This window comes from Loxodonta africana, chromosome 2 (assembly GCF_030014295.1).
Source record: "Loxodonta africana isolate mLoxAfr1 chromosome 2, mLoxAfr1.hap2, whole genome shotgun sequence".
NCBI lineage: Eukaryota > Metazoa > Chordata > Mammalia > Proboscidea > Elephantidae > Loxodonta > Loxodonta africana.
The window spans coordinates 154836346-154978818 of NC_087343.1; the positions used below are offsets into that span (position 1 = coordinate 154836346).

The window sequence follows — 142473 nt, forward strand, 5'->3', positions numbered from 1 at the left end:
GAGGTCCATACTCTTAGTTGGGCCTTCAGATGGCTCCAGCCCCAGCTGCTATCTGACTGCAACCTCATGAGAGACCCCATGTGAGACCAGCAGAACTGCCCAGCTGAGCCCAGCCAACACACAACAAATTTGTGGCTTAAAACAATCATCTTTTTATTGGTGTGAGTGATAATAAAATGATTGTTTTAAGACACTAAATTTTGGGGTGTTTGTTATGCTGCAATAAATAACTGACACACCATTCTGTATTTTAATTACCTACTGACTTATTTTGCTTCACTAGACTATTTTCTCTGTGAGGTAGGGACTACATCCATTTTAAAAAAGTATTATATATTTAGGACATTCTCCAGCACAGAATAAGCTCTCCTATATTTGATTAACACCAATTAAGGGTGTCTACAGAAAAAAAGGCACCAACAAATGTCTAGTACAGTCACCGTGGTAAGTATACAATGGCATGAATAGGAGGCGATTCACTAGACATCTGGGCAATAAGTTCCCAATATAAGTTAGACAGTTTACCCTGACTTTGAGTCAACTTGACTTTGGGCCACAATCCAGCAACACAGAGCAGTCTTGGGAGCAGGAGAAGAGAATGGCCAAACATTTGGGCCTGGAAGATCAGGCAAAGCTAAAGGTCAAGGGAACAAATTTGCCATCCCTGATGGTGTTCTCTGGGCAGCATTGAAGGGGTAAACCAGTGTGCCAGGGAGGACTCTAAGGACTCCAGCTGCTCTTGCCATCTACTCCTCAAACAAGTGTTTTGTCTGTATTCTCAAGCTTCTGGGGACAAGAGATACCATAATGCCATTTTACACATGGGGACAGGCACCCTATCACCTGCTTCAAAAATTTTCAACTAGCTTCAAACAGGGAAGGCCCTCAGTGAATGCTTTTATGTGGACCGAATCAATAAATCCCATGATTGGGTCTGATGCTCTTGGCTGAAATCACTATGCACACAAGGTGTTCAGTCAATCAACATTGTTTCAGCATGTTCTCTAGGCTGACACTTTATATCAAGCCCTGTAGGGGGACACAGAATAAGAAAATGCCATCCCTGCCCTAAGGGAGACAAGGGAAACTAGACTTACACAAATGAGATAATTAAATAACAGGACAACATATAATTACTGCTAAATTGTGTAGTAAGAAATTAAGTACTACAGGAACTGGGAAAAGCAGAGAGCAGTGAGGCCTCAAACAGTTGGGGAGTCTTCACTGAAGATGTGGGGTTGGGCTGAGCCTTGAAGAATGAACAAACTGCAGTCAGGCTGAAAGAAAGAAGGTACAGAAGTACCAGGAAGAACAGAGCTGGACCTGTATGCTTGTTTGTTATTCTATTTTGAGGCAGCAACACAATGAATGTGAAAGGTAGCTGCTCAAATATCAAAGCAAGAATATTTCTGAGTAGTTTCCCAATATTCAAACCCCCAATCCTTTACTGTTTCCTCTACTTGAAATGCCTTTTCTCCCTTCTCCACCTGGCAAACTCTTTCCTATTTAACGGCCCAGCTCAAATGCAACCACTTCTCTGAATTCTATGGTATCCCACAGTCCATTGTTCACGTTTCCATTGGAATGTTATAGTTGCCTACTCACCTCCTCCACTACTGCAATTAATCACAGCTTACATTTATTAAGTGGTTCTTACTATGTGCCACGAACCTTGTCAAACATTTTCAAAATGTATTATCTTATTTAAGCCTTGCAACAATCTCAGGAGTTATTATTTTTCCTATTTTATAGATGAAGAGCCTAAGGCTTACAGAGGTTAAGTAACTTGATCAAGAGCATACAGCTAGGAAATAATACAGCTGGGATTCAAATCCAGAGTTGTAGGACTCCAGAGCCCACTCTTAAAACCCTGGACCACGTGTTCATGGAGGCCACAAATGCTCTTTATTCATCTCTCTTCTCAGCTCCTAGGATGATGGCTGACATATGGCTCAAAAATTAATGTTGAACAAATCAATGCAACTTTCACATGTTTTTGTGTGAGGTCGAATCGATTCAGATTCACAGTGACAGTATAGGACAGAGTGGAGCTGCCCCATAGGGTTTCTAAGAAGCAGCTGGTGGATTCAAACTGCCAACCTTCTGGTTAGCAGCCAAGCTCTTAACCACTGCGCCACCAGGGGTCCAAAATCTGATGTTCTACCGACTGAGCTACCCACGCTCTGAAAAACATGGGTGGAGGGGGAGGGGCGGTTCTCCCCATAGGGTATTGTAAAAGGAGCAACTCAAGCGTCACAGCCTGTCGGCCCAGTCGAGAACCATTCCATCCGAACCTAGCGTGGCGCAAACTAATCAGAAGACTGCCTTGTGCCGTTCTTCATCGCCTACCCAGTCAGGTCGCGGCCACATCTCCCAGCCGCAGCCTTGGACCGGAAGTTCTGACTGCCGGCATCCTTCGTCGGGCCCCAAGCTCATCTCCGATCACTGGGCCTTGTTACCCCACCTCAAGCCTCAGGGTTTGAGGAAGACTTTTCCTCCTCCCCTGCTCCACGGTGTCTGCAAGGTCCTCTTGCTCCACCGAGGCCGCTCTAACCGTGTTTCTCAATGGTCCTGCTTCCGAGGTGACTCAACTAGGCCACCTGCGCCCCTCCCCCCCGTGCGCTCGCCCTTCTTGTAGGTACAGTAAATGACACCTTTTCCCTGGAAAACTGGGCCCACACCCCCGCGTCCTTGATGCAGTTCACCTCCCCGCTCCCGCCAAAGACTCCTACACCGCCACTTCCTCTCGCTGAGCGCCGTTCTTCCGCTCGGGCTCCTTTCTAATTGGCTGGCTGAGAGCTTCCTCAGGGACTCGGCCACTCCGAGACGTCACAGCGGCCGCTCTAGGCGCCATCCCGAGGCTCGGCCTCGTTCTTTCGGCCCCTAGCTCTCTATGGTGCTGGGGAAGACATGTGGCGCCTCCCGGGACTCCTGGGCCGAGGTAAGGGGCTTCCGAGCCGCGCGACTTGAAGCAGCGGATCCTCTGAATTGGAGGAGGAGGCTGCCTGAGGATAGAGCCAAACCAACGGTGGGCGGGGTTAGAGCTGAGGAAAGGCGGGGCCTCAAAAGGGGCGCGCACAGTCAAGCAGTCAGAGGCTGTTGGATTTTGACATATGGGTGGGACTAGTGGGGAGGAGCGGTTTAGACTCTAGGATCTGGAGGTGGAGCTAATGGGAATGGGGTGGAGCTTAGTTCCAAGTTGGTGAGTGGGGCTACTAATAGGGGGAGGAGTCAAGTGTCAGGAGGTGTTAGGAGGAGCCAATGAAAGAGTAGGCGTAGCGTGAAAGGAGTAGGAGGAGCCAGTAGGAAGAGAGGCAGGGTTTAGAGACCAAGCGCTCCAAACAGTGGTTGGGGGTGTGAGTGTGAATGTCTGGTAATCTTACAACTGTGGTTGTCAGGAATAGCAGAGCATCAGAATCACCTGGGAGTTTTTTCAAAATATAGATGCTCCACCCTAAGAGATACTGGTGTATTGCTTAGGGGTGGCACCCTAGAATCTGTACTTGGCAGATAATCTCCAGGTGATTCCCACACATATCCTTGTGCAAGAACCACTGCAGAGGCAAAGCTAGTGATTCCTGAGTCCCTGGGATTGGGCTGGGTTGGGAGCTGGAAGGAATATTGTTAGGGCTGCCTTGCCTCGGTCCTGTCGCTGTTGAGATGACTGATCCTTTTCTGTGCACAGCCCTTCACCGTGTGCCAGGACCTGGCCTCCGGGAGTTGAACCACAGGTCCACAAGCCCAGGTGGACCTCAGGCTCCCTCCTCCAACCTGCTGGTCCCTGTGCCTAGCCTTGATAGGTGAGACACTACCATTCCATTTCCATCTCCTCCCCTGGCCTCCCTCCGCACCTGCTTCAGGCGGAGTTTGACAGCCTTTATTGTATCTCTCTAGCTCCAGCCCCCATGGCCCAAGCCCAGGCACAAGCAAGGGCCCAAGGACTCATGGATGGAAGGATGCCTTCCAGTGGATGTCTACTCGTGTCTCCCCAAACACCTTGTGGGATGCGTTATCATGGGTGAGACTTCTTCAGCCCTGTCCTTGACCCTCAGTGTAGACAAGAAGGATCCTGCTTGCAAATGTAGCCAGGAAGCAAGAGCTAAGCAGCTTACATAACACATCCTAGAGAGCAGAGTGCTTTTCCATTTTGCTGAAGAAGATCTGATCCGAAGGGTGGTCCCACACTGAGCCCTTTTGGGAACTAGACCTGGATCCCAGGAGTACTGATACCTCCCCTCAGCTTTGTCACTACCACCCATGTGAAAGGATCTGCAAATATACTGTTCTCAATGGCCATAGACACTTATCCCTACTCTTTACAAGGATGGGGGCTTCCATTCCTCCTGGCCTCAGCCCACACATAGTCCCCATGGTGAGGCTGTCCCTGACTCCATACCTTGTAAGGCCTTCCTCTTATGCTCTGGACAAACCCCTGATTTGTCTCTTGGCATTTAGCATAATTTGTCATTATTGAAATTATTGTCTGTGTATTTGGCTTTTGTCTTTCTCCCCATAAACTCCATAAGGCAGAGACTGTATATTGTCTTGTGAGCCATTGTATACAGTGCCTGTTGCAACAAGTAAGTATTTGGCACACAGAGGAAGAGGCAGTCATTAGGATAACAGCTAGCTCAGGCTTTTTGCAGACATGTCAGAGAAGAGACACCTTCTGTGTTAGCAAGCCTGCACTGGTGAATGTGCGTGTGGTGGCGGGAGCGGAGGGAAGGGCTGTGCCAGGCTGGAGAAGAAGATTGAACCAGGGGGAAGTCTGACCTCTTGCTGCATTTGTGGCTAAGCCCCAGCTTACTACACTGTCTTTTTGCCCTCTTAGACTTTGTTTATTCTGTCACTTTTTCATGAGTTTATTCACCATGTATTTATTAAGCCCCTACTTTATCTTAACAGGAGCCCTGGTGGCACAGCAGTTACGTGCTCTGCTACTAACCAAAAGATTGGTGGTTCGAACCCCCCAGTGGCACTGCAGGAGAAAGCCCTGGTGATCTGCTCCTGTAAAGATTATAGCCTAGGATACCCTATGAGGAAGTTCTACTCTGTCACATGGGGTCGCTATGAGTCAAAAATTGACTTAATGGCACCTAACAACAACAAATATCTTCACACTCTGCTAGGCACTGGGATACACTGGTGAGCATAGTAGACATGGACCCTACCCCGTGGTGCTTAGAGACTAACAGGAGGGACAGACCCTAGATGAATAATTATATAGATGATCACTGAAGTGCCAGTGTGAGCAGGGCTCCACAGGACAAGTTTGAGTGCAGTGAGAGCATGTAGTGGGGGAGTTGCCCCAGCCAGTGGTCAGGAGCAGCTTCCTGAGGAAGTGATGTTTGAGCTGAGAGCCAAAGAATGAGTCTAGGGAGTTGACTGCTAAGGGCTGTGCCCCTGATGTGCTGTCTTTCCCAGGGCACTCTGACTGTGCTGGCCCTGCAGCTGGCAAGGCAGATCCACTTCCAGTCGTCCCTGCCAGGAGCGCCTTGGCGAGCGGAGCCATGCTCTTGGCGCAGTCCCCTGGACCGTTTCCTCTCATCTCCCTTGTGGCACCCACACTCCTGTGAGTTTTTGGTCCTGGGGCAGAAGGGTCGTGTGGGGAGTTTCCCTGGGCCAGGAAGCATCTCTGGACACACCTCAGGAAAAGAGCCATCAGCAGCTCCTTGCTTTTCCTATCTGAAGTCAGAGGAAGGAGAACGTGGGGCAGTTCTATCCACCCAGGGTGTGGGCCACACCTGCCCCTCAGTGTCCTTCCATGCCCTTTTACCACCACCCATGGAGGAAGCCCCACAGGGGTCCATGCTACCCTAGATCCTGGGTGTGGCTTCCTGCTATCCACTTAGCCATTTAGGTCATTCTCTGCTCAGTCATTCATTAATAAGTGAATGTTTATTGAGTACCTACTACGTGCTATGGTACAGAGATGATATAGCCTAGTGATTAAGGCTCTGAAGTCAGAATGCCAGGGATCAAGCCTCAAAGCTGCTGCATGCTAGTCTTATATCCCTGGTAAATTCACGTAACTTCCCTGTGCCTCAGTGTCCTCGTCTGCAAAATGGGCGAATAACAGGACTCACCTCATAGGGTTCTTGGAAGGAGTAAATGAATTAATACATATGAGGGACTTATAATAGTGCTTGGCACATGTAGAAGCCCTGGTGGTGTAGTGGTTAAATGCTACGGCTGCTAACCAGGAGGTCGGCAGTTCAAATCTACCAGGCGCTCCTTGGAGACTCTATGGGGCAGTTCTACTCTGTCCTATAGGGTCGCTATGAGTCGGAATTGACTCGACAGCAGTGGGTTTGGTTTTTTTGTTTTTTGGCACATGTAAGCACTCAGTAAGTATTAGTTCTTCTCGGTTATTATGATGATGATGATCGTTACTAGTATTACCATGAAACAAAGTGCTAGGTGCTGGGGCTACAACAATGAATAAGGTAAATATCTTATTCGCTCCGTGTCACTAGGAAACCCTGGTGGTGTAGTGGTTAAGAGGTATGACTGCTAACCAAAAGATCGGCAGTTCAAATCCACCAGACGCTCCTTGGAAACTCTATGGGGCAGTTCTAGTCTGTCCTATGGGGTTGCTATGAGTTGGAATCGACTCGAGGGCAATGGGTTTGGTTTCCCTGTCACTAGAATTCAATCAGAGGAGCAATAGAGTGAGTTTATGCTAAAAGTGGGCCCCTCTAGACTACTGTGGAGGGAAGCCTGCAAAGGAAGCAGAGTAGCAGGAAGAGGAGTGTGAAAGAGACGTCACAGGTTTCTAAAACCTCAGGGAGGACACAGTCAAGCCAGAGCAGGCTTCTTGCCGACCACTCTTGCTGGCTCTTTCCAGCACTGCGGAGGCACATTCTCCCCAGCCCTGAAGGCCCAGCCCCCGGGCACACTGGCCTCAGGGAGTACAGGCTGGGCCAGGAAGGGTCCTCAGCTCAGCCCAGGAGCCTCCCCTCACGCAGTTCCTTGAGGGCAGCCGGTGTTCAGGACTTCTCTGAGGAAGGTAAGTCCCTAGCTCCTAGAATCAGCAGAAAGGGGAATGGGGAGAATTGGGCAGATGCATGTCTGTAGCTACATATTCCCAGATAAAGGAATTGTTATTCCTGTGAGGTTCCATGCTTTCTGGGGCCATTCAGTTATTTTGGTTCCTGGCGGTGGGGTTGGATGGAGGGGCTGGGTGGGCTGGGGGAGTAGGAAAAAAGGAGACATAAGACCTCTCTCCTTTTCCCTGGCTGGGTGTTGGCCATTCTTGCAGATCCCAGTGATATTGACTCCCTGCATGCCAGCAGCAGCTTTGAGTCCAAGGCAAGGCTAGCCCAGCCTCAGACAACTGGGGAAAAGCAGGTATTGTCCAGATTTGGCCACTTGGAGGACCATAACATTCCCCTGGGCAGGTAGCGATTCCTGTGAACTATCCCATAATGAGCCTTCATGTTTTTTCTCAGGAACAAGATAAATCAAAAATTCCTTCCCTTGAGGAGGCAGCGACTTCTATTCAGCAGCTCTTCCAGCTCAGTGTTTCCATCGCTTTCAACTTCCTGGGTAACTGAGTGGACCCTGCCTCATGGCAGATGGGTAGAAAAATGGGAAGAGTATGGGGTGGGTCAAATAGAGTCCAGGTGGGGAGTGGTTTAAACAAAACAGTTTATGTTTTCTCCCAGGTAGATAGACCGTATCTGGCATGGTCACTCAGTGGTGTCAGACCCATTCTCTTTCACACTCGTTTGGCCATTCTTAAGATTGGCCCATCTTAAGTTCCAGTCTGACGATCTGCTTCCATAAAGATTACAGCCTAGGAAAGCCTGTGGGGCAGCTGTACTCTGTCATATGGGGTAACTATGGTCAAAATCGACTTCAGGGCACCTAACAACAACAATAATGATGCACCTCTGGAGATTCTGGATGCCTCTCCCCCCGTTTGTCCTGTCCTCTGCAGCAACTTGACCTAAGTTTCAGGCCTTCTAGCATGGAGACCCAGATTCCCAGTAGCATTTAGTGGGCAGGTGGGTAAGAAGTTGAGATTCATTCAGAACAAATTTATCAAGCATTTACCTTTTGCTAGCCCACACTTTACGTGCTGGGGATACAGTAATTCACTAGACTAAAGTCCTTGCTTTCAAGGAGCTGACATTTGAGTTGAAGGACAGAAAGACAATAAATTGGCAAACAAAGAATTTCAGATGATGATAAATGTTATGGAGAAAATAAAACAGAGTCATGTGTTAGTGTCTTGAAATTGGAAGGCCTCACTGAAGAGAAGATCCTTCAGCTAAGATCTGATCGACAAAAAGGAGCCAGTCTTGGTGACAATCTGGAGAAAGAGTCACCCAAGCATGGTGAACAGAAAGTGCAAAGGTCCTGAGGCAGGATTTGAGTTTTGCTTGTTAAAGATATAAAAGAAAGGTGAGTGTGGTTGGTTGGAGCTTAGAGGTCATGGGGAGAGTGGAAGGAGATGGGGTCAGAGCAAGGGCCCACGAAGGTGAGGCCTTTGAGCCAAGGTAAAGGGTGTGGATTTTCTAAGTGAGACAGGAAGCTGCCGTTGGAGGGTTTTAAGCCGGAGCAGGGAGAGGGATAGTCGTGTGATCTGATTTATTTTTTTCTAAGATCTCTCTGGCTGTGCTATGGATAGATGTGAATTGTAGGGATGCCACAGGGGACTCAGGGAGACTGGGTAGGGGCTGTCACTGATGACTAAGCAAAACACAATTGTGGCTTGGTCTAGGTTAGAGGCAGAAGAAACCTAGAAGAGTGAATGGATGAGGGTATGTTGATGGAGCCAGCGTGGGGAATGGGAACACATGAGATCCTTTGCCCTCTCGAGCCTTTTCCCCTGAAAAAGAGGACTCTGTCAACCCTAGACAGTAAGCTTTCCGTCAGCAAGGAGGTGACTTTAATTTACAGCTGACTGAATTGAACCTCGCTTCTACCTCATTAACTTTTCGTGATGTTGATGGGCAGACAGTCCCTTCTGAGAATTTTCTTGCCCATTCCTTCATTCATATATTCATTTATTCAGCAAGTGCTAGGCACTGTGGCGGAATACAGAGGAAGCATAAGCCATAATCATGTTTTGCATTTGTATAGAGCTATCACCCAATGCAGAGTTATTTCTTCTACGTTCTTTTTCTGCTTCTGCCTCCAGGATTTTACAGTCTAATTGAGGAGACAGGGCTTGTACTCTTGAAACAGTTTAGCTCAGAGAAACAGGCTTGGTATGTTAAGTAAGTACCAAAAAATGTTTAAAGCCTGAGTGTGATCTGAAAGTTCTTGGGCAGAAATAGAATGCGAAGGCCTGATGGTAGGGGCAGACAAAGATATTCCAGGCAGGAGAAACTGCTTGAGCAAAGGCTTAGAGTTGAGAATGGGCTATGCCCTGCTTCTTTCCTGTTTTCCTTTGTGCTTGGGCAATGAGAAGAACATGGACTTCGGAGCTGGACATACCTGAGTTCAGGTCTCAGCCTTCTTACATTACCTTTCTCAGTTTTCTCCTTATAAAATGAGATTAACTGTATTACTTGTATCAGTTAGGGCTTATTGGTTGCAAGCAACCTAAACCCACTCTGACTAACTTAAGCAAAAAAGGAATGTATTGGTCTGCCAAGCCTCGGAAAGGACAGGATTCAGGGAAGCTCCAGGGATCCAGGGGGCTCCAACTAATAGTGTCTTCAGAGTGCTGCTTTCAGAAAAACTGCAAAAACTATTTTGTGTCTTTCACTCAGCCTGATTCAGATTCCTTAGGGAAAGAGTCTTATTGGTCAGGAGGAGTACAGGCACATTGATTGACAGCATTAGGGAGGGGACATTCCCAAAGGGAATTTGGGATGCAGTTACCATGAGAAGGAAGAGTGAATTATAGGAGGGCAGAACCCACTGATGTCTACATCTATGGCTCACCAGTAAATATTCACAGGATAGAAATATATGCAAAGTGTCTAACACAAAAAGGAAAGGAAGGAGCCTGTGGGTATTTGGCTGAGCATGTAGGGAAGTTTGTAGAGGAAGCTGGAAGTGTTTGTGCCCTGTGCTTTCTTCCAGGGACAGAGAACATGAGGAATGGGGACTACCCAGCAGCCTTTTCTTACTTCCAGAAAGCTGCAGACTGTGGGTATAGCAAAGCACAGTACAACATGGGCTTGTGTCATGAGCATGGCAGAGGCACCTCCCGAGACCTCAGCAAGGTACTGCCCCTCCTTCCCTGCCCGCAGGCCCATCCCCTCTGCCTGGCTTCCCACAGTGATCTCCAGAAATGAGCAGTGGGCTTGGGGAAAGTCCAGCTTCTCTCTCCCACTTGGTTCCAGCCCAGTTGCCAGGGAAAAGTAAGAAAAAAAAAAAAGAGGCTATTAACTTTTAGGAATTGAAACTCGAAACTTACAGAGGGCAGGGACCTTCTCTCTTGTTTGCAGCTATATCCTCAGTGCCTAGAATAGCAGTTTGATGAATTGATACAAAAAAACTAGGGTAAGTACACAAAGATGTTATATTTAAGGATATATTTCTTAGAACTGTATGTGATGACAAAAAAAAAAGAAGAAGGAGAGCAACTTAAAGTTCCTTCAGTAGAGAATTAGTTTATTATATCTACCTGGTCCTTAAAAGGAGCCCTGGTGGCACAGTGGTTAAGAGCTTGGCTGTTAACTAAAAGGTTGGCAGTTCGAATCTACCAGCTGCTCCTTGGAAACCCTGTGGGGCAGTTCTACTCTGTCCGATAGGGTCACTATGAGTTGGAATTGACTCGACAGCAACCGGTTTGGTTTTTGGTTTTGGTCCTTAAAAATAATGTGCTAGATCTATATTTATTAGCAGGGAAAGACATTTATCATATATTGTCAAGTGAAAACATAGGTTATAAAATGGCAAATATAGTATCCAATGTTTTATATATACATATGTGTTGTGTGTGTGTGTATATATATGAATACACACACAAACGTATTTATATATGTGTTAAAACACGCATATATGTGGGAAGACATTTGCAAGGCTACCTGCTAAAATGTTAACAGAGAGTGATCTTCAGGAGGTGGTCTTAAGGAGATTTTGTATTTCTAATTTTGCCTTATCTGTATTTTTAATTTTTGGCTTAACTGCATTTTCTGGACTTATCTTTAATGATTATTATTTAATTAAAATAATTTTTAAACATTTCACTCAAAGGAAAAGTTGCTTATAGAGTTACCAGTTGACTGGGTATCTCTCCCTTTGGCCAGGCAGTCCTTTATTACCAGCTGGCTGCCAACCAGGGCCACAGCCTGGCTCAGTACCGCTATGCCAGGTGCCTACTGCAAGACCCTGCCTTCTTGGGGGACCCTGAGCAGCAGAGAGCCATGTCCATGCTGAAGCAAGCTGCAGATTCAGGCTTAAGAGAGGCAAGTGCCTTTGGTGGGGTCTGGGCTGGGCACCTGGGGCATGTGGGGCCTGGCAGTGACTAAGATGCCTTTTTTCCTTCCTTCTTGACCACAGGCCCAAGCTTTCCTTGGGGTACTTTTCACCAAGGAGCCACACCTGAATGAGCAGAGAGCTGTGAAGTACCTTTGGCTTGCAGCCAACAATGGGGTATGAGGTCTCTGGTATCCAGGCATGTTGGGGATCAAGTCTGACAAGTGAAGGCACTTGGAACTGGTGTCGAGTTCTCCTGTGCTAAGGAGACCCCTTGGACCCATAGGAGCTTTGGCCGGCTTCACGCCTTAGGTCTCACTGACTCATTGTGTGACCCTGGGGCAAGTCCAGTGCAAGAGCTGTTGGTAGCTTAAAATCAGCCATAGTGGGAGTGTTTGCCCCACCCCAAACTGGCAAATGCCACAACCCAAACCCAAATCCAGTGCCGTCGAGTCGATTCCGACTCATAGCGACCCTATAAGACAGAGTAGAACTGCCCCATAGAGTTTCCAAGGAGTGCCTGGCAGATTCGAACTGCCGACCCTTTGGTTAGCAGCTGTGGCACTTAACCACTACACCACCAAGGTTTCCAAATGCCACGAAGCAGGGCTTTTTCCGCTGGAGAGCCAGCTGTTAAACATTTACTAGCACATTACTGGGTCAGTCATTTCCTAATCCAAACCCGTTTCCTTGTTTCAATAATCAGGATAGTAATGCCTGTCTTACTTGTCTACTACTTCACAGAATTGCTGGGAGGATCAAAATCTAACTGAGATAATAGGTGTGAAAGCACTTTGCAAACTGTACACATGCAAGGTGGGTCGTTCCAAGGGTTGGCAGTCTGGGGAAGTCAGAGACACATAAGGTGAAGACACTGAGTGCTTTGGGGAGCAAATGCCTCCTCTAAACTGGGGATATGGCATTCAAGCAGCATGACTGAAAGTGTGTTCCACAGAGTATTCGTTCCATGGGATGTTTATAAGTAATATGAGAAAAAAAAAAAGGTCAGTTGGGCTTGGGCAATACTGGGTTAAGCAGAGTTAGAAAGGTTTCTGTTCTGCAGGAAATCTCATAGCTCTGTGCAAATCACAGAGAAGGGGATCTATCTATGTGTGCTGTATTCCCCAAATGTATTTGACCCACGTGTGTTTTGAGTTGCACCTCGAAGGACCAAGAGTGCTGGGTTAAGGTAAGCAATGCATTTGTACTATACTTTGCCGCACAGGGGCCTGCTGCTGCCCTTTGTTTCTGGCCCCGGCCCACACATCGATAGCTTCATTGAGTTCTCGGGCACTCTGTGTTGCCCAAAGTGTCTGTAGTGGCTAGCAAAACAGGACTGATGTCATCAACCCGTACCTGCTGCTGTGCCTTCCTTTCCTCTGAAAGAGCCCCCATGCACCTTCCTCAGGCTGAGTGGGTGCACGTCCATGTGCCGGGCAAGCCTGGCAAGACCAGCATGGTACGAGGAGAAGCACTACACAGAGGGACACGTGTCACCCTTTATGCAGTACTGTGTCGGAGCACAGACCTCACACTTGTCCACCCCACGGGGAGTTGTCTTTCTAGGCACGTACTGAGCAGTGTTGTGTGGGTGTTTGGGCCTTATGTATGTCCGGTTCTGTTTTCTGACCTGGTCTGTAGCCATGAGCTCACCATAGCTCTTGCATAGACTTTGGCCTGACTTTTACAGAAGTGGGAGCAGAACGTATAGACAACTCTTCCCAGAAATGTGACTGTGGAGGGTAGCAGAGAAATGGGACCACAGTTGGGAGTCAACAGAGGTTTTCGTTGTTGTTCTTTTTTTAAGTTGAGATATTGAGTATGATGAAAATACTCTGGTAGAGAGGGAGAGATTAATGATGCAGGCAGCTAAAGGAGATAAAGATAATGGAACACTTGCTATGTTGTTGTTGTTAGGTGCCGTTGAGTCGGTTCTGACTCATAGTGACCCTGTGCACAACAGAACGAAACACTGCCCGGTCCTGAGCCATCCTTACAATCGTTATGCTTGAGCTCATTGTTGCAGCCACTGTATCAACCCACCTTGTTGAGGGTCTTCCTCTTTTCCGCTGACCCTGTACTCTGCCAAGCGTGATGTCCTTCTCCAGGGACTGATCCCTCCTGACAACATGTCCAAAGTATGTAAGATGCAGTCTCATGCTACATGCCTCTAAGGAGCATTCTGGGTGCACTTCTTCCAAGACAGATTTGTTCGTTCTTTTGGCAGTCCATGGTATATTCAATATTCTTCGCCAACACCACAATTCAAAGGCGTCAGTTCTTCTTTTGGTCTTCCTTATTCATTGTCCAGCTTTCACATGCATATGACGCGATTGAAAATACCATGACGTGGGTCAGGCGCACCTTAGTCTTCAGGGTAACATCTTTGCTCTTCAACACTTTGAAGAGGTCCTCTGCAGCAGATTTACCCGATGCAATGCATCTTTTGATTTCTCGACTGCTGCTTCCATGGCTGTTGATTGTGGATTCAAGTAAAATGAAATCCTTGACAACTTCAATCTTTTCTCTGTTTATCATGATGTTGCTTATTGGTCCAGTTGTGAGAATTTTTGTTTTCTTTATGTTGAGGTGCAATCCATACTGAAGGCTGTGGTCTTTGATCTTCATTAGTAAGTGCGTCAAGTCTTCTTCACTTTCAGCAAGAAAGTTTGTGTCATCTGCATAACGCAGGTTGTTAATGAGTCTTCCTCCAATCCTGATGCCCCGTTCTTCTTCATATAGTCCAGCTTCTCGGATTATTTGCTCAGCATACCGATTAAATAGGTATGGTGAAAGAATACAACCCTGATACACACCTTTCCTGACTTTAAACCAATCAGTATCCCCTTGTTCTGTCTGAACAAGTGCCTCTTTATCTATATAAAGGTTCCTCATGAGCACAATTAAGTGTTCTGGAATTCCCATTCTTTGCAATGTTATCCATAGTTTGTTATGATCCACACAGTCGAATACCTTTGCATAGTCAGTAAAACACAGGTAAACATCCTCCTGCTATTCTCTGCTTTCAGCCAGGATCCATCTGACATCAGCAATGATATCCCTGGTTCCACATCCTATTCTGAAACCGGCCCAAATTTCTGGCAGTTCCCTGTCGATACACTGCTGCAGCTGTTTTTGAATGATCTTCAGCAAAATTTTGCTTGCATGTGATACTAATGATATTGTTCTATAATTTCCACATTCGGTTGGATCACCTTTCTTGGGAATAGACATAAATATGGATCTCTTCCAGTCAGTTGGCCAGGAAGCTGTCTTCCATATTTCTTGGCATAGACGAGTGAGCACCTCCAGCACTGCATCTGTTTGTTGAAACATCTCAATTGATATTCCATCAATTCCTCGGGCCTTGTGTTTCGCCAATGCCTTCAGAGCAGCTTGGACTTCTTCCTTCAGTACCATCAGTTCCTAAATCATAGGCCACCTCTTGAAATGGTTGAACATCGACTAATTCTTTTTGGTATAATGACTCTGTGTATTCCTCCCATCTTCTTTTGATGCTTTGTGCGTCATTTAATATTTTCCCCATGGAATCCTTCACTATTGCAACTCGAGGCTTGAATTTTTTCTTCAGTTCTTTCAGCTTGAGAAACAGTACGACAAACTGACAGACACGTGGGGGACTTGCTATGTACCAGGTACTAGTCTAAGCACTTTCTATATATTAACACATTTAATCCTCACAACAACCCAGTAAGGTAGATGTTATTAGATGAGGAAACTGAGGCACAGAGATGTAGAATAGCATGCCTGAGGTTACACAGCTGGTAAGTGGTATAGCCAAGATTGGAACCCAAGCAGTCTGGGTATATAGATGGGCACCTGACACCTACCTGATCCTGCTCCTCACAGTTCTCAGTGAGAGGTGAGAAGGTCCAGAGCTGTAGGTACAGGGATTAGCCTTTTAAAGGAATAGAAATACTTTTCCCATAATTTATTCTTTTTGGCCCTCTTTTTTCTTTTTTAGACAGAGATTCAGGAAGGCATTTAGGCCTTTTGGAAAGCCTACCATCCACCCTTGCCTCCTTGCTCTTTTGGGATAATGTAGGAGCCTGACTCCCAGGTGTCCCTAGCTGGACTGAGTGCTTCCTGCAGCCCTCACTTGTGCATGCTTTCAGCACCAGCCTCTGTGAGAGAAGCTTCCTCATTGCTCTGGCTAGAATCTCCCTGGGTGGAGGGATCGCTGGCTCCTTTGTGTTGGTTGAGCTCTAGGCCTCTGGATTTTCATAGTTGAGGTCTCTTGGTATGGGGAAGGTGGGGGTGGATCTTGACCCTGTCTGGATGAAGCCCCAGCATGCCTTCCTCCTGCCGTAGCATTTCGTTTTCTCGGTCCTGCACATGTGTGTGTCTATGTGTCTGTCCATTTTCTCCTCAGGACTCACAGAGCAGGTACCACTTGGGAATTTGCTATGAGAAGGGCCTTGGTGTGCAGAGAAATCTGGGGGAGGCTGTGAGATGTTACCAGCAATCGGCAGCTCTGGGGAACGAGCCTGCCCAGGAGAGGCTGCGGACCCTCTTCTCCATGGAGACAGCAGGTACAGTCACAAGTCAAAGCCCTCCCACCACCCAAGCTTGGCACCCTGTGACAGAGAAGGGGGTGGCAGTGGTCCCTGGTCTCCATTTCCTACCTCAGTGTTGGTTAAGAGCATGGCTTTTGAATTCAACAGACCTGAGTTTTAACCCTTGCTGTGTCGCTGAACTTGGACCCCATGTCTTTGAGCTTCAGTTTCTTCACCTCTAAAATTGAGGGTAATAGTAATACCTAACTCATTGGGTTGTTGTTAGGATTAAATGAGGTGACTGTAAAGGGCCTAGCACAGCCCGGCACAGAGTAGGTGTTGAGTAAGTGGTAGCTGCTCTGATGATTTTTAAGTGGGATAATATCCTGAGTCTGCCTCAGTACCCTGACTTACCAGCCTAGGGCTCTGAGAACTCTGCTGAGTGATGACTCACTGGGGCTGGGGTGGATTAGCAATGGTAGGGGGAACCAAGTCCTTTAAGAAGTTCTTGCTCCAAGGTAGGAGTCCAAGAATACAGCATGGGTAAGAGCTGCTTTCACTTCTCCTTGCAGCCCTCGGGCCCAACGACCTGGCAGTTACAGGACTGAAGTCCTTCTCCAGCCCCTCCCTCTGCAGTCTGAATACCCTGCTGGCAGGAGCCTTGCGCCTCCCACACGCCTGGAGCACAGGGAACCTTGGACTCCTCTACAGAAGTGGGCATCTCAGACCCAACCCCCGTGCCAACAGCAGCGCTATCCTGCCACACCCCCACTCCTTGGAAAGGAGTCTTGTAAGACTGGGCTTTGGCTAAGGTGAGATAAAACACAGTCATTGGTACCTCTTAGGGCCAGGGGGGCCAGGAGGTTGGATGACAATAAAAATAGGGTGTCAGGATTCCTTTCCAGGGCAGTAATTCCAGTGGGAGCTCAGGGTCCCAAGCAGTTTCAAGTGCATGGCTAATAAATGACTTTGACCTTTTCCCACAGCTGGTAGCTTCACAGATGAGCAGTGGATGCACTCACAGTTACTTTTGGTCTGTCACAAAAAAAAATTCAGTGACCTATGGACAACTCTCTTGATGGGTCCAGAGACCCTGGGCATGGCCTTAGCCTTTGTCTTTGAGCAAATGGTTTACCTTCTCCATCCCTGTGCCTCAGTTTCCTCAGGCTTAGACTGTATTCCTCTGATGTGTTCACAAGAGGATTTTAGGTGGTACACAATATTTTACATTTTTGTAGTTATGTATTTAATATGTAATATAAAAAGATGACCAGCATATTGATCTCTAGTTTCACAGGTATTACGTTTAAGATGAGGCTAACTTAAAAACAAGTGAACCAATTTAAAGAAAAACATTGTGTGAAGGGGGGTATAGATCCTGAGACATGGCAAAAATCATGAGGGTCATTCCATGAATGGCTAAAACTCAGGAAACACTGAGTCAGGCCATCCCTGAGACTGGCTCCAACATTTGCCTTTGTTTAACCCCAGTGGGTTCATGGTCGTTTTCATTTCTCCATAGATTTGGAAGGAATTTCTTACCTAAATGCCTGGATGTGTTTGCTTGAGTTTTTTGTACCTTCACACTTCAGCCCTGAAGATGGAGCCTGTGGGTGATCAGAGAGGTGGCAAGACCTTGAGTCCCACAGAAGAGACCAGTTATCCACTCACTTCCCCAAAGAACCTTGAGCACCTGCCTCAGCACAGCAAAGAAGAGGAAAGTATGTGAAGACCCAGGCTCTTCTTGGCTTGCCTACTTGCCTGGCATACCCTCTTGAAGCAGTGACCTGACTCACTGCATTGTTCACTCAGTTGTAGACGAAGGGCAGTAACGGTATTTGCCCTCCTATCTTACAGGGCTGATGTGGAGGTTAAACGAGACCATCACAGCATTTGACTGTGAAAGGGACCTTGGCTGGTGCTCACTTAGGCCTGGAAAGGCAGAGTGATAACCTGAGGTTATACAGCTTTCTGAGTCGTCAGGCCAGAATGAGGACCCGGGCTTCCTGACTCCCAGTCCAGGGCTCTTTCCCACTGGTTTGCGCTGTGATTTTATGTGAAAGCGTTATGATTGTTCTACCAATGTGAGGGGGTAAATGGAGGTTTAATACCTGGTGTCTTGGGGCAGGAGAGCATAGATTTTGAGGTCCTTCTTTGGGGATGGTGTGCCAGAAACCTATGAGTGTTTAATAAAACTGATACTGGATTATCTCATCACTGTAGCCCTTGAGTGTGTTGTGGAGTGCCAGGGTGATGGGCAGGACAGCTGAAAGCTGAGGCTCCATCCTCATCTCTAAACTCTCCATTAACCAATTTAAAGGGTCTTAAAAGCTTCTCCAAGAGAGAGACTTAGAAAAAAATGATTTCTGAGTCAACGCTAATGGCTCCAATTACTGAATTTGCGAATAGCTGTTCCTGGTTTCTGGATGTTAGCCGGAGTTCAATAGCGTAGATGTGGTTGAGGGTGGGGGGCAGGGAGGACTGAGGGCCAAACCCACGGGTGACTGTTCAAATAGGAGGGACCACCCAGCTCAAAAGTAGGGGGATTTGGGGGAGAGTTTCCCATATTTCCCGTGCTACTGCCCACCCTTACCTCTCCCTCACCTCTAGTGGTCCCGGCCTAGCTCTCACTGATGGTACCTTAAGCTTCCTCTTGCCCCAGCAGCTCCCCGCACCACCCCCCCGCCCCGGTCCTCTGCTCCTCTTCCACAGCTGCCCTACACACCGGCCTAACCCCCACCAGACCCTCACATGCCTGTCTCCTTGGGAGCAGGGACCCTGTCTTCTTTGTGTCTCAGTATCCCCAGCACTTAGCCCAGTGCCCCATGCAGGGGCCTGCAGGAGCTCAATATGCATGGTCAAAGCTTGGTTTTAAAGCTGTGCAGTGCACTAATCACTCTGCAAAAAAAAAAAAAAAAAGATTTCTGTGGTCACATAAGTTTGGGAAACGCTGCACTAGACATCCCCTTTTTATAGATTCACATTGCATATCAGCATATTCAAAGTTCCAAGAAGTCCTACAGTAAAGAACTTGGTTAACCCAGTGTTTCCCTCACTGCCCTGAGCAGACCTGTTCCCCGAAGGTTGCCTGTTAAGCTTCCTGGGGCACTGTTCGGAAGGCTCTGTGTAAAATGTCACCTCCTGCCCTCCTCACAGAGCCCCACTCACCAGCCTTGTCCCCTCATGTTGTCATTTTGGGTTCTTTGATTACAGCTTCCTCCTGACTGTGCCTGGGAGCCAAGGGGCAGTTCAGATAGTCCATGGGCACTGGGCATCCTGTGGGGACAGCTGGTGCAGCTCTCCTTCTTGCAAGTTAAACATTGATTCAGTTCGGGGTGCCAAAGGTGGGGGTGGGATATTTTTAAGCTCTCCAATTTAAAAAGGAAAGGCCTCTCTGGGTGGAGAGGGAAGGATGGGAGAGTCGTGAGAGATGTTGTCAAGGGACCAAAAATCCTTGGCTGTTCAGACACTGCGGTCTTGATACAGTCCCAGGGGAAGGATCTCATCGGCAGACTGAGCTGCTGTGCTTTTGCCATTAAAACTCTGTTATTAATGACTTGTTGTCAGCACCCTGAGAGGAAATGTGGGGGAAGGACAGGGAGGCGGCTCCCCATCAACATCCAGCCTGGGTCAGGATGCTGGGTGGCTCAAGGTTCAGGCCCCAGTGCCCTCAGCGATGAGACCTTATACGAGGTTCTACTGCATCCATTTCCTTATCCGGGGACACTTCTCAGGGAGCCCTAATTCTAGATAGGAACGAGGCCGTTTGGTTCATTTTATCTTCAGTGCTAATATGGTACTAAGTACTTAGTAGGTGTTCAGTAAATATTTATTCAGTAATCTATACATCTACTCGCCTGTCCATTCAATGACTGGCACCAGGCCTATCCAGCACATAGTAGGTGCTTTAAATAATTGGTGAATGAATGAATGATTCTGTATACCCCTCTCTGCACTACTGTTCTAGTGCTACTTCTGGCACTTAATAGTGTTCAATAAATACAAAATATTTGTTGAATGAGTGTTTCTGATCATGCACCCTCCCACTCATTACATTGTACCTATTTGCTAACGCACACTATGTGCCAGGCTGGACTGGTGCTAAGCCTTCCCACCCCACCTGTCTTCTTTTGGGGATTTGGTTCTCTTCCAGAGTCCCAAGGTAGTAGTTGCCATCTCACTCTTGTTTCAGCCAGAGGAGAAGTAGGGTCAGTGAGCTGCCAAGCCGAAGCTGGGTGACAGGTAAGGAGGCTGCCTGTCAATCTCCGAGCTGCCCCCAGGCTCTGAGTGAGCACCGCATTGCACTCCTGGTGCTGGGGAAAGACTGACTATTGATAAAAAATGTCCCTCTGTGCTTTCCAAATTAAGACGACATTTAACTGAGCGCTTGCTGGCTTGCCTGCTACCTCAACCTCCCAGGGGACAGAGCCCAGCTTGGTGGGAACTGTTTTGAGCCTGTCCAAAGTCTCAGCTTTGACATGTTGGTTGAGGTCAGGAAGTTTCTGTAACCTTCCTGTTCAGCACTCTCAGTTCTGTCACCATATACACTGTTTCACTCTCAGCCTATTGTTGGGAAAGGGGCTGGTATCAGCGTGCAGGGTCGGGGGTGGATTGTATTATGCAGGGAGAGAACAAGCCAAGTGTAGCCAACCCTCACATACATACACCCCACCCTATCAAAGAACTGTTTTCACAGGACAGGATCTACACATGAGTTCCTCAGGCTTCTGCAGGGGGGCAGAGCTGAAGACTGAGCTAGAGGGTTGCAAGGTAGTGGTCCTTAATCTTATTTAGGTCACAGACCCCGTTGGGAACTGGATGAAAGGGCTGACTCCTTCCCCTAGAAAACTGCACATCTTTCCGGATGTGCACGCAGTTCAGAGGGTTCGTAGATCCTGAAGTCTCAGCAAAGACCCCGGGTTAGGAACTCCTGCTGTACCAGCAACTAGAAAGATTAGGTAGGAAACTCAGGGGGCAGTAAGTTTACATTAATGGGGGAGGAACAATTCTGAAAAGAGGTGAGAATGGTTGCACAACTACAATGTAATCAATGTCACTGAATTGTACATGCGGAAATTGTTGAATTAGTATATGTTCTGCTGTGTGTATTCTCAACAACAAAAATACAATTAAAAAAAAAACTCTTGATGTACTTGAAAGGGCGTCTACTAAATCCCACATCCAAATCCTAGTTCTACCCAAACCTGCCACATGGCCTTGGGCAAGTCCTCTAACATTTCTGCCCTTCCATAGCCTTGGCTATAAAATGAAGAGCTGAAGTAAAAATGTTCGGACTCCTTATGACTGAAATTGCCCATGTCTGCAGAGGTTTGATAGTGTCTTAGAGCAGCGCTGCATAACATTTTATAGGTCACATGTTCCTTTGAGAATCTGAGGAGAGCTTTGTATCCTCTGCACAGAAAAATGCTTACACACAATGTGTGGCCTACTATTCAGGAGCCACAAGGACTACAGATTTACGACTTCTGAACTAGAGTGATGCAGTGATCTAGTGTTCCCAATAGTCTAGCTGCCAGCCATGGTCCCAGGGTCCTGAGGTCACCTCCTTCTCCATCTCTTCTCCTTTCCACCTCCCCAACATCAGCGCTGCACTGAAATTCTCTAGTAGCTGGGGCATCAGTCAGCATGGTCTACTTCAAGTGCTGTAGTTTTAGACTCTGCTTTTACATCATACAACCTTGTTTTTTCCTAATGTCATCTTCCCTGGAGCTCCTATATAGATAAAAGGGGTCTCTAGTTGAAGCATTCATTTACCCATCCATTCATTCATCCATTCAACAAACATCAAGTATCAGCTCTATGCCCAGCACCTGCCTGGATAGCCCGAAGATCCTGCCTTCTTGATCTCCCCCTGGCCTCCCTCATTGACCTTCAGAACCCAACGGCTCTGTGAACCAGCTTGAAAATCACAGATCTTGTAAAGAGATCACTCAGGCCTGGAGTCGGGTGATTAGAGACCCAGTTCTCTTCCTGCCCCTTAAGCACTTAATTACTTTGGACCTCATTTTCCTCATCTGTAAAATGAGATGACGATGCCACCCTGCATTCCAAGTATGTGTTGATTTTCATTATCCCTAGTTGAAAGGATGATTGGCCCATTTCTGTGGTCATGAGTACTGAGCTCTAAAAGAGGACAAAAGGAGGAACACAGAGAAGAAATGTTGCCTTCAGCATCCAGAGAGTCCTGTGCTATTGAGAATCTAGCTGACTGACTGCTTGGAAATTTCCAGGAAAATTATAAGGCTGAGCCTTGGGAACATATTTGCTGTTTCTTCACTCACTCCTTCCCAGAAGGTCCCCTGCTGTCAACATCCATTTCATAGACCCATTTCATACACTGTCCTCTAGGGCCTGAATCCACAACCTGAGCCTGCTGTGACCGAAGAAGATTTACCCACAAACAGTGGGTCGGAAAAGACGACTTCTGTACCTGAAGGGCTGCTGGCTGGGGAAGGACAGGGGCCTGCAGAGGCCCAGGCCTGCATCAGGCCAGATCCAAGCTTCTCTTGCTCTGTGCTTGGAAGTTCACAAAGATGTGCAGGCCCGAGCAGCACTAGAAATGTTCCCTCAGGCCAGTCTACCTTTGGCAAACACCCACCTTTGGAGGCTCTCCCTTTTCCTTGGCTGGCAGTCTAGTGTCAAGGTTGAGGGCATGGGTTTTGGTGCTGGACAAGCCTAGGTCCAGATACTGGCTCTGTCTCTTCTCCCTGCTTAGGGGGTGTCTCGGGCAAGACACTCAACCTCTCTGAGCCTCATTTCCTTGTCTGTGAATGGGGATAATAATACCTCCTTTCCAGGGTTGTGAAAATTAAGTTAAATCATATTGTAAAGCCTGGTGCATGGCTTATATAAATGTTCCGTAAATAGTAATGTTTTTCTTACCCCAATTTTCCAGCTGAGCAGATTATTTGATCATGTAGCACTAGAGGAGTGGGCTCAAGAGTACATATGTCCATCATCTGGGTACCTAACACACTGTGTGCCAACTTCCCCCAGTCCTGTCCAGGCCCAGCAAGACTCTCTTGCCAGTGGAGGACAAAGAGTCCTCACTCTTCCCACCTCCCTCTTGATAAGTGCAAACCAGACAGTAAGCCACTGCTTTACCTTTATTAGTAGGTCAGAGAGCATTGCCTGGGGCCCCCAGGATCCAGCTCCCCACCCCTAGTATCCCACAAGGCCAACTTTTCCTGCTTGGGATACTCCTTGGCATCTGTTCCAACAAAAGACCAACTCTTTGCACTCTATGTGTGTTTTGCCAGCAAACACTTATCTCAGCCCCAAACTGCCCCCTCCTCTAAGAAATTCACAGGCAGAGCTAGTCCCTAACAAGGTAGCCTGCTTTGGTGAGACAGCTGTTAGTCCTGGGGCCCTTGCCTCCTTTGCAGGGGCAGCATTGGTCACCTTAAAGTTCTCGGGCTGCCTCTGGTCAGTGAGTTTCAAAGATTTTAGAAACCAGCTCATGTTCCAGGATCCTCAGAGCCTGGGCTCCCTAACAATTCCCAAGGTCCCTGGTTCCTGGATCCAGAGATGCCCAAAGTGTATTCACAGGCCCCTGCTGCTGCTACTGCTGCCGGTCCTGCCCTTGGCCCCCTTCTTTCCACCAGGGCCCTCCTGGGTTTCCGTGCCCAACGCCCCGCTGGTGGCCAGGTCCAGACTGAGGGTCCTCCCGCAGACCGACAGCCGCCGCAGCACCTCAGAGGCGGCCTCCACGGGCACCACGCTGGAGCGCTGCGCCAGCAGCATCTCCAACAGCGAGCTCATCTCGGAAAGGAAGGTGCTGGCCAGCCGCGTGCCCGTAGGGCTCAGCTCGGGCCCCGCCGCCTTCCCGAACGTCTGGAAGGTCCGAGGCTCCTCAGAGGTCGCAGCGTCTGGGGAACACACGTTGTCGCGGTAGTTGGTGGTGAGGGACAAAGAGAGCCTCGCCATCCAGGCCGGGTCGGGGGCGCTCAGCCGGTCCAGGGCCAGGCCTGCAGAGGCAGGAAGAGACACAGTGAGGGTGGCCAGGGAGCGCCAGGCGGTGGGCGGGGCTGGGGGCGGGGCGAGGGCACAGGACAAAGGAGGGAGGGGAAATGGAAGGGGACAGATGGGCAGACAGAAGGGGAAGGGAGGGAAGGGGCCCTGACAGCGAAGCTTGCTGGGCAGGAAGGAGGCTGACTGAAGCACTGGGGTGAGCTGGGTGGGGAGGAGCCAGGAGGAAGGGCTAGAATTAGAAATTGCCCTGTTTCTAAAGCATTTTCCAGTCCGCGGTGCACGTCAGGTCTAGGCATCCCACTCACTCCTGTACAGCCAGGATTCTCACCCCCTCAGGGAGTCATCTCCCCTCAGGGCACCACGAACTGAGGTTGAGGGAAAAAAATCCCTTTTCTTAGGCAAGGCTAGGGTATCTGGTTTGGTGCTGTCTTCTGTTCATATCCACAGTAATAGTGATCACTTCTTAAGTATTTAGGTGCCAGGTAATTTACATAATTATCTCATTTACCTTTCACACAAACCTTTGAGGCCAAGAGTATTATCCCCATTTTATGGATGAAGAAACTGAAGCTCAAAGAAGTTACAAATACTAGGCAACCAAACTTGGATTTGACCCCAGGTTTGATGACTTCGAGTCCCGTGTGACTACATCATCCTGCTGGCTCTCTGAAGAGCTGATTCTTCCTCCCCTTGGATGCTGTAGGTGCCCATCCAAGGCCTCTGGAGTCCTCAGACCTGCTCTGTCACCATCTGACCCCATGTCCTCAACACCTCCACCTCTCAAGCTGCAGACAGGAAATGCTGGGAAGGGCCGACCAGGAAAGGGATTGAGGCAGAGGCAGTGGCAAGTCAGCCTGGTGGCTGGGAAATTGAAAAATTGTCCTCTAGATCACCAGTGGAAACCCTGGTGGCGTGGTGGTTAAGTGCTATGGCAGCTAACCAAGGGGCCGGCAGTTTGAATCTGCTGGCGTTCCTTGGAAACTCTATGGGGCAGTTCTACTCTGTCCTATAGGGTCCTATGAGTCAGAATCAATGGCAACGGGTTTGGTTTTTGGTTTTAGATCACCAATGCCATCTTCACACTTCTCCTTTTCCCAACTCTTCCACGGAAAATTGCTCTAAAAAAACTAGCCCTTGGTCTGACTGTACAGGCCAAGTCAGAGGGAAGAAAGGAAAGTAGAAGCCTTGTGTTTAAGAAACTGTAGAAACAAGAATAGGCAAATGTATAGAGACCAAAGTTTATTAGTGGCTACCAGGGGCTAATGAAAGGGGAAGAGGGGAGCCATTATTTGGGAGGCAGTGAGTTTCTGTTTACGGCGATGGGAAATTTTGCAGCAGTTAAGGGTAATGGTTGTATGACATGAGTAATGTAATTGATATCACTAAGTTTTATACCTGAAAAATGTTGAATTGACAAATGTGTTATATATATATTTACAACTATTATAAAAAAATTTAAACATAAAGAAAAGAGGTACAAAATTTACTTTAACATTTATGTAATGTTTCCTTAAGATGAGTTGTTTGAAATCTGTGCATTAAAAAAAAAAAAGACTAGAAGGAGATATGCCAAAGTGTTAACTGAAATTACCCTTGGGCAGAAGTGATTTTATTCTTTTTGATTATCTATATTTCCTACATTAGTGAAATATTATTTTGTAATTTGAAAAAGTTATTAAAAAAATAAAGGTAATTATACTGATAAATGACTCTCCTTCTTTCATGGTCAGTGCTAGACTATGCAGGCAGTGAGGTGGGGCTGAGCCCCTCCTCTAATGGATCCTTTGGCCTCGCCTGGTGCCCCAGACTTAGTGAATGTTTGCTGAATGATTGAGTGAACATAAATATTAACCCTCGACACTCGGGAATTGTAAACCTTAGTTCCCTGAGACTTGAGGCAATAATATGGAAATACTTTTGGTGTTACAGAATCAGGCCTTTCCTCGTACAAGGGTCAGAGAACTTCAGAAAGGGCGAAGCTTGGAATGAGAAAATCACTGGAGCGAATGAGAACATGGTGAGACTGAAGACGCACAGTGAATTCACTTGGCATCACCCACCAGCGCCAGCTGGAGGTGGGCGCCAGCTGACCTGGGTTTGATTTTCCAGCTTTGCCACTTAGGGGCAGTGTGACCTTAGGAAAATTGCTTAACCTCTCTGAGCCTCTCTCGCCTCATAAAATGGTGAGATAGCGGCACTCATCTTGTCATGTTGTTGTGAGAATCCAATGAGCTGATGCAATCAGTAAAATACTGTTATCATCACATCATCAGATGGGGCTTTTGAGTAGGAAAGGCCCCAGTCTCAGGCACCTACACGAGTAGCCCCATCACAGCCCAGCCCTATGAACAGCAAAGGCTTTTTCTATCTCTGCTTCCTTCTTCATTCCCCCTACTCCAGCCCCACTTCTTATAGTCCCCATGCACTAAGTGCCTGCTCTGCTGTAGGGAGACAGGACCCTGTGGGAACCTAGCACATAGGTCCTAGTCCAATCAAAAAAAAAAAAAAAACCCATTGCTGTTGAGTCAATTCAGACTCATAGTGACCCTATAGGACAGGGTAGAACTGTCCCATAGAGTTTCCAAGGAGTGCCTGGTGGATTTGAACTGCCAACCTTTTGGTTAGCAGCCATAGCACTTAACCCCTACACTACCAGGGTTTCCAAGCCTAGGACAGTTCAATAGAGAAAGAATGTGAGCCACATTTGTAATTTTAAATTTTCTAAAAAAAAAGTAAGAAGAAACAACTGAAACTAATTTTTAAAATATTTTTTACTTCACCCATTGTATCAAAATGATTATCATTTTATACTATGATTAATATTTTAAAAATTATTAATGACATATTTTACATTTTTTTAATACTAAGTCTTCAAAATCTGGAGTGTATTTTATATTTCCAGCACTTCTCCATTGGGATAGCCATTTTTCAAATGTCAGTAGCCACATGTGGCTAGTGGCTGCTATATTGGACAGGACAGTTGTACATTCTAGACAATGCTGTCCTATAGAACTTTCTACATATGTGCTGTCCAAAGCGGTAGCCACAAGCCATGTTGGCTGATCACTTGAGCTGTGGCTAGTGTGACTGCAGAACTGAATTTTTCATTTTATTTAATTTTAATTAATTAAAATATAAATTTAAATAGCCACACATGGCTAGTGGCTACTCTATTGGGCAACTCAGCTCTAAAATTTAGAGCGGTTCACCAGTGTTAATAACCATTAGCTGCACGATCTTGGGCAAACTGTTAAAACAACTCTGCCCTTCAGTTTTCTCCTTTATAAGTGGGAAATAATGAACAGCACCTATTCATAAGATTTTGGTGAAGCACTTAAAACAAAGACTAGCAAATAGAAAGCGCTCAATAGCTGTTTCCTACTTTTTTTTTTTTAACCAAGGAAAAAGGAAGTCCCTGCTATGCCTTTAGCTTGTTTGCAGCCAGATGGAGCAGACAGGATATGTCTACATGAGAAATAAATTGTTAACTGCATAAACAGAAAAACCATAGCCTGAGGATTGTCCAAGGTGTGGTATGCGACCTAGAGAAGGCAGGCCAGTGTTCACAGCAGGGGGCGCGGGGGTGGCGGGGGACAGCTAGCCAATTCTTGAATTAAAGTTCCGGTTATGTATTTATGTCAAAACTAATTGTTTCACTACAGAAGAAACCCCCTTTGGCTTCAGTTAGAAGTATTAGCACATTAAAGAGTTGACTCAATTCCCAGGGTGAAAGGAAATTTAAACACACCAAAGACATGCAAATGAATGGTTTAGGAGTTAAGGGAAAGTCTGATGCCAGGCAAGGAGCCCTGGTGGCAGAATGGTAAGCAGCTGGACTGCTAACCGAAAGGTCAGCAGTTCAAACTCACCAACAACTCTGCAGGAGAAAAGACATTACAGCCTTGGAAACCCTATGGGGCAGTTTTACCCTGTCAAGTAGGATTGCTGTAAGTTGAACTCTACTTGACAGCAAACAACAACTGATGCCAGGCAGGCCCAGGTTTCAGCTTCTCTTCAATCACCGTGGGTACTTTACCTCTCTGGGCCTTAGTTAGCTCATTTGTAAACTGGAGCTAATAATAATACCTACCTCAGAGAATTATTTGGAGTCTTAAATGAGATAATGTAAGCAAGATGCTTCCCCAGTGCCTAGCATACAGCAAGAGCTCAATAATTGTCTGCCTTATGATGACTTTTAAAATTAATAAAGTAGAGCCTGGTCTTTAAACAAACGAATACCTTCTGAGTCTCCAAGGGAAGTAAAATATAGCCAGTGTTCCTCCCTAAAAAAATAATGGCTGTGTTTCCCTGCGGTAGATTGGAGTAGAACTCTGAAGCTGGAGAGTGTGAGGACTCTGAAGGCAGAAGCAGTGTTGGAATGACCATGGGGAGATCCTACCTGTGTGGGGGTCCAGTAGGCTCGACAGCTCTTCTTCTAGCAGCTGCTTTACAGACAGGTCTTCTTCAGGGTCCAAGAGCCCTTCTTCCTGGTCTAGTTCTGCCTGGCCACCAACCCTGGCACCTGGGCCTTCCGTGTCTAGCACTGCACTCCTGTAAAGGAAGCCAACCAGTCCGCTAGTGAGGAAATGCAAGCATAGATTCTTTCATTCTATTCATTCATTCATGCTATTCACACCTGCATTTGTTTATCCATGTAGGGAAGTAGATATATAGGCCAGCTTTCAGAGCCAGACCAACCTGGGTATGTAATCTCAACCCAGTTGCTTACTCTGAATCTCAGTTTCCTCATCTGTAAAATGGCGATAATAAATTAAAAAAAAAAAAATTTTTTTTTTTTTTTTTACCTACTGCAGCAGGTTATTTTTAATGGGTTGTTGTGAGGGTAAAATTAGACTTTGTATATGAAAAGCTTAGCATAGTGCCTGACAGCTCCTAAACACTCAACAAATGGAGGTAATTATGAATGCATTGATACTATTACTTACCATTGTTCTTCCAATGCCTTTGCAGCTCTTGGCACAGAGTAGGAGGAATTTAGTAAACTTCAGTTGAACCAATCAGGTCTTTGAAATGGTTCCCTCCGGTTCAAACCCCTGCTGAGAATCTGAATTTCTAACAAGTTCCCAGGAAGTTATACATAAGAATCAACCGGGGATCTTGTTAAAATGTAAATTTTAATTCAATATATCTGGGGTAGAAATGCTAATTCTTATCAGGGAACTTGTTAGAAATGCAAATTCTCAGCAGAGGTTTGAACTAGACCAAACTGGTTCAAAGCCTGGGAAGCAATACAGTCATTCGTCCATCCATCAAAACGTGAGCTCCAATGAGGGCAGATTTTTGTCTGTCTTACTCCCTACTCTCTCAGAACAGTGCCTGGCACATCTGAATCCACTGCCAACAAGTCGATTCTGACTCATGTGACCTTATAGGACAGAGTAGTACTGCCCCATAGGGTTTCCAAGGCTGTAAATTCTTACGGAAGCAGATTGCCACATCTTCCCCCCTTGGAGCTGCTGGTGGGTTTGAACCACCAACCTTTCAGTTAGCAGCTGAGTGCTTTAACCACTGTGCTACCCGGGCTCCTGCCTGGCATATATATACCCATTGCCATGAAGTTGATTTCGACTCATAGCAACTCTATATGACAGAGTAGAACCGCCCCATAGGGTTTCCAAGGAGCAGCTGGTGGATTTGAACTGCCAACCTTTTGGTTAGCATCTGAGCTCTTAACAACTGTGCCACCAGGGCTCTGCCTGGCACATAGTAGGTAATGAATATTTTGTAGAATGGGTGGCTGAATGTCCCATCCTCCCTGTTGGAGGTCAAATTCCAGGGCAGAAGAGCAGGTCTGTGGAGGATGTGAGATGAGGCATCCTAAAACTGCTCACACTGGCTGCATCCAGCTCCCTCTTTTGTATAAAAAAACATACACAAAAAACCTGTTGCCACGGAGTTGATTTTGACTCACGGCATCTCTGTGTGTTGTAGAGCAGAACTGCTCTGTAGGCAAGCTGCCTGCACTTGACCAAAGGTAGGTGGTTCAAACCCACCCAAGCAATACCGTGGAAGAAAGCCCTGGTGACATGCTCCTATTGAGATTACAGCTCTTTCCCATAAACCCTGGGGGGAGGCCGGCTGGGACTGTCTTGACATGAGGGCAGTGACCTGGCCCTTCCCCCTGGCAGATGGGAAGGCTTTCTGAGAGGCTTTAAGGCCTGGGGGCCTTCTTGGCCACTTCTGCTGCTGTGAAGGAACCAGTAGGGAGGTGGCAAGTTGGTGAGTAACAATAACAACAACTGAAGTTGATTGAAGGAGCCCTTGTAGTGCAAAAGTTAAGTGCTCAACTGCTAGTCAAAACGTTGGTGGTTTGAATCCACCCAGCAGTTCCACAGGAGAAAGACTTGGTGATCTGTTCCTGTAGAGATTACAGCCTAGAAAACCTTATGGGGCAGTCCATCCCATGGGGTCACTATTCTGTCACATGGGGTCACTATGAGTTGAAATCTGACTTGACGGCAACTACCTCCAACAGTAATGTTGATTGAGCAGGGTACGTTCTCATTTAAACCTTTCACACCTGTAAAGGGTTCTTTTGCTAACACCCCCATTTTATAAATGAGCAACCAAGGCTTATAAGGATTATGCAGCTTGCCCAAGGTCCCCATGCATTAAGTGATAGAGCAAGAATTCCAGCCCAGGCCATGTGAGCCTGAGTGTGTACACTCGCCCCTACTCTGTACCTCTCACCATCTTTGCTAAAAAGAAGCTACAAGATGTCACGGCAAAAGCACTGAACCAGGAATCCAGGCCCTGAGAACCAGTCCCAACTCTGCCACCTCCCTTGCTGTGTGACCTTGAGCAAAGTTGCCTCAAGGGGAAAAGACTTATTATTGCTTTAGCACCTACTATGTGCCAGGCACTGGACTATGGGCTTAGAATACATTTGATCATTAAATCCTTCCGACATCTGTACAAGGGAAGTGTTGGGACCCCCATTTTACAAATGAGGAAACTGAGACCCTAAGAGCTTATCTGACTTGCTCAAGTTTACATAAGGTTGGATCAAACTACTTAGAGCCTCAGTCTCTCCATTTGTAACAAGAAGGAGTTAGATTAGATGTCCTTTTGAGGTCTCCTCAATTCTAGGACTACCCAAAGGGACACACCCACACATCTGTGACCTTTATAGAGGGCCTTCATATTATGTTTAAGGTCAAGAGAAAGACAGGCGAAAGTTACAGATTTAAAGCTGATAGCCCAGGACCTCTGCAGCCAGGGGAAAGACAGTCAGAGCTCTGAGGATGAAGTCATTTCCTTAGTGACTCTGGGTCCTGTAAATACCATAAATACAGTTGGCCAGGACCAAGCCCGTTGGGATGGGGGATGAGTGGTGTCTGCTGCACTCTCCCAGGGAAGCAGGGTCTGGGGCTGGGCTCACCCCTTCCTCACAGCACAGAGGTGATCACATGGGTAAGGGCCATGGTGGTGCAGGGGCTGCAGAAACCTGCGGGGCTATGTGCTGCTTACCTGCTGCCGCTGCTGGGCTTGGCCAAGTACTTATTTCCCCGGTGGTTTGGTTTGGGCTGGAATTGGCCCTGATGCAGCAAGGACAGCAGCTGGGAAATTTGCTACAAGACAGGAAAAATCTGTTGACTCCACACAATTCCGACCCAGCACACTTCCTCGCCGGATGTTTCCCTCAGTGCCGGTGCTTTCTTTTTATAGTCTTTCCTTCAGCTTCAGATGTTTGTGTGATCAGGTGGGGGATGGTGCCTGGTATCTCAGACAGAGACCTGTGTGGGCAGGTTCCCTGCTTTGCCATGTCATCCCAGGATTTGGGTTGCTTGAGGGAGAGAATAGGGGCCCCTGGGCCCATCCTCCTCCCCCACACTCCCCAAAGTGACCTGCTTATGGTGGAATCTGTGGGATAGGGATGAAAAAGGCATTTCTTGACCATAAATTTATTATTACATTGATAAAGATTATCTTGAACAAACAGCTATTTTCCCCCTTCAACAGTATTCAAACACTCAGCTGATTTTTGTGGGCCAGATGTATGATGTGGAGAAGGCAAAAAGGTGCTATTTAATCATTTGTTTATCCATCCTTTCATTCACTCAACAAGTATTTAATAAGGACTTGTTTGTGCGAGGCACTGTGCTTGGTATGTATGGGAATAAGAAGGAGAACAAGACTCAGTCGCTGCCCTCAGGGGGCTCACAGTCTCTCAGGGAAGACAGGAAGCAGTGGTCACTACAGGAAGGATGCATTGGTGGTTGGGAAAGGATAGGGGTCTGTGGAAGCTGAGGAGGGCCCCTAACCTGATTGGGGGGCAAGAGAGGGGTACTGGGGAAAATTTATTCGTTTATCAACAAATGTTTATTAACTTCGTACTATGTGCCAGGCATCTCCGTTGAGTCCCGAAGTTTCCACAGGAGTTTGGTAAGGTGAGTTGGGGTGAGAGCCTGGGGGAGGAGTGACGGGTAGGTTTCAGGCAGAAAGCACTGCAAACGGAAAGGCCGAGAGGCTGAAAGGCCGGAAGAGATGGTGGCGTTTCAGGAAAGCTGGAGAATGGAGTGGGGGTGGGTGAGATGTCATGGCCAGGCCCTTCAGGGCCTTGTGAGGGATAAGGCAACAGGCCAAGTCTTGGGAGGCTGAGTTCTAGTTCAGGCCATTTCTAGTTTGTTGTGTAACATCAGGCAGGGTTTTGAACCTTCTCAGACCTCAGTTTCCTCATCTCTAAGGTGGGGCTAGAAATCCCCACCCAGACTTTTTCACAGGTTGTGATTAATTAGATGGTTTGAAAAAGTTAAGAATGTTCTTCAAAGGCAAGGAGTTTGGGTTATCACTCCTGGAAACCCAGCCCCTGCCTCCCGGGCTCACCCTATTCCTCCATGAGGAGGCCAACTCTGCCCCTCTGGGCAGTTCGAGGCAGGAAGTGCCAACCTGAAAGGAGATTTAGAAGAAGGGTGGCCAGGACTGGGGTCTCACTGTGACTTGGGAAGGTCAGAGTCCCATTGCCCACCCCAGGGCTGATCCCAACTTGAGCCTCTGGCCGAGGCCCAGAAGCCCTCCTAAGGTACCTGACAACCTTTGTCTGAATGATAGCTGACATTTAAGGGACGCTCCTGTGCAACCAGCATTGTGCTGGGCACTGTCACACAGGGTCACTTCACAGAGCCCAGACTCTAAGTCAGTCAGACTCAGCTTCAAACCCTAAGTCTGCCTCTGCCCCAAGTCCCATCTGTGTGATCTTGAGGAATTACTTGAGCATTCTGAACCTCAGTATTCTCAGCAGTAAAAATGGGAATAATAGTTAAACCTAGGTTGTGTGGTAGTTATGAGGATGAAATGAGCCAAAGTGTATAAATCATTTATTAATAGATCCTATAACAATCACTTAATAACTTATTGGGTGGTATACAATCTCATTTAATCCTTAAAATAACCCAAGGGAAGAGATACTATCGCACCCATTTCGCAGATGTGAAGACTGAGGCTCACAGGGGTTACATAGCAATTAGTGGCAGAGCTGGAATTATACCTAGTACCTGGACTCTCCTGTGGTGCTGTACAGCACACGAGAGATGTACATTGGGCAAGCTGCCTCTTACCCTCAAGTTACTTCCAAATGGGTACCCTTCTTTCCATTGCCCTAGTTGGATCACCCATAGTGCCTCAATCTGTTGTCTTTATTCACCAGCAACCAGCAGAGTGTTTGGCAAAAACAAAGAGCTCATCCAATAAGCACTTGAAGGATGAATGGCTTTTGGCAACCTCTGGGGCTGCATGGAGCCCACGGCAAGACTTCTACTACAGCATCTGGGCTCACTCCAGGTGGCTTCCTGGGGAGAGAATGCGGGAAGGAAGCTGTGTCCTTGCTCTGCAGAAACCTAAGCTGATGGCCTGACCAAACAGAAGTGTGCTTTGGGCAAGCAGCCTGGCACAGTGAAAATTATACAAGGGTTCAGAGGAGCGGATATGGGTGTGAGATCAAGCACCAACCCTGGAAAAGATTTCCCATTTGTGTCTAGGAAATCCCAAGTCACTAGACATATTTTGTCATTCATCATCCCGTTTAATCCTAACACCCCTCTGGGAGGTAGTTGCAGGAAAAATTTGCAATTACAATCCCCATTTTATAGGTGAGGAAATGTAAAAAGGTTTGTCCAAGATTGCACAGCTTCTAAGTGACTGTGCTGAAATTTGAACCCAGATCTGCCTAAACTCCCAAGTTCCAAGGCTGTTTCCACTGCACTCAGCCTATGGGCTATAGAATCTCAGGCAAGTCAAATGTAGCCTCTGAGCTGGTGCAATGATGCCCACGCAGGCCTACTTCATAGGGAGGTTGCCCAGATGAGACGAGGGTAGTGAATATGAGAAAGTGCTTTGCAAAGTACTTAGGACAATAGTAATCATTTGCTGAGCACTGCGTGCCTGCCAGACACTGTTCTAAGGGCATTAAGTTCATTAACTTGTTTCATCTCCACAGTAAATTTAGCAGGTAGGTGCTGTTAACATCAACACCCTCAACAGAGAAATTCGGTAACTTCCTTGTGGTTCACAGCTTGGAAGAGATAGAGCCAGGATGTGAACCCAGGCAGCCTTGCTCCAAAGCTTGTGGTTTTAATCGCTACCTTTGCTGTCTGGAAACCCTGGCGGTATAGTGGTTACGAGTTTGGCTGCTAACCAACAGTTCAACAGGCCCTCCTTGGAAACCCTATGGGGCAATTATACTCTGTCCCATAGGATCGCTATAAGTCAGAATCAACTTGACAGCAATGGTCTTTTGTTTTTTGCTATGTATCTACTCGTGCCAATGCTTTCTAGGGATTAACTGATCAAGTCCTAAGGACATCTCTACAAGGTGGATACTCTTCCTATCATCCCTCTTTTACAGATAAAGAGACTAAGGCTCAGAGACAGTGAGTGATTTGCCTAGGATCAAGCAGGTGTTAAGTTCTGTTGACCCCAGAGCTGTGCCCTGAACCACTCCCACACCATGCACCATGTAGGTATGGATGGAAGGAACGTGAAGGTAATAGGGGTGTCTGATGCCATTGTTGGTGGTCCAGAGGTGACCAGAAAGGGACCGCCCACACCTGATATACCTGAACAGGCGGAGAATCCATGGTGAGCTCCTCCACAGGGTTCCGCTCTGCGAAGGCAGCCACGGACAGCCGGACCAGGCTCCGCAGGATCTGACGGGGGCCTGACTCTTTCTCAGGAGCCACTTTGCCATTGAGATTCCGCTTCCGCCTCAGGGTTGCCGAGGAGGCTGGTGGGCTTAGCTGAGCCTCCCCAAGATCCTGGTCTCCAGGCAGTCTCCCAGTGGGGCTGCCTGTAGCCTTCAGGGGCCTTGAGCATGGCTGGCCCATGGTGGGCTGGGGCTCAGGAAGGTTCAGGTTCTCCCGGGAGGCATTCCTCTGCCTGGGGTGGTTAAAAAGGAGGTTGACTGTGTCCTGCAGCACCTCCTGGCTCTCAGCTAGTTCTCCCAGGTTGCCTTGGTTACGCAGGGTCCTGTACAAGGTCGGAGTGAGGTGAAAGGGGGCCTGCAGGTAGGGGTCCCAGATTTCGCTCATATTCGCTTCCTTGCCTGTGTCCTTGTGGGGCTGTCCAACTTCACCAGGCTCATTCACCTGGCCCCTGAGCACAGGCACAAGGTGGATGTCCGTCTTCTGAATATGTTTCTGGGGCCTCTTGGGCTGGTGGCGGTAAGTGGACTCAGCCTCCCGACAGTTGTAGGCCCGGTTGTCCTTCTTCTCCGTTCGGCAGATGGACATGACCAGAGCCAAGATCAACCCGAAAATGGCCACCAGTACAACCAGGCAAATCACCGTCAGCACGGATGTGCTTAGGGTCCCGGGCTCATGGGCCAAGTCCCTCAGGTGGTCCACGCTGGTGACAAACATGACCTTCAACAGGGCTTGGGTCTGCAAGGAGGGGCTGCCACGGTCCTCTACCACTATCTCCAGCTCCCACTCACTCCCAATGAGGCTACTGGCATTGGTGACATTGATGAACAGCTGCCCCAGGTGGGGGCTGAGGACAAAGAGGCAAGCTTTGTTACCCCTCCGAATGCTGTAGAGGAGCTCTCCATTTGCCCCTGAGTCTGCGTCCCTTGCCACAATGGTCATCAAAAGGAATGGCGGGGGGCTGTGGGTGGCTGGTGGTAGTATGTCAGCATCTGCTGGACCCACGCCATTGAGAGTCTCGATGGGCACCAGAAGGTAGCCCGTGGAGGCATTTACAAGTACTGAGAGGCTGGCTTTTCCATTGCTGAGCACAGGCTGAACCACTTCTGGGGCATTATCGTTGGCATCCAGGAGGCTGACACACATGGAGACACTAGATGCAAGCTGGGGCTGCCCCCTATCCTCCGCAATCACCTGGAACTCAAACCTGGCCATCTGCTCATAGTCCAGTGTCCTCTGAGCAGTGACCTCTCCTGTGTCTGCATCAATAGCTACCAAGTGAGAAACTGGGGAGTCCTGGATGCGGTATGAGATTTTTCCATTGATGCCCAAGTCTGCATCATGAGCCTTGACAGTGATGAGGTGAAGAGAGGGTTGATTGTTTTCCCTAGTGGAGATCTCATACCTGCTCTTCTCAAACACAGGTGCGTTATCATTGGCATCACTGATTTGAATGCTGAGCTGTTTCTTGGCTGATAAGGGCTGGAGTCCTTGGTCTTGGGCTAACAGAGTGAGAGTATACTTGGGCCACTGCTCCCTGTCCAGCGTGGCATTGGTTAGCAGCATATATGTGTTGCCATTGGTCCTTTTCAGCCTGAAGTGGCCCAGCTCTTGGCTCAGCCAACAGTGGACCAGACCATTATTTCCTGAGTCCAAGTCATTTGCCATGACGAGAGCAATGAAACTATCCCTGGGAACAGTTTCTGACACCAGTGGTGACTGGGAGGCCCATGTGACATGGATGCTCGGGGCATTGTCATTGACGTCCAGAACCTTGATGAGAACTTTGCAATGGGCTGGGATGGGATTGGGACCTAGGTCTCTCGCCTGGACATCCACCTCATAGGCAGGATTCTTCTCATAGTCTAGTGTTTGACGCAGAATGACTTGGCCTGTCTTAGCATCAATACTGAAGGTTTCTAGCACTTCTGGAGGCACGTGCTTGCTGAGGAAAAACTCCACCTCCCCATTGGGGCCTTGGTCAGGGTCTGTGGCAGTCAACTTTATGAGGAGAGTACCAAGGGCAGCATCTTCTTGGATTTCTAGTGCCAGCGAGCTCTCAGCAAACACAGGGCTATTGTCATTGGAGTCCAGGACATTGACCTTGACCAGGCTAGTGCCTGACTTAGGGGGGTCCCCACTGTCATAGGCAGTTAACACCAAATCAAAAAATGAGTGGATTTCCCGGTCCAGCTCCTTCACCACCACGAGTTCTGCATATTTAGTCTCATCAGGCCCCACGATGACATCCAGGGCAAAGTGTTCGCTGGGAGACAGAGTGTATGAGTGCAGTGTGTTGGGGCCAGTGTCTGGGTCAACAGCTCTGTCCAGGGGGATCCGGGTATGCAGAGAGGCACTCTCAGAGATTTCCAGCTCCTGCTCACCTTTGGGAAACTGCGGTTGGTGGTCATTGATGTCCAGCACCTGGATCTCAACGTGAATCAGAGTCAAATCCTCTGTGGCAAGCACGTCAAAGGAAACCAGGCAGGGATCCCGCTGCCGGCAGAGCTGCTCTCTGTCTAGCCGCCTCCCAGTGCTGAGCAAGCCGTCCTCAGCATCCACCTGAATGGGGAGCACTTGAGGCAGCTGCAAGACCTGGAAGGCAGCTACCTCCAGCTCATGCCTCTCCTTCCAGCCCAATTCCTGGGATAGCTTCCCTATCACTGTGCCAGATGGCACTTCCTCTGATACTTGGTATTTCACAGTGAGAGTGGCCACCTCCTGACATTCCCCTGAAAGGAACAAATAGCCACCTGGCCCCCAAAGCCCCAGCAGAAGCTGCAGAAGTTGCATCATGCTTACCGCCAGAGTGGGGTAGATTCAGAAAGCACTAGAGTCCTTTAAAGGCTGGGCAAGTCCTCCAATGTTTTCCAGATGGCTGGGTTAGCTCCTTTCTCCTGCCCCCAAACCCATGGCTACGACCTTGTCCCATAGTTAGATGATGGAACAAGCAGGATTCCCAGGCAGGGCCATCTTCATCTGAAGATATCTGAGAGGTTCAAGCACCAAAGAAGTAAAATTGTCCAGAGAGGCCCCACACCAGGCACCAGCTGGTCCACTCCAGCCAGTGATGGACAAGAGCTGGCCCAAGGGGAACTTGACCAAGCAGAGCAGGATGCAGGGATCTGACTTCCAAACAGTTGGTAGGCTGGGGAAATAGAGAAGCAGCTTTTTTCCTATGGAAACCCCACCTACAGGAAAAGGGAGGGCTGGGAGTTTCAGTGCCAGTTAGAGAAAGAGCACTTCCTGTGAAGCTGAGTGGCCTGCCGCTGAGCAAGATGCAGCTGACTCCAGGGACAGGCTGGATGGGAAGGTGCTGTCCTCGCAGCATGGCGGCTGCTGTGGGGAAGGGAAGGAACCTTTGCAACATGCAAAGTGAGCAGAGAACCTGAGCCCACCTGGTCAAGTTCCCTGTCTCTCCTCCCTTCCTCATCTCCCCCATTCCTGTCTTTTCCGCAATATTCTTCTCTCACACTTTTCTTTTTCCCACACTAGTCTACTTCTCATTCTTGACTCTGACCTGACCACCGATTTTTGTCTCACTGAAAAGCAGCTGTGGTTAAAAGAGTGGTCTTCAGAGCTAAACTGTCAGGGTTCAAACCCAGGGTTGAAACTTACCAGCTGGGTCATCTGGGGCAAGTCACTTAACCTCCCTGGGCCTCCACAACCTCATCGATAGAGTGGGCACAAGGATCAGAACAGTAACTCTCTCAGTAGGAAGTTGTAAGGATTAAATGAAGTAATACATGAAGGGCTTTAGCCTGGGCCTTGCCAGAGTCATAGGCAATGAAAGCATTATTTGTGGTGGCTGCTGAAATCTGCATGGCCTATCCCACCCTGTGGCTGCCTTGGCTCTTGTGCTGCTCCTGGGGCAGCCCCCTGCCCACACTGACCCGTGAGAGTGCCCACCCCATCACCTTGCCTCCAGAAGACCTCTCTGACCTGACCCTGTGGCTCCTCTCCCCCTCCCCTTCCTGCTTCCCCCAGCTTCACAGTCCATTGTTCTCTGAGTCTTGTCCAGTCTGTGCCCCTGTCTGGGGAACCCCCAGCCTCCTGCTCCTCTGTCTCAGGGAGTTTTATACTCTTCCCTCTCCCACAGTTTCCTCGCCCTTTTGTCTATGTCTTTCCCTCCCTTCCTCCAACTCTTCTCTCCCCACTTCTGTTTAAGACAGTCTCTTGGCCTATAACTCCCTTGCTGCCCTACCCCACAATCCCCTAGATACTTTGAGGTGCCCCCTTGCTCCCATTCACCTTCTCACAGAGGTGAGGCCCAGGAGGGGGGCAGGCAGGCAGTTTGCTTGAGTGGCCTTTGAGCTTGCCTTGTTGCTTCTCATTTCCCTCCTCAGTCTGCTGCCCACAGCTCCCAACCTTCACTCCACCCAGAGATTGATTCCAGAGGCCTGTAAAGTATTTGAGGTGATGGTGAAGGACCAGCTTCCCCTAGATGGGTGTTTTTACCTGAAGCCTTAGGGACAGAGGTGCCCCATCTGGATCCAAATGACCCCAATCAGCAGGGCTTGTTGGCATAAAGGCCTGTGGCCTTCAGGACCCGGCTGTCAGAGGGACCATCCCAGGCCTAGGGACCCTTTGGGTCTGCATGGCTGAGGTCTCTTCTCCCCCTCTGTCCTTTCTTTTGCACAACCCTGTTCTTTCACCCCACATTCCACACTTCAGGGTACCCAACCATCTCCCTGAAGCCTGTGAACCATCACCTGAACCATGGGCCTGAATCCTGGGGCCATTTCCCGATGTGGCTCTGGAGACAGGTCACTCACAAGCTCTGAGATGTCACACAAGTCACTGAACCTCTCTGAGCCTGTTTCCTTCTCTGTAGGGTGGGGTTAATGTCACCCTCCTCATGAGTTTATGGTAAGAAGTCAATGAGCTGATACACCTGTGGCTCGGCCTAGTGCCTGGCACAGAGAAACCACTCAATACACGGGACTATTATTTTACCTTTTATTATTTTCCAAGGTTTAGTTCAGGTGAGGATAGTATCATCCTGTCCTTTGCTTTTTTCTTTGCCTTCTTGGCCAGGAAAGCTCATTCCCAGGCCTCTCTCATCTTGGGGGATCGACAGAGTGCTGCCTGTGCTTGCGGGAAGACAGTCTGTGCTCCCTGGCTGCTAAGCAGCACCCCGAGCTCAGAGATGCCCCTCGTGCTCATTGCCCCATGGTGACGGTCAGTCTGCATGACAGCCTCATTCATCCTACTATGTGCCAGGCAGTGAGTAAGACAAAGTGACTCCCAAGGGGATTACCGTCTAAGGAGCAGGTGGGGCGCAGGTGGAAAGGGTGACCAGTGGAGTGGCTCTGGATTCAGGCTTGAGGGTCAGGGAAAGCTTCTCATGGGGGGTACTCAGCTGCATCCTGAAGGACAGGGAGGAGTCAGCCAAAGTAAGGTGGGTGGGCAGGGGAGGGGCAAAGCAGGCAGAGGAGCAGAATGGGCAAAGGCATACAGGTGGGTGAGCTGGCTTCTTTCAGAACTTCAAGAGGTTCTTCGTGGTAGAGTGGGGAGGAGGAAGGTGAACTGCCACACCATGGAAGGCCTGGGATCCCATGCTAAGGATTTGAGCCTTGTCCTGAAAGCCATAGAAAGCTTCTGGAAGGCTCTAAGCAGGATAATGAGAAGAACAGCTACATTCCTTGTCCTGAGTGCTTTACCTGGATCATCTCGTGCCACCCCCACAACTAGGCCTCCAGGCTGAAGAAGATGAAATGCAAACAGTTAGGTAATTTGCCCAAGATCATGCAGATTTGCGCCTCAGAAAGCTCCTTTTGCTGTGCTCTGGAAAATGCATCAGAAGGCACAGAGAGGAAGGAGGCCAATTAGGAACAAGCCAGGGGAGTTTTGGTGTAGAAAACTCTGGTGGTGAGAATGCTTCCAGAATGCCATCTGGTGGCCAGAGGCAGAGAAAAAGGCACAGAGGCCTGATGGGAGGCAGCCACCTAGACAGGAAAGGGGTGCCTGGGGCTCACAGATCTTTACAATTCCATGTCTGTGCTGTGCCCAGAAGAGCACAACAGAAGATACACACAGATGATCTCTTAAAGGGACACTTAATGCAGACCCATGTCCACAGAAGGAATTATGGAATTCATGATTTTGCCTGGGTTAACATTTCTGTTTCTAAAAGAATGTTGTTATATTTGTGCCTGTTGGGTATGTGTGTGTTGTGTTGCCTTGACTGGGACCATGGATGCAAAAACTAGACTCCCAGGATTCACAGGTCACAAGAAAGCTTGAATTTGGATTTCATAAGTGGTTTTTTATTGTTGTTTTAATTTTTTTCCCACTGGGGACATGAAGCTAAGACAATCCTTTAAGAATCCAAAGCCAGAAAACAAGACACCAGGCCTCTAAAAGGGGATTAGCTCTAGACTGAGCACCCCAGTCAGTAACTGTATCTCCTCTTTGGTTGCAGGGCTCAGTGGATCATTAGCTGCCACAAGCCAAGGGGTAAATGGGGCTGTCCCTGGAGTTGGTCTGAAAAGGCTTCATTACCCCAAGTTTAGAAAATAGATTTGAAGGGGTAGAGGTAATCTACCTACATCTCAAGTCCAATATATTTTTAAAAGGAGGGCAGGGCTGGAGTTGATGCATGGAGGCCTTGCTTACCACCAACGTTGGTGCTGCTCACACCTGGGTCCTCGGCCACAGGAAGGGGCTGAGGAATGGCAGAGGAAGAGTCAAGGTTGGAGGAGCTTCTCAAAATGCCTGGAGTCCTGAGAAGCCTTGAGGGGTCATACCATCAGGGTAAGACTTAGCCCTGGGTGACTCAAGGGCCACGTGGATGAAGGTTGGGATTATGCCCACCATTAGGAATGTCCTGCTGGGCTGGGTGCTCACCCCCAGGGCTCAGGTCTCCTGGGCTGGCTCCTCATGATTCTGCCCAGCAGTCACAGGCAACAGCACCAAGGAGCTTTGATGAAACTTTGGGGAGGTTCATCGTCAGGATCATTTGAGTTGTGGGGAGGTGGCTGGATCACCCCAAGTGAGCCACTTTTCTCAGCAAGACCTTGCTGAAATTGGAGTCTTTCTGATCAGGAATTTTGCCTGGGAGGCTCAGGTAGGTGTTCTGGTTCACCTGCTACTTGTACGGCACTGTGGTCTTTGTTGGGACAGATGGCAGATGTCCACTCCCACACAATGGCACCTCTTGCTGGGCCCAGTGCAGAAAGAAGAAGCACTTTGCAGGGGGAAATTTGCTAAGAAATAGGATTTTTTCCAAGAAATGAAAAGCTTTTGTGTCTTTGTTAAGAGTGGCATTTTTCAAAAAAGGCTGGGTATTAGGATCACCTGGAAAGCTTTTCACAATATCGGGGATGGGACAGAAAAATTCATGCCCTTCGCTTCCCCAGCCTGCCAAAGAAAATTCTGTAATTGCTGGCTCAATTTCCTCTGCCCTTCCTAAAAGGCTTCATCTTTCAGTCATTTGCGACAGATTTGGGAAAGTTGGTTGGACCTTTTTACTGAAAAGAAAGGCTAAGTTGATCTACATAGTAAAAGGAAAGAGAGATGGAGAGGAGGATTGCTGAAGGTGGAGGGAATTATGGAGAGGGGTATGCTAGAGAACAGCAGGGACTGTGAAGGAAGTAGGCTGAGGGTGGGAGGGACTTCTGGGAATGAGCTGTTGCAAACTATGGATTTGGGTCTCCTTTGTGATTTTCAAGAAAAATGCAAGAAAAGATTTATGTTATTTTCAAAGCTTATTTTGTGCTTTAGCAACCACAACATGGTCCCAAAACTGGACAACATGGGTTCTGGGTTGATAAGGGCTACACAGACATGCCTTTCTCTGCAGCCATCGGAGGGAAAGTGGGACAGTTCTAGAATATAGATTTTAATTCTAATATATTCCAGGTGATTCTGACGTGCACACTCTATCTCCACCCCTGCCTCACTGAGAACCACTGGTTTAGAACTTCTCAGAAGCACCAGCAACCTCGTAAGGGCCAAACTCGATACCCTCAGGCTTTTCTTACCCAGCATCTTCCTTGCTCCAACTCCCTCGGGTCACTGCTAATTCTCTACCCTCCTGATTCTCCCTCAATATTTCTGTGGACTCTTGTCTGCTTCTCCAACTCTTCCTTTGGCTTTCCTTACTCTTGACTCCCAGGTGAAGGGACGCCCCATAAATACTGCCCTCAGCCTTCTCTTCTGCATGGGGTTATTGGCCCAGAAAGAGGGTTGTCAGATTTAGCAAATTGAAATACAGGGTGCCAAGTTAAATTTGAATTTCAGATAAACAAAGAGTACTTTATTTATAATAAATATTTTCATATGACAGAAATAACGTATGCTCTCAACACAAGTTTTTTTTCTGTTTTTTCTTTCTGTCATTTTACATTTTTCTTCTCTCTCTTTTTTTAGAATGTTGGTTTACACAGTGAATTTGAAGATCTATCAGTAAACACAAGAATCAAACATATTGACTGGGAGCATCATCTGTGCATGAATATTCAGAAGCCGACTGTGTTGATTGGCCTTGTTATGTATTCAGCATTTCTGGGTGACTCCAGGATCAAACTGTTCTCACACTGAAAGAACCACCCTGGAGGAATCCTGGATCACACTCATTCATTAATTTATTCAGTCATCTAACCATTCATTTATTTGGTGGTATTCAGCTTGTTCTTCTCTATTTACAAGGTCAGTTTTTTGGCACGGGAAACAGCTCAAGTTGACCCACATTTTCTTATAAACCATTGGTTTGATTTTCTTTCTTCACATGGAATCTAATCAGCCTAACTCTTTCCTTGCTTCAGAAAGGCTCTTGCAGGAAGCAAAATGAGTCTTCCCATCATTATATAAATTCTCATGGGGCTTCCCTTTATAAGTTTATGACAGCCAGGAGGTGAGCCTGGAGCTCTGAGAGAAACAGCCACACACTGATTTATGATGGCGTGGTGCAGCCGCTGCTAAATCTCACCCCTCTTTCCTTCTTACAGAGAGTCGTGTTACCTTGGGGTTACAAAGCTCTTTTCACTGTTATTCAGGAGAATAATAATAAAATGCCAGGTTGCAAGTATAAACATGATCATTCTGTGCCCATTATTGTAAATCAAATTTTACCTTGACTCAGAAGCACAGAAAAACATTTTGTACTGCCAGTCACCTCAAACCTTCTTAGGAATCTGTTTTTATGTAACTCTGGGATGGCCTGAGGCATTGTTTGGGCCACACTGACCAGGGAAGCATCACACGGTCACACGGTTAGTCTGGAGTTTTCTCCTTACTGACATAACTGACTATTTTCCTTGAGCAAAGAGTTAACTTGGTCTAAGCATAAAATTGGGGTTAAGAATATGGGCTCACAGGACAGGACCCATTCCCGAAGACAACTCATCAGACATGGAAGGGACTGGACAGTGGGTAGGAGAGAGATGCTGATGAAGAGTGAGCTATTTGTATCGGGTGGACACTTGAGACTGTGTTGGCATCTCCTGTTTGGAGGGGAGATGGGAGGACAGAGGGAGTTGGAAGCTGGCAAAATTGTCACGAAAGGAGAGACTGGAAGGGCTGACTCATTAGGGGAAGAGCAAGTGGGGGTATGGAGTAAGGTGTATATAAACTTATATGTGACAGACTGACTTGATTTGTAAACGTTCACGTGAAGCTCAATAAAAGTTAAAAAAAAAAAAGAATATGGGCTCAGGAATCCTGGTTTTGTCATTTACCAGCTGCGTGACAGTGGCAAGTCACTTAACCTCTCTGGGATCACTTGCCTTAGCTTTAAAATGGACAGGATGACAGTGATGATGATGCTAACCATGTTATGGGGTTGCTGTAAGGTTTAGCTGGGTCAAAATACAATGTTAAGAGCATGGCTTGGGACATGAGTAGCACTCTGCTGTTAGGTGCCATCAAGTTGGTTTCTACTCATGGTGACCCTATGTACAACAGAACAAAACAGTGCCTGATCCTGCACCATCCTCACAATCGTTGCTGTGTTTGGGCCCATTGTTGCAGCCACTGTGCCAATCCGTCTCATTGGGAGTCTTCCTCTTTTTTTGTGACCCTCTACTTTACTGGGAACCCCGGTGGCACAGTGGTTAAGAGCTCAGGATACTAACCAAAAGGTAGACAGTTCAAATCTGCCACCTGCTCTTTGGAAACCCTATGGGGCAGTTCTCCTCTGTCCTATAGGGTTGCTATGAGTCAGAGTTGACTCAACAGCAACGGGTTTGGGTTTTCTGCATTACTAAGCATGATGTCCTTCCCCAGGAACTGGTCCCTCCTGATAACATGTCCAAAGTACATAAGAAGTCTCACCATCATCACTTCTAAGGAGCATGATGGCCACATCTCTTCCAAAACCCATTTGTTTGTTTTTCTGGCAGTCCATGGTATATGCAATATTCTTTGCCCAGACCATAATTCAAAGGCATCAATTCTTTGGTCTTCCTTATTCATTGTCCAGCTTTTGCATGCATATGAGGCAATTGAAAACACCATGGCTTGGGTCAGGCACATGTTAGTCCTCAAACTGACATCTTTGCTTTTGAACACTGTAAAGAAGTCTTTTGCAGCAGATTTGCCCAGTGCAATATGTCATTTGATTTCTGGACTGCTGCTTCCATGGGTGTTGATTATGGACCCAAGCAAAATGAAATCCTTGACAACTTCAATATTTTCTCCATTTATCATGATGTTATTTATTGGTCCAGTTGTGAGGATTTTTATTCTTTATGTTGAGGTGTAATCCATACTGAAGTCTGTAGTCTTTGATCTTTATCAGTAAGTGCTTCAAGTCCTCTTCCCTTTCAGCAAACAAGGTTGTATCATCTGCATATTACAGGTTGTTAATGAGTCTTAATCCAATCCTGATGCTTTGTTTTTCTTCATGAAGTCCAGCTTCTCGGAGTATTTGCTCAGCATGCAGATTGAATAGGTATGATGAAAGGATACAATCCTGATTCACATATTTCCTGATTTTAAACCATGCAGTATCTCCTTGTTCTGTTTGAACTACTTCCTACTGGTCTATGTACAGATTCTTCTTGAGCACAATTAAGCCTTCTGGAACTCCCATTCTTCACAGTGTTACCAATAATTTGTTATGCTCACCCCAGTCAAATGCCTTTGCATAGTCAATAAAACACAGGGAAACATTTTTCAGTTATTCTCTGCTTTCAGCCAAGTTCCATCTGATATCAGCAATGATATTCCTCACTCCATATTCTCTTCTGAATCTAGCTTCAATTTCTGGTGGTTCCCTGTCAATGTACTTCTGAAACTATTTTTTTTTAATTAACTTTTATTGAGCTTCAAGTGAACGTTTACAAATCAAGTCAGTCTGTCACATATAAGTTTATATACATCTTACTCCTTACTCCCACTTGCTCTCCCCCTGATGAGTCAGCCCTTCTAGTCTCTCCTTTCATAACAATTTTGCCAGCTTCCAACTCTCTCTATCCTCCCATCCCCCCTCCAGAAAGGAGATGCCAACACAGTCTCAAGTGTCCACCTGATATAATTAGCTCACTCTTCTTCAGCATCTCTCTCCTACCCACTGTCCAGTCCCTTTCATGTCTGATGAGTTGTCTTCGGGGATGGTTCCTGTTCTGGGCCAACAGAAGGTTTGGGGACCATGACCGCCGGGATTCCTCTAGTCTCAGTCAGACCATTAAGTATGGTCTTTTTATGAGAATTTGGGGTCTGCATCCCACTGATCTCCTGCTCCCTCAGGGGTTCTCTATTGTGCTCCCTGTCAGGGCAGTCATCGGTTGTGGCCGGGCACCAACTAGTTCTTCTGGTCTCAGGATAATGTAGGTCTCTGGTTCATGTGGCCCTTTCTGTCTCTTGGGCTCTTAGTTATCGTGTGACCTTGGTGTTCTTCATTCTCCTTTGCTCCAGACGGGTTGAGACCAATTGATGCATCTTAGATGGCCGTTTGTTAGCATTTAAGACCCCAGATGCCACATTTCAAAGTGGGATGCAGAATGTTTTCATAACAGAATTATTTTGCCAATTGACTTAGAAGTCCCCTTAAACCATGGTTCCCAAACCCCCGCCTTTGCTCCGCTGACCTTTGAAGCATTCATTTTATCCCGGAAATTTCTTTGCTTTTGGTCCAGTCCAATTGGGCTGACCTTCCATGTATTGAGTATTGTCCTTCCCTTCACCTAAATCAGTTCTTATCTACTAATTAATCAGTAAAAAACCCTCTCCCTCCCTCCCTCCCTCCCTCCCTCCCTCCCTCCCTCCCTCCCTCCCTCCCTCGTAACCACAAAAGTATGTGTTCTTCTCAGTTTATACTATTTCTCAAGATCTTATAATAGTGGTCTTATACAATATTTGTCCTTTTGCCTCTGACTGATTTCGCTCAGCATAATGCCTTCCAGGTTCCTCCATGTTATGAAATGTTTCACAGATTTGTCACTGTTCTTTATCGATGCGTAGTATTCCATTGTGTGAATATACCACAGTTTATTTACCCATTCATCCGTTGATGGACACCTTGGTTGCTTCCAGCTTTTTGCTATTGTAAACAGTGCTGCAATAAACATAGGTGTGCATATATCTGTCTGTGTGAAGGCTCTTGTGAAACTATTTTTTAATATCTTTAGCAAAATTGTACTTGTGTGTGATATTAGTGATATTGTTAGATAATTTCCACGTTCTGTTGGATCACCTTTCTTTGGAATGGGCATGCATTTGAATCTCTTCCAGTCAGTTGGCCAGATAGCTGTCTTCCAAATTTCTTGTCATAGATGAGTGAGTGCTTTCAGTGTTGCATGCATTTGTTGAAACATTTTGATTGATACTCCATCAGTTCCTGCAGCCTTGTTTTTTGCCAGTGCCTGCAGCGCAGCTTGGACTTCTTCTTTCAGTACCATCAGTTCTCAATCATATGCTATTTCCTGAAATGACTGAATGTCAACCAATTTTTTTCAGTACAGTGACAGTATATTCCTTCCATCTTCTTTTGATGCTTCCTACCTTGTTCAATATTTTGCCCATAGAATCCTTCAGTATTGCAACTTGAGGCTTGAATTTTTTCTTCAGTTCTTTCAGCTTGAGAAATGCCGAACATGTTCTTCCCTTTTTGGTTTTCTAACTCCAGGTCTTTGCACATGTCATTATAATACTTTACTTTGTCTACTAAAGCCATCCTTTGAGATTTTCTGTTCAGCTCTTTTACTGCATCATTTCTTACTTTTGCTCCAGCTACTCTATGTTCAAAAGCAAGTTTCAGAGTCTCTTATGACACCCCTTTTGGTCTTTATTTCCTGTCTTTTAAATGACCTTTTGGTTTCTTCACATATGATGTCCTTGATGTCAACCTACAGCTTGTCTGGTCTTTGGTCATTAGTGTTCAATGTGTCAAATCTATTCTTGAGATGGTCTCTAAATTCAGGTGGGATATACTCAAGGTTGTATTTTGTCTCTCATGGACTTGTTTTAATTTTCTTCAGCTTAAACTTGAAGTTGCATATGAGCAATTGATGGTCTGTTCCACAGTCAGCCCCTGGCCTTGTTCTGACTCATGATATTGAGCTTCTGTATCATCTTTTTCCACAGATGTAATCGATTTGATTCCTGTGTATTGCATCTGGTGAGGTCCGTGTATATAGTCACCCTTTTTGTTGTTGAAAAATGGTATTTGCAATGAATGGGTCAAAGGTCTTGCAAAACTCTATCATGAGATCTCTGGCATCATTTCTATCACCAAGGCCATATTTTCCAACTACTGGTCCTTCTTCTTTGTTTTCAACTTTTGCATTCCAATCACCAGTAATTATCAATGCATCTTGATTGCATGTTTGGTCAATTTCACTGCAGAAGTTGATAAAAATATTCAGTTTCTTTATCTTTGGCGTTAGTTGCTTTTATGCGTAATTTTGAATAATAGTCATATTAACTGGTCTTCCTTGTAGGCTGTCATGGATTGAATTGTGTCCCCCCAAAATATGTGTCAACGGGGTTCGGCCATGATTTCCAATATTGTGTCGTTGTCCTCCATTTTGTGATTATAATTTTAAGTTAAAGAGGATTAGGGTGAGATTGTAGCACCCTTACTCAGGTCGTATCCCTGATCCAATATAAAGGGAGTTCCCAAGGCGGGGTGGCCTGAACCACCTTTTATCAAGAGATAAAAAGGAAAGGTAAGTGAGCAGAGAGGAGAGACCTCATATCACCAAGACAGAATTTGGTACCTAGAGAGAGGGAGGTGCTGCTCTAATAAAAAAAAAAAAGATACCTAAAATGTGGAAGTGGTTTTGAAATTGTGAATGCATAGAAGACTCATAAGGAAGTGAGGAGAACTGTTAACACTGGAGAAGGAACAGATGGTGAGAAGCAGAAGCAGAGGACCACCAGCAGCAGCAGCGATCCAACAGCAGCAGTGAACCGGCAGCAGCAGAGCCAGGAGATCAGTGCCAGACAGCACTGGAGCCAACCCAGAGAGCGAGAGAGCTGAGTGCCTGTGCGCAGGAGGCTTCCTAGCAGAGTGAGGTGCCTCTAGGGGCTTATCGGTGGAATTACAGAGCTTTGGGACACTTGCCCTAGCAGAGCAGATGTCGGTGTGAGGCCCGAGGGCTGAGAGGCCACAGGAAGCAGAAGCTGAAGAGACAAGGAACGCAAGAAGTGGAGCTGTCTCAGTCTCAAAGGTATGGCCATGACCCAAGGAACACAAGAAGTGGAGCTGCCTCGTCTCAGGAGGTATGGCCATGACCTCAGGGGTTTCAAAAGGTGGAGCCATGGCCTCTGGTGTTTCTAGGGGTGGAGTCTCCACTCAGATTGACTAGGAGAATGGTGTGTCTAAAGCTGAGGGAGCAGAGTTGCTGTCCCAGTGGGCCTGGAAGGTGGAGCTGAAGCCCAGGGCTGAGGGGCTTCCACTAAGAATCCTGAGATTGTGTCTAATACCTAGAGCCTGGAAGGCAGGGCCATTGTGTAAATTGTCTCAGAGAACAGAGGATTATTTTCAAAGCTTTGAGGGCTAATGCAATGTGTTCTGCTGACTTGCCTGGTGCCTGTTATCCCTTCTTTTCTCCCATTTGTAGTGGAAATGTCTAGCTTGTGCCTGCCTGTTCTGCCATTGTACTTTGGAAGCAGATAGCTTATATTTTAGATTTCACAGTTGAAGAGGAATTTTTGGACTTTGGACTTGGAGTTAAGACTTTTGCTATATGATGGGGTGAATATGTTTTACATGTTGCAAGGATGTGATTTTTTGGGGTCCAAAGGGTAGACTGTCATGGATTGAGTTGTGTCCCCCCAAAATATATGTCAACTTGGTAAGGCGATGATTTACAGTATTGTGTGGTTGTCTTCCATTTTGTGATTGTAATTTTATGTTAAAGAGTATTCAGTTGGGATTGTAACACCCTTACCCAGGTCATATCCCTGATCCAATGTAAAGGGAGTTTCCATGGGGTATGGCCTGAACCACCTTTGATCTCTCAAGAGATAAAAAGGAAAGGTAAGTGAACAGAGAGGGCAAACCTCATACCACTAAGAAAGCAGTGCTGGGAGCAGAGCATGTCCTTTGGATCCAAGGTTCCTGCACAGAGAAGCTTGTAGTCCAAGGCAAGATCGATGAGAAGGCAGACGGAGAGAGAAAGCCTTTCCCTGAAGCCGATGCCCTGTATTTGGACTTTTAACCTACTTTACTGTGACAGAATAAACTTCTCTTTGTTAAAGCCATCCACTTGTGGTATTTTTGTTATAGCAGCAGTAGATAACAAAGACATAGGCTGTACTTCAGGACAGATCTTGAAATGTTCCTTTTGATGCTGAATGCAACATCACTTCTATTCAATTTGTCATTCCTGGCATAGTAGATTATTTGATCATCTCATTCAAAATGGCCATTACCTGTCCATTTCAGCTCACTAATGCCTAGGATATGAATATGTATGGATTCCATTTCATTTTCTTTTTAATAATTTTTATTGTGCTTTAAGTGTCCATTTCGTTTTTGACAACTTCCAATTTTTCTAGGTTCATACTTCATATATTCCATGTTATGATTATGAATGGATGTTTGCAGCTGTTTCTTCTCATTTTGAGTTGTACCGCATCAGCAAATGAAAGTCTCAAAAGCTTTACTCCATCCATATCATTAAAGTCCACCCTACTTTGAGGAGGCAGCTCTTCCCCAGTTGTATTTCAAGTGCCTTCGAAGTTGAAGGGCTTATCTTTCAGCACTAAATTAGACAATGTTCCACTACTATTCATAAGGTTTTCACTGGCCAATTTTTTTAGAAGTAGATCACCAGTTCCTTCTTCCTAGTCTGTCTTAGTCTGGAGGCTCTGTTACCAACTGACAATCTGACACAAAGGGTCCTCGTCCTTTCCTGAGTAAGAATACATGTGAAAGACAAACTTTATCTTTAGCAAGCTGTATTTTGCTTGAGTCAAGCAAAAGGAGTCAGGGGGGATCTAAGCCTCTCCAAAGGACTAACTCAAAAAGGGAGGCAAGGCTAGGTCTTATCTGGGTTCAGTGGAGACATCAGAGTAATGAATATTTAGTGGGCTTCTTTCAGGGGGCGGGCACTTCTCAGAATGGTGGCGTTTGTTAATTAGGTTGCGTGCGTATCTGGAATCTAAGATGGAACCTGCTGATATTAAAGATGGATTCCTCTCGGCAGCCCTTGGCATCACTTATTATGGGATATAGCACAAGTGCACTTGATCTTTGGCACTATATCACCATCTTCAGAGGGTAAGGAAGGTCAAACAGCAGTCACACTCTGCCCTTCTGTGCATACGGAGCATGCGAAGGAGGAGGGGACTAGAAAGACACTAAGAAGGAGACAGTAACCCAGTCCTATCTCATGTAGACAGGGTGGGCTCCTGTTTACCCAACTTCTAGATGGTAATCTTTTTAAAAGCTCTTTTGTTCCACCAGCACAGTTAACCCTATCTGTCTCACGATAGGGTGTGGTTACTGTTTACCCAGCTTCTAGATGATAATCTTTTAAAGGCTCTTTTTTTCAGCCTCCTTGGAAACTCTTTGGGGCAGTTCTACCCTGTCCTATAGGATGGCTATGAGTCAGAATCTACAGCACCTGGTTTGGTTTTTTTTTTTTTGTTCAGCCATGGGCATAGTTAACGCTATCTGTCTCAGCTCCTCTGAAACCTGTCCACCACGGATGACCCTGTTGGTATTTAAAATACTGGAGGCATAGCTTTCAGCATCACAGCAGCACACAAGCCACCACAGTATGACAAACTGACAAACAAGTGGTAGAGCACTCTGTTAGCCATTTATAATTGTACTTTTAGTGTAGTGGCTTCTAAGTTTTTGAGGATAAAGCCCCATTTTAAAGAAAAATCATTTTTGCAGATTTCCACATGATAATAGTAAAACGTTTAAGATTTGGTGAGCAGACACACAAGGACAAGAGACCAGCAGAAATTTAGTGATATTTCTGTGCAAGGGCTGGGGCTCACTACCGTCTAGTCCTATCCAAGGATTGGGGCAGGGGTTTCCCCTCTGTATGTCAAGAACGTTTCTCAGGGGTGCTTGGGAGTGGTGGCCATTGAAAAGGAGGTTTTCTGCACTGGGAAGGTTGGATGGGTTCAGTAAAGTCTCTGGGCACCCACTGGATGCTAGTGACGAATGGGGAAAAGAGTAGGGAGTAATGGAAGGCCTGCCTGTCCCTACAGTAATCAGCCATGCTTTGTTACTCATTCCCTATTCTCTACTAGCTGGCCTGGGTCTTGGCCTCTGGTCTAGGTCACATACCCTGTACTCTCCAGCCCTGGACCCCCTCGTCTAGTAACCCTAGGGACACACATGGGAGTGGGATTGTCCCTCTCTTATTCTCATCTACTGTTAAGGGATAAACTCTAATCCCAGCTTTCCTAGGGCCTTCCCTTTTGATTCTTAAGGCCAGAACTATTTCATTTTCTCTGTATTTTTTGTTAAACAAACCCTAATTCTCTTACTTGCTATGGGAGAGGGTAAGACCCATAATGAATTGGTCCTAATTCTGGCTCCTCCACTGTATGACACTGGTCAAACCACTTTATACCTTAGTGCCTTAATTTCCTCATCTGTAAAATGAGGAGACAAAATTACCTAAATCACGAGGTTGCTGGGCATTTAAATGAGATAATGCATGCAGTGTACCTAGCATAATGCAGTGCTGACACACGAGGAAATTTAAAAGACTAAGCAGGCACACTAAACCAAAGATACAAAAGTCTGTTATTTTTACGGAGTCTAAAACCAAAACTTATTAGAGCTCTTTATCTCAGACTGACCTCAAAAATAGAATGTAAATCTTCAATCCACTTTAAACATTCATCAAAATTATTACCACTGCTCTCAAATTCCCACTTCTATTTTTGCCACCAGATGACCTCTGACATGAGGTTACAACATGATGTCACAATTTACCTCCTGCTCCAACTTTGCGAGAATTTCCTGAGCTGGGTCTTGAGGTCCCTCACTTTTTGCATCTGAGTGTCTCTGGGGAGGACTCTGGAAGGATTCTTGATCTGATCTCTCTGAACACTTGGGGGTAGAGGTACCATGCATTTTACTCTTGGTTTTATTTCCTTTGAATAAGTATGAATAATGATATTAATGAATGACTTCAAAGACTTTTCTCCTCCTTTGTATTTTTAGGGACATGTTTCTGGTTTGGTATCTATCACAGGGTAGTTAGGTTTTCTGTTCTGTGACAATTAAGGTTAATAATACAGAAAAATTAGGAGTGATTATTTGCATTTCAAAATTTGTCTATATCTGCCAGCCAGGTGAATGCACTCACCTCCACCCACAGGTGCCCTGATTTATCACTTGGTTATCCTCTCCCCGGGGAGCAGGACCAGGTATATAATTCATGAAGCCCAGCGCAAAATGAAAACTTGGAGCCCCTTTTTTCAAAAATCAAGAATTTCGAGATGGCTACAGCAGAGCATTAAACCAAGGATGGATCTTTCTAAGCATAAGCTCCTTCAAGAGAAGAGCCCTGTGAACCTGTGCAAGTTGCTGGCCCATGAAGCAAGCCCTGACAGGGAGGCAGTGGTGGTTAAGAACACAAGCTTTAGAATCCTGCAGGCTTGTATGGGTATACTACATTTTTGCTTATCCATTTATTCATTGATAGACATTGAGATTATTTGCACTTTTTGGCATTATGAATAGTGTTGCTATGAACATTTGTGTACCAGTTTTTACGTGAACATACATTTTTGATTCTCTTTGTAGTGAATCCTAGGATTGGAATTGCTGGGTTGTATGGTAACTCTAGGCTTGCCTTTGTGAGGAACTGCAAAACTGTTTTCCATACTGGCTGCACTTTTTTTTTTTTTCTTTGATACCAAAATCAGGAACATCCTGGAATTTATTAAATCATATAAGAAGAAAGCACAGATATAAGGATATTATTGTGTGGAAACAATGCTTTTACTCTGATTTGATTTCACAACCAATTTCCAATACAGTGCTGGAATGAGCATGTCAGAGGTCATTCTACTTCTTTAATATTTTATTATGTTTTAAGTAAAAGTTTACACAGCAAATTTGGTTCCCATTAAACAATTTCTACACAAATTCTTCCATGACATTGGTTACATTTTTCATAATGTGTCAGCATTCTCGTTATTTCCATTCTATTTGATCTGTTTCCATTAATCTAGCTTCCCTGTCTCTCCTTGCCTTCTCTTCTTTGCTTTTGGGTAAATGTTGACCATTTGGTGTCTTACAGTTGATTGTTTAAGGGAGTACGTTACTCATGGGTCCAGCTGCACCATTTGACATTCTCACCAGGAATGGATGAGTGCTACAATTTCTCTACATCACTGCCAACACTCATCATCTTCCTTTTTTTAAATAGTCATCCCAGTAGGTGTGAAGTGGTATCTCATTGTAGTTTTGATTTGCATTTCTCTAATAACTAATAATGTTGAGTATCTTTTTGTGTGCTTATTGGTCATTTGTATATCTTCTTTGAAGAAGTGTTTTTCAAGTCCTTTGCCCAGTATTAAATTGTGTTGTCTTTTTTACTGCTGAGTTGTAACAGCTTTTAAATATATTCTGGTTGCTAGACTCTTATCAGATATATGATTTGCAGATATTTTCTCTCATTTTTTTTTTCTTTTTAATTGTGCTTTAGGTGAAAGTTCACAGAGCAAATCAGTTTCTCATTAAACAATTGATACACAAATTGTTTTGTGATGTTGGCTGCCAACCCTGGATGTGTTAACATTCTCCTCTTCTCTACTCCGGGTTCCCCATTTCCATTCATCCAATTTTCCTGTATCTTCCTGCCTTCTTGTAAAGACAAGCTTTTGGGCTGGTGTGCCCATTTTAGTCCTGTATCTTCCTGCCTTCTTGTAAAGACAAAGCTTTTGGGCTAGTGTGCCCATTTAGTCTCATATACATGGTTGAACTACAAAGCATGTTCCTCATGTGTTATTCTTTGTTTTATACCAAAAAACCAAAACACATTGCTGTTGAGTGGATTCCAACTCATAGCGACCCCATGGCAGTTAACCACTACTCCACCAGGGTTTCTGTTTGCTTGTTTTATAAAAAAAAAAAAAAAAAAAAGACTGTCTAATCTTTGGGTGAAGGATAAACTTCAGGAGTAACTCCAGTACTGAGTTAAAAGGGTGTCCAGGGGCACACTCTCGGGATTTCTCTGGTCTCTGTCAGACAAGTAAGTCTGGTCTTTTTTTTTTTTTTTGTGAATCTGAATTTTGTTGTACATTTTTCTCCCACTTTGTCTGGGACCCTCTATTTTGATCCCTGTCAGAGCAGTCAGTGTATTTTCTCTCATTCTGTGGATTGTCTTTTCACTTTCTTGATGGTGTCCTTTGAAGCATAAATGTTTTTTATTTTGATGAATTCAATTTATCTATTTTTTCTTTTGTTGCTTGTGCTTTTGGTGTCATATATAAGAAATTATTGCCTAATCCGATGTCATCAAGATTTAGTTCTTACATTTAGATTTCCGGTTAATTTTTGTATATGGTATGTATGAAGTTTTTGTTGTTGTTCAGTGCCTTCATAGCAACCCCATGTGACAGTAGAACCACTCCACAGGATTTTCTAGGCTATAATGTTTATGGGAGAGCCCTGGTGGCACAGTGGTTAAGAGCTCGGCTGCTAACCAAAAGGCTAGCGGTTCAAATCCACCAGCCGCTCCCTGAAAGTCCTATACAGCAGTTCTACTCTGTCTTATAGGGTTGCTATGAGTCAGGATAAACTCAAAAGCAACGGGTTTGCTTTTTGGTTTTTGGAATCTTTATGGGAGTAGATCGCCAGTTCTTTTTCCCAAACTGTCGACTTTGATTAGCAGCCAAGTGCTTAAGGATTTTGTACCACCAGGGCTCCTTACGATATGAGACACAGAGCATATAATTTTAATTCCCACTAAGCTTCTTAATAATCGTGTGACCCTAGGTAAATTCTTAATCTTCTCTAAGTCTCATTTTCCTAATTTGCAAAGTGAATCACAAATAGTATCTAAACCATAAGGTTATAGTAAAGATAGAGAAAATGCAGCCAAAGAACTGCTCAATAAACGTCGTAGCTATTATTGTTACAATATGAACAACTAAATGAATGAACAACTAAATGAATGATTTCATAGTGGAGGTGCTAGAAAGATGGGCTGCGTTTCTGAGAGAGTAGCTTGGATGGGAGTGGGGAGACTTGCTTCATCTACCAGGGCAGCAATCCCAGATCGTGCTCTCACCTGATGGCTAGCTCCATGATCACCTCTGTGGTTGTTGTTAGTTGCCGAGGAGTCTATTGAAACTCACGGCGATCTCATGTGTTACAGAGTAGAACTGCTCCGTAGATTTTTTTTTCCCATAGAGTTTTTTTTTTTTTTTTTCGTAATCTTAACGGACGCAAATCGCAAAATCACCACATCGCTTGGTGGCTTTGAACCATTAACCTTCATGTTAAAAGTGGAGGGCAAATCGTTTGCGCCACCTAGGGACTACGATCATCTTTCAAAAAATAACCAAACCTGTTGCCAGTCGATTCTGACTCACAGCGACCCTATAGGACAGAGTAGAACCGCCCCATAGTGCTTCCAAGGAGTGGCTGGTGGATTTGAACCGCTAACCTTTTGGTTAGCAATGGAGCTCTTAATCACAGTGCCACCAGGGCTCCATGATCATCTTTAAATTGGTAAAATCTCGAATTCCAAGGCCCCATCCCAAATCTACTGAAAGAAGCTTCCTGAGGGCAGCGCCCCAGAGCCTGCATTTTTATCAACTCCAGAGGCATTGGCGTAGTGGTTAAGTGCAACAGCTGCTAACCAGAAGGTCACCAGTTCAAATCCACCAGGCGCTCCTTGGAAGCTCCATGGGGCAGTTCTACCCTGTCGTATGGGGTCGCTATGAGTCGGAATCTACTCGACGGCAACGGTTTTTGTTTTTTCTCCAGAGGCATACTTAAATCCCCAGCTCGCGGTAGTGGTGAGGGTGAGGGTGAGGGCGGTCGCGCCTGCAGCACCGCCTCCAGCCAGCGGAGGGCACCCGAGGGACTGGGGCGGTCACGGCGGCTGCGTGGATCCCTCCCCACGCCGGCTGCCGCCCTACTCCGCCCCGCCTGCCGCCTTACTCCGCCCCGCCTGGCTCAGGTGACAGCTCTGAGGACCGAAGAGGCGGCGCGCTGGGTGAGGCCAACGTCGCTAGGCTGTGCAGGCGAGTCGCGGTGAGGGGGCCCGGGGCAAGGGTAGGGGCGGAACTCTTGGGCCTTGCGCGTCGGGGAGACCGGAAGGTACGCTGAGGATCGTGCTCCGGGCGCGCGAGGCTGGGCATGGCGGCCGGGCCTGGGTTGCTCAGCGGGCCTCAGTCCCCCAACCCGGGGCAGGTGCCTCCAGCCCGGCCCGGCTAAGAGCTTCCGCGGTGCTCACAGAAGGAGGGGGAAGGTCCAGGTCCTGCTTCTTCGGGGCGCCCCAGGCCAGCCCGCACCTCTCCCCCACCCCGCACAGCGCCCTCTGTGAGCCGAGCGCTGGGGCTGATAGCGAGGTCGGGCCCGCCCCGCCTGGTGAGTGAGCCACGCAAACGAGGACAGCACGCCGGGAGGCGAGCGCTGACCCCAGAGCTGCAGTCCGCAGCTGTGACCTGGAAGAATAAGTAGGATTTTCCCAGGCTGGAGGGAGGGCGGGGAAGGGACTTCCTTCACTGGCGTAGCGGTTTCCAGTTTGCTAAAATGAATATTAAATTTGAATTATCTCTTGACTGGAGATGCCTGGATTTATTCTCGTTTCTGGTTTACAGATGAAGAAACTGAGTGGTTCGAATTCAGATTTAGTTATATATTAACTGTGTGACCTTGGACCAGAAAGAGACCTCAACTGTCATTTTTCTCATCTGTGTAATGGAGATAGTAATAAGACTTGCTTTGTGTGGTTGTAGGAGGGTAACATGAGTTAATGCATTTAAGAGGCTTAGCACGGTGCCTGACACAGGGTAAGAGCTCAGTAAGTGTTTTCCTTCTTACTGTAGTTGTGACCACTGAGCATACTCCTTGCTTCTAGTGGGATGTGGCAGAGCAGTGACTGAGCTCTGTGCTTCTGGTCCCCCATTCCAGCACATAGCATTTCACTCTTAACTCAGTTATAATTTTTTCTAGTGGTTAAGTGCTATGGCTGCTAACCCAAGGGTCGGCAGTTTGAATCCGCCAGGCGCTCCCTGGAAACTCTATGGGGCAGTTCTACTCTGTCCTGTAGGGTCGCCATGAGCCAGAATCGACTCTACGGCACTGGGTTTTTAATGCAGAACAATACTGGTTGTTGAGAACAATACACAGATGCAAAAGATTTGGTCATTGCCTTTAAAGAGCAGAGAGGAAATGCAAGTTCACAAACTAATGCTAGGTGGGATGTGACAGTGTCATAGGAAAGTTACAGTAAAAAAGTTTGGCTGGATTTTTAAGAAAGACATGGTTGTTGTTAGGTGCCATCAAGTTGGTTCTGACTCATAGCAACCCTATGTACAACAGAATGAAACTACTTTGTCCTGTGCCATCCATACAGTCGTTGCTATGTTTGAGCCCATTGTTGCGGCTACTGTGTCAGTCCATCTTGTTGAGGGTCTTTCTCTTTTTTGCTGACCCTCTACTTTACCAAGCATGATGTCCTTCTCCAGGGACTGATCCCTTCTGATAACATGTCCATAGTACACTAGATGAAATCTCACTGTTCTCCCTTCTAAGGAGCATCAGGGCTGTACTTCTTTCAAGACAGATTTATTTGTTCTTCTGGCAGTCCATAGTATATTCAATATTCTTAGCCAGCACTATAATTCAAATGCATCATTTCTTCTTCAGTCTTCCTTATTCATTGTCCAGCTTTTGCATGCGTAGGAGGCAACTGAAAATACTAGGGGTTGGGTCAGATACACTTTAGTCCTCAAGGTGACATCTTTGCTTTTTAACACTTTAAAGAGGTCTTTTGCAGCGGAGTTGCCCAAAGAAATATGTCATTTGATTTTTTGACTGCTGCTTCCATGGGCGTTGATTATGGATCCAAGCAAAATGAAATCCTTGACAACTTCAGTCTTTTCTCAGTTTATCATAATGTTATTTATTGGTCTAGTTATGAGGATTTTTGTTCTTTATGTTGAGGTATAATCCATACTGAAGGCTGTAGTCTTTGACCTTCATCAGTAAGTGCTTCAAGTCCTCTTCACTTTCAGCAAGCAAGGTTGTGTCATCTGCATATCATAGGTTGTTAATGAGTCTTAATCCAGTACTGATGCTGCATTCTTCTTCATATAGTCCAGTTTCTCAGATTATTTGCTCAGCATACAGATTGAATAAGTATGGTGGAAGGATACAAGCCTGACACACACCTTTCCTGATTTTAAACTACCCAGTGTCCCCTTGTTCTGCTCGAATGTCTGCCTCTTGGCCTATATACAAGTCCTGCATGAGCACAATTAAGTGTTCTGGAATTCCCATTCTTTGCAATGTTATCCATAATTTGTTATGATCCACACAGTCTAATGCCTTTGCATAGTCAATAAAACACAGGTAAACATCTTTCAGCAATGATATTCATCATTTCACATCCTCTTCTGAACCCAGCTTGAGTATCTGGCAGTTCCCTGTTGATGTACTACTGCAACAGTTTTTTAAATTGTCTTCAGCAAAATTGAACTTGGGTGTGATATTAATGATATTGTTTGATAATTTCTGCATTTTTGGACCACCTTTATTTGGAATGGGCACATATATGAATCTCTTCCAGTCAGTTGGCTAGATAGCTGTCTTCCAAATTTCTTGTCATAGACGAGTGAGCACTTGCAGGGTTGCATCCATTTGTTGAAACATCTCAATTGGTGTTCCTTTAATTCCTGGAAATTTGTTTTTTGCCAGTGCCTTTACTGCAGCTTGGACTTCTTCCTTCAATATCGTCAGTTCTTGATCATATGCTACCTCCGGAAATAGTTGAACGTCAGCTGATTCTTTTTGGTATAGTGACTGTGTATTATTACCATCTACTTTCAGTGTTTCCTGTGTTGTTCAGTATTTTGCCCACAGAGTGCTTCATTATTGCAACTTGAAGCATGAAGTTTTTCCTTCAGTTCTTTCAGCTTGAGAAATGCCGAGCTTGTTCTTCCCTTTTGGTTTTCTAACTCCAGGTCTTTGCACATTTCATTATACTTTACTTTGTCTTCTTGAGCCACCCTTTGAAATCTTCTGGTCAGCTTTTTTACTTCGTCTTCTCTTCCTTTTGCTTTAGCTAGTGTACGTTCGAGTTTCAGAGTCTCTTCTGACTTCCCTTTTGGTCTTTTCTTTCTTTCTTGTCTTTTTAATGACCTTTTGTTTTCTTCATGTATAATATCCTTGTGTTATCCCATAACTCATCTGGTTTTTGATCATTAGTGTTCTTTGCGTCACATCTGTTCCTGAGATGGTCTCTATAAATTCAGGTGGGATATACTCAAGGTCACACTTTGGCTCTTGTAGATTTGTTTTAATTTTCTTCAGCTTCTACTTGAACTTGCGTATGAGCAATTGATAGTCTGCTCCACAGTTGACCCCTGGCCTTGTTCTAACTGATGATATAGAACTTCTCCATCGTCTCTTTCCACAGATGTAGTCGATTTGATTCCTGTGTATTCCATCTGGTGAGGTCTGTGTGCACAGTTGCAGTTTATGTTGTTGAGAAAAGGTACTTGCAAGGAGTAGGCCGCTGGTCTTGCAAAATTCTGTCATGTGATCTCCAACATGGTTCTGTCACCAAGGCCCTATTTTCCAACTACTGATCCTTCTTTTTTTCCAACTTTCTCGTTCCAGTCGCCAGTAATTATCAGTGCATCTTGATTGCATGTTTGATCAATTTCAGACTACAGAAGTTGGTAAAAATCTTCAATTCCTTCATCTTTGGCATTAGTGGTTGGTGTATGAATTTGAATAATAGTTGTATTAACTGGTCTTTCTTGTAGGCATATGGATATTATCCTGTTACTGACAGCATTGTACTTCAGAATAGATCTTGACATGCTCTTTTTTTAACAATGAATGCGACACCATTCCTCTTCAGTTTGTCATTCCCGGCATAGCTGACCGTATGATTGTCTGATTCAAAATGGCTAATACCATCTATTTCAACTCATCAATGCCTACATATCGATCTTTAAGTGTTCCATTTAATTTTTGATAACTTCCAATTTTTCTTGATTCATACTTCGAATATTCCACTTCCAGCTGGAAAATGGTATGTAGAAGAAGGGCTTTGGAGGTGGGCCTTGAAAGCTAGGTGGATGCAATCAGGTAAAAGGAAATGCAAATCATCCTCCTGAATTAAGGGATTGGTACTTGGTGGGGGTTGGTCATGAGGAGTTGAAGGGAAACACTGCTTGGAGCAGAAATTTTCAACCCTGACTGCATATAGGAATCACCTGGAGAGCTTGGAAAACTATTGATGCCTAAGGCCAACTCCACAGATTCTGATTTGATTGGTCTGGGGAGAGACCTGAGTTTTAGGATTTTTTAATGTTCTATTTTACTTTTGCTGAAAATATGCAACAAAAACAGGCTCCCATTCAACAGTGTCCTCACAAACTGTTCAGTGACATTGGTTACATTCTTTACATTGTGTCATTGTTCTCATTATTTCCATTCTAGATGTTCCCTTCCCATTACCCTAGTCTCACTGTCCCCCAACCTTCTGATCTATGCTTTAGTGTAACTGTTGTCCATTTGGTCTCGTACAGATAACTTTTTTAAAAAGTGCACTATTCAAACATGACATTTCTTTACTTTTTGAGCTGATCTGCTATTTAGTTAAATGGTAACTTCAGGGAAGAGTTTCGGTTCAAGGTTTAAAGAGTATCTCAGGGCAGCAGTCTCAGGGATTCTTCCAGCCTCAGTGGGTTCAGTAAGTCTGGATTCTTTTGAGAATTTGAAATTCTGTTCTGCATTTTTCTCTTTCTATCAGGATCCATCTATTTGAACCCTCATCAGAACAATCAGTAGTGGTAGCCAGCACCATCCAGCTCCCCTGGTTTCAAGGCTGTGATTCATGGAGACAGTTATTCCTGCAGTCCGTTTCCTTCTCTGATTCTTGGGTTTCTTTCTTTCTCTTTTGCTCAAGATAAATAGAGACCAACAGTTGTATCTTAGATGTTTGCTCATAAACTTCCAAGACTGCAGACACTACTCACTGAACTAGGATGTGGAACATAAACTTTATGAACTATATTATGTCAGTTGAGTGAATTGTCAGTATTGAGATTTTTAATAGATGCTCTTCAGGAGATTTTGTGTGCAAATAGAGGTGCAAATCGAGAATACTGGATGCAAGCGGAGAACACTAACGTAAAACCAAAAAACTTTATAAATTCATCTCTCATTCCATTTGTAAATGTTTTAATAGGAAGAAACAAAAAGCTTAATCACATTATCATCATGTACTATTACGTGGTAAAATTGTTTTTAAGATTAAATAACATGAGAGGACCTAATACAGTACATAGTAGGTATTCAGTAAATGTAAATTGATTCTGAATCTCATTATCTTATTTGGGAGTCACACGTCTGAGAGTCTGCTTTTAAAATTATGATCTCATACAACACTTTTGCATATAATTTCAGGTCAGAGTAGAACTGTCCCATAGAGTTTCCAGGGACCACCTGTTGAATTCAAACTGCCAACCTTTTGGTTAGCAACTGTAGCTCTTAACCACACTACGCCACCAGGGATTCTGGGTCTTTCATAGGACTCTCTATAACCTATCTGTGGACCACCTCCCTAAGAAGATGTTTGTCATGGGGCATGGTGCCCTGTCCTCTCATATAACCTTAGTGTTCTCCTACGCATCTCCTGTGGCCGAGGGCAGTTGGATAAGAAGGCCTCTGTCATTGCTGGGGGCATACAGATGCCCATTTAACCACATGGCTGTGCTTAGTTAAGCTGTTTTAGGAGAGTAGTATGCAGCTATAGATTAGAATTGAGTGTGTGTTGGAATGTGTTCCACTTAAATGGTGATATTTGGAATTCAGAACTTAAATTTGGAGGAAGTCCTAATACCTCTTCTGTGTTTCTTTTCTGAGATGGCAGATCTGCGTAGTGTATCTAGTATGAGTCCCACATCTCCATCTCTTATCCAACTTCAGCAGTTTCAGCTCCACTGACTGGAGAATAAATAGGATTTGCATGAATTCTTATAACGTGAAAAACCATGTCCTAACTTTCCAGTTTTGTACACACCAATTTTTTAAATTTTAGTTGAGAGAGCATATTTGCAAATGTAATCATAGTCCAGTATTTTAACTGACAATGGTAATTTTTTTTTATTAAAGTGGTTTTCATAGATTCTCATTGCATGTTTTTTCATATTTATTCTCTAAAATTGTGCTGCATCGTACAGTCACTGCAATTAAAAAAAAACGTTGATTTGCACTTCTGTTTTAGTATATTTTCATTCTTAGTGTTATCTGAAATATTGGTAAATCTGAAAATGAAAGGTTTCTTAGATTTGACAAAATCTGGGATTGTGTTAAAAAATTAATGTTATTTTGCTGCGTGCTCAGTTATCTAGCTATCTTATGTAGTATCTGTTCCTGAAACATCCCCTAGAACAAAGTGTTCTCAACCAGGGGCAATTTTGCTTCCCAAGGGACATTTGGCAATGTGTGGAGACATTTTTGATTGCCACAACTGAGGGCAGGTGCTATTAACATCTAGTGGGTAGAGGGGCCAGGGATGCTGCTAAACATCCTACAATGTGCAGGACAGTCCCCTACAACAAAGAATTATTTGGCCCAAAATGTCAATAGTGCAGAGATTGAGAAACCCTGTTGTAGAGATGTCTGTGAATTTAAAACATTCATTTATTTTTAAGAAGTGTATCAATGACCCCAATTGTGAAGAAGGTACTTTGCCAGGTTCTGTGGAGAAATCAAAGTAGTTGTGATTTGTCCTTTTTCAAAAATAATTTAAAATAATTGCTTTTTTTCCCCCCAAATCAGTCATAAAATACCTAATTGATCAAAGCTAACAATTAGAACTACCACAAACGTATTTTTTGATAAAAGCCATGCTATTTTTTTTTTTTTTTTTGAGGGCTAGTGGGTTGCTAGATAATATGCCTGTCACTTTTAGTTGAGTAAAAAAGTGAGTACATTAATTAATCCTTTGCAGTTATTTGTGAGGAACTTTTTTTTTTAAGTGCCACTGAAGTTTTCCCAACCCTGTACCTCTTCTAATCTCAACTGATTTGAATGATTGTCTTCAGTTCCTCAGAAAATTAAATGTCGTCAGAGGACCGAGAAGCTCAGGAGGATGAATTGCTGGCCTTGGCGAGTATTTATGATGGAGATGAATTTAGAAAAGCAGAGTCTGTGCAAGGCGGAGAAACCAGGATCTATTTGGATTTGCCACAAAATTTCAAGATATTTGTGAACGGTTAGTCATGATACTTTCTTGAACAGATTTTTTCCCCCCTAAATAAAGATTATTCTCTATTTCTTAGAGTATACCCTAAACTATTCATCATCTTGTGTTTATAGACATTAGCAATAGCTGATAGTATTACAGATGTAATGCATATTTCTGTCTTAGTTGAAAATTGGAACTTAATCCTTGAAATCACTTTTTGACCCCTGAATTAGGGTATTATCCTGCTTTTTCCTTACATTATAATCTTCCCCTAACTAGGAATTTATCAGCCATGAGTCACTGGCTGTCAAATAGGGATAATCAAAGAGTAGATGAGATGTATGTGAAAACACTTGGAAAACTTTTAAGTACCATGGTGGTGGTTTTCCTATTTGGTTTCCAGAATCACTTCAGCTGCTGTTCACATGTGACACATGTTTTACTCTGTGACCTCTGCTTCAGACAAAAACAAAACCGCTGCCTTTGATACACACATTCACAGAAGGCCTTGATACATGTTTTCTCAAAATGTTCTTACTCTAAAGCCATTGAGTAAAGAATGTAAATGTGATAATTTAAGCAAAACTTTGTAAGAGCGTTGTGTGTTGTATCATGCCCTCAAATCTGAGATCATTGTGTTGGCATAAGTTTTCTCATGGGTGGTTGGCACATGCTGATCTAAGTAGGTCATGATTGTTTGACAAAGTAAACATCCTTTTCTCTGGATGTGTCTTTAATGGTCTACTATAAAACAACAACATTAGTATTAGGAATTGTACTCAGAAGTATGTAAGAATAAGCTGTGTATCGTCATTATACACTTCGTGGTGCTTAGTTGATTTTTCAAGGGGTTACAAGATTTTTCTTTTTTAAGGTGATGACTGCAAAGTTAAAATTAAGGAATAGAGAGTGCCTTGGGGAGAATTTTTATCCTTTCAACTGTAGCTTTTTTTTTCTTGAGCACTGCTTAATAGTAGTGGACACTCAAGTGCTGACCAACTGATCCTGTCTAATCTTTGTTTTTCGTTCAGGCAATTCAAATGAGTGTCTCCAGAATAGTGGCTTTGAATATACCATTTGCTTTCTGCCTCCACTTGTGCTGAACTTTGAACTGCCAGCAGATTATCCATCCTCCTCCCCACCTTCATTCACACTTAGTGGCAAATGGCTGTCACCAACTCAGGTTAGACTCGAAACTTTGTTTCTCCTATCCATTTTTAGGAACCTTACAAAAATCATCGTTAGTGGAAAACTACCTTTGATGATCTTGAATTCAGTGCATGAACAAATGGCTTTGATTTTGTAATTTTTTTCCCTTGCATTCATGAATCCTAATGCTAATGAATTGAAAATACTTTGGTGTTTTGGAATGGAATGACAGTAATTAAAGCTATTAATCATTATGGTTTTCAGTAGGAATAATTTTTAATCAAGTACATTGTTTCTATTTTCCTGTTTTAATCTGTGTTGTAATGAAGACTATAAGGCCTTCCTCATTTTCCTCAGATTTTGGTGTTCCTTGTTTTCCCTCATTTTCTTATTCATTCCTTAAATGAACAGATTTAATTGTAATTAGAAGGGCTGTAAATTAAGCTAATGCAGTTATAACAAACAAATTTCCTAAGTAAACATAATAAATCATTTTATTTTTAAAGACCTGTGTATTAATAACGAATCATTGTGGACTGGGCTCACGTAGATCTAAATGCACAGAAATGGAAATGTGTCCAGTTCCTGTGGACAATCTGATGAAGGCCAGAGACAGGATATTACAAGCCTTCATTTCCTCCGGGTTATATATCCTTTTCTAGTAACAACCTCAACTCTGGATTGAAACATAAGTATGACTTGAAGCTAATATAAAGTATTCTGGGGTAGATAATAGATCAATAGCAGCTACTTTTCTAGAAGTCATGATGAAGATTGATAGACTGATGTATATTAAGACAAAAGCTGTCAAAGTTGCTGACCCGAAGGAACAGCCTGTCAGTTTTTCCTTTTTGATCATGGAGTTTTCATTCCCCTACTCACCAGTCTAATCTTTTAGAGGAGAGTGCCTTTGCATGGAACTAATGGTTTAATAACAAAATCAGACTTTAAAAATGACAATACATGTAGAATAAAAAGAAGCATTACTTTATATTCTCGTATCTGTGCCAGAAGTGATCCAAGAGAGGATAGTGGATTATTTGCCCAAGAATATCAAGGCTGTTTGACATTTAGATCACTGAGAGTCGACTGAATTATTTAGATATTTGTAGCCACATTTCCCCAGAGAACTCTTGATGCTTTATACTCATCCACGTATGCACGTGTGCGTGCGTGCGTGCACACACACATGCACACACACACAAAGATGAATTAACTCAGTATGTGGTTGCAGTTTCAGATTCTAGCCAAATAGCATTTGCTTAATTTTGGCTTTTGGTGGGGGGAGAAGAGCTGTTTATTATTCTATGTTTTACAGCTAATATTATAGTAGGATTCTTTATCAAATTTTTGTGCATTTAATTGACATTTCAATTGGTCTGTGTCCCTTGGTTCAGTTTTTGCTTGTTGCTGGGCCCTGATTCATTGACATGAATCACAGCTGTTGATAGTGAAGTTGACACATGGACCTGCCATTCACTGAATTGAAGTGGGTGGGTAGAGGGAGGTGGGTTTAGTCTTCTAATATTTTCCATTATCATCCCTGCCCCTCCCCATGCACATATACACAGTCTGTTTCTCTCTTGAGCTCTTCTCTCTCTGTCTTTTCCCTCACGTGCATGTGTATCTCTTTTGAGAAGGGGTTGGAGAAGAAGTAAAGATGGAAGAGAATGGTTTCTTCATTGGACTTTGTGGTTAACACAACACTCAGAGCTTTCCTTTTAGTACTTATTACATTTCACAGATTTCAGCAGAGTTTCTCAAAAACAAGGTTATCTTATAGGCATATTCATGCAAGTATGAAAAAGGCTAGTTGTCTAACCTTGAATATTTCCTTAAGTGTTTGAGTTCCCTGCAGGGCTTCGTGAAGAGTGTTACATAGAGCAAGGAACAGAAAATGTGGTTCTTTTTCATTTGTTATTTCAATTTACAAAATTTGTTTGCCATCTGTAAGGGTTATTTTTGGATATTTACCTTAAAATAAAAGCTGGTTATAATTCCTGAGCTCTACTTACGAACATTTTACATATCTAATGGAAAAGGCTCTTATATTTGCCTTTCAAATTGAACAGACCACTTTTAAGGATGAAAAGCCTAAATAGTTTAAACTTTGGTTGCTTGGTTTGGGAAACGTCAGCTTTCCCTATGGCATCCAAACCATGTTGAGGGTGTGTAATTATGTCCAGGTACAATACCAGTCTGCTTCCTTCCATTAACCAGGATCAAATGTAAGCCCAGATTGCTTAGTTAAAACTAGTTTGTAAATCTGAGTAACAAGGACTCTGAGGTTGAACTCTCTTAGTGATTCTTTCCTATGAGTTGGCTTTTTGAGAGGACTGAAAGTTAGAATTAGCTTAAAATTAACTTGGTTCATATTTTTTAAATTGTTCTCTTTCTAAACATTATTCCATGACACCTACAAGATTAAGACTTCAAAGGAAAAGAAAAATTTCATTTTAGAACTAGAGCTCTTTCTCCTGCATGAGATACATTGCAATATTAGAACAAATAAAGAACAGAGAAAGTTATCCAGTGGCTATCTTAGTTACCTAGTGCTGCTATAACAGAAATACCATTAAGTGGATGGCTTTAACAAAGAGAAATTTATTCTCTCACAGTTTAGAAGGCTAGAAGTCCAAATTCAGGGTGCCAGCTCTAGGGGAAGGTTTTCTCTCTCTCTTGGTTCTGGGGGAAGGTCCTTGTCGTCAATCTTCCTCTGGTCTAGGAGGTTCACTGTGCAGGAACCTCAAGTCCAAAGGACACACTCTGCTCCTGATGCTGCTTTCTTGGTGATATGTGTTCCCCGTCTCTATCCTCACTTCTCTCTTTTATATCCCAAAAGAGATTGATTTAAAATACAGCCTAACCTTGTAGATTGAGTCCTGCCTCATTAGCATCTTGTTGTTGTTGTTAGGTGCTGTCGAGTCGGTTCTGACTCATAGCAACCCTATGCACAACAGAACGAAACACTGCCCGGTCCTGAGCCGTCCTTACAATCCTTGTTATGCTTGAGCTCGTTGTTGTAGCCACTGTGTCAGTCCACATCGTTGAGGGTTTTCCTCTTTTCTGCTGACCCTGTACTCTGCCAAGCATGATGTCCTTTTCCAGGGACTGATCCCTCCTGACAACATATGCAAAGTATGTAAGTTGCAGTGTTGCCATCCTTGCCTCTAAGGAGCATTCTGGCTGTACTTCTTCTAAGACACATTTGTTTGTTCTTTTGGCAGTCCATGGTATATTTGATATTCTTCGCCAACACCACAATTCAAAGGTGTCAGTTCTTCTTTGGTCTTCTTTATTCATTGTCCAACTTTCACATCCATATGATGTGATCGGAAACACCATGGCTTGGGTCAGGCGCACCTTAGTCTTCAAGATGACATCTTTGCTCTTCAACACTTTAAAGAGGTCTTTGGCAGCAGATTTACCCAATGCAATGTGTCTTTCGATTTCTTGACTGCTGCTTCCATGGTTGATGATTGTGGATCCAAGTAAAATGAAATCCTTGACAACTTCAATCTTTTCTCTGTTTATCATGATGTTGCTTATTGGTCCAGTTGTGAGGATTTTTGTTTTCTTTATGTTGAGGTGCAATCCATACTGAAGGCTGTGGTCTTTGATCTTCATTAGTAAGTGCTTCAAGTCCTCTTCACTTTCAGCAAGCAAGTTTGTGTCATATGCATAACGCAGGTTGTTGATGAGTCTTCCTCCAATCCTGATGCCCCGTTCTTCTTCATATAGTCCAGCTTCTCGGATTATTTGCTCAGCATACGGATTAAATAGGTATGGTGAAAGAATACAACCCTGACGCATACCTTTCCTGACTTTAAACCAATCAGTATCCCCTGTGCTGTCCGAACAAGTGCCTCTTTATCTATGTAAAGGTTCCTAATGAGCACGATTAAGTGTTCTGGAATTCTCATTCTTCACAACGTTATCCATAATTTGTTATGATCCACACAGTCGAATGCCTTCGCATAGTCAGTAAAACACAGGTAAACATCCTTCTGGTATTCTCTGCTTTCAGCCAGGATCCATCTGACATCAGCAGTGATATCCCTGGTTCCACATCCTCTTCTGAATCCAGCCTGAATTTCTGGCAGTTCCCTGTCGATATACTGCTGCAGCTGTTTTTGAATGATCTTCAGCAAAATTTTGCTTGCGTGTGATATTAATGATATTGTTTTGTAATTTCCACATTCTGTTGGGTCACCTTTCTTGGGAATAGGCATAAATATGGATCTCTTCCAGTCAGTTGGCCAGGAAGCTGTCTTCCATATTTCTTGGCATAGACGAGTGAGCACCTCCAGTGCTGCATCCGTTTGTTGAAACTTCTCAATTTATATTCTGTCAGTTCCTGGAGCCTTGTTTTTTACCAATGCCTTCAGAGCAGCTTGGACTTCTTCCTTCAGTACCATCGGTTCCTAATCATATGCCACCTCTTGAAATGGTTGAACATTGACTAATTCTTTTTGGTATAATGATTCTGTGTATTCCTTCCATCTTCTTTTGATGCTTCCTGCGCCGTTTAATATTTTCCCCATAGAATCCTTCACTGTTGCAACTCGGGGCTTGAATTTTTTCTTTAGTTCTCTCAGCTTGAGAAATGCCAAGCATGTTCTTCCCTTTTGGTTTTCCATCTCCAGCTCTTTAACCATGTCATTATAATACTTTACTTTGTCTTCTCGAGACGCCCTTTGAAATCTTCTGTTCAGTTCTTTTACTTCAATTCTTCCTTTTGCTTTAGCTGCTTGACGTTCGAGAGCAAGTTTCAGAGTCTCCTCTGACATCCATCTTGGTCTTTTCTTTCTTTCTTGTCTTTTCAATGACCTCTTGCTTTCTTCATGTATGATGTCCTTGATGTCATTCCACAACTCATCTGGTCTTCAGTCACTAGCGTTCAGTGCGTCAAATCTATTCTTGAGATGGTCTCTAAATTCAGGTGGGATATACTCAAGGTCATATTTTGGTTCTCATGGACTTGCTCTGATTTTCTTCAGTTTCAGCTTGAACTTGCATATGAGCAATTGATGGTCTGTTCCACAGTCAGCCCCTGGCCTTGTTCCGACTGATGAGATTGAGCTTTTCCCTCGTCTTTTTCCACAGATGTAGTCAATTTGATTTCCGTGTGTTTCATCTGGCGAGGTCCACGTGTATAGTCGCCGTTTATGTTGGTGAAAGAAGGCATTTGCAATGAAGAAGTCGTTGGTCTTGCAAAATTCTATCATTCAATCTCTGGCATTGTTTCTATCACCAAGGCCATGTTTTCTAACTACTGATCCTTCTTCTTTGTTTCCATCTTTCGCATTCCAATCGCCAGTAATTATGAATGCATCCTGATTGCATGTTTGATCAATTTCAGACTGTAGTAGCTGATAAAAATCTTCTATTTCTTCATCTTTGGCCCTAGTGGTTGGTGCATAAATTTGAATAATAGTCGTATTAACTGGTCTTCCTTGTAGGCTTATGGATATTATCCTATCACTGACAGCGTTGTACTTCAGGATAGATCTTGAAACATTTTTTTTGACGATGAATGCAACACCATTCCTCTTCAAGCTGTCATTCCCAGCATACTAGACTATGTGATTCTCTGATTCGAAATGGCCAGTACCAGTCCATTTCAGCTCAGTACTGCCTAGGATATCGATGTTTATGCATTCCATTTCATTTTTGATAATTTCCAGTTTTCCTAGATTCATACTTCGTACATTCCAGGTTCCGATTATTAATGGATGTTTGCAGCTGTTTTCTTCTCACTTTGGGTCGTGCCACATCAGCAAATGAAGGTCGCGAAAGCTTTACTCCATCCACGTCATTACGGTTGACTCTACTTTGAGGAGGCAGCTCTTCCCCAGTCATCTTTTAAGTGCCTTCCAACGGGGGGGCTCATCTTCCAGCACTATATCAGACAATGTTTTGCTGATGTTCATAAGGTTTTCACTGGCTAATGCTTTTCAGAAGTAGACTGCCAGATCCTTCTTCCTAGTCTGTCTTAGTCTGGAAGCTCAGCTGAAACCTGTCCTCCATGGGTGACCCTGCCGGTATCTGAATACCAGCGGCATAGCTTCCCGCATCACAGCAACACACAAGCCCCCCCGCAGTACAACAAACTACAAACCGACAGACAGGTGTTAGCCCTCATTAACATAACTGCCTCTAATCCTGCCTCATTAACATCATAGAGGTAGGATTTACAACACATGGGAAAATCACATCAGGTGACAAAATGGTGGACAGGAACACAGTACTGGGAATCATGACCTAGCCAAGTTAACGCTCATTTTGGGGGGATACAATTCAAGCCATGACAGTGGCTGTTAATATAAATTTAGTTCTCCCTCTTCACTTTTGGAGTCTTGCCATTCCTCTTGTTTTCATGGTCCTTCTAGCTTCTGAGTTTGTGTTCTCCTGTGGTTCATGTCACTGAATAGGTTAAGAAATGCTCTGATAAGAATGTTGGTGTCATTTTGCAGCACAGTTTACAGCAGCAGTGAAAAGTAGCGCCAGGAAGTGTAAGGTAAAAAGGTTTAAAGGGTAATCAGGAGTTGGCATCATCATCTTTACTTGCTCAGCTCACCAGCATCCTCATTTGTTTTCTCCTAGCTGTCTGCTCTGTGCAAACACTTGGACAATCTGTGGGAAGAGCACCGTGGCAGTGTGGTCCTGTTCGCCTGGGTGCAGTTTCTTAAGGAAGATACCCTAGCGTACCTGAATATCGTCTCTCCTTTTGAGCTCAAGATGGGTTCTCAGGGAAAAGTGCAGAAAAGGGCAGCACAAGCCTCATCCAACACAGAGCTGGATTTTGGAGAAGCTGCTGGCTGTGATGTAGACCAAGAGGAAATTGTGGATGAGAGAGCCGTCCAGGATGTGGAGTCGTTGTCAAGTTTGATCCAGGAAATCTTGGACTTTGATCAGGCACAGCAGAAAAAATGCTTTAACAGTAAATTGTTCCTGTGCAGTATCTGTTTCTGTGACAAGCTGGGTAGTGAATGCATGTATTTCTTGGAGTGTAGGCATGTATACTGCAAAGCCTGTCTGAAGGACTACTTTGAAATCCAGATCAGAGATGGCCAAGTTCAGTGCCTCAACTGCCCAGAACCAAAGTGCCCTTCGGTGGCCACCCCGGGTCAGGTAACTTCTTACTCTGCTGGCAGCTGCCTTCTAATTCTCTTTCACAGAGAAGCAGTCTTCTCAGGAGCTCCCTTGATAGGGCGTATCAGGGCAGTGTGAGGCCGTGGAGCCAGCCCACAAGTTGTTTCACTGTATCTATCAAGAATTCTGGGGTCCCTTTAGGCAAATGTAAATGCTTCCTTTGCTGACCTTGGAATGGGTGGTCATAGGCAGAGATGAGTGTTAAGTAATTCTGATTATTTATTTTGTATATCTGCTAGGATCCCATCAACCTTGGGGAATTGCTAGCCTGTCTTTTTTATGTGATTGGGATCTGTAGGGGACATCCCTTGGAGTGGTTAATTGAATCATTTACAGACTTTAAGATTAGGACAGCCTACTTGCTTTGATTTTTTTTTTATAAGCTTTATTAAGGCATCATTTTTTTTTTCTTTTCTTTTTTTTTAATAACTTTTATTAAACTTCAAGTGAACGTTTACAAATCCAATCAGTCTGTCACACATAAGTTTACATACATCTCACTCCCTACTCCCACTTACTCTCTCCCTCTTGAGTCAGCCCTTTCAGTCTCTCCTTTCTTGACAATGTTGCCTGCTTCCCTCTCTCTCTATCCTCCCATCCCCCCTCCAGACAAGAGTTGCCAACACATTCTCAAGTGTCCACCTGATATAATTAGCTCACTCTTCATCAGCATCTCTCTCCCACCCGCTGACCAGTCCCTTTCATGTCTGATGAGTTGTCTTCGGGGATGGTTCCTGTCCTGTGTCAACAGAAGGTCTGGGGAGCGTGGCCGCTGGGATTCCTCTAGTCTCAGTCAGACCATTAAGTTTGGTCTTTTTATGAGAATTTGGGGTCTGCATCCCACTGATCTCCTGCTCCCTCAGGGGTCCTCTGCTGTGCTCCCTGTCAGGGCAGTCATCGATTGTGGCCGGGCACCACCTAGTTCTTCTAGTCTCAGGATGATGTAGGCCTCTGGTTCATGTGGCCCTTTCTGTCTCTCGGGCTCTTAGTTGTCATGTGGCCTTGGTGTTCTTCATTTTCCTTTGCTCCAGGTGGGTTGAGACCAATTGATGCATCTTAGATGGCCGTTTGTTAGCATTTAAGACCCCAGACACCACATTTCAAAGTGGGATGCAGAATGATTTCATAATAGAATTATTTTGCCAATTGACTTAGAAGTCCCCGCAAACCATGTTCCCCAGACTCCTGCGCTTGCTCCGCTGACCTTTGAAGCATTCATTTTATCCCGGAAACTTCTTTGCTTTTGGTCCAGTCCAATTGAGCTGACCTTCCATGTATTGAGTGTTGTCTTTCCCTTCACCTAAAGCAGTTCTTATCTACTAATTAATCAATAAAAAACCCTCTCCCACCCTCCCTCCCTCCCCCCCTCGTAACCACAAAAGTATGTGTTCTTCCCAGGTTTACTATTTCTCAAGATCTTATAATAGTGGTCTTATACAATATTTGTCCTTTTGCCTCTGACTCATTTCGCTCAGCATAATGCCTTCCAGGTTCTTCCATGTTATAAAATGTTTCAGAGATTCGTCACTGTTCTTTATCGATGCGTAGTATTCCATTGTGTGAATATACCACAATTTATTTACCCATTCATCCGTTGATGGACACCTTGGTTGCTTCCAACTTTTTGCTATTGTAAACAGAGCTGCAATAAACATGGGTGTGCATATATCTGTCTGTATGAAGGCTCTTGTATCTCTAGGGTATATTCCTAGGAGTGGGATTTCTGGGTTGTATGGTAGTTCTATTTCTAAGTGTTTAAGATAACGCCAGATAGATTTCCAAAGTGGTTGTACCATTTTACATTCCCACCAGCAGTGTATGAGAGTTCCAATCTCTCCGCAGCCTCTCCAACATTTATTATTTTGTGTTTTTTGGATTAATGCCAGTCTAGTTGGTGTGAGATGGAATCTCATCGTAGTTTTCATTTGCATTTCTCTAATGGCTAATGATCGAGAGCATTTTCTCATGTATCTGTTGGCTGCCTGAATATCTTCTTTAGTGAAATGTGTGTTCATATCCTTTGCCCACTTCTTGATTGGGTTGTTTGTCTTTTTGTGGTTGAGTTTTGACAGAATCATGTAGATTTTAGAGATCAGGCGCTGGTCGGAGATGTCATAGTTGAAGATTCTTTCCCAATCTGTAGGTGGTCTTTTTACTCTTTTGGTGAAGTCTTTAGATGAGCATAGGTGTTTGATTTTTAGGAGCTCCCAGTTATCGGGTTTCTCTTCATCATTTTTGGTAATGTTTTGTATTCTGTTTATACCTTGTATTAGGGCTCCTAGGGTTGTCCCAATTTTTTCTTCCATGATCTTTATCGTTTTAGTCTTTATATTTAGGTCTTTGATCCACTTGGAGTTAGTTTTTGTGCATGGTGTGAGGTATGGGTCCTGTTTCATTTTTTTGCAAATGGATATCCAGTTATGCCAGCACCGTTTGTTAAAAAGGCTATCTTTTCCCCAGTTAATTGACACTGGTCCTTTGTCAAATATCAGCTGCTCATACGTGGATGGATCTATGTCTGGGTTCTCAATTCTGTTCCATTGGTCTATGTGTCTGTTGTTGTACCAGTACCAGGCTGTTTTGACTACTGTGGCTGTATAATAGGTTCTGAAGTCAGGTAAGGTGAGGCCTCCCACTTTCTTCTTCTTTTTCAGTAGTGCTTTGCTTATCCGGGGCTTCTTTCCCTTCCATATGAAATTGGTGATTTGTTTCTCTATCCCCTTAAAATATGACATTGGAATTTGGATCGGAAGTGCGTTAAATGTATAGATGGCTTTTGGTAGAATAGACATTTTTACTATGTTAAGTCTTCCTATCCATGAGCAAGGTATGTTTTTCCACTTAAGTATGTCCTTTTGAATTTCTTGTAGTAGAGCTTTGTAGTTTTCTTTGTATAGGTCTTTTACATCTTTGGTAAGATTTATTCCTAAGTATCTTATCTTCTTGGGGGCTACTGTGAATGGTATTGATTTGGTTATTTCCTCTTCGGTGTTCTTTTTGTTGATGTAGAGGAATCCAAGTGATTTTTGTATGTTTATTTTATAACCTGAGACTCTGCCAAACTCTTCTATTAGTTTCAGTAGTTTTCTGGAGGATTCCTTAGGGTTTTCTGTGTATATAATCATGTCATCTGCAAATAGTGATAACTTGACTTCTTCCTTGCCAATCCGGATACCTTTTATTTCTTTGTCTAGCCTAATTGCCCTGGCTAAGACTTCCAACACGATGTTGAATAAGAGCGGTGATAAAGGGCATCCTTGTCTGGTTCCCGTTCTCAAGGGAAATGCTTTCAGGTTCTCTCCATTTAGAGTGATATTGGCTGTTGTCTTTGCATAGATGCCCTTTATTATGTTGAGGAATTTTCCTTCAATTCCTATTTTGGTAAGAGTTTTTATCATGAATGGGTGTTGGACTTTGTCAAATGCCTTTTCTGCATCAATTGATAAGATCATGTGGTTTTTGTCTTTTGTTTTATTTATGTGATGGATTACATTAATGGTTTTTCTGATATTAAACCAGCCTTGCATACCTGGTATAAATCCCACTTGATCAGGGTGAATTATTTTTTTGATGTGTTGTTGGATTCTATTGGCTAGAATTTTGTTGAGGATTTTTGCATCAATGTTCATGAGGGATATAGGTCTATAATTTTCTTTTTTTGTAATGTCTTTACCTGGTTTTGGTATCAGGGAGATGGTGGCGTCATAGAATGAATTGGGTAGTATTCCGTCATTTTCTATGCTTTGGAATACCTTTAGTAGTAGTGGTGTTAACTCTTCTCTGAAAGTTTGGTAGAACTCTGCAGTGAAGCCGTCCGGGCCAGGGCTTTTTTTTGTTGGGAGTTTTTTGATTACCGTTTCAATCTCTTTTTTTGTTATGGGTCTATTTAGTTGTTCTACTTCTGAATGTGTTAGTTTAGGTAGGTAGTGTTTTTCCAGGAATTCATCCATTTCTTCTAGGTTTTCAAATTTGTTAGAGTACAATTTTTCATAATAATCTGAAATGATTCTTTTAATTTCATTTGGTTCTGTTGTGATGTGGTCCTTCTCATTTCTTATTCGGGTTATTTGTTTCCTTTCCTGTATTTCTTTAGTCAGTCTAGCCAATGGTTTATCAATTTTGTTAATTTTTTCAAAGAACCAGCTTTTGGCTTTGTTAATTCTTTCGATTGTTTTTCTGTTCTCTAATTCATTTAGTTCAGCTCTAATTTTTATTATTTGTTTTCTTCTGGTGCCTGATGGATTCTTTTGTTGCTCACTTTCTATTTGTTCAAGTTGTAGGGACAGTTCTCTGATTTTGGCTCTTTCTTCTTTTTGTATGTGTGCATTTATTGATATAAATTGGCCTCTGAGCACTGCTTTTGCTGTGTCCCAGAGGTTTTGTTAGGAAGTATTTTCATTCTCGTTGCTTTCTATGAATTTCCTTATTCCCTCCTTGATGTCTTCTATAACCCAGTCTTTTTTCAGGAGGGTATTGTTCATTTTCCAAGTATTTGATTTCTTTTCCCTAGTTTTTCTGTTATTGATTTCTAGTTTTATTGCCTTGTGGTCTGAGAAGATGCTTTGTAATATTTCGATGTTTTGGACTCTGCAAAGGTTTGTTTTATGACCTAATATGTGGTCTATTCTAGAGAATGTTCCATGTGCGCTAGAAAAAAAAGTATATTTTGCAGCAGTTGGGTGGAGAGTTCTGTATAAGTCAATGAGGTCAAGTTGGTTGATTGTTGTAATTAGATCTTCCGTGTCTCTGTTGAGCTTCTTACTGGATGTCCTGTCCTTCTCCGAAAGTGGTGTATTGAAGTCTCCTACTATAATTGTGGAGGTATCTATCTCGCTTTTCAATTCTGTTAAAATTTGATTTATGTATCTTGCAGCCCTGTCATTGGGTGCGTAAATATTTAATATGGTTATGTCTTCCTGATCAATTGTCCCTTTTATCATTATATATCCTTTGTGGTGGATTTAAGTCTAAAGTCTATTTTGTCAGAAATTAATATTGCTACTCCTCTTCTTTTTTGCTTATTGTTTGCTTGATATACTTTTTTCCATCCTTTGAGTTTTAGTTTGTTTGTGTCTCTAAGTCTAAGGTGTGTCTCTTGTAGGCAGCATATAGATGGATCGTGTTTCTTTATCCAGTCTGTGACTCTCTGTCTCTTTATTGGTGCATTTAGTCCATTTACATTCAGGGTAATTATAGATAAATAAGTTTTTAGTGCTGTCATTTTGATGCCTTTTTATGTGTGTTGTTGACAATTTCATTTTTCCACATACTTTTTTGTGCTGAGGCGTTTTTCTTAGTAAATTGTGAGATCCTCATTTTCATAGTGCTTGACTTTATGTTAGTTGAGTCGTTACGTTTTTCTTGGTTTTTATCTTGAGCTATAGAGTTGTTATACCTTTTTGTGGTTACCTTATTATTTACCCCTATTTTTCTAAGTAAAAACCTAATTTGTATTGTTCTATATCGCCTTGTATCACTCTCCATATGGCAGTTCAATGTCTCCTGTATTTAGTCCCTCTTTTTGATTATTGTGATCTTTTACCTATTGACTTCCATGATTCCCTGTTATGTGTATTTTTATTTATTTTTTTTAATTAATCTTAATTTGTTTGTTTTTGTGATTTCCCTATTTGAGTTGATATCAGGACGTTCTGTTTTGTGACCTTGTGTTGTGCTGATATCTGATATTATTGGTTCTCTGACCAAACAATATCCTTTAGTATTTCTTGTAGCTTTGGTTTGGTTTTTGCAAATTCTCTAAACTTGTGTTTGTCTGTAAATATCTTAATTTCGCCTTCATATTTCAGAGAGAGTTTTGCTGGATATATGATCCTTGGCTGGCAGTTTTTCTCCTTCAGTGTTCTGTATATGTCGTCCCATTCCCTTCTTGCCTGCATGGTTTCTGCTGAGTAGTCAGAACATATTCTTATTGATTCTCCCTTGAAGGAAACCTTTCTTTTCTCCCTGGCTGCTTTTAAAATTTTCTGTTTATCTTTGGTTTTGGTGAGTTTGATGATAATATGTCTTGGTGTTTTTCTTTTTGTATCAATCTTAAATGGGGTTCGATGAGCATCTTGGATAGCTATCCTTTCGTCTTTCATGATGTCAGGGAAGTTTTCTGTCAGGAGTTCTTCAACTATTTTCTCTGTGTTTTCTGTCCCCCCTCCCTGTTCTGGGACTCCAATCACCCGCAGGTTATCCTTCTTGATAGAGTCCCACATAATTCTTAGGGTTTCTTCATTTTTTTAAATTCTTTTATTCAATTTTTTTTCAGCTATGTTGGTGTCGATTCCCTGGTCCTCCAGATGTCCCAGCCTGCATTCTAATTGCTCGAGTCTGCTCCTCTGACTTCCTAGTGCGTTGTCTAATTCTGTTATTTTATTGTTAATCTTTTGGATTTCTACATGTTGTCTCTCTATGGATTCTTGCAACTTATTAATTTTTCCAGTATGTTCTTGAATAATCTTTTTGAGTTCTTCAACAGTTTTATCAGTGTGTTCCTTGGCTTTTTCTGCAGTTATCCTAATTTCATTTGTGATATCATTAAGCATTCTGTAAATTAGTTTTTTATATTCTGTATCTGATAATTCCAAGATTGTATCTTCATTTGGGAAAGGTTTTGATTCTTTTGTTTGGGGGGTTGGAGAAGCTGTCACGGTCTGCTTCTTTAAGTGGTTTGATATGGATTGTTGTCTCCGAGCCATCACTGGGAAACTAGTTTTTCCAGAAAATCCGCTAAAAAAAAAATGCAGTCAGATCCCTATCAGAGTTCTCCCTCTGGCTCAGGCTATTCAGATGTTAATGAAGCCGTCTGGGGAGGGTGGGGGAGGGAACAGAGAGATAGGAGAGTAGCACCTCAGAGTATAGCCAGAGTTGCTTGTCTTGCTTGGAATGACTGTTATATCTGAGATTCCCGCGGGCGCGTCGCCTATGTGTGCTGGCTGTGTGGAGATTGCCCCCGGGGGGTCTGGCCCGCTGGAGTCACGGTCAGATCCTCCGCTTCCAGCCCCACGCCCAGCGTCAAGGCACCCCTACTGGGACGGTGCACTCTCGACTCCAAAATCAGTCGCTGCCTCCCGGGGACTTCTCCTCCCTCCAGCCGCGTGGCCGTGCCGCCCCGAGAACCAGTTGAGCCTCCTCCAGGGGTTAGTTCAGATGGGTGGAGCAGGTCCCCGTGCTTGTGCCGTGACCGAGTGTCCCAGCTGGGACGCTGTTCTCCCCGCTCCAATACCAGTCGCTGCCTCCCGGGGACTTCTCCTACCGGCTGCGTCCCACGCTGCCCGCGCGACCCGGCTGGTCCCCTTCCCGGGGTTAGTTCAGGGGGGTGGAGCAACTCTCCGTGTTTATGGCGTACCTGCGTCCAGTCCAAATCCGTGCGGGACGGTTCCCCGGCTCGGATGCTGCTCTTTCTGCTCCAAGACCAGTCACTGCCTCCCAGGGACTTCTCCTACCGGCTGCGTCCCACGCCGCCCGTGGAACCGGCTGGTCCCCCTCCCGGGGTTAGTTCAGGAGGGTGGAGCAGGTCTCTGTGCTTGTGCCGTACCTGACTGGTACGCTGGCTCCAGGCTCTGGAAACAATCGTTGCTTCCCCGTATTAGTTCATTCTCCGTCTCTAAATCTGTGTTTGTTGTTCAGGGTTCGTAGATTGTTATGTATGTGATCGATTCACTTGTTTTTCCGTGTCTTTGTTGTAAGAGGGATCCGAGGTAGCGTCTGCCTAGTCCGCCATCTTGGCTCCGCCCCTAAGGCATCATTTTTATTACAATAAACTGTACCCACTTAAAGTACACGGTTTCCTTAGTTTTGACAAATGTGTAGACCCTCGTAACTACCACCTCAGTCAAGATATAGACTATTTTCATACTTGATCTGATTTTGAAGTGAGACGGGGTTTTCATTTATGTGCCCATCTGGTTTGCCCCAGCATCGCAAGGATCTCCTGAGGATCAAAACTCGTTGGGGAATCATTAGACCTATGGTGTTTTGTATTTTCCTTCAGGTCAGAGAGCTAGTGGAAGCAGAGTTATTTGCCCGTTATGACCACCTTCTCCTCCAGTCCACCTTGGACCTGATGGCAGATGTGGTATACTGCCCCCGCCCATGCTGCCAGCTGCCCGTAATGCAAGAGCCTGGCTGCACCATGGCCATCTGCCCCAGCTGCAATTTTGCCTTCTGTACCTTGTGCAGATTGACCTACCATGGGGTCTCTCCCTGTAACGTGACAGCAGGTAAGTTGTAGCCAAGTGAGCTGAACTCCCTTACCTCCCCCCTCCCCAGCTCCCACCCCAAAGAAAGTCATATCATTTCAGTTTGGAAGTATTCATTCAATAAACGTTTTGGGAACAATTACTGTCCTGGGCACTGGTGATAGAGTAGTGACCAAAAGAAACAAAATCTCTGCCCTCATGGAACTTATATTCTAGTGAAGGAGACAGGCAAACAAAATAAATAAGAGTATTAGGTGGTGGTAAGTACTAAGGGGAGCCCTGGTGGTACAGTAGATAAGAGCTTGGCTGCTAACGAAAAGCAGGAGTTCAAATCCATCAGCTGCTCCTTGGAAACTCTATGGGGCAGTTCTACTCTGTCCTACAGGGTTGGTTTGAGTCGGAATTGACTGGATGGCAACGGGTTTGGTTTTGGTTTAAAGTGCTAAGTAGGAAAAAATAAATAAAGCAAGGGGAGGATATGAAATGTTCTGAGTGGGAGAGGGTTTGGGATTTTAGTTAGGAAAGCAAGGGGAAGCCTTACTGGCAAAACGGTTTGAGTAAAGACTTGATTGAAGTAAGGAAACAAGCCATGCAGATATCAGGGGGAACATTCCAGGAGAAGGAACGGCAAGGTACTTTCTACCTAAGACCATGGAATAATCTAGATCCTGGGTGGCACATGTCGAGTATCTAAGCTGCCACTCGTGTTTCCATGGCACATGTGTCCGACCAGTCATCAAGTGCTCTCTCACTGAGCCTATGAAAGCCTCAGCATCTTCCTCAATGTAGTGCTTCAGAAAGTCACCATCTATTGAAGTAGGCATAGGAGGTGAAACCTGTTTGCCATTTCTGATCTAGATAAGGACTGGGAAATCAGGCCCCTGACATTGGTTTAGCTGGACTTTGGTCCAGTTTGACTTAGTCTCACTCTCATACGTAACAGGGATGATAATAATAATAGCTACTTCATAGGTTATCGTGAGGATGAACAAACCGATGTAGTGCTACTCAGAGTAGGTAAATTTGTTTTCCCGATCAATGATGAGGTAAGTGTAGAAAATGACCGTCAGGGTTAGAAACTTTTATGGCAATTTAACAGAGTAATTTTCTGTCCGTCAAATCTAATTATAAAAATTTAGGCTTATATTTTTTGTCTTTAATTTTTCTAGTAATTCATTATCATTGTAATTTACCAAAGTATTGGCCCATGACAGGTTGGGGGGAAAAACTGGTCCTTCACCATAAATAGTTTGAGAAACAGTGAGCAAATACATGCAAAATACAAAGTGTTAATAAAAAAAAAAAAATTTTTTTTTTTTTTAATTATTACTAAGTTACTAATTGCTACTGTTAGCAGAGTGTCATTATCTCCTAGGAAGTACCATAAGAGGAAGGAGTGAGTAGACATTCCACTTGTCCAGGGCAGAGTCTTGTGGGCAGGAGGAGCTGGGTTGGAGAACTCACCTAAGTATATTATCAACCTTTACTTTAGTAACCTTATTATTGAGAGGCTGAAATACATTTGAGGCATTTCACAGCATTCAGGGCCTTCAGCAAAATTAGGAAGACACACACACACACACACAATACTACCACATAAAATATATGAACTACTAACAATTTTATTATTTTGAGACTATTAGAGCAATAACCTGTTGTGCTTAAGATGTCTAGGAACACAAAAATGCTTTGAATGATTAGAGGGGTGAAACGGTCCATGTCTGCTATCTTGAATTAGAGGTGATGGAGCCGTGGGATTAACAGGTGAAGGAAAAGAATGCGGCTGTGATTCTGCCCCAGGTGATGTCCACTGCGTAAAAAGAGACAGACCTTTAAGTAATATGGGGAAAGTAAACTAATAAAATAACAAGAACATTGTTGAGAGAGGTTTTTGAAGCTAATTAGTGGCGTTGAAAAATTAAGGTAATAGAATTACGAAAAAAGCCTCTCGTCTGTAAGTAAAACCTTTGTGAATGGATGCCTGGTTCATCTGCGTTAAGTAACAGAGCAATAGAAATCAGTTGGCAGGAGGAACCTCTTAGCACCTGTAACAAAGCATAGCACAGGGTGAGACTGAGGGTGGTAAATTGTATTCACTGATTTTTTAAAATACAAAACTGAACAGTTAGTCTTTGCCCTTAAGCCACAGACGCTTTTGTGTATTGGCCAAGCCTTGCTTACCAGATGGTAGGTGATGCTGACCTAGTGGAAAATCAGTAAACATGTCTGTTTCAACCTTTGTGTCTTTTAGGTAAGTCAGTCTTTAACTAAAAAAAAAAACTGTGTACTATTAATTGCACAAATATATCAACATTAATAAATCAAAGGGGAAAAAACTCCATTAGTCTTCTACCATTAGCAAATCCATGTTTTTTTAGTTGGGGCACTCCCTTCCGTTCTTTGTGAGCTGTGCGTGTATAATTTACACATTTGTAATGTAAGTGTAATTTTTTTCTGAATTCTATAATGAGCATTTTAATTGCGTTACAGCCATTCCAAGTTTCTAATAACTGACTATTATGTCCTTAAATGGCTCTCCCACACGTAATTGCCCCCTGGGACGTTTAACCTGTTTGCCGTAGTTATACACATCTCTACCCGTATGCCTTTACTTTGGATTAATTCCTTAGGATAAAGCCCCAGGAATAGCGTTATTGAGTAGTCAAAGGTTATGGTCGTTTTTAATATTTTTTAGTCAGCACTGCAAAATTGTTTAAAAGTTAATTTTCCATTTCACTTTCTAGAGAAGTTAATGGACTTGCGAAATGAGTACCTGAAAGCAGATGAGGCCAGTAAAAGATTTTTGGAACAGAGGTATGGTAAGAGGGTGATTCAGAAGGCACTGGAAGAGATGGAAAGTAAGGAGTGGCTAGAAAAGAACTCAAAGAGCTGCCCGTGCTGTGGAACTCCCATAGAGGTAAATATTTCTGGACAGACTTGAATGTCAACAAGACTTGCAAGCATGTTACGATTGCCTCAAGAAGCCTGATAGTCAATTTTATGACTTATTAAGAAAACACGTTCTGGTATCTATTGAGCCTTCTTACTTAGCAGATGCAAATTTATTACTAGATATTGTTATTTACCTTAAATGTATGTAGGCTTCCTTTTTGAAGTGCTTTTACACAGTGACAATTGTCCTCACACACATACACACACAAAAACCAACCAAGCCAGTTGCTGTGGAGTCAGTTCCAACTCAGGGCCACCCCTTGTGTGTCAGGGTAGAACTGCCCTGTAGGTTTTCAATGGCTCTGATCTGTCAGCAGTAGATCACCAGGCCTTTCTTCCCAGGTCCCTTTGGGTGGACTTGAATCGCCAACTCTTCAGTTAGTAGCCAAGTGCTTAAACTGTTTGCACCACCCAGGGAATGCTTCTCACATTATATCCACCTGAAAATTGAATAGGTTATAAGGAGGCCATACTAGAGCTACAAACAACTCTTAACTCATTTATGATTTAAAAAAAAAAAAAAAAATCAAGTCTGACTTTTCCTCAAAACTATGCTGAGATGTAGAACACCTGTTTAGCAATTTTTCCATTAATCTGAGCCAAAATAATTAGGTAAGTCTTAATTCATTTTAAAATTGAAATGTATTTTGCCTTTGATCTACTGTTCCATTCTACTATGTCTGAACTGAACCTAATGAGGTGATTCTCTACTTACTCCATGAAGGAAACTGGCATTATGTTTAGTCACCTCTGGCACGCCTGAGTCCTGTAATAGAGTGGGAATTTGATACTTAGATTTATGTAAAAAACATAAAATCACACGTTTTAAATCCAAACATTTTAACATTAATCTGTTACTACACATTCCGCATATAATATGCATGTGTGGCTTTTATCTAGTGTTTATTAGAAGAGATTTTGCTAAGTGTCTAGTGGTAGGAGCACCTGCTACATATTTTCCTTAATGCTTATTTTGCATTATAAGTAATATAGTTTTTGAAGTGTTACCTGTATATCTTGACCTTGTATGAGCAAAGGGAAAAGACTAGGAAAATGTTGTACTAAATCTTTTTGGCAAGTGTGTTTCTCTTTTGCTTTTACAGCCTGGATATTTTTCTCTTTCTATTCTTCCCACCAGAAATTAGATGGGTGTAACAAGATGACATGTACTGGCTGTATGCAGTATTTCTGCTGGATTTGCATGGGTTCTCTCTCTAGAGCAAACCCATATAAACATTTTAATGATCCTGCTTCCCCCTGTTTTAACCGGTATGTATACACAGACCTCCCCAGGCATGGCAGCAATTTGTGGTACTTGATTTGCAGATCACAAGTCTAATGTTTTACTTAAGTACTTGGACTTATTAGAGAGAATTCTCTGACCTGTTTTCCCATACATATGAATTTCTATATTACTTTCTCAAAAATGAGTTTTAGATTGGGAACATAACACTATCTAGAATTTTTTATTTTTTAACCTCCCCAACATTTATAGTGAGAATTTTCAAATATACAGAAAAGTTGAAAGGATAGCATTGTGAATAGCAGAACACCTTACACCTAAATTAACAATTGATAACATTTTGTTGTATTTGTTTTATTTAACTTTTTTGTTGAACTACTTGAAGCTAAATCGGAGATGTGATGACACTTCAACTCTAAATCCTTCCACATGTATCTCCTGAGATGAGAAAATTCTTCTGCATAACCAAAGTACTTAAAAACAAATTTAGCAATAATGTCATACTATCAGTAGGTATTTAAAACATCCCAATTATTTCTAAAATGTCTTTGTAAGCTGTTTTAGTGAACCAGGATCTAATCAAGGTTCACTCATTCTATTTGGTTCTGTATCTTTAGTCTTTTTTAATATAGAATAGATTCACCCCCTTTTTGATGTGTTTTGGGTGGAGACATTAATTTTTTGAGGAGCCTAGGCAAGTTGCCCTGTATGACATCATACTTTCCAGAGTTTTTTCCCCCATGCTATCTTGTTTCTCCATCCTATTTCTGTAAACTGGAAGTTAGATCCAGATTGAGGTTTGATTAGGTTTAGGGTAAACGTTTTTGACAAGAATACTTGATGGGAAGTGATGATATTCTATCACATTTAAAAAAAAAAAAAAAAGACCAAACCCATTGCCCTTGGGTCAATTCTGACTCATAGTGACCCCAGAAGACAGAGTAGAACTGCCCCACAGGGTTTCCAAGGAGCAGCTGGTGGATTCGAACTGCCAACCCTCTGGTTAGCAGCCATAGCTCTTAACCATTGCGGAGGCCCAAAGTGTCAGGTTCTCCCAACTGTCAGTGATGCTCGGTTTGATCATTTGCTTCACTGTAGAGTTAAGTTTTCCTTTTCATTATTAATAAGGAACCTGTGGGGGTAATTCCTTGGCATGGTGTCAATATTGTTTTCTCCAGCGTCTTTCCAGTTTCAGCATCAATTGATGACCCTTGTTACTAGACATCTGTAGAGTATCTACAATCATTTGTATTACATGACTATAAGAGAAGCTATAAGAGAAGTTGAAGAAACAAGCCCTGCCCCTTGAATTTAGAATTGGGATTTGCATGTATTTTAGGTAACTTAAAGGAAAGATGACAAAGTTGGTAGCTACAAAACATTTTACAAATGGAGGGTGCATGGATGGCGAAGATAAAGAAACATGGAATGATTGGCATGTAATAGAGCTATCGTGTCTTGACGGAGTTCAGCTTCTCCTAAATTGCCTGACTTCCCCTAAAAATTGCCTGACTTCCCCTACCTTGGCTTATTCCACATATTGTGTACATTGAGTATCAGTACTTTGTGATTTCCTTCCCCATTATTATTGTTTTATCCTAGACCCAAAAGAGTGGTCTGAATCCTAGAAGGGCTCTTCTTAATAACTTTAAGACAGCTTATCCAGAGACACCCAGATTTCAGCCCTCCTCAGTATAGTGATTAAAGGAGAGAAATATACAAAGATATTATCAGAAGAGTGGAGAAAATATTTAATTGCACATGAAAAATAACAGGCATATGGGAAAAACAGGCAACTCAAAGAGAGAACACTAACAAAAACAGTAACAATTCCAGTAAAATACTAGCACAATTAAAAAAATACATGGAAAATTCCTAGCAGAAATACTAAACATAGGACTTTATCTTCAAAAGAAAAAAAGCAAAATAAGTTTTTTAAAAAAAATGTATCTTATTTTATGCTTCCAGGTTGTTCCATGCTGTGGATATTAATGGAGACATTTTAGATGAAATTGAAGACTAGTTAACTCCTACTGTTCAAGATATGGAAGTGGAATGGTTTTCCCTAATCTTTTGTTGACTACATAGAGTTACCTTGCAGGATATTTAGGGTATCATCCATTTAGTCTTCCTATGTAGAAGATACGGAAGAACAAGGTTTATATTTTCATTTGATACTACTGATTAAGGCATATTCATATATTTCTCAATGTAACATAAATTGAGAAAATTATAAGCCAAAGGATTAAACAATGAAAACTAGAGAATATTAAATATTACAATGTATGCCAGCTCTGCATAGTTAAAAATTAAATATTTTCTTCCCCAAGCTACAGGTAAGAAGAGGGGTCACAGGTTTAACTTACTGACCCTTTTATCTCTGAGAAGGATCCCTCTAAGGCATTCCTGTTCAGGCTCCCTCAGGACTACTGCTTACAGCTGGGGTGGGTAGAAGCTTTATTAAAATTGTACTGAGAGCTGTAACTTATTACAAGCATGATCTTATTTCCTCCGTGTTATTCACATTCCTTCCAACCTAAATTTCTTCTGAGTTTTCCTTGGAGGGAACATTTTATAACTGCTTACATGGCCCAAGTGTCATTTTGATCTTCTGCTTTCCAGAATAGAGATGTATATAGATAATTTAAAAAATATGTTTTAATACCACAAACACCATGTGACACCTGATATTTATTAGTGGTACATAGTCCACTGGTTCTGAGCCAAATCCAGAAGAATTTCAGCCCTTTTCAACTTCCCTGAGCAATAGATCCTAGATTCAAAACGACTTGTCTTTGCTACCTTTTGTTGCTCATCCCGTCCCCTTACTCCCATCCACCGTTGGTTGGGAAGGACAATTTTAATAATTCCAGCCGCTCATGTTTGTATTTCCTCTGCTGGAATAGGAGAAAGCCCAATATATTGCCAAGCTGAACTTCCCTGTCCACACCACTGTAATTCAAGATTCTTTTTCTTTTTAAAGATATTCTCTAATGAGTTATGGGAATTTAGCTCCTACCCTTCCCCCCCCCCCCGCCTTTTTTTTTAACAGCAGTGTTTTGGGGGATAATTTTGGTTTGATTCTTAGATACCAAAATACCTGGGTTTTTGTTGGCTTTTTGGAAAATTGTCTTTCCTTATTGTTTGGGGAGTGGCTTGGTAGCAAAATAAAATTTTTTGAAAAAGAGGACAGAGGAATTCAGTAGCAGTTTGTGAACATCTTCTTTTTTCTTACCTTGTCATTGAAAATTGGGGAAACCCTTTCAACCTTTTTGTGAGTGTGCCCTGGCCAAAGAGTCAGCAGGGTCTGTGTTTCTGGATTGTCACTGAGGATGCTTAATCTTAACAGTACCCATTGCCGTTGAGTCGGTTCCAACTCATAGCAACCCTATAGTACGGGATAGAAACCATAGGGTTTCCAAGGCTGTAATCTTTACGGAAGCAGAATGCCACACCGCTGCATCTTTCTCCTACGGAGTGGCTGGTGGGTACAAACCTCCAACCTTTCAGTTAGCAGCCAAGTGTTTAACCACTGTGCCACCTGGGCTCTTCAGCCTTAACAATAAAGATAATGAAAGACGTTATCTTTTAATTAGATCTGAGTTGCTGCTATTTGTTCTGTTGCCAAAGCAACTGATCACATTTAAAAACTCTGTTTGGCATATAACATATTCTTAAGGTGAGAACAAAAAAAGTCTCTGAACAGCACCTTTTCTTATCCTTGGCTTGTGACTGAGCTTAGTTTTAGGGCGCATATTTTATTTAAACCATGTATTTTCATGGACTTTATTCAGTGTATTTTATATAAGAACTAAAGTTACTTTAAAGGATAAGTTGAAGATAATAAATGGGAATAAAAAAGACTAATTATACAATATATACCGGAGAACAGTGACTACAGTGAACAGGATTCCCAGTTCTGGCTCTTTTCAGTAGTTGTCACTCCTTTAGTTCATGGGTTGATTGATATTCTCTAGAGGTCATTTTATTTTAGGCTGTTGCACATTATGTTGATATAGCAGAAGGCAAGAAGCCTTCATAATGCAATTCGTGAAAGAAATGGGCTTTTTTTTTTTTTTTTGCCCATTTATGATTAAAAAAATCAACAAATGTGGTTAGTCTCAAAGACTTGTTTGTTCACCTGAGTGTTTCTTCCTTTCTTCCTTAGGTACAAAATCTTCACTGCTCATTTTTAACAAAGTATGACTTTTAAGTCTTATTTTTGTAGCATGAGTTATGAGTTAATTTGAAGATGACTTCTGTTTTGGTAGAGTACTTCTGTCTCTGAATAAATGAAAGGTTGGGGTAACCTTCCGAATGCCCTAGAAATGAATGGTCTGTGCAAGACTGCTATGTCAAGAAAGTATAAGATAAAGAGTTTTGTTCCTAGATTAGTTTCATGGAGGTGATTTTTATGAGTGGATTGAGATTTGCCATACATTGACATGAACCTCATGGGTCCTTTTGCTGAGAGTGAGGGGCCCTTTGCAGATGGATAATTCATTCTGCCCAAAACAGTAGTTTGAAAAGGGTGTGTGTACCTCTTGGTTTTTATATAAAGTTTTGTGTCTAGAGCTAATAAATGAAAATGATCTACTAAATAACTTTTTAAGCTCGTGATTGAACTAACTTTTCAGGACCTGCCTTTGTCAGTTGAGATGCATCTTGTCCCATCCATCTTTCAAAATAAACTATTTTAGACTAGTTTTAGATTTATGGAAAAATTTGAAGATAGTACAGAGAGCTCCCTTATACCGCACACTGTTTGCCCTGTTATTAACATTTCACATTAGTATGGTATATTTGTCACAATTAATAATAGATAACATTATTATTAATTAGAGTCCATTAACTAGAGCTGAAAAACTTTTCTGTTCCAGGATCCCATCCAGGCTACTACATTACATTCAGTTGTAATGTCTCGCTAGGCTCCTCTTGGCTGTGACAGTTGTCTTATCCATTTTTGTTGTTGTTAGGTACCGTCAACTTGGTTCTGACTCACAGTGACCCTATATACAGCAGAACAAAACACTGCCTGGTCTTGCACCATCCTCACAATTACTGCTATGTTTGAGTCTTTTATTGTAGCTACTGTGTTATGGAGGTTGGATGAACCCCTGAAACTACTACCCTAAGTGTCAGTCCATCTCGTTGAGGGTCTTCCTCTTTTTCACTGATCCTCTAGTTTACCAAGCATGATGTCTTTCTCCAGACCTGGTCCCTCCTGATAACATGTCCAAAGTATGTGAGACGAAGTCTTGCCCTTCTCCCTTCTGAGGAGCATTTCGGCTATACTTCTTCCAAGATGGATTTTTTCATTCTTCTGGCAGTCCATGGTATATTCAATATTTTCACCAACACCGTAATTCAGAGGCATTACTTCTTCTTTGGTCTTCCTTATTCATTGTCCAGCTTTCAGACCCATATGAGGCAATTAGCTATTGATTATTAACTATTATTAGTGTTATGTAAACATCCATTATATCTGTATGCACCTGGATTGGTCAGGAGCTAGAAATTTTTTCTTGAAGACTGATTACTTAATTTTAGCAGGCTCAACAAATCAATGAAATTTGTTTCAATTGAGGTCTTTTTGTAACTTCAAGTTAGTTATTTTTCAGGACACTTCACTGGCTGTATGTGTGCAGTCTTAGGCAGTGTACCTGCTGTGATCATTTCCCTGCTCAGCTTCATGAGGAAATCATTAAACATTGAATAAGTTGATCAGAACATTCTGTGGGTCAGCTGGACCCATGAAGCTCCACATAGCATGACAGGACTAGCCTTCCATCTCAGCTAAATATGGACTCAGGCAAGTGAGTGAGCAAGCAAGCATCTAGTGGACGTACCTTTCCTTTCAAGGAGATGAAGGAAATGTGGGTTCTCGGGAGAAGACTCAGCAACCACACTTCCAGAACTGTTGCATTGTCAGTAAGGCCGTTTTTCAATTGTAGAGGATTCTAGTTTATATTTGAAATTCTTTAATGTACTTACTATTTCTTTTTCTGTCAAGAGAAATGAGAGTTAATCAGATATAATAATTATAAAGCTATCCATATGGCTACCTACTTCGAAGGGATTTTTAAAATTTTGAGTGAAATTTTGGATTTCTCAAAATTAATTTTGTTATAAGCATCACCAGCAGATGGCAGCAGTTCCATGTTATAAAAATACAGTAACTGCTGATGGCAGGTTGTTAGTATTTTGCTCTGCTGCAAGAGGTAGGTTTAATTTCTGGGATTTTAATTGTCCTTATTTTGTTTTATTACAGTCTATTATATACCTTGGGAGACAGACTGGATCTAATGATACCAGCAAGGCAGGAACTGAAGTACTGCCAGATAATTTAAGACCACTCAAAAGTATTTGAAGCATAGCTGACATCTCCATATTCTGGTGAAAAGAAAGAGACAATAAGTGAATTATATGGTTCAGCAGAAGATAAGTGCTATGGAGAAGAGTTGGAGGAGGGAATAGGGAGTTAGGGGTGACAGCGTGATGTTGGAATTTTAGAGTGGAGAAGTAAGATTTCATTGAGGTAGCATTTGAACAAAAGCTTAGCGGTATGGGCATGAACTTGTGGACACCTGGGAGAAGAGAATTCCAGGCAGAGGGAATAGGAAGGGAAAGGCCCTTTCGATGGGAACATGTTTAGAGGGCTCCAGGGACAGCATGTGGCTCGTGAGGGCTGAAGCAGATCGAGGGAGAATAGTAAGAGATGGGGTGGGAGTGGGGGTGCTGCAGATTGGCTTTGTATGAACTTGGCTTCTACTCTGAGATAGGTGTTGGAGGGTCTTGGCAGAGGGTGATAGATCTGACTGACCTAGGTGAGCCAGGGTGGGAACAGATCAGTTAGGGGACCATTGCAGTAACTCTGGTGAGAAATGCAGGTGACATATACCAGCGTGCTAGCAGTTGGAATCTTGAGAAGTGATCAGATTCTATACTTATTCTGAAGGTCAAGATAATAGGAGGACATGCTAATAAATTGGATGTATAATGTGAGAGAATGAGGCATCAGGGTTGATTTCCAGGTGCTTTTGAGCAGTTGAAATGGAAGAAACCTGTAGGTAGCACAGGTTTTCAGGAAAAGATAAGGAATTCAGTTGTGAACATGTTAAGTTTGAGACACCTAGTAGTTATCCCAGTGGGAATGTTAAATAGGCAGTTGGATATTCTAGGCTGAGATTTGGACGTATAGAGTTAACATATACCAAAACCAAACCCATTACAGTTGAGTCAATTCCAACTCATAGCGACCTTATGGGACAGAAAACTGCCCCATAGTTTCCAAGGAGTGCTGGTGGATTTGAACTACTGACCTTTTGGTTTGCAGCTGAGCTGTTAACCACCATGCCACCAGGGCTCCCAGTTAATGGATAGGTGATATTTAACGCCATGAGACTGGTTGAGGTCATCAAGGGTGGGAGTTGTGTATAGAGAAGACGTTCAAGGACTGAGTCTTGGGCACTGCAAAATCTAAGAGGTCAGGGAGATGGAGAGGAATTAGCAAGGCAGACAGTGAGTGGCCAGTAAGGTAGGAAAACAAGCAGTGTGTGAAGTGCTAGAAGCCAAGTTCGAAGGAAGGAGTGATCAACTGTCATGTGCTGTAGATAGGCCAGGTGGTATGAGGACTAGGAATTGACCATAGGATTTAGCAATCAATGCTGAGGTCACCAATAACTTCACAAGTGTTGTTGCAGTGGAGGGGAGTGAAAGCCTGTAGGGAGTGTTTGAGAGAGAATGGGAAGAGAATAGTATAGGTAACTCAAATTTTGCTCCAAAATGGACCAGAGAAAAGAGGCTGTGGCTGAAGGGGCGAAATGGGTTTTGTTAAAGTTTTTTTAAAAGCTTGTTTTCTATGCTGATGGAGGTGATGCAAAAGAGAAGGACAATTTGATTCTGCGGGTGAGAGAGGAGTCTTGTTGAAGCAACGTGCTTAAGTAGGCCAGAGAGTGCAGGAGCAAGTGCAGGAGGAACAGAGCAAGGAGCAAGTAACAGGAAGAAGGCAGAATATGACAGCAGGGCTGGCAGGTGCGGCATACATGATAGTGGGAACTTGTGGAAGTTCTTTTCTGACTGTTGCTATTTTCTAGAGCGCTGGCTGAGAGAAAAGCTAGAGGGAGAGGGAGGGGTTAAGAGGTTTGAAACTATGAATTCATCTTCTAGGAGACTGACTTAACTAGGGGAATAGTATGGTTGCCAGCTAATGTTAAGGGCTCCCTTGAAGTCCAAATTAATATGTTCTGTTTTACTTGCCCATCATTACATAACTCAGCATGCTGTCCCAGTATCTCCTATTAAAAACTTAGGCATGCTTGACCAGCATCTCATCACAGTCACTAAAGATTTTGGTTCCTAGGAACCAAATTTACAAAGTTAGATCTCCTCAGTAGGCCGGTTGGTTAACCCGTTATCACATAACATGCTATTATTTTTACCAGGTTATTGCGTAGGATTACTGTCAGGCTTATAGTTCAACGAATAATGGGTGCTTCTAGATATCAAGTCACTGTTACAGGGATATAGCAGTATTTAAAAGGTTTACCCTCATTGAGTTGCCACGTAGTGAGAAGCAATACACGTGAGGTGATAAATGGTTCTAAGAAAATAGAGCAGAGTAAGGGGGATAATGAATTGCGAACTGCTACTTTACACTGGAGGGTTGGGGGAGATGTCTCTGAAAAATGACATCTGAGCAGAGACCTGAAGAATGGGAGTAAGCCATGGCTCTGTCTAGGGGGAAGAGTGGGCCAGGCTCTTGCTGTATACGGTTGCCCCGTGGATCTCCTACGCTTTCATGAGCGTTGAGTAAAAGAGAAAAGTAAACAGACATGCTTAATAGGAGAAATGTGACACTCAGGTTGACATCAACATTCTGCCACTACTAATTGAAATAAAACTTTAAACATATTCCTATAGGGTCACTATGAGTTGGAATCGACTCGACGGCATTGGATTTGGTTTGGTTTTTTTGGTATCTACTCCTCCTATAATACAACTCTATGTACACGTAATACTACTTTTTCCCTTTTTGATTATCAGACTTGGTGTTTTACAGATTCAACTTGTTCCAATTAGCTATAATTTTTTTTTTAATCAAATTGTCACAACCTGGCCAGTGGGACCCCCATTAAACTGGCTTTCTTCTCTCAGCACTGCCTTAGACATTTTTGAAAGCTCAATTGCTTTCTGGTGGCAAGGTTCCAAACACATTATGAGTCCTGCCCCCAAACATAGAATTAACTCCTGTCTATGGAGCCCTGGGAAACCCTGGTGGCATAGTGGTTAAGTGCTATGGCTGGTAACCAAAGGGCCAGCAGTTCGAATCCACCAGGTGCTCCTTGGAAACTCTATGGGGCAGTTCTACTCTGTCCTATAGGGTTGCTATGAGTCGGAATCGACTTGACGGCACTGGGTGTGGTTTTGGTTTTGGATGGAGCCCTGAGAAGTAGTATTAGAAGTGCAAATCTGTCCCTCTCAATCTGCACAAGCACTGGCTGTAGCAAGATGGCCCCTGGGACACAGCCCAGCTTGGGAAAAACACCTTTTTAGGGTCTTGAGTCCATGTAGACATTTCCAGTTTAGCTGTCATCCCTAGGTCCTTTTTCATTTCATTCTAATATTTTTTTCTGTAACATACCTATTCAAAATTTAAGCCTTTCCTAACTGTATAAACAAAATGGGGTATATCCATACAATGAAGCAAGAAAAACAGACTACTGCTACATGGGTACGGATGAACCTCAAAAACATTATGCTTAGTGAAAGAAGCCAGACATAGGAGATTTTATGTTGTATGATTCCATTTGTATGAAACATCCAGAAAAGGTAAATGTGTAGACATAAAGCAGGGTGTAGTAGGGTGCTTTTTGGGGATGATAGAGATGGACTGTAGTGATAAATTGCCCAACTCTTTTTTTTTTTTTATAAACTTAATAAAAACTCTATAAACGTATTTAGTGTGGGTAAATTTTATGGGTATGTTAATCCTATCTCAATCTGTTAAAAAAATTAAACCTTTCTTTCAACTTCTACTTGTACCTCCTTAATACCCAGTTCTGACTCATAGCGACCCTACAGAACAGAGTAGAACTGCCCCCCTTAGAGTTTCCAAGGAGCACCTGGCAGAGTCAAACTGCCGACCCTTTGGTTAGCAGCCATAGCACTTAACCACTACGCCACCAGAGTTTCCACCTCCTTAATAGGTTATATTAAATTAACTCAAGATGTTCTATTGTATTGACAGTTTTTTAAACTAAAATGGGATATATTACCTATTGTCTTAGGCAGGGTTCTCAAGAGAAACAAAACCATTAAAGCATATAAGTATCTATATAAAAAGATTTATATCAAGGAAATGGCTCACACAGTTGAGGTTGGAATGTCCTGAATTCATAGGTTAGGCTGGAGGCCTCTCCTGATTCACATAGCTGCAGGGGCTGCCGAACCCAAGATCAGCAGGTCAGACAGTAGGTAAGCTGCTAGCTCAAGTCCCAAGAACCAGAGGTCAGAAGAACAGGACCCAGCTACAGGATCCAAAGTGAGCAAAAGCCCACCAGCCTTGCCAGAGACTCCACTTACATTTCATGCAGGCCACACGTCCAAGGAAACTCCCTTTCAACTAATTGGCTACTCACAGCAGATCCCGTCATGGAGGTGGTCACATCATCATATGACTGCCTAACTACATCATAACTGCCAAACCACTGAGAATCATGGCCCAGCCAAGTTGACATACAATCTTAACAATCACACTTCACCCCTGACAACTTGACAGCTGTACACATCTCCTTAAACCATAATCTCTGAATAAAGACAATTATAAAGTCATGCTTGTGCCTAACATGATACGACACACATACCACCAAAAAAGCACTAGCCCTGTTAACATCCATCTTAGTCATTGTCATGGATTGAATTGTGTCCCAAAAATATCTGTCAGCTTGCCTACGTCATGATTTCCTTGTATGATTGTCTCCCATTTTATCTTCTGATATGATTTCCCTATGTGTTGTAAATCCTATCACTACAATGTAATCAGATGGATTAGTGGCAGTTATACTGATGAGATCTACAAGATCAGGGAGTGTCTTAAGCCATCCTTTTTTTGAGATATAAAAGAGAGAAGTGAGCAGAGAGACATGGGAGCCCCATACCACCAAGAAAGCAGTGCCAGGAGCAGAGCACGTCCTTTGGACCTGAGGTTCCTGCACTGAGATGCAACCAGACCAAGGGAAGACTGATTCCTCCAGAGCCGACAGAGAGTGAAAGCCTTCCCCTGGAGCTGATGCCCTGAATTTGAGACAGTCGTCTAGTGCTGCCATAACAGAAATACCACAAGTGGATGGCTTTAACAAAGAGAAATTTATTTCTTCACAGTAAAGTAGGCTAAAAGTTCAAATTCAGGGTGTCAGCTCCAGGGGAAGGCTTTCTCTGTCAGCTTCCTCATCAATCTTCCCCCAGACCAGGAGCCTCTCTGCACAGAGACCCCAGGTCCAAAGGACATGCTCTGCTCCCAGCACTGCTTTCTTGGTGGTCTGAGGTGCCCCTTTCCCTTTGCTCACTTCTTTCTTTTATATCTCAAGAGATTGCCTCAAGACACAATCCAATCTTGTAGATTGAGTCCTGCCTCACTAACACAACTGCCGGCCATTCCTCCATCATTAACATCATAGAGGCAGGATTTACAACATATAGGAAAATCACATAATACTGGGAATCATGGCTCAGCTAAATTGATACAGACATTTTTGGGGGGACTTAATTCAATCCATGACATATTTTATAAGTGAAGAAAACAAAATATTTGATGTGCACATATAAGGCAGAAATACTCATAGCAATTACAGTCCTCATTTCTGAAACTGGTCATTGTGGTCATAACTGGTATTTAAAACTACCTTCTTCTACCACCCATTCTGTATTCCCTTTGACCTCAACAAGCACCTCAGCTGGTTGTGGTTCTTTGTTTGGTGGGGTGACCCAAACCTTCATTCCTAAAGAGTCTGGGCCATTAAGTAGTCATGTAAGAATTGGGCTGCTGTAGTTTTCCATTGACTTTAATCATAGGGCATGGTGTACTAATAGACACCCTAAGGGATCTCCTGCATTCCAGACATACTCTTCTTTACCTCCATTATGCAATATCAGTCTGATGTCCTCTTGGTAGTCAGGATCAATCACACCCCAGTCAATACAGTAACTCCCTTCTTTGCCTGTTGATCCGGAGGCAAAAGGAGCCCAAAGTGGCCAGGTGGCATTCTTAACTTCCAGTTCAATGGAATCAGTGATGTGTCTCCAGGTGGGAGCATTCCTCCCTTTGGAACTAAGCCCTCTAGACCCACAGAGCATAGGGTCGCAGGGACAGGAAGCAAAAAATCATGTGAGTGGGTCACTAGGGGTAATAGTGAGTGGTGCCACTCCCATTTCCACCCCTTGGTTCCTGGACTCATGAATCCTGGCTATGGGAGAAACAGCACCGTATATTGGACACTGGTTTAGATCATATAGAGCCTCCTGAAGAACATTGCCCTAACCCTACAAGGTACTGCCACCTAACTGGTGCTATAATTGTGTCATTAGAGGGCCATTCCACCATTCTGTTAAGCCAGCTGCTTTAGGATGATGGGGAACATGGTAAGACCAGTGAATTTCATGAGTACGTGCCCATTGCTGCACTTCATTTGCTGTGAAGTGAGTCCCTTAATCTGAGGCAATGCTGTGTGGGATACCACGATGGTGGATAGGGCATTCTGTAAGTCCAAGGATGGTGGTTTTGGCAAAGGATTGCATGCAGGGAAGGCAAATCCATATTCACAGGAAGTTTCTGTTCCAGTAAGAACCGCTGCCCTTTCCGTGATGGAAGTGGTCCAATGTAATCAACTTGCTACTGATCACCTTGAGGAATGGTGCCATATCGGGGACTCAGTGTTGGTCTCTGCTGCTGGCAGATTGGGCACTCAGCAGTGGCTGTAGAGAAGTCGGCCTTGGTGAGGGGAAGTCCATGTTGCTGAGCTCACGTATAACCTCCGTCCTTGCCACCATGGTCACTTTGTTCATGAGCCCATTGAACGATGACGGGAGTGGCTAGGGAAAGATGATGACTGGTTTCCACAGAACATGTCATTCTATCCACTTGTTAAAATCCTCCTCTGCTGAGGTCACCCTTTGGTGAGCACTCACATGAGACACGAATATCTTTACTTTCTGGCCCATCCACATGCCTCTTCCCCATGCCTCCAATTTTCCAGTCATGTCCCCCCTAAGTCCCTGATCATCCAGCCAAAACATTGGCCACCACCAATCAGTATATAATCCCACATCTGGCCATTTCTCCTTCCAAGCAAAGTGAATAACCAGGTGCACTGCTCAAAGTTCTGCCCATTGAGAGGGCTTCCCTTCACCACAGTCCTTAAGGGAGGTCCCAGAAAGGGGTTGTAGTGGTGCAGCTATCCACTTTCGAGTGGTGCCTGCATATTGCACAGAACCATCTGTAAACCAGGCACGAGTTTTCTCTTCTTCAGTCAACTGATCATATGGAACTCTCCATAAGGCCATAGGTACAGACTGGGAGATGGAAGGTAACGTGACAGGCATGGAGACAACCGGAATTTGGGCCACTTCCTCATGCAACTTACTTGTGCCTCCAGGTCCTGCTTGGACCCAATCTCATATATATCACTTGCATTTAATGATGGAGTGCTGCTGTGCACGTCCAACTTTATGACTCTGTGGGTCAGACAACACCCAATTCATGATGGGCAGCTCAGGTTGCACGGTGACTTGGTGGCCCATGGTTAAGTGTTCGGTCTCTACTAAGGCCCAGTAACAAGCCAAAAGCTGTTTCTCAAAAGGAGAGTAGTTACCTGCAGAGGATGGCAGTGCTTTGCTCCAAAATCCTAAGGATCTGCTCTGTGATTCACCAGTAGGGTCCTGCCAAAGGCTCCCAACAGCATTTCTTTCTGCCACGGACACTTAAAACACTGTTGGATAAGCTGGATCATATGGACCAAGTCGCAGAGTGGCGTGCACAGCAGCCTGAACCTGTTGCAGAGCCTTCTCTTGTTCTGGGCCCCACTCAAAACTAGCAGCTTTTGGGTCACTTGATAAATAGGCTGGAGTAGCACACCCAAATGAGGAATATGTTGCCTCTAAAATCCAAAGAGACCCACTAGGCATTGTGTATTACATTTAGTTGTGGGAGGGGCCAGATGCAATAACTTATCCTTTACTTTAGAAGGACTATCTCAACATGCCCCACACCACTGGACCCCTAGAAATTTCACTGAGGTGTAAGGCACCTGAATTTTTGTGAAATTAATATCCCACTCTCTAGCATGCAAATGTTTTATCAATAAGTCCAGAGTCATTGCCTTCCTTACTAGGTCCAATCAGCATAATGTCATCAATGTAATGGACCCAGTGTGATGTCTTGTGGAAGGCAATCAAGGTCCCTGAGAACTAAATTATGACATAGGGCTGGAGACCTGATGTAGCCCTGAGGTAGGCAACTGAGGTGTATTGCTGGTATTGCCAGCTGAAGGCTAACTGCTTCTGGTGGTCCTTCAAAACACATATGGAGAAAAAGGCATTAGCCAAATCAATAGCTGCATACCAGGTTCCAGGAGATGTATTAATTTGTTGAAGCAATGAAACCACACACATCTGCAACAGCAGATGCAATAGGAGTTGCCACTTGATTAAGTTTTCAATAATCCACTATCATTCTTCAAGATCCATCTGTTTTTTGCACAGGCCAAACAGGTGAGTTGAATGGGAATGTGGCCGGAATTACCACCCCTGCATCCTTCAAGTCCTTGATGGTAGCAATAATCTCTGCAATCCCTCCAGGAATGCAATATTGCTTTTGATTTACTATTTTCCCAGGTAGGGGCAGTTCTAATGGCTTCCCCTACCATAATAGCCCTTACTCCATTTGTCAGGGATTCAGTGTGGTGGTTCTGTCATTGCTGAGTATATCTATTCCAATTATGCATTCCTGAACTGGGAAAATCCCTACAGTATGGATTCTGGGACCCATTGGACCTACTGTGATACAGACATGAGCTAAGACTCCAATAATAACCTGACTTCCATATGCCACAACTCTGACTAGTGGGTGCAGTAATGTTTTGGGTCTCTTGGAATTAGTGCCAGTTCAGAGCCAGTATCCAGTAATCCCCTAAGTCTGATTATTTCCTTTTCCCCAGAGAACAGTACAAGGCTCTAGATACCTTTGGAGAAGGTTGGGAGAAAGATTAACAGTGTAAGTTTTTGGCAGTGTATTGGAGTCCTTCCTCAAGGGGACTCTGCCACCCCTTCATTCAAGGGGTTGTGGGTCTTTAAACTCACTCAAGTCTGGGTGAGTTTGAGAGGCTGTGACTATTCTGCTGATTGGAGTTAGACTGCTGTTCACTTGACCTAGAATTCATCTGCTTATATAGATCAAGTAAATATTTAGTAGATTTCCTTACCCATTTCACTCCTAGAGACACCATGACTAAGTAGTCAGTGTCTTAAGTCTATACGAGTCAGACTATTCTGATTACTGCTTTGACTCCGCTGTCCCTTCTGGTAACTACATCCACCTTGTCTTTGCAGATTGAATGCTGCCACTTGGCCCCTACTACCATGGGTTCCAATTAGCCCCGTTGTAGTTAGGTATCTTGCATCAGGGCAGTCCCCCTGTTAAATCTTACATAAAATAGCCATCACGGCAGTTTTCAAGGATGCTGGAGCTCCTTTCACAAATTTCTCACGGTTTTGGTAAAAGGTGTGTCCTCTGAGCACTCCATGTGTAGGTCTGTGGGTCTAACCTAATAAATCCACTCTAACATGCCTATTTCCCTAAGCCTTTGGATATCTTCTTCTACAGTATACCAAGGCAGGTCTGGTACTTCTACTTGATTTAGTGTAGGCCACCTCATAATCCATGCTTCAGCAAATCAACCAAATAAACCATTAGATCCTTTCCTAACTTCTCGAGCTGAAATATTGGATGAAGAATCTGTGCTTAGTGGGCCCATATGAATAAACTCAGACTGATCCATCTTTACGTTCCTTGCACCATTATCCCACACCCTTAATAGCCATTTCCACACAAAGCTCCCAGGCTTCTGTTTGTACATATTAGGAAAGTCAAGCAGTTCTTTTGGAGTGTAGCATAACTCCTCCTGATTCACACTTCGTACTTTACCTTTTGGGGCTTAAGTCTAGTTATAGGTCTAGAAGCGAGGAAGTGTTTTGAGAACTTTCAGCTTTGTCTTGTAAATCATCTGCCTCAGGCAATGCCCCAGGCAATGACTCAGACAAAAGCTCTCTAGACACAGCTGGGTTAATCTCATCATATGGGGGTAGAGGGACTAATTGTTTTACTGGGGAGGGTTTCTTGGTCAAATTTGGAGTAATCTCCTCAGATGAAGTAAGAGGGATGGTTCTCTTGGCAAAATGATTCAACAGAATTCAGGGGCTTAGTATTTCCAAGCTTCCTCATTATCTGTCCCAATGTCCCCAATCCAAGTTTCATGATCCCATTTCTTCTCAGTCAATGCCCTCACTTTAATTTCAGACACCTTTTGAGGTTGGCAGTTGAGTTGGCATTGTAATTCAGCTACTCTTACAACAAGACTTTGGGTTTGGTTTTTGGCAATATCAGCTGTGTTACTACAAGAGATAAGGTTTTCTTTCAAGGCACAAGTGGAAACTTTGAGGTCATTTATGTGGCACTTGAGCTTTGACTCGGAAGCCCTGAGCTCATCTCTTGCTTTCACCAGTTTGTCTAGTGAAAGTAGGATAAACCGACCAGCTCCCTTATACTTTTCGTTCTGACAAAACTATAGAAAGGTATCACACATGGTACTAAATATCTTAAGCTGGGTTCTCTAAAGAAGCAAAACCAGCAAAGCATATAAATATCTATATGAAGAGATTTATACCAAGGAAATGGCTCATGTGGCCGTAGAGGCTGGAACACCCCAAATTAGTAGGTCAGGCTAGAGACTTGTTCTGATTCATGCAGCTGCAGGGGCTGGCACACCCAAGATCGGCAGGTCAGACAGCACGGCTCTTGCTCACAAGCTATGAAGACTGATGAAATCTCAAGATCAGCAGGCAAGACCACAGGTATGTTCCTAGCTCAAGGCCCAAGAACCAGAGGTCGGATGAACAGGAGCCAGATGCAGGATCCAGATTGAGCAAAAGCCCACCAGCCTTGCCAGAGAGTCCACTTATATTTGATGTAGGCCACACGCCCAAGCAAATTCCCTTTCGACTAACTGGCTACTCATAGCAGATCCCATCATGGAGGTGATCACACCATCACACGACTGCCAAACTACATCGTGACTGCCAAATCACTGAGAATCATGGCCCAGCCAAGTTGACACACAACCTTAATGATCATACCTATTTTTCCATACCTAGCAGTTTTTTTTATATCCCTCCTTGTCACAAATCTACAGCTGTATCTTTGTTTGGATCACAAGTAGAGCCCAAACATGACAATTTCCTACTTTTTCACATAGGTGCTTCATTTTCATAAAATGCTTTATTTTTTACCTTGGTGGTTAAAGATGAGATCAAAAGATAGTCGCTATGACTGTGACATTCCTACAGAGCTGCTGTGAGGTATGAGTGTGAAGCTTTGCTCACCAGCTATTTCCAAAATCTATCACCATCAGCCCAGGCAACGTTTTCCGTCCTTTGGGGATAGAAGTCCACAAATGACACATTTTATTTGAAAATATCAGATTTAATAGAAAATACCACATTATAAACAAGTTCATTAATCCATCAGATTGAAAACAGAATGAGCACAATCACGTATAAAAGCTACAGACGAAATGCTGGTACTAAACACACCACTTAAAAGAGGTCTGAACCAGGCTCTGAAAGGTCGTTCTAGAGTAGAGGGACTAGCAGCTTCAAACAGGCACGAAAACAGGGAGAAGAAGGCAGCATCCATTTCACAAAAGCTTAAAAGTATAAAAGGAAGGCAGAGCAATAGACTCATCTTTTGAATAAGGGCTGAAGGATAAATGGACAAAAGGGCTGTATTTATGTCCTGACGTTCAGGGAACATCAGACCACACCACGTGAGCCTGAGCTAGAAGGGCAGTGTATTTTAAGTGGAGGAAAAGATACTATGCAGCTTTAGAAGCACTTACTTTGTTGTCTTGGCACTCACCTCTCATGGAAGCAGGAAGCATGGCACTCATGTTTTAGGACTAAACTCATACCAGCTGCTTGCCTTGGCCCGCATCACCTTGGCTGAACACTAACACTGAAATGGTGGCAGTGTCTGCTGCCCCAGGGACCTCCTACCTTTTACTGCGTGTAGAGTAAGAGAGGAGCCACAGTGAGACCTTTTAACAAAAACACATGGCTCTGATGGGAAAAGGGTTTCCACCTTCTTCCTCCTGGTGCCAGAAGGACCCTGAGGGAGAGGAGTTTGACGTGTTTGGACCCACTGGGGACCTGGGTTTATCTGCAAAGGCCTTCTCTACTAAATCCTCCCCCAGGGAGTCCTCCAAGTTCACAGAAAGGTCAGCTGTGAGAGCAGAAAAAACAACTGGGGTTGGAAGAGGAAGAGAGACTTTTCTTTCCATGACACTTGTCACTGACCACTGACTTTAGACAATGAGAGAGTTTGTGTCTTAAGCTAGGATAGTGATTCTCAAATAAGGGGGCAGACCTGCACAAGACAGGCTCTCAAGACTCTCCAAAGAGGTTCTGTTCAATATACACAAGTGCTAATTCCGTCCCAATGGACAGTCAGTACATGTAATGACAGAGGTTCCTGACAGGAGTGTGTTGTACATGTAAACATTGTCAGAGGCAGAACAGAAATTTACAAGCCCCTGATCTAGATGTTGTGGATATCAAGATGGTGGAATACATTTCCCAGAGATTTTCCTTCTGATTAACCATAAGTTTTAATCAAGTCATTCTCCCTGTGACTAAACTTCATGATGAGGCTCCAAGCCTCATAGCAAAGAACAATAAATGTTCACCCACTTATCTGGAGTAACTGTACTAGATAAAAGAAATACAATTCTGTTCTCCTAAAGACCATTTCTAGAAAGACCCACCCAGCCCAATGAGGTACTTGACACTAGTTGCCAACACAGGCTAATCACTGTATGGTTTCTTGGAAGACTGGCTTTTCTCTGCTTCTCTCTCTTTTATACTGTACAAGGGGTCCACCAACTTGCTATGAACAAGCATTAAACCTACAAAAAATTAACAACAGAAACTGGTTAGCACAGGCAGAGTTCCATGATTACCAACAGTAACAGCCAGGAGGCTCTCAAATTGTTCTAATACTGATTGATACTCGTCATCTTTTCTCTGTGACCCCCAAATGACAAAGCCCTGAGAAGAGGAAAAGAATCTATTAATCCCAATGAGTGCTACAGTTCACAGAAACTTTGCAAATTCAATCGCTAGGGGGGATGGCTATTTAAAGGTTAATTTTTTTCAGCAAAGAACTAATTCTTAATTTACCTGCATAGTAAATGGGAATTTTCAGAGACATTCGCTTAAAAGTAAAAGGAAAAAAGATTTTCATGATCTGTAGTTCAGTGCCTTGTCTTGAGGGGAAAGGCCTTATGAGATCTGGAAAGATAAAACCCCTGAGGCTCACTGTCTTACAGTTCTCTGACTAGGACCACTGATGTGATTTTCTGCAACAAACTGAGGGGGTGGGGGAAGGCCCTGGGGGGGTGGAGGAAGCATAAATGAAATTATGCATATTTCAAAATAACAAAAGAGATCAAATTTTCAGCAGATGTGTTTTAAATAAAACTTCTGGAGAAAAAGCAAATCCTGAGGCTCAATATCACTGCAAGGAGATCACCACATAGCCCTTGGACCACAGCTTTCATTTTCTCCCCCTCCTTCTCCAAGAAAACAGATCTCCAGAAATGGATTCTTGCAGCCATGCAAGAGAACGAATGACTGTGTATTGTGAGACAGTAGGGTTTGAGTTTTATTAAAACCACAGTTGCCTATTAAAATGGCCAGAGAATGAAAGCCAGGTCCACCCCTCACGCTAGCACACTGAACCTGGCCTCCCCACTCACCTTTGAAATATTTGACGGTCTTCACTTTCAGCTCCAGAGTGGCGTCCTCATCGCACACAAACACTGCACAGGGATGCTGCTGGAAGGCAGACACGGTCCACATATGGTTCACGCCCTCCTCGATGGCCTTATACAATGCGAATGCCTTGTGAGCACCCGTGATGAGGATCATCACCTGGGGGTCAGAAACGAGGCAACGATGGAGGAAAGCAAGCACTAGACCTGGGAGCCCAGACCCCTGAATTCTAGTTGAGTCACCCCAAATGAGTGTATGGGCTATTATTTTTAACATGTGTACCAAGTAGTTACATAACGCTCCATGCAGTGCTCCACAAGCTTTATCACACACATGAGGTAGCATCATTATCTCCACTTTATATAAGGCAACGGGCCCCGGGGAGGTTAAGCGACTTGCTCAAGGTCTCAAAGCTAAGAAACAGGAGACCTGGGATTAGACCAGGTGCTTCTGACCCCAAAGACTGTGCTCTTGACTACCATGTAATGGTGCTTCCTGGCATCTTTGATGATGGGTGTGAAAGTGCCCTATGAAGGGGCTTGCCACACAAAGGCCCACATTTCTCATCCCAATAGTCTCACATTGGGATCCCAGGAGTCCTAGGTTGGGTAAGTTTTCACAGTTGAAATCTGCATACCTAAAAGAGGGCCTGGAAGCACTGGTGAGTTATCTGTGGAGCTGGTAAGGCTGAAGCCCAAAAAGGCAGCCTCTTAATCTGGTCATCTTCAGTTCAGTGCATTTGACCTGCTCATGTCATCTGTGGTAATGCTCTGGGCTATACTGCTTTTTGTGTAAGTAAAACAAAGGCACAGGCTCCTCTGAAGAATGTGAGTGCAGGGAAGTGATCCTAAAGAGCTCAACTCTAAGGTTTCCTCTCATTGTAATTCACCTGTACCACGGAGCTGTGAAGAGGATTTACTGTTCCTTTCTTAAAAGATGAGTGTCTTAGTTATCTAGTGCTGCTATAACAGAAATACCACACATGGGAAGCTTTAACAAGCAGGAACTTACTCTCTCACAGTCTAGGAGGCTAGAAGTCCGAATTCAGGGCACCAGCTCCAGGGGCAGGCTTCCTCTATCAGCTCTGGGGGAAAGTCCCTGTCATCAACCTTCCCCTGGTCTAGGAGTTTCTCAGCACAGGGACCCCAAGTCTAAAGGGCACACTCTGGTCCCGGCTTTTCATGCTTGGTGGTAATGAGGTCCCTCTCCTCTCTGCTGGATTCCTCTCTTTTGTATCTCAAGAGATTAACTCAAAATACATCCTAATCCTGTAGATTGAGTCCTGCCTGATTAACATAACTACCTCTAATCCCGTCTCATTAACATCATAGAGATGAGGATTTACAACACGTAGGATAATCACATCAGATCACGAAATGGTGGACAATCACAAAATACAGTGAATCATGGCCTTGACAAGTTAACACACATTTTTGGGGGACACAATTCAATTCATAACATTCTACCTTTTAGCCCCCAAATTCATGTCCTTGCCACATGTAAAACACATTCCTCTAATAATGTTGTTGTTGTTGGGTGCCATCGAGTCTGTTCCAACTCACAGTGACTCTGTGTACAACTGAAGGAAACACTGCCCAATCCTGTGCCATCCTAACAATCATTGCTGTTTGAGCCCATTGTTGCAGCCACTGTGTCAATCCATCTTACCCAGGGTCTTCCTCTTTTTTGCTGAGTCTCTACTTTACTAAGCATGATGTCCTTCTCCAGGGACTACTCCTTCCTGATAATATGTCCAAAGTATGTGAGACAAAGTCTCACCAACCTTGCTTCTAAGGAGCATTCTGGCTGTATTTCTTCCAAGACAGATTTGTTTGTTCTTTTGGCAGTCCATGTTATACTCAATATTCTTCGCCAACACCACAATTCAAATGCATCAATTCTTCTTCATTGTCCAGCTTTCACACGCACATGAGGTGACTGAAAATATCATGGCTTGGATCAGGCGCATCTGAGTCCTTAAAGTGACACCTTTGCTTTTTAACACTTTAAAGAGGTCTTTTGCAGCAGATTTGGCCAATGCAATGCGTCCTTTGATTTCTTGGCTGTGGATGGAGTAAAATGAAATCCTCGACAACTTCAATGTTTTCTCTTTTATCATGAGGTTGCTTATTGGCCCAGTTGTGAGGATTTTTGTTTTATGGTGAGGTGTAATCCATAGTGAAGGTTGTAGTCTTTGATCTTCATCAGTAAGTCCTTTCAGTCCTCTTCACTTTCAGCAAGCAAAGTTGTGTCATCTGCACAATGCATGTTGTTAATGAGTCTTCCTCCAATCCTGATGCCCCATTCTTCTTCGTATAGTCCTGCTTCTGGGATTATTTGCTCATCATGCAGACTGAATAGTGTCATGGACTGAATTATGTCCCCCCAAATATGTGTTTATCAACTTGGTTAGGCCATGATTCCCAGTATTGTATTGTTGTCCTCCCTTTTGTGATTGTAATTTTATGTTGAGAGGATTAGGGTGTGATTGTACCACCACCCTCACCCAGGTCACCTCCCTGATCCAAGGTAAAGGGAGTTCCCCTGGGGTGTGGCCTGCACCACCTTTTATCTCTCAAGGGATAAAAGGAAAGGGAAGCAAGCAGAGAGTTGGGGAACTCATACCACCAAGAAAGCAGAACCAGGAGCAGAGCACGTCCTTTGGACCTGGGGTCCCTGCGCCTGAGAAGCTCCTCGACCAGGGGAAGGTTGAGGACAAGGCCTTTCCTCCAGAGCTGATACAGAGAGAAAGCTTTCCCCTAGAGCTGACGCCCTGAATTTGAACTTGTAACCTACTAGACTGTGAGAAAATAAATTTCTCTTTGTTAAAGCCATCCGCCTGTGGTATTTGTTATGGCAGCACTAGATGACTAAGACAAATAGGTACAGTGAAAGGATACAGTCCTATCGTACACCTTTCCTGACTTTAAACCACGCAGTATCCCCTTGTTCTGTTTGCACTTCTTTTTGGTCTGTGTACAGGCTCCTCGTGAGCACAATTAACTGTTCTGGAATTCCCATTTTTTGCAATGTTATCCATAATTCGTTATGATCCACAGTGAAATGCATTTGCATAGTCACAGGTAACATCTTTCTGGTATTCTCTGCTTTCAGCCAAGATCCATCTGACATCAACAATGATATCCCTTATCCCACGTCTTCTTGTGAATCTGGCTTGAATTTCTGGAAGTTCCCTGTTGATGTACTGCTACAACCACTTCTGAATTATCTTCAGCAAAATTTTACTTGCGTGTTATATTAATGACATTGATAATTTCTTCATTCCGCTGAATCACCTATCTCTGGAATGGGCATGAATATGGATTTCTTCCAGTCAGTTGGCCAGCTGTCTTCCAGATTTCTTGGCATTGACGAGTGAATGCTTCCAGCGTGGCATCCGTTTGTTGAAACATCTCATCTGGTATTCCGTCTATTCCTGGAGCCTTGTTTCTTGCCAATACCTTCAATGCAGCCTGGACTTCTTCCTTCAGTATCATTGGTTCTCGATCATATGCTACCTCCTGAAATGGCTGAACGACAACCAATGCTTTTTGGAACAGTGACTCTGCGTATTCTTTCCATATTCTTTTGATGTCTCCTCCGTTGTTTTATTATTTTCCCTGTAGAATCCTTCGATATTGTAACTTGAAGCTTGAATTTTCTCTTTAGTTCTTTCAGGTTGAGAAACACCGAGCATGTTCTTCCCTTTTGGTTTTCTAACTCCAGGTCTTTCTACATTTCATTACAATACTTTGTCTTCTCGAGATGCTCTTTGAAATCTTCTGTTCAGCTCTTTTTACTGCATTTCTTCCTTTCGCTTTAGCCATTTTCATTCATGAGAAAATTTTAGAGTGTCTTATGACATCCATTTTGGCCTTTTCTTTCTTTCCTGTCTTCTTTTTAATGACTTCTTGCTTTCTTCACGTATGACATCCTTGATGTCATTCCACAACTTGTCTAGTCTTCGGCCATTATTGTCCAATGCATCAAATCTACTCTCGAGATAGTCTCTAAATTCAGGTGGGATATACTCAAGGTCATGCTTTGGCTTTCATGGACTTGTAATTTTCTTTAGCTTCAACTTGAACTTGCATATGTGCAATTGATGGTCTGTTCCACAGCAGTCCCCTAGCCTTGTTCTGACTAATGATAGTCAGCTTTTCTATTGTCTCTTTCCACAGATGTAGTCCATTTGATTTCTGTGTATTCCATCTGGTGAGGTCCACATGTACAGCTGCCATTTATATTGATGAAAAAAGTTATATGCAATGACAAAGTAGTTGGTTTTGCAAAATTCTATCATGCAATCTTGGGCATGGTTTCTATCACCACTGCCATATTTTCCAACTACCATTCCTTCGTTTCCAACTTTTGTATTCCAATCACCTGTAATTACCAATGCATCTTAATTGCATGTTGGATCAATTTCAGACTGTAGAAGTTGGTAAAAAATCTTCAATTTCTTCATCTTTGGCCTTAGTGGTTGGTACATAAATTTGAATAGTCATATTAACTGGTCTTTCTTGTAGGCATATGGATATTATCCTGTCATTGACAGTGTGGTGCTGAAGTATAATGCATCACTTTGTCATTCCCAGCATAGCAGACCATATGATTGCCCTGCTCAAAATGGGCAATACCAGTCCATTTTGGCTCACTAATGCCTAGGATGTCAATGTCTATGTGTTGCATTTCACTTTTGATGACTTCCAATTTTCCTAGATTTATACACCATATATTCTACCCTCCAATTATTAATGGATATCTGCAGCTGTTTCTTTTCATTTTGAGTCATGCCACATTAGCAGATGGAGGCCCTGAAATCTTTACTCCATTCGTTATTAAGGTCAATTCTCCTTTGAGGAGGTAGCCCTTCCCAAGTTGTATTTTGAGAACCTTCCAAACTGAGGGGCTCTTCTTCCAGCATTATATCAGACAACATTCCTCTGCTATTCATAAAGTTTTCATTGGCTAATTTTTTCAGAAGTAGACTGCCAGGTCCTTCTTCCTAATCTTTCTTAGTCTGGAAGCTCAGCTGAAACCTGACCGCCATGGTTGACCTTGCTGATATTTGAAATACTGGTGGCATAGCTTCTAGCATCACAGCAACAGACAAGCCACCACAGTATGACAAGCTGACAGATGCATGGGGCACCCCATCATATCATCCCAAAAGTCTTAAATCAACTCAAAGTCCAAATTCCATCCTGGGGAAAAATTCTTCATCTGTGAAATCTAGAGTACAAGTTATCTGCTTCCAAAGTACAATGGTGGAACAGGCACAAGGTAGACATTTCCATTACAAATGGGAGACACTGGAAGGAAAAAAAGGATAACAGGCACCAAGCAAGTCAGCAGAACACGTTATATTAGTTCTCAAGCCTTGAAAATAATCTTCTGTTCTCTGAGACCATTTAGGCAATGGCCCTGCCCTCCATATCTGGTTTTTGGCCATATCCTCCAGTTTCTGGCTAGAGGCCCCTCGGCTCTGGGCTTCAGATTTGCCTTCCAGGCCCACTGGTACTGCAACTCTGCTTCCTCAGATTTGGGTGGCCCCATTCTCCTAGTGTGCCTGAGTGGCAGCCCCACTCCCTCAGCTTTAGACAGTGAATCTGGGCCCATCCCTCAACTTCAGAAATGAGTTGGTGAAGATCTGACTCTTACCGAGGCAGCTTTGTTTCCTGTGCTCCTTGTCTTTTCAGGGTCTCCTTCCTGGTTTCCTGGCCTCTTGGATCCTCGGAGCTCTTGGGGCAGCCAAATGTCTGCCCTGCTCAGACAAGTGTTCCAAAGCTCTTTAGCTCTACTGATAAGTGCCTGCCTGAAGGCACTCGGCTCTCTTGCTCTGTTGATCACCTCCTGCACTGTCTCACGCCATTCTCCTGGTTCTGTTGGTGCCGCTTCTGTCTATGCCATCTCCAGAGTTATAGCTCTCCTCACTTCCTTCCGAGTCCTCACCAGAGCTGCCTTTGATGTCCATAATTCCACCAATAGTCTCTTCAAGGCATTCCAGGCTTTAACTGTCAGGCACCTTAATATTCTTCCAGCATCTACCTATTCAGTTTCATATTTTAAACTTCTTCCACATTTTAGCTATCTGTTAGAGCAGTATCCCACTCCTGGTACTAAACTCTATCATAGTTATCTAATGCTGTTACAACAGAAATACCACAAGTGGATGGCTTTAACAAACAGAAATTTATTCTCTCACAGTTTAGGAAGCTAGAAGTCTGAATTCAGGGCACCAGCTCCAGGAGCAGACTCTCTCTCTCTGGCAGCTCTGGGGGAAGGTCCTTATCATCATCTTCTCCTGGTCTAGGAGCTTCTCAGCACAGGGACCCCAGGTCCAAAGGACACACTCTGCTCCTGGCTTTTCCTGCTTGGTTGTAATAAAGTCCCTCTCTCTCTGCTCTATTCTTTTATATCTCAAAAGAGACTGACTTGAGTTACAACCTAATCCTATAGATTGAGTTCTGTCTCATTAACATAACTGCCTGTAATCCTGTCTCGTTATCATAGAGGTTAGGATTTACAACACATAGGACAATCACATCAGATCACAAAATGGTGGATACCACACAATACAGGGAATCATGGCCTACCCAAGTTGACACACATTTTTGGGGGACAGAATTCAATCAGTGAGAAAACAGAGGCATAAAAAGAACGTTAACTATTTGCTCAGGACGCCTCAGCAAACCAGAGCTCATTTTCGAAAAAAGAATTTCCTGATTTCCAGCTCCAGATCCTTTCCTAGATCAAGATACTCTCTCACATGGTAAGGACTGCCCTCAAGTCCTTTTTGCAAGCTGCAGAGCCAGAACCAGCAGAGTGGCCTGTCTAGGTACTGATCCAAGGTTACCCAAGAGAAATCTGGAGGCCATCATTGATCTCACAGAAGTTCACTTTAAACAGGAAACCTTTTCACTGATTTAGATGCTTGTTTACAGACCTGGGCAAAGAAGCTTGAAGCTAAACTTACAGCTGCTTCCCACTAAATACACCTCAGAAAGTAAGATAAAATGCTTCTAAAATTCAAATGAAAGATAGTAAGAACACTGGAACCACAAAAAATTCAAAAGATACTCTGCTTTCTAGGGGGGAAAACCTCAGTTCAGTTCAAGACACAATTACATTTCCATCTTTGCCACGTTTATTAACCCCTGAGCACTGGGGTACAACCATAAGCATCCTTGGGTGGCAGGGGGAGCTTCCCTTCAAACGGTGACCACTACCAACGTAGTCCCTCTTAGTACCTGGGCAGGTATGAACTCATGATTCAGTATTAACGGTATTGGACTCTTGTTTGACCATGAGAAGCATGAAAGGGGTATGGATGCCAAGGTCAGGTGTCTGTGGCCTCTTAGGGAGTCCAAGGCATAAAAAACATATAGAAAGCATTCACCTCACACTATGAACAATGGTTACCTCTGAAGAGGAAGAAGAAACTGTTGATAGGAATTGGTTAGGATTTCAGCCTTATATAAAATGTCTTTATTTTTATTAGCAATGTATTCAGGTGGGTACCTGTATAATTGAAACTTAAAAAAAAAAAAAAAACCCTTAACTCCAGCCCCCATGAAGGCCCCTGGACCCCACACCCTTACCTCTCTAGCATCCATGACAGTGCCCACGCCCACTGTCAGGGCCATGGTGGGCACCTTGGCAAGATCTCCATGAAAGAACCTAGCGTTGGCCAGGATGGTGTCCATGGCCAGTGTCTTCACACGGGTTCTGGACACCAGACTGGAGCCTGGCTCGTTGAAGGCGATGTGTCCATCGGGGCCGATGCCTGCCCGGGAGAGAAAGCCAGAGCAGCCCGGTGAGTCCCAGGGGTCCAGGATTTCAAGAACAGACAATCTGTCCTTGCCCAACTGGGGTCTGAAAAAATCCCTGAACAAGGTGTCTCTTTCTCCATTTCAACCTCTGGGCAGGTATACCCTCAGCATATGACCTCTGCCCCATCTCTATGTTAGGCACACAAAGACATCATTAACTTGCTAGTGCCCTCCAAAAGCTCAGTGAAGAACTACTCCAAATAGCTTCTGCCACCCTGAATCATCAGAGAAATCTAACTTCTCTGTCTCTCCTGCCTGTGGTTAGAGAACCCAGCTTCTGGGCAGAGTTGCAGTGAATAAAACTCACATAGGGCCTGGACAGAGGCTGCCAAGTTTATAAAATCTCAGAAAAGCTTCTGCTCCTCTCACCTCAACCTTCAAGTATAAAAAAAAAAAAAAAAAAAAATTTTTTTTTTTTTAAGTATTGACGAGTTAAAAGCAGTAAAAGCAAGTCCAACCCCACGGGTGACTCTGGAGGTGACAACAGATAGAGACGTAAAAGGGCAGCCCAGGGTAGAGAAAAGGGCACACATCTGAGAGGGAGACGCCTCAGGTTCCTGCCCTTGTGTTGCTGTTCATTGGCTGGCTGACCTTGGAACCCTCTGGAATCTGTGATTTTAAATGTTTGGATAAGTTCCATGACTGATCCACAAAACCTTAAGACTGGGAAGCAGACAGAATTTCAGAGTCCAAATCCAAACCTCTCAAATCACAGACAAGGCGTCAAAGTGCATAGAAGGGAAACGGGACAGAGCAGGGGCAGGGATCTAGAGCTCCCACTCTCTCAGCATGTTCCCTGCCTCCACAGGGTTATAAGGGTCCCCCCACTGTCACTGGCACAGAGGAAAAGTTGTGTGGGGACAGTCATGGTATCTTGTCCTTCTCCTTCCCATGTGTTCCAACCACCCAGGGCCTGGTCCAGCACATGTGCTGTGGAGTGCCAAGCTCACCGCCAACAAACAGCTCAATCCCGCCTGCAGCCTTGATCTTCTCCTCAAAGGCGTCACACTCGGCCTGCAGGTCGGCTGCATTGCCGTCCAGAATGTGGGTGTTTTCTGGGTCGATGTCAACGTGCTTGAAGAAGTTCTTCCACATGAAGGAGTGATAACTCTCCGGATGTTCTCTAGGAAGGCCTGCAGAGCCAGGGCCACACTTGATCACACCCAGGCTGAGCCAGAGCCCTGCTACCAGTGGTGACGCTGGGATGCCCTCAGACCCACAGAGGCTCTCGGTGGCCTGTCATGTGGCCTTGGGCACCAGCACCCTAATCCCCACCACTCAGGGTAGGCTAAACTGGTGTCTATGAGTATCTATCCTCTGCTACTACCTATGACCAAGGAACCAGAGCCAGAATAGCTACACATTAGGCCCTTGTGAATCCCCTCATTATGATCTCCTTTTCACATGAGCTGGAGGCTGGGGTCACTCTGGGCTTCCGGATGTAGCCTAGACAAAATGGGCTATGTGGGTGGGCTGTGTCCAACTGGGGAGGGAAGCCAGCACACCCTTTACCCTGTGCCTCTCAACCTACCCTATTATGCCCTTGTGACCAGCTCAGCCTGAGTCCCAACTTGAACACCATGTGGTTGGAGTGAATTATCTCAGGGCTTCCTAAAAAGGATCTCTTCAGTCAGGAAGAAAACTAAAAGAATGTTTAAAAGTGGGGCTATTATAAAATGATGGAAGATCAAGGTGTAGCTTTTTAGCAGCAAAGGAAAGGACATCAGTCTCAGCTCCCCTCCCAGTGTACCAGAGAGAAAGGGCAGCTGGAGGGTGAATGCTGGAGATAAAGTCCAGACCCAGACACTGACCTAAGCCATGACCCTATTCACGATCACTTGTCCCAGGAAGAAACAGCATGGCGTTAAGAGGGGGCAGAGGAGGAGGAGATATTTTAAGAGTTATCTTCCACATCTCTTATGATGCCATTTAATGCTTACAACCTGTGAGGTCAACTTTATTTATTTTTCAGTTGAACAAACCAAAGCCAGGAAGAGATAGATATTGACAACTGAGCCTATCACTAGCTCCCTGAGACATTCCCCCTCCTCCTTAGGGTCAAGCCCATGATTCTCCTGCAATCAGTTAAGGACTTGAGAAACTCACCCACGTATTCGTCCATGTTGAAAGTCTTCACGTATTTGAAGGAGAGGTCCCCATTCTTGTAGTATTCAATAAGCTTCTTGTAGCAGCCAAGTGGGGTGCTCCCTACAAGAGGCCACACACATGAATGTCCCTTCAGCCCCCAGATCCTGGGTGCCCTCTGCACACCCAAGAACAAGTCAGGACAGCTTGGAAGGAGAAGCTGCCAGATCTGAGAGAAACAAGCTGGAGCTGATGTACTGCCCCAGTGCTCCAGTCCCAATTGTCATCCATTAACTGCTTGGTTAATGCCTATTTCCCCACTAGACTGTAAGCTCCAGGAAGGCAGGACTGTGTCTGTCTTGTTCACTGCTGAATCCCCAGTGCCCAGCAGAGTGACACCTGAAAGGACTGTGACTAGAGCCTGAGTGAACGCCAGGCTTAATTATTATTGTGTGTGAAGCACAGGGGCCTGTGACAGGGACTAAAAACAAACAAACAAAAAAAACAAACCCATTGTCATCAAGTAAATTCTGACTCACAGTGACCCTACAGGACAGAGTAGAGCTGCCCCATAGGGTTTCCAAAGAGCAGCTGGTGGATTCAAACTGCCCACCTTTTGGCAAGCAGACAAGCTCTTAACCACTGCACCACCAGAGCTCCGTGACAGGGACATAGAGCAAAAAACATAGCACCTGTCCCAAAACAGCTCCCTGTCTAAGAGGTGGGACAGTCATGTCAGTCGTGGTAACAGCAAGCACAGGTTCACCTTCAGGGCCCAGGGAAGGCATCCCCGAGGAGCAGCAAACTCTCAAGTTGAGGCTCATTTAAAAGTCAGTGTTATAAAACACATGCATTAAAAAAAGGCAGGAGGAAAAACACAAAATAATAAATGTTGGAGAGGCTGTGGAGAGACTGGAATACTTATACACTGCTAGTGGCAATGTAAAATGGTACACTTTGGAAATCGATTTGGCACTTCCTTAAAAAGCTAGAAATAGAGCTACCAATTCCACTCCTTGGAAGATATCCTAGAGAAATAAGAGCCTTCACACTAACAGATATATGCACACCCATGTTCACTGCAGCACTGTTTACAATAGCAAAAAGATGGAAGCAACCAAAAGTGCCCATCAACAGATGAATAGATTAATATATTACGGTATATTCACATAATGGAATACTATGCAACAACTGAAAACAATGATGAAACTGTGAAACATCTCATAACATGGAGGAATCTGGAAAGCATTGTGCTGAGTGAAATTAGTCAGTTCCAAAGGGACAAATACTGGATGAGACCACTATTTTAAGAACTCTAGGAAAAGTTTAAACACAGAAGAAAATACTGTTTGATGGTTACGAGGGTGGGGAGGGAGGAAGAGGGGTATTCACTAATTAGCAGACAAGAACTATCTTAGCTGAAGGGAAAGGCAACACGTAATACATGAGAGGTCAGCACAACTGGACTAAACCAAAAGCAAAGAAGTTTCCTGAATAAGCTGAATGCTTTGAAGGCCAGTGTAGCAGGGGCAGGGGTTTGGGGACCATGATTTCAGCCTGTCCCTGTGACCAGGCCTTAGCTATGCCTAGACCACACAGCTTCCCCTGTTCTGCCATTTTCCAAACCTCTAGCCTTCCCATTAATTCTGTGAGCTCTCCAATACTTAGCCAATAAATTCCTCTTCTACTTAAGTTGGTTGGAGTTAATTTCTGTGGTTTCCACCCAGAACTCGACTGGTGCTTCACATAACGGAATGATCCAAGGAACCCGTGGTAATGCTGTGTTGGTTCAATTGTGACAGGTAAGAAGGCGTCAGGTCTTAGAGAGCCTTGAATGCCACTCGGAGGAGCTTTGATCTGATTCTGCAAGTGATGGGAAGCTAGGGAGGGATTTAAGCAGAATTCCAGACTCTGACCCAGGTGGAGGTTGGGTCACCCCACAGTTAGAAGACAGGGTGTTAGTTCAGCTCCCATATGGCCTGACATGCTAGCAGTTTCACAGGTCTAGGCAGATACCACTTCCTTAAACTTCCAAGTGCAGGGGTCAGCAAATGTTGGCCCAAAGGCAAAATGTGTGTCGCCTGTTTTTGTACAGCCTACAAGAATATAAAAATTTTTTTGGAAAAAAATTTTAAAAATGACTATCCTGTAATGTGAAAATTATATAAATGCAAACTTCAGTGCCCATAAATAAAGTTTTACTGGCACACAGCCATGCTCATTCATGTATATACTGTCTATGGCTGAGTTGAAGAGCTGTGCCAGAGACCACATGGACAGCAAAGCCCAAAATATTCACTATCTGGCCATTTACAGAAAAAGTGTGGAGAACCTTCCTCTAACGCATAGGTCAGGCAGGGCCATATGGAAGCCCTGGGGCAAGTACACCCACACCTGAAGACGGAGGACATTTGCCTTGAGAAGGTGGAGTCAAAAATTTTATCTTCATATAAAGCCAACATTCTGATTTTTTCTCAAAGAAACTAGGACTGTTTTCCATTTAGGTCCTCTGCATAATTAAGCCTTACAGGAAATTATCTGAGTGACTACCTTCTCAATTTTCCCAAGGATGGTACCACTCTAGGTGCACAGAAGATAAATTAATTCACTACACAAAACGGCTACCTTAGGGCATTAGGACTTAATTCAATTAATTCTAGTTAACAAGGATTGACTTAGGATACAGCCTAAAAATCAAGCTCTTTCTGCTTAACCAAGATCTCTTCTGCTCCAGGACCTTCAGGTCTGGGCAGCAACTAAATAGACCCATAAGGAAACTGGGTCTTCCGTTTTGCATGCCTGAGGGGCATGGGAGGTTCTCTCTCAAAGCACAAGTATCTCAGAGCCCTCCTTAAAGTCCCTGGCCTGAGTGAGCCCAACCTATCTTGGGCTCTCAAAGACCCCTGATGCCCACTTCCTCCTCCTGCATCTTTGGCACCCTACCCATCACACTACACACCTGTGGGAAGCCCCAGGGTGAAGTATTTGTCTGGCCCTGGGTGAAACTGGATGATGCGATTCCTTATGTATTTGGCTGCCCACTCGCTGGCCTGAGAATAGTTCTCCAGGATGATGAGCTTCATCTTGTCCTGCAAGGGGTGACAAAAATGAGTTATTGGTAAGGGACATGGGCGGAAAAAGGGATGGGGTAGTTAAGGTGGAGAGGGAAAGGCCCTCTCAATCCAGCAACAACCCCTTCCTCAAGCTGTCAGGGCTGTGAAGAGAAAGGCCCTGACTTTCATTTCACAGAGGAATTAACAGGCTGGGTGGAGTGCCTCCACAGCCACCAGGAGGTGACACTAGGAGACACACCTGGGTTCTAATCTCAGTTGCCCCATTTTTAACAGCAAGATCCTGGTCAAATGACACAAGTTCTCAGAGCCTGTTTCCTCACATGTAAAATGGAGATGATAATACCTATTTCACAGATTTCATGATGGTGAATATTAAATGAAATAAGGCGTGTAAAGCATATAATATTCAATATATTAACTGTTACTATTATCTTGTAGCTACACCCAGTTCTACATGCTTCTAGTCCCAGGCTTAGTACTCTGTACCCCAGGGACTCTTCCTCAAGAAGTAGAGGGGTCATGGGATCACCTTGGGCCACTAAAACAGGTGAAGAGAAGGGTTTTGTCTGCCTAGGTGTGTCTCTTTCAGTATTGGGGAAGTGGTGCTCCTACTGGCCCTCCTAGCTTTGTGAAGCCTTCTGTCCTCAGTGTTCCCAAATCACAACCGAGCAATGGTCATCGCTCTGGGAGGAGGAATTTAACTCCCCCATGCACTGAGGTCTGCTTGAGTGAGAAGACTCGTCGCAGAGGCGGCCACCGCCCCTCCGGCCCCGCGTGGGGAAAGGGCCAGAGCAGCTCGCAGGGGTCCCGGCCCCCACGGTGCCGGAGGACTGGGGCAGCGCCCCGAGACCCCCGCTTTGCCCGCCAGGAGGGTCCCCGAGGAGGATCCCCATCAGTCCCGTTCCCTACTTACTAGGACACCTTCCGCAGTGGCTGCAGCGACAGTGCCGGCTCTTCAACGCCCCTAGCAGATCACGTGGCCGCAGGTCACGAGGCCGCGCTCGCGCCGCCCGGTGCTGACTCAGCGCGGCCGCCCCGCAGGGGCTCCCAGGACTAGACTTTGCTGCCGCCACTGGGCGGGCCCTGGGCCGGGAACGCGCACCCTCTCCTGTGGGCCTCCAGCGGTTTCCAGGCCCGGCACCAGACGGTGAAAAACGCACTCAACGGGTGGGAGGCGGGGGTCGGAGATGGGCTTTGTGGAGGAGGGAGACTTGGGTGCCCACGGTCGCTCCCTGGAATGCGGTCCTCATGCCTGGGGCTGGGGCCCAGCTGTTTTCAGTCCTGGGGATGGGGGTGGGGGTGGGGGAAAAGTGCTGAATCGTTTCCTCGGGGATTCCCAGTAGTGGGCCTGGCTCTGCCTTCAGTTTCTTATTTAAAAAAAAAAAAAAAAAATCCAAACCCGTTGCCCTCGTGTGGATTCCAACTCATAGCGACCGTAAAGGACAGAGTAGAACTGCTCCGTAGGGTTTCCAAGGAGCGTCTGTTGGATTCGAACTGCTGACCTTTTGGTTAGCAGCCGTAGCACTACTACAGCAGGGTTTCCAGTTTGTTATTTAGATGTTATTTATTTACCTAGTTATTACAACTTTTTGGTTTTAAGTATAATTGTTCTCTTCCCTTTTCTTCAAAGATCAAACTTTGCAGCAATCTATTGTAGAGAAAAAGGTTTGCCCAACCCCGCACCCAAAACACAAGATAACCAGTGCTGACAGTTTAGAGTACATTCTGAATGGTTTTTCTGTAAGTATACTTACAATATTATTGTATAGAAATGCGAATACACTATACACATAGTTTACTAGGGTTCAGATACTTGATCACTGGAGCAAGTGTGTCAAAAACCTAAATGCACAGAGAAACAGTAAAAATTAGAGTAACAGAATATACTCATCGTTGAATAGATGTGCTTCAAATAAGGTGTCACCTCAAAGCTACTGGGAAGAGATGGGAGGAGGGGACAGCAAAAGTGGGTTGTATAGGTCACTGGTATGTTAATTTCTCAGGCAATAGCATCCAAGCATAGTGCAGGGTTTCCGGGTCAGTTACAGAGTCACCAAGCACACACTGCACATCCTAAAACACAGCCTCTAGTCAGACCCTGGAGTTCCTGCTTCTTGCAGCTGGCTGCACATAGACAATTTTCCTTAAGAACTCAACGCCTAAGGCAAACTAGGCTATTGTTTGACCTGAAAGTGACTTCAGGGAATAGTTCCTTAAAGTTTCAAGGTTCAAAAAGGACGCCTAAGGGCAAATGGCCTGGGTGGGTCACCCCAATTCCATTAACCGAGAAATCTGAATTCCAGGAGAATTAAAATGGTTTTGTCAGGTAAGAAGATGGGCTTACTATTTCATTTAATCTTTATTTACATCCCCATGAGGTAGGCTTGCCATTACTCTTTCACAGATGAGGAAACAGGCTTAGAGAGAGAAGTTAATTTGGCCAGGGACACAAATGGTTCCTATAAGACTTGCATTCAGGGGTATCTGTCCAAGTCCAAAGGCCATACTTTTTGCCACTAGCCTACATTGCCTTCCAACTTGTATGACAACAGATCTTGGATACCACGCTTAAACCCCAAACCAAATTCACTGCTGTAAAGTCTATTCTGACTCATAGCGATCCTACAGGACAGAGTAGAAGTGCCCCCAGAAGGTTTCCAAGGCTGTAAATCTTTATGGAAGCAGACTGCCAGGAAGCATCTGGTGGATTCAAACCGATGATCTTTCACTTGGCAGCTGAGTGTTTTAACCACTGTACCACCAGGGCTCCTTGCCAAGAGCTTGATGCCCTTGATAACATATGATCCCTATCAATAGATATGATCATTGTCATTTTATAACAGTGGCAACTGGGGTTCAGAGAGGTGCAGAGATTTGTGGCATGTGGTCTCACAATGCTCAGACGTTCTGGACCATGATCAGCCTTAGGGCCAGTGGAGAGACCTCCTGAATTGGCCTAGGCCTTCTAGCAGTCAACGGGCCATAGGAACCCTGACTTCATGCCCAAGATCAGTCAGCTGGGTGGCTATATTTTGCAGTTCCCGTGATTCTGCTCACTGTGGGCAGCCCCAGGGGCTCACCCCTTCCTGAGGGCCCAGCTATAACACCAGCTCAGCTTCATAGGGGTGTGCTTCATCTGGTGAGACCCTGATGAGACCAGGAGTGGCGGAGCAGATAGGTTTATAGCTCAAGTGACCTATTCTTTGGCCTCCGTGTTGGTGTAATTTAAAAATTCAGTCAGAAATCTTAATTTGAGGATTGCAAACATTTCACAATGAAGTTCCAACCCCAATCTCTAAACACGGGCCAAGGCTTGCACGTAGAAGCTGCATCCGAATCTTTCCAGGAGGACAGTGACTTCGTGAGACTTTAATTGGACCTGTTTCCCCTGAGTTACTCCATTTATAGGGAATCAGTGCAGGACCTCTTTTAAACCCGAGGCTGTAGAGTCAGACAGCCTGGAGTCTAACCAGAAAGACAAAGACCTAGGCTCGAATTCTCGTCTGGCCAGTCACCAGTTATTGAGCAAGTGACTCAAGCAAAAGACTCAAATTTTCCACTTCTTAGTTTTCCTTTTTTTATTATTGTACTTTAGATGAAGGTTTACAAAAGAAACTAACTTCTCATTAAACAATTATTACACATATTGTTTTGTGACATTGGTTACCAGCCCCACGACAGGTCAACACTCCCTTCTAGATCCAGATCTCAATTTTCTTACATGGAACATGGGAATTTGCAGAAATTAAATAATGTTGTCTATGGCTATTGTATTAAAATACTAGCATAGCTTGGCATTCATGAACAGCCGTGATTGCCCCTTATTTTCTCCTACCCTTCTTGCAGTCCATTCTCCAGCCACACTGAAATGCTCTCCAGTCCTAATCCCTTCCCTGCCATGTGCTCCTCCCTCTTGGTTTGTGCTTAAACTGTTAACCACACCCATCTCCCACCCTCTTGTCTTCAAACAAAAGTTGGCTATTTAAAAGCCTTCTGAATTCATCCTTACAATGGAACCTCTGCAACCCTTGTAGTGGAAAAATGTTTTTGTACCCTCTAATATAGGGTTGGAAACCCTGGTGGCACAGTGGTTAAGAGCTATGGCTACTAATCAAAAGGTTGGCAGTTCAAATCCACAGGTGTTCCTTGGAAACCCTGCGGGGCAGTTACCCTGTGGGGCAGTTCTACTCTGTCCTATTGGGTCACTATGAGTTGGAATTGACTTGACAGAGATGTTTTTTTTTTTTTTCTTTTTAATATGAGCTCGGGACCTGGTGGTGGCACAGTTGTTAAGCCTTGGCTGCTAACCAAAAGGTCGGCAGTTCAAATCCACCAGCTGCTCCTTGGAAACCCTATGGGGCAGTTCTACTCTGTCCTGTAGGGTTGCTATGAGTCAGAACCAACCTGGCTGCAATGGGTTTGATTTTGGTTTTAATATGACCAATAAGCAGCATCATGATAAACAAAGAAGAGATAGAAGTTGTCAAGGATTTCGTTTTACTAATTTTTTTTTTTTGGATCCACAATCAACGTCCACAGAAGCAGCAGTCAGGAAATCAAACGACATATTGCCCTGGGCAAATCTGCTGCAAAAGACCTATTTAAAGTGTTAAAAAGCAAAGATGTCACATGAGGACTAAGGTGCGCCTGTCTGAAGTGATGGCATTTTCAGTAACCTCATATACATGAGAAAATCGGACAATGAATAAGGAAGACTAAAGAAGAATTCATACATTTGAATTATGGTGTTGGTGAAGAATATTGAACAGACCATGGACTGCTAGAAGAACAAACAAATCTGTCTTGGAAGTGGTACAGTGGAATTCTCCTTGGAAGTGAAGACAGTGAGACTTTGTCTCACTCACTTTGGACAAGTTATCAGGAGGGACTAGTCACTGGAGAAGGACATCACGCTTGGTAAAGTAGGTCAGCAAAAGAAAAAAAAGGAAGGCCCTCAATGAGGTGGATTGACACAGTGGCTGCAACAGTGGGCTTAAACATAGCAATGACTGTGAGGATGGAGCAGTGTTTTATTCTGTTATACATGGGGTCACTATGAGTCAGAACCTACTTGACCACACCTGTGGTGCTGTGAATTACTTCATATGGATTATGGCTCTTCCAACCAGTCATTGTAATTCCCACCAAATGACTTGGTAGACTATGCAAATGAGGTATATGGAAACTTATTATTTTTTTTTTGCCATACCACTAGGCTTAAAGGGAGACACAGAGGGATAGGAGCTGTGACACAGAAGACAGAGGAGGAGAGCTGTAGTGTTGGAGACTGTGAGAAGCAGTGCCAGAGAACTGGTGGCAGCAGAACCAGGAGACTGGTAGGAGACTGCAGGAGACCAGCAGGAGACGATGCCGTCAGGGAGCCCAGGGAGCGAGAAAGCTGAGTGCCTGCAGGCAGAAGCCTTGCTGGTGAAGTAGGGTGCCTCCAGGCACTTGCCGAGCTAGGTTTTCTGACCCACAGAGCTAGAGCTGAGCGCCTTTAAGCTGAGGTTTACTGGCAGAGTGGGGTGCCTCTGAGCACTTATCAGCAAAGCTAAAAGAGCTTTGTAACACTTGCCCCCAACAGAGAAGAGCCCAGGCCAAGGGGCCAAGGGCCACAGCTGAGAAGTGGCTGTCCTGATGGAAGAACTGTATCCTGAATGTTCCTGAACCTGAATTGTAACCTGTTACTTCCCTAATAAACTGCATAATCGTGAGTATTGCCTGTGAGTTCTGTGTAAGCCATTGCAATGAATTATTGAGCTCAGCAGAGAAGTAGATTGCGTAGTGGGAGGGACAGATGGCGTCAGAATTGGTAAAAATGGCTGGTGAGAGGAGGTATGCTATAGGAATCAGCCTTGGGTGTTGATCTTGATTCTCCATCCCCCGTGTGAAGTTAAAGGAGGTCAGACACTGCCCCCGCGCTGTTTCTACAGCACCTAACAACAACAATATGTTCTTAAGGAGCCCTGGTGACACAGTGGTTAAGTGCTCATCTGCTAACCCAAAGGTTTGAACACACAGCCGCTCTGCGGGATGTGGTAGTCTGCTTCTGTAAAGATTACAGCCTTGGAAACCCTAAGCGGGCAGTTCTACTCTGTTGTTATGAGTTGGAATTGATTGCATGGCAGTGGGTTTTTTGGAATATGGCCTCGTTCCCTGGGTGGTGCAAAGGGTTTGTACTGGTCTACTAACCTAAAGGTTGGCGCCCCCAATGGCACCATGGAAGAAAGGCCTGGTGATCTGCTTTCATAAGGATTACAGTCAAGAAAACTCTATGGAGCAGTCCTACTCAGAATTCACTGGATGGCAACTGGTTTGATTTTGTTTTTAAGGTTTAATATGTCCTTAGGTCCCTGGGTAGCACAAACCATTTGTGCTTGTCTAAACCCCAAACCAAACCCTTTGCCAATTGAGTCAATTCTGACTCATAGCAACCTTATAGGACAGAGTAGAACTGTCGCATATTGTTTCCAAGGAGTGGCTGATGGATTCGAACTGCTAACCTTTTGGTTAGTAGCCGTAGCTCTTAACCACTGCACCACCAGGGGTGCTTGTATACTAACTGAAAAGTTGATGGTTCAAACTTATCCAGCAGCAAGGGTCTGGCAATCTATGTCTGTAAAGATTATAGCCAAGAAAATCCTATGGAGCTCAGTTCTACTCTGTAACACATGTGGTCGCCATGAGTCAGAATTGACTCAGTGGTTTGTTTCTTTTTTAGTATGTTCTTCCTTTGGTCAAACATCTCACCTCTGTATGAGTTAGAACCAATTCGATGGTACCTAACAACAACAGCAATGCCCAAATAATCCTGCGCAGTCCATGGGCTTTGTGTGGGTTTGGTGGAGCTAGCCCTACCCTTCTGACCTAGGGCCTAACCAATTAGAGACCTCCATGCCCCTGGCCATGATTGGTTGAGGACTGGACAGGCATGGAAGACACTGTCGACTGGCTAACCCAAAAGCCATTCACAGGCACTCTGTCCCTCTCCCCTCCCCTCCCCTCCCCTCCCCTCCCCTCCCCTCCCCTCCCCTCCCCTCCCCTCCCCTCCCCTCCCCTCCCCTCCCCTCCCCTGCCTTCCCTTCCCTTCCCTTCTTTTCTTGAGGACAGATGTGGCCCCTGGAGCTAGGGCAGCCATGTTGTGACCATGAAGCAACAAACATAAGGATAGAATAAAGAATAGAAAGAACTTGAGTTCTTGATATCTGATAGTGCTGGGGCCTCCAACTTCTAGACTCCTTGCTAAGTAAGTAATAAATGGTTTAAACTTTAAGCTACTTTAGGTAAGTTTTTTGTGACTTGAAATTGAAAATAATTCACTTACCGCAGCTGACTCAGGTCTTCTTCAGGGTTTATGCTGGTATTTTGGAGAAATACACTTCTACTGGGATCTTAGGCTGTAAAGTCCAGGGAAGCTTAGAGCTGCCAGTGAGAAAAGCAGAACCAAGAGAAGATGATAGGTACAGAACCCTGATGACATTGTTTGAAACTCCTGGATCTAGCCATGTTTGATACTGAATATACTCTTTTGGATTTCACAGTTGGATGAATGAATGAATGACTACATAAATTTCTTTTTTTTCCTCTGGGTTTTATTTAGTTTGTTGTTGTTGAGAATATACAGAGCAAAACAAACACCAATTCAACAGTTTCTACGTGTACAATTTAGTGACGTTGCTTTGAGTTATGCAATATAAATTTCTTTTTTTTCTGAAGCTAACGTCCCCTGCAAAACAAAACAAAACAAATCTGTTTCCATTGAGTCAATTCCGACTCTTTGCAACCACATGTGTTGCAGAATAGAACTGCTCCACTGCGTTTTCTTAGCTGTAGTCTTACCTTCTTCAGTTGTATGCTGTTGAATCGGTTCCAACACGTAGTGATCCCATGTGACAGAGTAGAACTGCCCCATAGAGTTTCCTAGGCTATAATTCTTTACAGAAGCAGATCACCATGCCTTTCATTCATGGTGCCACTGGGTGGGTTTGAACCACCAATCTTTAGCAAGTGCAAACTGTTTGTACTACCCAGGAACCTCTTTCTGAAGCTAGTTAGAAGAAATTCTAGGAGGATACTTTATTAGTTATCTCCTGCTGTATAACAGATTACCCCAAAACTTAGTGGCTTAAAACAATAGCCCTTTATTATCTTTCACAATTTTGGTGGGCCAAAATTTAGACAGGGCACAATGAAGATGTTGTCTGGGGCCTCAAATGAAAGACTCCAATGCTGAGGCTGGCATCTTATGAGGGCCGAAGGCTCACTTACTCACATGTCTGGCAATCAAAGCTGGCTGTCAGCCAGAACACCCATATGTGGCCTCTTCTTGTGGGCTGGGAAGGTGTCTGGGTTCTTAAGGGCAAACATTGAGAGACAGAGCCAGGCTGAAGATGTATCCTTTTATGACCTCAGAAATCACGTGTAAGATCACTTCTGCGGAACTCCGTGGGTCAGGGCAGTCACAAGCCTCCACCCAAATTCAAAAAGAGAGAACATAGACCCTATCTTTCTGTGGGAGGAGTGTCAGTAACTATATAAAGAAAAGCATGTAAGATGAGGCAAATTTATCAGTGTGGCCGTCTTTAGAAAACACAATCTGCCGCAGACACGTACTGAACTATAATTAAGATTTGATCAACTTCATGGATTTCCACATCTTCCACTCTCCCCTCCTCCTGCCCCCACATTTGTACAATCTCCTGTGAAGGCTTTCACTGAGTCTTTTTTCCTGCTACCTGCTGTTTTCCACCTTCTAATTATCTGAGGCCATGTTTTCTCCCTTAATGATAGCTATATCTCACTAATCTTTGTATTTCACATACCACCTAGCTCAGAACCTGCACATAAAAACCAGAGCCTCATGTGGCTCAGAGCATTGGCTCTGGAGCTCAACCACCTGGGTTCAGATCCTGGATCAACCACTTACTAGGTGGGACACTTAAACTTTCTGTGCTTCGGTTTCTTCAACTCTAAAGTGGGAATGGTAATAGTAGCTACTTCATAGGGTTGTTGCAAGGAGTAAATGAGTTGATACATGTAAAGCATTTAGAACTCTGCCTGACACATGGCAAGTGCTCAATAAATATCAGCTATCAGGTTGGACCCTATGAAACTGCTGTTTTTTCAGGTGAAGAACTATCGAATATCAGCAGTTTCATAGGGTTCAACCTGATATTATCAACTCACCAGAGTTATATTTAAAGAGACAGTCCAGTAACCAAAAACAATTAAAATGTTTACTGATGTCTCTAGAAGAATGTCAAGCAGCCCTGGTGGTGCAATAGTTAAGTGCTCGGCTGCTAACCGAAAGGCTGGTGTTTGAACCCACCCAGCGGCACCATGAAAGAAAGGCCTAGTGATCTGCTCCCATAAAGATTACAACCTAGGAAACTCTATATGGGGCAGTTCTACTCTGTCATATACGGACACTCTGAGTCACTGCACACAACAACAACAGAAAAATGTCCAAGAGGATCCAAATCAGAAGTCGCAATACCTCTTAAAATTCCCTTTCCTTCATTCCTGTTATTGTTACCAAGAAACTTTTCCCATCGCTCATTCTCAATTCCCAACTAAAAAAATCTCTTTTCCCCAACACCTCACCCCCACATACCCTGTTAAAGCAAAATCCTCGCCTTCCTCTCCCTTCAATTTACCTCAGTTTTTCTCTTTCTTACAGAATATTTCTCTCAGTCCTTCTTGATGCAAATGCCTCTCAGTTTCTCAGTTGTATCTCTTTTTTCTCTTTTTTTTGTCAAAAACCCAAACACTAAGCTGCCAGAAACAGGCTTCTTAAAGGGCAGAAGAGAGGGGAGAAGCTGAGAAGGCAAAGGCAGAATTCCTTTTAGAGGGGGGATGTGACCATAGATTTAGTAATTTTAAGCTCCATCACAAGGGAAAGACAATATAATAAACTGCAGGATGGTGTGGCTCAAACCTTAAATGGGAAAGCGGACTGATGCTGGAGAGAGCCAAGCAGGGCAGAGCCAGACAGACCCGGGTGGTAGCGCACATTGTTCGAAAGGGACTCCAGAGCCACACTGCTTGGGTTTGAATCCACCTCTACCACTTACTAATTGTGTAACTTCTGCTGAGTTACTTAATTTCTTTCTGCCTTAATTACTTTATCCATAAAATAGGAAAAATAGCACCTACCTTATGTACTATTATTATCAAGAGTAATGACCTCAGAGAGAAATACATGTAATACATGTAAGGCACTTAGAACAGAGTTAGTCCTCACTAAAACAAACCAAAAAAACCCAGTTGCCGTCAGGTCAGCTCTGATTTATGGCCACTCCATGTGTGTCAGAGTAGAACTGTGCTCCATAGGGTTTTCAGTGGCAATTTACTTCCCCCAAATCAGCTCCTGAAAACCTTCTGGAGCTCAGTTCTACTCCGAAACGCATGAGGTTGCCATGAGTTGGAATCAACTCAATGGTAACTGGTTTATTGCCAAAGAGGCATTGAAAATGAAAAATTGCTTAAAAAGTTAACAAGAATTTTAGGGGCCATTTCTTTAGAATTAAAGTATGATTTCAGTGTCTCAGATAAATGGAGGATTCTCTTAACTTCGTTTGTTAGAAAGAGCTCATGAGTTTTTGAATGAGAGAGAAATGAATACTGAACACCAACAAAAATTACAAAAATCCTAAATTGCTCAGTTTGGAACAGACTAAATGGTGAAGTAGGAGAATAATTGCTTCAATGCCAATAGAAAGGACATCAGATGCTACCTGAACGGCATTATGCAGAATATGGGCAGGACGGCCAACACCTTCCATAAAATTATTCATGCTTTGCTGCAACTTGAATAAATGTTGCTTGTACCTTTATGCAAACATCTATCAAAATTTGCATTTGTTAATAAATGTTGGAGAGGCTGTGGAGAGATTGGAACGCTTATACACTGCTGGTGGGAATGTAAAATGGTACAAACACTTTGGAAATAGATTTGGTGCTTCCTTAAAAAGCTAGAAATAGAACTACCATAAAAAGCTAGAAATAGAACTACCATACAACCCAGAAATCCCACTCCTTGGAATATATCCTAGATAAATAAGAGCCTTTACACGAACAGATATATGCACACCCATGTTTATTGCAGCACTGTTTACAATAGCAAAAAGATGAAAGCAACCAAGGTGCCCATCAATGGATGAGTGGATAAGTAAATTATGGTATATTCACACAATGGAATACTACGCATCGATAAAGAACAGTGATGAATCTGTGAAACATTTCATAACATGGAAGAATCTGGAAGGCATTATGCTGAGTGAAATTAGTTGCAAAAGGACAAATATTGTATAAGACCACTATTATAAGATCTTGAGAAATAGTTTAAACTGAGAAGAATACATTCTTTTGTGGTTATGAGAGGGGGGAGGGAGGGAGGGTGGGAAAGGGTTATTTACTGATTAGATAGTAGATAAGAACTACTTTAGGTGAAGGAAAGGACAACACTCAATACAGGGGAGGTCAGCACAAGTGGACTGGACCAAAAGCAAAGACGTTTCCTGAATAAGCTGAATGCTTCAAAGGTCAGCGGAGCAGGGGCAGGGGTCTGGGGACTATGGCTTCAGGGGACATCTAAGTCAATTAGCAAAATAAATTCTATTAAGAAAACATTCTGCATCCCACTTTGAAGTGTGGTGTCTGGGGTCTTAAACGCTAGCAAGTGGCCATCTAAGATGCATCAATGAGTCTCAACCCCCCTGGATCAAAGGAGAATGAAGAACACCAAGGACACAAGGTAATTATGAGCCCAAGAGACAGAAGGGGCCACATGAACTGGAGACTACATCATCCTGAGACCAGAAGAACTAGATGGTGCCCGGCCACAACCGATGACTGCCCTGACAGGGAGCACAACAGAGAACCCCTGAGGGAGCAGGAGAACAGTGGGATGCAGACCCCAAATTCTCATAAAAAGACCAGACTTAATGGTCTGACTAAGACTAGAAGAATCCCAGCGGTCATGGTCCCCAAACCTTCTGCTGGCCCAGGACAGGAACCTTTCCTGAAGCCAACTCATCAGACATGGATTGGACTGGACAAAGTGTTGGAGAGAGATGCTGATGAGGAGTGAGCTACTTGCATCAGGTGGACACTTGAGACTATGTTGGCATCTCCTGTCTGGAGGGGAGGTGAGAGGGTAGAGGGGGTTAGAAACTGCCAAAATGGTCACGAAAGGAGAGACTGGAAGGAGGGAGCGGGCTGACTCATTAGGGGAAGAGTAAGTGGGAGTATGTAGGAAGGTGTATATAAGTTTATATGTGAGAGACTGACTTGATTTGTAAACTTTCACTTAAAGCACAACAAAGATTATTAAAAAAAATTTGTGTTTGTATTATCTCCAACAAAAGCAGTAAAATTTTCTTATTAACTCTTATCTCAATAAGAGAGTTTATGCAGAAGTTCCCTGTTGTTTCTGAAGTCTCATCTGGAAGGGATTTTACTAGCAATAGTCTTTATAAGCTAGCCTTTTTAATGGGAGCAATATTGCACAAAGGAAAAATTGTTTTTGTATTCTGATTACTTGCATCTGTGACATGCTCTAAAAAGGTGAGACATTGAGATCTTTGATAATCTCTGTACTAATGAATGGAGTTATTATTATGGCAGTAGATTTCATTCTAGCATTTGAAAATTTGCTACAATTTTGGAACCAGAAAATACTTCCGGTAACAGTACATTCATTCATTTGAATGGTAAGACTGATGCTATTTCTTTTAATTAAAAAATTTCTTAGTTAATTACCATAGCTTCCACCAGACTGAGTCCAGCACAACTAGATGGTGCCTAGCTACCAACACTGACGGCTCTGACAGGGATCACAATAGAGGGTCCCAGACAGTGAGACAGAGCTGGAGAAAAATGCAGAACAAAATTCTAACTCACAAAAAAAGATCAGACTTACTGGCATGACAGAGACTGGGGAAACCACAAGAGTATGGCCCCCGGATAACCTTTTAGCTTAGCAATGAAGTCACTCCTGAGGTTCACCCTTCAGCCAGGGATTAGACAGGCCCATAAAACAAAAATAGACTAAAGGGGCACACCAAACCAGGCGCAAGGACTAGAAGGCAGGAGGAGACAGGAAAGCTGGCGACAGGAAACCCAAGGTTGAGAAGGAAGAGTGTTGACATGTCACGGGATTGGTAACCAACGTCACAAAACAAAACGTGTACTAGTTGTTTAATGAGAGGCTAGTTTTCTCTGTAAATTTTCATCTAAGATACAACAACAAAAAAAATTGGTTAATCACTTTGTTTGGTACTAGTTGAGTTTACCTGTTAATATATGTTGGTTTATACCCAACTTTCCACCATTTTTCAACAATTGCATACTGCACAAGAGCTTCAAAAGGACTTTTTCCTTGTTTAACAAGTGTCTACTGCTCAGAAAGTGCATCACAAAATTTACATTTGGGTTTTGGCATTTTGGGGTTCAAGTATACACAGATTAAAAAATAGGCAATAGAAACCACTGCAAGACTTGAAGAGATTGAATTTGATAATCACACTGCCACATCAGTGCATCTATACTCACAAGTCTGAACTCATAACTAACCGTAAACAGGTGTCAAACTGTTAAAAGGATTATAAACTTGCAACTTGAACTTGATATCTGATGCAAGAAAGGTGAACTTCCTGTTTGCCTGCAAGAGGTAGCTGTACTTGTAAAGCAAATCTCCCTGACAAAGCTAGAGCTGATCTTATGCGAGGTGTTGGGACGCCTGGTGCTCAGAGGCTGGTGGACTTTCAGAAGCAGCAGTAGCTCGAGGTTGCCGGACTTTCAGCTGTGTTAGTGTGGTCATGGAGTAAGGCTGACTTTGATCCACTGACTTTCAGAAACAAGGTGACTAGAGTGAGGCACTTGCTGACTGGCTGTTGTCTAGAAGCATGGGGCTGCCACTGATTGGCTGCTTTCAGAGGCTTACCGCTGTCATTGATTTGCTAACTTTCAGAAGCATAGTTACTGGAGTGTGGCTGTCACCCAATGGCTGATTTTCAAGACCATAAGTACTGATCTAAAGTTGTCTGTAATGATAGCTACTTGTTCATGAAAAGTAAGTATGTTCAATTCTCAGTGTCCCGTTTTGGCCTTCCCTCAACCAAACCCACAGGACTGATCCTAAGGGATTGTCCAGATCTTTATTTGTGAAGGTATGATTTTCAGCAAGTGCTGCCATTTAAGGGATTTAAGTGCCAGTTACTATGGAGGAAAAATAGCTCTAATGGGTGAATTTTTGCAGTTTATTGAAAAAAGCTGAATCCAGAACACTTAGGGCATCCTGACAAAGTCAACACAGGATACAGGACAAAGTACAGGACATATCCTGTATATATAGGATGCCTGGCAACTCTGTGGGGAAGGTTGGAGGAGAAAGAAAGCAAGGGGAGTGAGGGCCCTGTCTTAGTTATCTAGTGCTGCTATAACAGAAATACAACAATGGAAGGCTTTGACAAACAGGAGTTTATTTTCTCACAATTTGGGAGGCTAGAAGTCCGAATTCAAGGCATCAGCTCTGGGGAAGGCTTTCTCTCTCTGTCAGTTTTGGGGGAGTGTCCTTGTTATCAATCTTCCCCTGGTCTAGGAACTTTTCAGCACAAGGGACTCTGGGTCCAGAGGACGTGCTCTGATCCTGGCACTTTTTTCTTGGTAGCATTAAGTCCCTCTCCTCTCTGCTTGCTTCTCTCTTTTATATCTGAAATGAGATTGACTCAAAATACAACCTAATACCTCCTGCAGAGCCTTGGTGGTGCAGTGGTTGGTTAAGAACTAGGCTGCTAACCTGTTCAAATCCACCAGCCGCTCCCTAAAAGCCCTGTGGGGCAGTTCTACTCTGTCCTATAGGGTCACTATGAGTCAGAATTGACCTGATAGCACACAACAACAATACCCCCTGTTGACTGAGTCCTGCTTCATTAACATAACTGCCTCTAATCCTGCCTCATTAACATCACAGATGTTAGGATTTACAACACATGGGATAATCATGTCAGATCACAAAATGGTGGCCAGCCACACAATGCTGGAAATCATGGCCTAGCCAAGTTAACACACATTTTTGGGGGACACAATTCAATTCATAACAGGCCCAATCCCAACAGAAGGAAGTTTGATTCCCATTGCCTTTTAGAAGGGCAATTATTCTAGTCCTGCTTCTTAAAGGAAAATATTGGGAATAACTTAAATGTCCACCAATCAGGACCTAGATAAATAAAGTATTGACACCTATACAACGAAATACAATGTAGACATTAAAAAAAGGAGGCAGAGCTTCATGAACTGATACGAAAACTACGATGATAGTTAAGTGAAAACAGCAAGATGCAGAACTCCATGGTTGGTATCATTCATGCTAGAGTATGTGTGGAGGCCATAGAGGTAGGAACAAGTATATGCACCCGTATGCATAGGACAGGAGCCCTGGTGGTGCAGTGATTAAAATGCTAGGCCACTAACCGAAAGGTTGTTGGTTCAAACCCACCAATCGCTCCACGGGAGAAAGATGTGACAGTCTGCTTTTGTAAAGATTTACAGCCTTGAAACCCTATGGGGCAGTTCTACTCTGTCTTGTAGGGTCCCTATGAGTTGGAATTGACTCGATGGCAGTGGGTTTTGGGTATATGCATAAACAAGCTCCTGGGTGTCATAAAAGGTTAAGTGCTGGACTACTAGCTAAAATGTTGGTGGTTTGAATCTACCCAGAGGAACCTTGGGGAATAGGCCTGGCAATCTGCTTCCAAAAGGTCACAGCCTTGAAAACTCTATGGAGTATTCTACTCTGTACACGTGAGGTCAGTGTGAGTTGGAACAACATATGCATAGTCATATTTAGAAGGATATTCAAGAAACAGGCCTTGGTGATCTCCTTGGGGGAAGGTACGGAAGGCTGGAGGCTGAGAGGCAGGGAGCAGGAGTCATCTGTTTCATGGCATATCCTTTTGATGCTGTTTGATTTGATTTATCCTTTGTGCATGCATTACCTATACAGTTTTAATTATTTTTCAAACTATTATTTGAAAAATCGAATGCATGGCCTTGGTGTGGACAAGAGGCACAGCTAGGTTTGGAGGTGCTCACGGGATGTTTTCTGAGCCTGGTGACCCTCTGCAGCAGGTGTACCTCTGAGGTTGGCCAACCAGCCTGTGTGGGATGTCTTTCATGTTGAGTTTCTTCAGCACAACAGAGCACAGGAAATAGCCTGGGCATTGGAAGAGGGGGAGCCTCGCCCCCAGTGGTGGAGCAGTGTCATCCCACAAAGGAAATGACTGAGAATCAGAGCTCATAATAAATGTGCCAAATTACACAGGCAGCCCAAAGGAACAGGCGCCACTCTAACTGTCCTGTGTGGAATTCACATACTGGGAGCCCTCTGCTGTTGATGGAGACGAAAATGCAAGGAGTCCTCAGAAGCTTCCTTGGAATTTCATCACACAAGGTCTTCTCATTTGGAAGTCATCTGTTTTTAGGATAATAGCACCTTTCCTGTCAAAAACAGATATTTGCAGCCCAAAATGTATTAGAGATAGTATGACAAAAAAAAAAAAAAAAAAAACTGGAAAAATGGAGGGGTGGTGAGTGATGCAACCCACTAGCAGATAATCACCATCATCATAGCAGCTAATATTTTTCAAGAACTTACTGTGTCCCAGGAACTGTCCCAAGTGCTTTGCGTGCACTGTCATCTCACTGAATCCTTAGAACAATCCCATGAGTAGGCACAGTTATTATCTCAGTCTTACAGATGAGAAAACTGGCACAGAAACCTGGGATTTGAACCCAGGCTGTCTGCCCTTCTAACCATTTGACCATACTGCCTCCAATTTTCTCCAGCCTCAATGCCATCCAGTTGATCCTAACTCATAGCAGCCTTATAAGACAGAGTAGAACTGCCTCATAGGGTTTCCACGGAGCAGCTGGTGGATTCAAACTGTTAACCCAATTCAAAATAGCAAGCAATCATTGAGCACCTACTTACTACGTGCTCAGTGTTGGGCAATGCACCATGGGAAACATCTGTTGTCTCTGTGTGCCAGAGAAGCTCCTAGAATGTGATATTTTGATCTTAGAGCCTTACCTTGGCACATTGGCTTTCTCCTATTCAAATAAAGGAGTGAGCCATCTTTAAAAATCCAAACCAAACCCATTGCCGTTGAATCGATTCTGACTCCTAGAGACCATACAGGTCAGAGTAGAACTGCCCCATAGAGTTAGGGTAGATAAACACAGTGTGGTACAGTGGAGAAAAGACGCAGACTGACCTGGTTTTGAATCTCTGCTCTACCACTTGTTGATAACATTCACATGAGAGAGTTATGAGCCTCTTTGAGGCTTAGTTTCCTTACCTGTAGAAATGGAGATGATCACACTATTCATTCATTCAACAGGTATTTGTTAAGGGCTTACTGTGAGTCAGGCACTGAGAATACAGTGAACCATCATGGAATTTACAGAATGAAGGAGGGAGGAATTGTTTTGCAAAGGGAGGAATCATTTTGTCACAGGAAAAATCATTCTCTTACATCACAGATAAAGAGTGCGTACATCCAGATGGGCCTGCATCTGGTTCCTCTCTACCCTCAGCACCGAACACAGGGCCTACAGGAAGAGATATGCCGGAAGAGACATCTGTAAGATTGAGATAATAACTGTGCCTACTCATGGGATTGTTCTAAGGATTCAATGAGATGACAGTGCACGCAAAGCACTTGGGACAGTTCCTGGGACACAGTAAGTTCTTGATAAATATTAGCTGCTATGATGATGGTGATTATCTGCTAGTGGGTTGCATCACTCACCACCCCTCCATTTTTCCAGTTTTTTTTTTTTTTTTTTTGTCATACTATCTCTAATACATTTTGGGCTGCAAATATCTGTTTTTGACAGGAAAGGCGCTATTATCCTAAAAACAGATGACTTCCAAATGAGAAGACCTTGTGTGATGAAATTCCAAAGAAGCTTCTCAGGACTCTTTGCATTTCCATCTCCATCAACAGCAGAGGGCTCCCAGCATGTGAATTCCACACAGGATAGGGGTTCTGAGATTGCAAGCAACAGAAACTGACTGGAAAAGGTTACTGAAAAAAGATTGGGCTACCCTCAGAATGAAAAGAAGAGCATGCTATCAGTCCTTGGAAGGTCAGGAGGAGCCTAGGCAGTGATAGGACTCTCAGCAACAGCAGCTTGTAGCTCAGCCTCCCCTGGGGATCTGCTCCAACCTGCACCTCCAATCTGAGAGTGTCTTGCCCCAGCCCCCAATGCCCAGTTGCCCCAGCTGAGAGTGTGTGGGGCAGGGCTGTTGCCTATGGTTGCAGGTTACGCTTTGCACAACTTCAGAGGGTCCTTTCATGTCATAGTCATCAGAGGTTTGAATACTTGTTATGACAATTTTTGGCAAATCACAGTAAAGTGTCTTGAGGAAGGTTGTCCTCTCTAATTGTACGGAGGCACTGTTGGGGCTTGTGTTAGTGTCTAGGGCTGCCATGACAGATTATCACCAGTTGGCTTAAAACAGCAGAAATTTGTTCTCTCTCAGTTCTGGAGACTGAAAGTCTGAAATTAAGGTGTCAGCAGGGTTGGTTCCTACTGGAGGCTCTTCAAGAGAATCTGTTCCCTGCTTTTCTCTCAGCTGCTGGTGTTGCCAGCAAACCTTGGCATTCCTTGACTTGTAGCTTGATGATGCCAATCCCTGCCTCTGTTGTCACATGGTGTTCTCCCTGTGTCTCTGTTTCTGTGTCTCTTCTTATGAGAATACCAGCCATATTTAATTAAAGACCTACCCTACTCTAGTCTGACATGATCTTAATTGAAGTAATTACATCTGCAGCGAACTTACTTCCAAATAACATCACATTCTGAGGTTCTGGGAAGGACATGAATTTTGAGGGGACACTATTTAACCCAGTACTAGGCTCAAAGAGTAAAACCAGCTTGGACTGAAAAAGAAAGAAGTAGTCGGGGAGGGCAGCAAAGATAAAGCCAGCTGCAAAGTTAACAGGAAACATCGTTTCTCCCAAAGTCATACAGCCGCTGGGAAATGCCATATCGACCCCTCTTTGAGTGACCACTGCTTTCTTATCTACGTCTGTTCTCATCTATTATGAGGGATACCCAAATGCCCGGCCTCCCTCGCCTCATGACAGCATCAGTCCTCTGTATTTCTTAATATGTTGTCAAAACAGCAACCAATCCAGGATTGATCCTGCCTCCCTTAAGCCCTCCTCTGGATACTTGAGCAGGAATCCAACCATACAAAAGAGCTTCCCTCCACCCTCTTGCCCAGTAAGTGACATTACCTGAGTCATCCGGAGTACCCTCTACTGCTGCATCGGGTCCAGAAATCTGATTTTGTCAGACTATAGTCTCGTTCCTGGTGGTCTTTGGTGGATTAATCTGGAATTGAAAACTGTATTTGGCAGCCCCGCCAGGACCATTGAGCAAGGGCGGGGCAGGTCCCCATGGAAAATGGAATGCCTTGAGCAGAAAAAGTAGGCAAGGTATTGGGCATCCAGACCCAAAAGAGGGAACTTGGCAGTAGTGCTCAATTATGTTGATGGTTATTAATGAGGTCATATTTTTAGAGACACTACCGCAAATATCTTATACAAATTATAAATAATAAAAAAAAAACCAAACCCATTATTGTCCAATCGATTACGACCCATGTGTTACAGAGTAGAACTGCTGCATAGGGTTTTCTTGGCTGTAACCTTTACAGAAACAGATTCCAGGCCTAGCTTCCACAGAGCCCCTGGTTGGGTTTGTACTAGCAACCTTTAGGGTAAGCAACCAAGCACAAAGTGCACCACCCAGGGACCTTATAGATAATGCCAAATGAAATTTTGGAAACCCTGGTGGCGTAGTGGTTCAGAGCTATGGCTGTTAAACAAAAAGTCAGCAGTTCAAATCCACCAGGAGCTCCTTGGAAACGCTATGGGGCAAGTAGAACGCTGTCCTCTTGGGTCACTACGAGTTGGAATTGACTCAATGGCAACGGGTTTTTAAAAAATATTTATTGAATATTTGCTGTGTGCCAGGCACTTTATGTCTACTTCCCATTGCCATTGCCGACAAGTTGATTCTGATTCATAGCAACCCTATAGGACAGAGTAGAACTGCCCCATAGGGTTTACAAGGCTGTAATCTTTACAAAAACAGACTGCCACATCTTTCTTCCAAGGAGCAGCCGGTGGGTTCAAACTGCTGACCTTTGAGTTAGCAGCCTTAACCTCTGTGCCACCAGGGCTTCTTTTTATGTCTACTACTTCATTTAATTCTTAAAGCAACCTCACACCTATTTTGTAAGTCTCCATAGGTCTTAGGACATGCTCTCTGGTGCAGGAAGAGTCATCCGGGACAAAGGCTGGTGCCCTCACAGGGGTCAGAGGGACAGACACAAGGAGGAGAAGATGGCAGACAGCTTCCTGCTCAGAGCTCCACCTCAGTGACTACGTGGGCCTGGTGGCGCTCTCTGGATCCCTCTGCAACCTCCTGGGGATGTGCAAAGTCAGAAGGGGGCTTCGAATCCAAGTCATCCTACTTCAGGACAGGGAACAAATTCACACTCTGCTATGGCAACAAAACTGATAACAACAACAACAATTAGAGATACTCCTAAGGCGTTTACTACACACATGAAGCAGCTGTGCTAAGAGATCTTCATGTACGACCTCATCTAATCATTACAACAGCCCAGGAAGGTAACTGGTCGCCCCTTGCTTCCTTATTTGACAGATGAGGAAACTGAGGTCTGGAGACCTTCCTGGCAAGGCTATACTGCTTGGCTGGCCTGTGACCCCCTGCAAGTGTGGCTTCTGTTTATATTGTTGTACTTGTTTATATGTAAATATGTATATTTTTAATGAATTAATGAATAAAGCACTTAGCACAGGGCCTGGCCCATGAGGCTGTCATCATTATTAGTACAGTTGCAAATAGATGAGTCCTTGGTAAGTATGTAAGTCAAATTCTATTTTCTCTTCAGCTTTAGTTTATGATTCTCATTTTATCTTCAGTGCTCAGTGATATTGAGTGTGCCACAGCTCCTGAATGCTCTGTCTCTCCCCCAACTCCAGCTGCCAAACTTCTCCCTCATGCTGTTAATGCGACAAACACATGCTTAAAGGCAAGAGCCTGAAAAAATAAAAGTATCTATTAGCAAATTCAATCCAGAAATGAAGAATGCTTTTGTCATGAGATAGCTAAGTCATTACCCCGTAATTTTTCTTCTGGTCATAGTCTCAGAAATCCTCCCCAGGACTAGAGTGTCTGTTCCACAGACTGGGGAAAGCCGAGGGGAGTCTATTGCTGAGAGTAGTCAGGATTCCTTGGGTGGTACAAAAGGTTAACGTGCTTGGCTGCTAATGGAAAAGTTGGTGGTTCGAGACCACCTCAGAAGAAAGGCCTGTAATCTGCTTCCAAAACATCAGCCACTGAAAACTTCTACGGAGCAGTTTCTATTTCGACATACATGGGGTTGCAATGAGTCAGAGTTGACCTGACAACTGGTTTTAAGAATAGCCAGAGTGGCTCAAAGTGTGGCCTTGAGAGTTTACTGTAGTGGACTTCATATGGGAAGCTGAGTAAAAATGTAGGTTCCTGGGCTCCAGCACAGACCCAGTGAGGCCGTATCTCTAAGCGTGGTACCTGTGAACCTCCATTTCAGCATGTTTCCTGGGGAAGTGCCATCTTGTCGTTGTTGTTAGGTGCCGTTGAGTCGGTTCCGACTCATATTGACTCTATGTACAGCAGAATGAAACACTGCTTTGTCTTGCGCCCTCCTCACAATCATGATGCTTGAGCCCGTTGTTGTAGCCACTGTGTCAATCCATCTTGTTGAGGGTCTTCTTCTTTTTTGATGACACTGTACCAAGCATGGTGTCCTTCTCTAGGGACTACTTCCTCCTGATAACATGTCCAAAGTATATGAGATGTGGTCTCACCACCCTTGCTTCTAAGGAGTATCCTGGCTGTACTTCTTCCAAGACAGATTTGTTCGTTCTTTTGGCAGTCCATGGTACATTTCTTTCTTTTTTTTTTTTTAATTAATTTTTATTGTGCTTTAAGTGAAAGTTTACAAATCAGGTCAGTCTCTCATACAAAAATTTACATACACCTTGCCATACACTCCTAATTGCTGTCCCTCCAATGAGACAGCATAGTTCTTCCCTCCACTCTCTCCCCTCGTGTCCATTTGGGTAGCTTCTAGCCCCTTCTGCCCTCTCATCCCCCCTCCAGAGAGGAGATGCCAACATAGTCTTATGTGTCCACTTGATCCAAGAAGCTTGTTCTTCACCAGTTATCATTTTTCGTCCCCTATTCCAGTCCAATCCCTTTCTGAAGAGTTGGCTTTGGGAATGGTTCCTGTCCAGGAATAACAGAAGGCCTGGGGACCATGGCCTCCGGGGTTCCTCCAGCCCCAATCTGACCATTAAGTCTGGTCTTTTTATGAGAATTTGGGGTCTGCATCCCACTGCTCTCCTGCTCCCTCAGGGGCTCTCTGTTGTGTTCCCTGTCAGGGCAGTCATCGGTTGTGGCCAGGCACCATCTAGTTCTTCTGGTCTCAGGCTGATGTAGTCTCTGGTTTATGTGGCCCTTTCTGTCTCTTGGGCTCGTAATTACCTTGTGTCCTTGGTGTTCTTCATTCTTCCTCGCTCCAGGTGGGTTGAGACCAATTGATGCATCTTAGATGGCCGCTTGCTAGTGTTTAAGACCCCAGACTCCAGTCCCCAAAGTGGGATGCAGAATGTTTTCTTAATAGATTTTATTATGCCAGTTGAGTTAGATGTCCCCTGAAACATGGTATATTTCTTTACCAACACCATAATTCAAAGGCATTAATTCTCCAGACTTCCTTATTCATTGTCTAGCTTTCACAAACGTATGAGGCAATTGAAAACACTGTGGCTTGGGTCAGGCATGCCTTAGTCCTTAAAGTGATATCTTTATTTTTAACACTAAAGAGGTCTTTTGCAGCAGATTTGCCCAATGCAATGCATCCTCTGATTTCTTAACTGTTGCTTCCATGGCTGTTGATTGTGGATCCAAGTAAAATGAAATCCTTTACATCTTTAGTCTTTTATCCCTTTGTCATGATATTGGTTATTGGTTCAGTTGTGAGGATTTTTATTTTCTTTATGTTGAGGTGTAATCCATACTGAAGGTTTTAGTCTTTGATCTTCTTCAGTAAGTGCTTCAAGTCCTCTTCATTTTCAGCAAGCAAGGTTGTGTCATCTGCACAATGCAGGTTGTTAATGAGTCTTCCTCCAATCCTAATGCCTGGTTCTTCTTCATATAGTCCAGCTTCTCGGATTATTTGCTCAGCATACAGATCGAATAAGTATGGTGAGAGGATACAACCCTGATGCACATCTTTCTTTCTTTTTTTTTTTTTTTAAATAGCCTTCCTTTTATTACAAGCAAATTCAACATCTTTTCATATATTTAAGGGCCATTTGCATTTCTTTTCCTGTGGATTATCTTTTCATATCTTTTTAAAAAATTAATTAAATTTTTTATACAGAGCAAATTAGTTCCTCATTAAACAATTAATACACATATTGTTTTGTGACATTGGTTGCCAACCCTACAACATGTCAACACTCTCCCTGTCTTGACCTCGGGCTCCCCATTACCAGCTTTCCTGTCCCCTCCTGTCTTTTCATCCTGCCCCTGAACTGGTGTGTCCATTTAGTCTTGTTTTGTTTTATGGGCCTGTCTAATCTTTGGCTGAAGACGATCCTCAGGAGCGACTTCAGTACTGAGTTTAAAGGGCATCCAGGGGCTATATTCTC

At 44.1% G+C, this 142473-nt stretch overlaps 4 protein-coding genes across 12 annotated transcripts; 2 read left to right on the top strand and 2 right to left on the bottom strand.

Moving 5' to 3' along the window:
- Positions 1–2793: 2793 nt before the first annotated feature.
- DELE1 (DAP3 binding cell death enhancer 1) lies at positions 2794–18368 on the top strand. Of its 3 annotated transcripts, none has more exons than XM_010591400.3 (13): positions 2794–2941; positions 3686–3800; positions 3895–4018; positions 5425–5572; positions 6848–7009; positions 7262–7350; positions 7452–7548; positions 10042–10184; positions 11214–11372; positions 11467–11559; positions 15776–15935; positions 16472–16711; positions 17492–18368. In XM_010591400.3, the coding sequence occupies exons 1-12, from the start codon at positions 2911–2913 to the stop codon at positions 16708–16710; spliced, it is 1560 nt and encodes a 519-aa protein (XP_010589702.1). In that variant the 5' UTR covers positions 2794–2910; the 3' UTR covers position 16711; positions 17492–18368. The 3 variants fall into 3 exon arrangements, with proteins under 3 accessions (XP_010589702.1, XP_003404618.1, XP_023405858.1); XM_003404570.4 differs by having other exon boundaries at positions 17422–18365; XM_023550090.2 differs by lacking the exon at positions 6848–7009 and having other exon boundaries at positions 17422–18368.
- Positions 18369–18839: 471 nt separating this feature from the next.
- PCDH12 (protocadherin 12) lies at positions 18840–37975 on the bottom strand. Its single transcript, XM_064277530.1, has 4 exons — positions 34967–37975; positions 31383–31483; positions 28291–28442; positions 18840–23887 (listed from the first exon to the last, which is right to left on the bottom strand). Exons 1-4 carry the CDS (start codon positions 37844–37846, stop codon positions 23463–23465), a joined length of 3558 nt encoding a protein of 1185 aa, XP_064133600.1. The 5' UTR covers positions 37847–37975; the 3' UTR covers positions 18840–23462.
- Positions 37976–57570: 19595 nt separating this feature from the next.
- On the top strand, positions 57571–89660 carry RNF14 (ring finger protein 14). 4 transcript variants are annotated; one of them, XM_003404571.4, is made up of 8 exons: positions 57571–57676; positions 64724–64893; positions 65898–66049; positions 72622–73149; positions 81170–81398; positions 84122–84294; positions 85468–85598; positions 87541–89660. In XM_003404571.4, the coding sequence occupies exons 2-8, from the start codon at positions 64740–64742 to the stop codon at positions 87593–87595; spliced, it is 1422 nt and encodes a 473-aa protein (XP_003404619.1). In that variant the 5' UTR covers positions 57571–57676; positions 64724–64739; the 3' UTR covers positions 87596–89660. The 4 variants fall into 4 exon arrangements, with proteins under 4 accessions (XP_003404619.1, XP_010589711.1, XP_023405890.1 ...); XM_010591409.3 differs by having other exon boundaries at positions 57577–57686; XM_023550122.2 differs by having other exon boundaries at positions 57626–57648.
- On the bottom strand, positions 89627–119686 carry GNPDA1 (glucosamine-6-phosphate deaminase 1). 4 transcript variants are annotated; one of them, XM_064277548.1, is made up of 9 exons: positions 119580–119682; positions 118552–118681; positions 115614–115715; positions 114458–114640; positions 113277–113461; positions 105657–105831; positions 103132–104804; positions 92895–93051; positions 89627–91577 (listed from the first exon to the last, which is right to left on the bottom strand). In XM_064277548.1, exons 2-7 carry the CDS (start codon positions 118673–118675, stop codon positions 104704–104706), a joined length of 870 nt encoding a protein of 289 aa, XP_064133618.1. In that variant the 5' UTR covers positions 118676–118681; positions 119580–119682; the 3' UTR covers positions 89627–91577; positions 92895–93051; positions 103132–104703. The 4 variants fall into 4 exon arrangements, with proteins under 4 accessions (XP_064133618.1, XP_003404620.1, XP_064133612.1 ...); XM_003404572.4 differs by lacking the exon at positions 92895–93051; XM_064277542.1 differs by having other exon boundaries at positions 92895–104804.
- Positions 119687–142473: the final 22787 nt, after the last annotated feature.

What these genes read in the sequence shown, in the direction of transcription:
- DELE1 (XM_010591400.3), top strand. Translation starts at nt 2,911, where the DNA reads ATGTGGCGCCTCCCGGGACTCCTGGGCCGAG. An exon ending in TGTGGGATGCGTTATCATGG is followed by an intron (nt 4,019 to 5,424) that starts GTGAGACTTCTT and finishes TGTCTTTCCCAG; the next exon opens with GGCACTCTGACTGTGCTGGC. An exon ending in GGCTTGCAGCCAACAATGGG is followed by an intron (nt 11,560 to 15,775) that starts GTATGAGGTCTC and finishes TTTTCTCCTCAG; the next exon opens with GACTCACAGAGCAGGTACCA.
- RNF14 (XM_003404571.4), top strand. Translation starts at nt 64,740, where the DNA reads ATGTCGTCAGAGGACCGAGAAGCTCAGGAGGATGAATTGCTGGCCTTG. An exon ending in AATGGCTGTCACCAACTCAG is followed by an intron (nt 66,050 to 72,621) that starts GTTAGACTCGAA and finishes GTTTTCTCCTAG; the next exon opens with CTGTCTGCTCTGTGCAAACA. An exon ending in CGGTGGCCACCCCGGGTCAG is followed by an intron (nt 73,150 to 81,169) that starts GTAACTTCTTAC and finishes ATTTTCCTTCAG; the next exon opens with GTCAGAGAGCTAGTGGAAGC.
- GNPDA1 (XM_003404572.4), bottom strand. Translation starts at nt 118,675, where the DNA reads ATGAAGCTCATCATCCTGGAGAACTATTCTCAGGCCAGCGAGTGGGCA. An exon ending in CAACATGGACGAATACGTGG is followed by an intron (nt 114,641 to 115,613) that starts GTGAGTTTCTCA and finishes CTGGCTCTGCAG; the next exon opens with GCCTTCCTAGAGAACATCCG. An exon ending in GATTGAGCTGTTTGTTGGCG is followed by an intron (nt 113,462 to 114,457) that starts GTGAGCTTGGCA and finishes TCTCCCGGGCAG; the next exon opens with GCATCGGCCCCGATGGACAC.
- PCDH12 (XM_064277530.1), bottom strand. Translation starts at nt 37,846, where the DNA reads ATGATGCAACTTCTGCAGCTTCTGCTGGGGCTTTGGGGGCCAGGTGGC. An exon ending in TGGATTCTCCGCCTGTTCAG is followed by an intron (nt 31,484 to 34,966) that starts GTATATCAGGTG and finishes CCTGTCTTGTAG; the next exon opens with CAAATTTCCCAGCTGCTGTC. An exon ending in CCTACTGGACCCCCACACAG is followed by an intron (nt 23,888 to 28,290) that starts GTAGGATCTCCC and finishes CTGCCTCTGCAG; the next exon opens with GCCTGGCCCTGGACCGGCTG.